Below are 144,179 nucleotides of genomic sequence, written 5' to 3' on the forward strand. Positions count from 1 at the left end.
GCCCTCCAGATAATTTGGGTTGTTGAAAACCGCAGGAGCCTTGTGAGAAGCTGCAGACCAGACAGGCAGCCACTAGGGGGTTCCCCACTAGCATCTGCCAGAACCCACGGGCTGGGTCCCTGGAGTTTTCTGGTGTATTAGGCATGATTGATCAAAATATCAAACTGTTATTTTCTCCTTCCATCAAGATTTAGAAAGCAATAAGAATGTGCAGATGCCAAGTGGGGAGGAAACGTTAATGATTTTACTTTCATTTGCTTTTGGAAAAAAACTGAATTTAACTTTGTTCAGCAGTATTAAACAGGGTGGGGACAGTGGCAACAAGAAAGCCATCAGAATGGCCCTCTGATTCTAGAACTGTAGGACACAGGGACTTCTCTGTCTCTGAAGAAGCAGGAGTCTTGTTAGAGCAACCCCAAAACGTGATTTTAGTAAGGAAGTCTGCATATTCTTTTTCTTTATTCAAGTTTTTATGGAGATCATCATAGATGCACAGGCAGTTGCGAAAAATCGTGCTAAAAGAGACTTCATGTGTGCTGTACTCTTTCCCCCAACGGCAACATTTTTCCGAACTATAGTATAATACAACAACCGGGGGCGCCTGGGTGGCTCAGTGGGTTAAAGCCTCTGCCCTCAGCTCAGGTCATGATCCCAGGGTCCTGGGATCAAGCCCCGCATCGGGTTCTCTGCTCAGCAGGGAGCCTGCTTCCCCTCTCTCTCTCTCTGCCTGCCTCTCTGCCTACTTGTGATCTCTGCCTGTCAAATAAATAAATAAAATCTTTAAAAAATAATAATAATAATACAACAACCCGTATACAGACATTGATCGTAATCAGATTTGTACTCCTGTGAGTGTGTGTGAATGCGTGTGCCTCTGGGGGGAGTCTACGCAATTTATCTCCTATAGGTCCATGCATGGATCACCCTAGTTCAGGACATTGCACATTTCCACCAACACAAGGTTCCCTTGTGTTGTCCTCTTAATAAACACACCCACCTCTCTGAAGCCCATGGCGACCACCAATCAGCCTCCATTTCTAAAAATTTGTCATTTCAAAAATATCATATGAATGGAATAATACAGTTTGTAACTCTTCAGGATTGTTTTTTGTTTGTTTTGTTTTTTGTGGTTTTGTGTGTGTGTGTGTGTATTTGTTTGTTTGTTTGTTTGACCCAGCATAATTCCCAGGAGATTATCCCAGCCAGAGTTTGTATACACTCCAGTAAGCTTAACCATTCACTTCTTGAAGTACATCTGGGCTGATTCAAGATTTGGCTGTTATAGAACCACATTGAACGTCCGTGTTTTTAGCAGAGCATGCTAGCTAATGGTGTCGCACATTTTCACGTGCTTACTAATTAACTGCACACACCCTTCAGTGAAATCTCTCTTCATGTCTTAGGACCGTTTTCTAAGTGGATTGTTCATTTTTCGACTGTCGGGTTTTGAGACTTCTTTGTATATTCTGGATATGAATCATTTGTCAGATACATCATTTTCAAGTATTTTCCCCCCATCTGTAATTTGTCTTTTCATCCTCTTGACACGGACTTTCCCATAACAAAAGTTTTTAAGTTTAATAAGCCCCAATTTATCTATATTTCCTTTCATAATTTATGCTTTTAATCTCAAGACTAAACATTCTTTGCCTAGTCCTAGATCCTGAAAATTTTATCCCATTTTTTCTGAAGGTTTTTATTGTTTTACTTAAACCTTTAAACCCATGATCCTTTTTGGTTAGTTTTATGATATTAGATTTAGGTCAGTTGTGTGTGTGTGTGTGTGTACGCACGTGCACACGCATGTTGAAAAGCTATCCTTCCTCCATCGAATTGCTATTGTATCTTTCCCTAAATAACTTGGGCATATTTGCGTGGATCTATTTCCAGGTTCTGTACTTTGTTCCATTGATCTATTTGTTTAAGTCTCTACCCATTCTGCACCGTTTTGATTACCTTCGCTAGCTAGTAAGACTACCAGAAAGATTGATCCCCCCTTTATTCTTCTTTGTCAAGATTGTTTTATCAAGTTTTTTAAGGTCTGTTGTGCCTTTCCATATAAATTTTAGAATAAGCCTCTTTGTTTCTATAAAAAGCTACCTTACTGACTTTGATAATATTGTCTTAAAACTAGAAGTCAGTTTAGGTAGAATTAACATCCCTGCTATGTTGAGTCTTCCAATTCATGAACTTACTTACTTTCTTTCTTTAACATTTTTTAAATTGTCAGGCTACAGTTTCTATATATACTTTTTACACTTACCTCTAAACATTTCATTTTCTTCCAAATGATTGTAAGTGATGTTAAGTTTACACATGTTCATTGCTAGTATGTATGTTATATTATCAAGTTCAGTTATGCATGTTCATTTCCACTATGTAGAAGTGTGATTGGTTTTGTGTGTGGATCTCATATCTGGTGAGATATGAGATATTGCTAAATTCACTTATTTGTCCTAGGAATTTGTTTTTCATAAATTCTCTGGGATTTTCTACAAGCATAATTATGTCATCTACAGATAGTTTCTCTTTTTTTCCATCTTTATTCCTTTCTCTTCTTTTCCCTGCCTAACTCCAGTGACTAGAACTCCGAGTACTATGTTGAATAAGCATAGTGAAAGCACACATCTTTGCCTTATTTCTGATCTTGGAGGGGAAATATCCAGTGTTTACCATTAAACTGGATGTGAGACAGATTTTTTGTAGATGTTCTTTATCAAGTTGTAATAACTCACCTCCATTCTTACCTTGCTAAGAGGTTTTATCATAAAAAGGGGCTATTTTTTTCAACACCAATTGATACAATCATACGGTTTTTTTGTTATGGTGTGATAGACAACTTAATTGATTTTCAAATGTTGAACCAGACTTGCATAGCCATAATAAATCCTACCTGGCCATGGTACATAATTCTTTTTATATATTATTGGATTCAGTTTGCTCATGTTTTGTTGAGAATTATGCATCTAAGTTCACGAGAGACTTGGTCTACAGTTTTCTCTCTTTTGTACTCTCTCTCTGGTTTTGGTATCAGGATAATAATGACCTCAAAAAATGAACCAGGAAGTGTTCCCTTCTCTTGTATTTTCTGGAAGAGGTTATGTAAAACTGGCTTTAATTCTTCTCTTGTTGTTTGGTAGAATTCTCCAGGGTGCAGAAAAGAGTTAACACTGTAGGCCTGAGATGGAGATCCTTATAAAGACCTGCTTACAAGGTTGACCTTGGCTGGTGTCTAGAAACTTGGGTGGTAAATTGTTGCCTAAAGTGATAAACCATTTTCCCTTACTTCTAAGAATGTTACCCAAACCGTCAGCATGCTGTGGTTTGTGTTAAACCATCACTTTCCTTCTGGGCATCTGGAATTTCAGTGACTACACTGTCACAGAGGCACTATGTGCCTGGATGAGCAACCCCAAGGAAAACCCTGGACTCCTAGGCTCAGGGGAGCTTCACATGTGCCGTCATAACTCTTTGCTGGAAGAATTAAAAACTGTTTCACTCAACTGGGAAGTGACTCTTGGAAACTTGCCCTTGGTTTCCTTAGAACCTTGCCCCATGTGCCTGTGCCTTTGCTGATTTTACTCTGTATCCTTTTGCTGCAATAAACCTTAACCATGAGTACAAAATATGCTGGGTCCCCTGAGTCCTACTAGAGAACTTGGGGATAGTCTCAAAGACCCAAAATACTGTTGTGAAACCATTTTGGCCTAAGGGTTTCTTTTTCAGGATGCTTTTAATAGCAAATTCAATTTCTTTACTAGTTCTAGGTATATTCAACTTCGCTATTTTACCTGGGTTGACGTTTGGTACTTTGTTATTTTCAAGGGAAGGATCCATTTATGCCAGCTTTTCAATTTATAGCATTCCCTTGTTACCTTTTCAATGGCTGCAGGGTTTGTAGTAATGTCTCCCATCTCATTCCCACTGTTGGTGATTAATATCGTCACTCTTTATTTTTGCCAATCTTGTTGGAGGTTTTTAAAATTTTATTTTTTTTTTCCAAAGGACAAATTTTTTATTTCATAGACTTTCCCTCTTATTTTCCTATTTTTCATTTCATTGATTTCTGTTCTTTATTATTTCCTTCAATATGTTTACTTCGGGTTTATCTTGATAGTCTTCCTCTAGTTTCTTACAGTAAGAATGTAGATTATTGTTTTGTGACCTCTCCTTGCTTCTAATGTCAACATTTACTGCTACAATTTCCCTCAAAGCACTGCTTTAGCTGCATCTCACCTTTTTCCTTTCTTTCTTTCTTTTTTCTTTTCTTTTTTTTTCTTTTTGGTAACTGGTATTTTCATTTCCATTCAGTTCTGTGGTTCTAAAATTTTCCTTTGAGATGTACTCTTTGACCAATAGATTATTTAAAAGTATTGTGTTTAATTTCCATTTTCCAATTTGGGGGATTTTCCTGTTGCTAAGGGTTAGCATTGATTATTGATTTCTAGTTTTATTCCATCATAGTTAGAGAACTCTATAATTTCTTTTAAATTTGCTTAGTTTTGATTTATGACCGAGAATATGATATACTTTGGTGAATGAATATTCTAGGAGAGTTAAAGAAAATGTGCATTCTGTAGTGATTGGGTGGAATGTTCTGTATATGGCAACTAGAGTCTGTTGATCAAATACTGTAGTTCAGACTAATTTTCTCCTAGTTCTGCCAGTCGCTAAGATGGTGATGTTGAGGAATCCAACTATAACTGTGGATTTTCTATGTCTCTTTTCAGCTTTATAAGTTTTGATGTATGTATTTTGAGATTTTGTGTTTGGTGCACACATATTTAGGATCATTATGTCTTCCTGGTAGACTGATTTTTTTAAATCATTATGCAATGTCTTTTTTTCCAGGAATTTTTTTTCTGAAGTCTACTTTATCAAACAGCAATGTAGCTACTCCTGATTTCTATATTAGTGTTTTAATGATATATCTTTTTCCTATAATTTTACTTTCAACTTACATCATTGAATTTGAAACGAGTTTCTCGGAAACAACATATAGATTGGTCATTGTTTTTTCCTTTATCAACTCTGCCAGCCTCTGTCTTTTGACTGATGTATTTAGACATTTTACACTAAAATATATATATATGTTAATGTTTAAATCTGCCTTTAATTATTCGTTTGTTTTCTTTGTTTCTCATTTTTGTTTCTTTTTTTTTTTCCATTGTCTTTTTATGGGGTATGTGGACAATTTTAAGGTTCTATCTTTATTTCCGGTGTCTTTGAGTGTATCTCTTTATCTTGTTTTCATTGTAGTTGTTCTGAGTGTCATACATATCTGGCTTATAACAGTCTACTATTGTCAGTATAAACACTTTGAGTGAGATGTAGAAACTTCACCACTATTTATGCCCCTCTGCCTTCCTTCTTTGTAGATATTATTATCTTGAGTATAAAATGGTGTTACAATTTTTGTCTCAATTGTCTACTATGATTTGTGTGGAGTCATGAGTGCCCACCTTCTGACATTGACTACAGTTTTGTGGGCTCCTGAGACCTCATTTCCTTATTACACTAACTGCTGGTTTAAGCATTTCCAAGACTATAGGAGACCTGATAATTTGCTAGAAAGACTCACAGAACATACTGAATACTATTATGCTCACAGTTAGTGTTTACTGAAGCAAAAGGATACAAATTAAAATCATCCAAGAAAAGAGGTACATGGGGATGCCTGGGTGGCTCATTCAGTTAAGTATCTGCCTTTGGTTCAGGTCATGATCTCAGGGTCCTGATGTTGGGTCCTGCATCAGGCTCCCTGGTCAGTGCAGAGTCTGCTTCTCCCTCTTCCTCTGCCATTCCCCCTGATTGTGCTCCCTCCCTCTGTGTCACATAAATAAATAAAATCTTAAAAAAAAAAAGTACATGGTGTGGAGTACAGGAGAGTTCCATGTGTGGAGTCTAGTTGCATCTCCCAGTGAAGCCATAGAGAACTCTAACTTCTCCTAGCAATGATATGTGTCAATATTCACAGAAAATTGACAATCAGGAAGGCTCACCTGAGTCTTAGTGTCCAGAGATTGTATTGGGACTTGGTTATGTAAGCAGGATGGTTGACCTTAGTCTCCACCCGCTGTAGAAGTCCCAGTGTCCCTGCCATAAATCACTGTCACAATAGGTTGTTTGATGTGACCCAAGGTCTCAGGCAAACAAAAACACTCTTGTTAGTTAGGACATTCCAAAGGCTTAGAGAGTACCTCCAGGGGCTAAATACAAAGGGCAGACTTTAGGTAAAGTACGCACTTCACTACATAATTTGCAAAACTATATACTAAACTAGTACTAAAAGAACACTACATACTTTTTACTACATAATTTGCAAAACTCCTGAGGAAAAGACTAATCCACTGCATGAACTTATATTTATACTTTTTCCATGGTTTCCTCTTCCTTCCTGATAACCGATGATGTTTTTTACTCATTTCTACATGTAGAATTTTCTTCAACCAGTCTGTAAGGGTGGCCCAGTAGCAACACATTCCTTTAGTCCCCCTTTGTTTCAGAATATCTTTATTTCTTCTTTATGCCCAAAGAATATTTTCACCAGATAAAGAATTTGTGGTTGATAGTTCTTCCTATTCAGCACTAGAAAAATATTACACCACTTCTTTCTGGCATCCAAGGTCTCTGAAGAGAAGTCCATTCTCTGAATTGATGTTCCCAGATAAATAATGTGTTGTTTGATATGCTTTCAAGATCTTCCCGTTGTTTTTAGTTTTCTAAGGTTTAATTATGGCAACTCTTGACATAGATTTCTTTTGTCTTATCCTGTTTGGGGTTTTCTTAATTTCATGGAAGATATTTGTGCCTTTGCCAAATTTGGGAGTTTTCAGCCATTATTTCTTCAAATCCTTTTCCAGCCCCCTCTTTTCTCCTCAGATTCTGATGATAAAAATGTTGAATCTTTTTTACAGTCCTATCCTCCCTAAAGCACTGTTCATTTAGGTCAGTCTATTTTTCTCCTTGTGTCCATATTGAGTAAATTCCATTGTTCTGTACTCAAGTTCATTGATTATATTCTCCATCAAGGAAGAATGTGCCTCCCATCTATTTGTCATAAGTGGGACTCCTAATGGCCAGTGGTATTGAGCACACTGAATGTAGTCAGAGGGACTCCCGTTTGATGTGGGGGAGGAATCAGCTTCCTGGGGCTGACTTCCATTGCTAGGATGGGGGAATGGGAAATACCAGGTCTGAAATCCCTTCTTCTGTTGGCTGAGCAACATAAGACACCCTGACTTTATTGTGTTCCCCTAGTCCTGGGATCCCCAACAAATTCATCATCTTCTCCTTTCAAAGTTTTTCACTGGTGATACTTACACTATTTCCAGAGCTTGTAGTTATGCATTAATGAGGAGGAGCACATGGAAAAGGGAATTTAACTAGTTTTTGACATCTCCCTTAGAAACCTAGGACAAGCAGGGATGCCTAGAGACATTACTGGGCATCCCTGCTTGTCCTAGTCTTCATAATAGTCTTCAGTATGTTCTGTGAGTCTTTCTAGCAAATTATCAGGTCTCCTACAGTCTTGGAAATGCTTAAACCATCAGTTGGTGTAATAAGGAGCTAGTTTTTGACATCTCCCTTAGAAACCTAGGACAAGCAGGGATGCCCAGAGACCAGACTGAGGGCCTGTTGGTTAGAAGAGTCACTATAATTGTGCTTGTGTAAGAAACTGTGTCCACACTTGGAAAAAATTTGATTGATAGAGATAGAGGATTGATAGGATAGAAAGAGAAATTAGAAGTGACCTGATGGCCAAATAGTACAGCATGACCTGTGGGTTTCTGGGATGTATTTGTGTACAAAGAGAACAGCAGGGAAAATTGAGTTGAATGGGTGAGGAGGGGCATCATATTTTTAGAGTTAGAAACTTCAAAAGCTATTATTATACTACTTCACCATTTATAAATAGGGAAACAGGCTCAGAGAGGACAGTTAACACCTTCTAAAGAGGCAGGGCTGGGCTTTGAAGCCAGGTCCACCTGTCCCTAAAATGCATACCTCTTCCACTGCACCTCCCACCTCTTACAAATGGGTCTAGACCTCCGTCTTTAGAGTCACAATGCACCTCTAGACATGGAGTTAAATGAACCTCGGATCTCACTTTCTTTATTCTGTGCCTTATTCAGACTTGGCAGCAGTAAAGCACCTGGGCGAAAACCAGGAAGGTGTTGACCAAGGACTGCAGTCATCAAAAACTTTCTTTAAAACAGCAGGGCTGAAGAAACCCATCTGAGCAGTAATGACTAGGGGTTCCTCTTCTCTGCCTGTTGCATCCTCCTCTCTTTCCAGCATATCCTGGGCCCAGTCTGGAAGCACGGGATTCTCTTTATTGCTCCCCTGCCGACCTTCTTCACCCTTAGTAAGGACTCCTCACCTTTGGTGCAAGCAAATACAGATAAATAAATTTGGCTGGAGTTGGAAGAAAGCCGGATGGGTGGAAATGCCATGAAGAAATGACTTAGACTGGCATGACTACAACCTGTGGGGAGGAGGGTAGTGTCCAATGCCATAGGACCATTTGTTTTCTTTCTTACAGTTCAAGTCTGAAAAGGCTGAGTGCATTGAAACAAATTCTCCTGTGTTCTCATCTCCACGAAACCCAAATTGAGACATTTATTAGATCTGAATTTAAAAATTTTTTTTAAATCTCTTTCATCTAGAGAGAAATAATCATGTGTAGCTGATGTGCTCTTAATCATAGCTGTAATTAATCTGTGGAAAGTCTGTACCGTTCAAAATGCAGTCGGCGGGAGTGATGGCTGCTCCTTGGATTTGCAGCCTTTGGCTTCGGAACAAAGACTGCAGGTTTGAGAGGAGACGATGCAGCACAAACCCTGAGAGTTACCTTCTGTCAGCTTCATCTTCATCTCTAATGTTCTGTGTATGTCAACTTTGGGGGGAAATGTTATGTTTTAAAAATCAACTCTCCCAAGTTTGACTATAAATCTCTTATGGAAATTAAAGATGAAAAACACATTTCTTTTTCACTGGTCTCATTTGTCTGATAAATGCCTTAGGGACTCACAGCTCAATCAATGCTTCCAATCTCCTGAATTAAATTATCTTCCTTTCATGAGCTAGATAAAAATGATTTAAGTAGGTGGAATAATCTGGCTCTTATCTTAGTGTTATTGACTGAATGGCAGTATTATCAATGTTCTTTCCCCTCCTGTGTTATTTATTTCAAGAACAGCCTGGGATTGCTGGGAGAAAGAAAAAAAATTAAAAAGATTGTTCCACTAGAGAGTATGTCTCCAAATTAGTCACACTCAGCAAATAAAGGGTGTTTCCGTTTTCCCTTTGGAGTGAAAATGTAAACTTGAGGCTAGTGGCCTTCCTCAAATGCAAGTAGATTCAGTGCCCTCCAAATCAGAGCATTCATACCACATTTAAGAGTGTTCTTACAGGGGCACCTGGGTGGCTCAGTGGATTAAGCCACTGCCTTTGGCTCGGGTCATGATCTCAGGGTCCTGGGATCGAGCCCCACATCAGGCTCTCTGCTCAGCAGGGAGCCTGCTTACTCCTCTCTCTCTGCCTGCCTCTCTACCTGCTTGTGATTTCTCTCTCTGTCAAATAAATAAATAAAGTCTTAAAAAAAAAAAAGAGTGTTCTTACGTAAAACAAGGTAAGCACACAAATTAGAATTACAGAAGAAACATAGGAAAGTGTCTCTATCCTTCAATAAGAATAGTTTATCTTGGTATATTTCACATGTTTGTTTATTATACAAACATTTGTTTAGCAATCATTATGTACTAGACTCAAGGCCAAGCTCTGTGGATGTAAAGATGAATAATGCAAGGACCTGGAACTCACTTAGTCTGCAGATGGAGAATTGCTCGTATAAATAAGTGATGATACAGTGTCTAAATGCTATAGTCGAAAAATACAACTGCCCTGTGTGGGTGGGAGTCAGGATAAGAGCAAACCTACATGATGTATAACTTAAAACACCACTGTTCAGTAGAAGTTTCTGTGATGATGGAAGTGTTTGATTTTTCAGCTTTGTGCAATAGAACTGCCACTAGCTGCACGTGGCTATTGAGCACTAGAAATTTTTAATTTTATTTCACTTTAACTAATTTTAATAGTCACATGCAGCTAGCGGCTGCCTTTGTAGATAGCGTAACTGTAAAGCAATGGTTCTCAAGATTTTAGTTTGCATCAGAACCACCTCAAGACCTCCATTCTGATTCCATAGGTCTGGAGTGGAGTACAAAAGTTTGCTTTCCTAGAAGCCCAGGTGATTCTGATAGTTTGGGTCCATGGATCTCACTCTGAGAAGCACTGTTCCAAAAGACTCAAGTCCTGGAAGTAGGGCAACACCTGTCCTTTGCCAGGTAGACTTACAAAGTGAATGAAGCAGGCTCTAGGACCCTTTTCAACACCTACAAGGGGTTTCAGCCGTGTGTCACACATGTCGTAATTTATAAAATTTATAAAACCTAAGAGTGGTGAAGACCACTCTGACAAATTCTCCACTACACTTCTTTTTCTGTTGGGTCATGTGAAGGACCAAGGGCATTCTGGGGATAGTGCTAAGGAGAGATTGAGTTGGACATTATTTTTTTGCCTATGAGGAGTGTATTTTTGTGGTTTCCAGTCATGTGCATGTGTGGAGTTACCACAGGTGGTCCTGGTATGAATTGTATTAAGAATCCCACCAACCTCCACATCACTTGGCATCAAGGAAATGCAAATCAAAACCACACTGAGATACCATCTTACACCAGTGAGAATGGCAAAAATTGACAAGACAAGAAACAACAAATGTTGGAGAGGTTATGGAGAAAGGGAAACCCTCTTACACTCTTGGTGGGAATGCAAGGTGGCATGACCACTTTGGAAAACAGTATGGAGGTTCCTCAAAAAGTTAAAAATAAAGCTACCCTATGACCTAACAATTGTATTACTGGTTATTTACCCCCACAGATCCAGATGTAGTGAAATGAAGGGGCACCTGCAGCCAATGTTCATAGTAGCAATAATTCCACAATAGCCATATTGTGGAAGAAGCCAAGATATCCTTCAACAGATGGGATTCTGTTCAACAGATGAATGGATATCCTTCAATGGATGAATGGATAAAGAAGAATGGCATCTATACACAATGGAATATTACTCAGTCATCAGAAAGGATGAATACCTACCATTTACAACAATGTAGATGGAACTGGAGAGGATTATGCTAAGTTAAATAAGTCAATCACAGAAAGACTATTATCATATGGTTTCACTTCTATGTGGAATACAAGGAATAGCAAGGAGGACCATAGGGGAAGGGAAGGAAAACTGATTGGGAAGAAATCAGAGAGAGAGAGAGAGAGAGAGAGAGAGAGAGAGAAACTGTGAGAGACTGTGAACTGTGAGAAATAAACAGGGTTTCAGAGGAGAGGTGGGTGGGAGGGATGGGGTAACAGAGTGATGGGTAGTAAGGAGGGCATGTGTTGTGATGAGCACTGGGTGTTATATGCAACTGATGAATCACTGAACTCTACCACTGAAAGTAATGATGTACTATGTACTGGTTAATTGAGTTTAATTTTTAAAAAATTAGGAAAAAAAAAAGAGTCCCACCACCCACATTGCTGACCTGCAGGCACTTAGTAGAAGGCTCAGGTCTGTAGGTTGTCAAATACAAGTATGTCAAATACAAGTATGTGACACATAGAGAGAAACAAGGTTTGAAGTGGAATCTGTGGGAAAAGTTTCCAAGAGGAAGGTTCAATTCTTACAGGCACCTAGTTAAAATGGAAGTTCTCTCCTACAGAAATATACTTTGTGATTTCACAGCAAATACAATTATAAACAAACAATTCTCTTTTGTTTTCTTTTTGAAAAGAAAACAATGTTTCGATAAAGCTGGAAGACACTGTTTTACTTGCAATGCGCCAAGAGGTTTTGAAGTGTATCAAGAAAACAACTGAAAAATTAGAATCCCGATCTGCATATAGAAAAGGGGTATTTGTTTTGTTTTGGTCATCATTACATTTCTTTATTAAAAAGCTGAAAGAGAAATCCAACCAAAAATTAATGGAATAGGGGCGCCTGGGTGGCTCAGTGGGTTAAAACCTCTGCTTTCGGCTCAGGTCACAATCTCAGAGTACTGGGATCGAGCCCCGCATCGGGCTCTCTGCTCAGCGGGGAGCCTGCTTCCCTTCCTCTCTCTCTCTGCCTGCCTCTCTGCCTACTTGTGATCTCTGTCAAATAAATAAAGTCTTTAAAAAAATTAATGGAATATAAAAGTTATAAAGGTGAGCAATATGTTTAGTAAGGATTATCATATTGTAGCAAAAAAAATATTCCTTATATTAAACCAGAAGTAGTAATTCATCAAGAGAAAATAACACATTTTGAGTGGAAGTAAAGTGTGAGCTCTTTGGGTTGTTTGATATTCCGATTAACGAATAGGAGTAAATCCTATAGCAAAATGGGAGAAGACAGAACTCCTACTGATTTGGCACAAACTCAGCTCTCATTCTCTCTCACACGCTCTCTCAAATGAATAAATAAAATCTTTTTAAAAAATCATTAGAAAGCAGACAAATAATGACCTAAAAAAATTCAGTATATGCTTTTCTAAATTTGATACTAATTCTGAAAATTTGCCAAAACAAATTGGAAACTAAATAAACTTTTTTGTAAACTATCAATCATTCGAAACAACTTCAATCAACAGTGCTAGAGGAAGACTAAATTATCTTCCTACTCTCTTTATAGGAAAATATCATCAAATTGCTATCTGAAGAGACTGAAGCAAAAAAAAAAATCTAGGAGAAACAAGTACTTTAGAGGGGAATCAGATAACTAATTAATTTTAAAAGTTCTTTTTATTTTTGCAGTGTTTGTGGTACTTGTCTGCATTTTAAATTTAAAGATTTTAAATTTAATGGTGTGTTCTTTTATCATTTTAAATATTTGATTTAAACATTCATTTGTATTTACAGTTTTGTATTATTTTTCCTTCAAGAAGGCCCACAAATTATAAAAGCTTTAGGCTCCACAGAACCTGAATTTAACCCTGCTTTTTTCCAAATACCTATGAAATGAGTTGAAATAATGCTTCTATAAGCAAATGGACTTAGGAAAAACCTTCTTCACTAATGTACCACTGTGATAAGCACAGTGCTTATCACAGTGCCTAGCACATAGTAGATGCTTAGTAAAAATTTGTTAAAGAATAAATGAGGCATAAAGCTTACATTCAAATCGTGTTGGGAATTATCCAAGACAGAGCTACATGCATCGAGAGGGGGCTAAAAGGTGGGTCAAGAGAAATTTTTTTGCACATCTCATTTTGATGCTCTTCAGTAATTCAGATTTATTGGTCTTGTGAAGAGCCCTCTGCTAGATTTTGAAAGGCTAAAGCTATATTTGACAGCTCCTCAGGTGCTCTAAGTCCACATGAGGGGACAGAACCTAGTTAAATAGAGCACTGCTTTCTTTAAGTGTCACTGGGGTGTTGAGATAGTCCAACGGACATCAGAAGAGAGAGACCCCCTGGGGCCCATGTAGTTAGGACAAGTTCATGGAGAAGTAGTTCTGAAGCAGAGAAAAAAAGAGGAAGTCAAAGACCAGGAAAGACAAAGGGTGAAGGTAGGAACCCACATGGTCTGCTTAGAAGGGAGTGGGAGGCAAACCATTTGGTGTGGATAGGGAGGTTAGACAGGAAATTCCTGAAGGGAAAAGTTGGAACTCCTTTGGGAAAATCAACTATGAAAGCCAAGAATACTAGAAGAAGAAGTTTGGGATGATCCTGAGGGTAGAAAAGGACACATAAAGGACTCTGTGTATAGGAAAGCAAGGGTCTAGCGCAGTTTAGAACACTTTGTCCCTGTGGCACAGAGGAGGGTTTGGAATGAGAGACTCCAGCAGGGAGACCAGGCAGAAGGCTACCCCTGTAGCTGAGGCAGGGGGAATGCAGGCCAGAGCTGAGGACTGAGCACAACAAAGGAGGAGGAAGCTAAGAAAGGATGCCCAAAAAAGGGGGGGGGGGGCACACTTGGGTGTTTGGTTTGGGTTTTTTTTTTAAACACTTTCTGAAGGTCAACACACAACAGAAATTTTTTCCATGGACTACTTCATTTAACTGTCAGCAACTACAGGAAATAAAGGCCGTCAACCCCAATAGGGGCGAGGACCCTGGGGCTCCGTGAGGTGTAGATGCACACTAGCAGGCAGATTGATCAGGCGGTGTATTCCACAAACATGTCCTTTCCACACACCACACTGCCATAGGAGGAAAGAGGGAGGTGGAGTCAAGCACAGCTTCTAAGTTTGCAGCATGGAAACCGGGATGAGTGGAAATAAAGAAGCATCTGCGGGAGAGCTGGTGGGGTTAAGAGGGAGGAGAGGAATGGCCGGCTTTAAAGGCAATCTTTTGTAGGCAACTATTTCTGTGATTTCTATCTGAGCAGCTGGAAGACAGTTTCTTTCCCCTTGTTCTCCCAGCCTGACAAGTATTTGGAGCCCTGGGACTTTGAGAGAATCACTCCGCAGCTGTCCCTGACATTTGAAAATCTGTTCCCAGTTTGAATTAAGTGGAATCTTCAGTCTTGGTTATGAAAGCTATTGCCAAAAAAAAAAAGGAAAAAGGAAAAAAAAGGTGGTAGAGAGCAGTTTACTTAAACTTTTCTTTCTTGTTGCAACTGACCTTCTAAATAAAAATACGCAATCCAAACAGACCTCTCCATCTCCAGGGAGGGAAGGGCTAGGACGTAAGATCCAGAGCCAGACAAAGTTCAGTAGCTTCGTATCTAACTCTGACTTTTTCCCTAAAGGACCAACACCATGGTCACACTTGAGGTTAAGCTAATAATGCATGAGTCCTGTTTCCTAAAGCTCCATCCTTAAGGAAAATGCAAATGCTAGGATATGCTCATGAAAGATGTATTTCTTCTGTTCAATAAAGGAATAGATATTTATGTATTTCTACAATTTACATTTTAACAAAGATGTGTTGATTTATTTGAGTATTTTCTGACCAGTTTTAACATCTTACGCTCATCTTCCAAGGACAAATCACTACAGCAGCAAAACATCCCCCTCTTAACAGAAATCAGAAAAAAAGCTGATCACTTTCAAAGTTCCTCTTGCTACTGAAAGCGTGAAAATCAGAGAAAAAACACTGGTGCTTCTACAACAGGAAGCTCACTTTGAAGACCCTGTAGATATTCTCTTTGCTTAGAGGAAATGATATTGAAAGTGAAAGTAACAAACTCTACTTGCAATGACTAGTCAAACACGGTTTTCAAATGTTCTTCTTAAATTGCACTAGTGCTATGCGGTCACTGTAAAAGACATAAATGTTATGGAAATATACTTCTAGAATATTCCTTCCTTCACTGCCTATCATAGGTAATCAGACTGTTGTGAAAATCACATATAAACATTTCAACATAAAATGTATAATATATATTCCAGGGATAATGTAAGGAATTTGGATGGTGTTGTAAAGCATCACTCTTGGCTCTGGACCACTATAACATCACCCTGGTGTTATCAGCTCAACTCAGAAAACCTTTCTGAGGGGCACCTGGGTGGCTCAGTGGGTTAAGCCTCTGCCTTCTGCTCAGGCTATGATCTCAGGGTCCTGAGATCAAGCCCTGCATCGGGCTCTCTGCTCAGCAGAGAGCCTGTTTCCCCCCTCGTTGCCTGCCTCAGACTGCTTGTGATTTCTTTCTCTGTCAAGTAAGTAAATAAAATCTTTAAAAAAAAAAAAGAAAAAGAAAAAGAAAATCTTTCTGAGGTGATGGGCAATGATTCTGCTATATCTGAGCATGCACATGAAGACGTGCAAAAAGGAAGGAATTTTTTCCAGATCCAAGCAGAATAAAAATAATATAAAATCAGTGTGAGGTTGCCAACTGTCTTGATTGTAAAGAGCTCTGTTTTAATCTGAGAATGTGTTTTTCTTTTCGTTTTCTTGTTGTTAAAATATCCGTTCTTTAAAAACAATTTATAACAACAATAGGTGATTATTTGGAATTTCTTTTCTGATATCATTTATTACAAAATAAAAAGTTAGGAATAAGTAATTCAGTTTTTTAAACCATTTTTCATCTTTTAAGTGTACAATTAAGTGGCATTAAGTACATTTATAATGTTATGCAACCATCATCACCATTCCCAGAATTTTTCATCCTCCCAAACAAGACAGTCTGTATCTACTAAACAGTAGCTCCCCATTTCCCCCTCCCCGGAGCCCTGGTAAACTCTGTTCAATGTTCAGTCTCCATGAATTTGCCTATCTAGGAGACTCATATTAAAGATTTTATTTATTTATTTGACAGAGATCACAAGTAGGCAGAGAGGCAGGCAGAGAGAGAGGAGGAAGCAGGCTCCCTGCCAAGCAGAGAGCCTGATGCAGGACTCGATCCCAGGACCCCGAGATCATGACCTGAGCTGAAGGCAGAGGCTTAACTCACTGAGCCACCCAGGCACCCCTAGGAGACTCATATTAGATAAATCACATACTTGTCTTTTGTGCCTGGCTTATTTTACTGAGCATAATGTTTTCAAGTTTCATCCATGTTCTAGCCAATGCCAAAATTTCCTTCCTTCTTAAGGCTGAATTACACTCTATCCTATGGATGTCCTTGTTGATCTCGCTATTCATTTGTTAATAAACATGTGGGCTCCTGCTCCCTTTTGGCTATTTCAAATAATGCTGCTCCAACCCTCAAGTCTTAATTAATTACATTTACAACAGTATAAAAAGAATAAAATACTTAGAAATAAATTTGACCAAGGAAATGCAAGATTTGTATGCTGAAAACTCCATAACATTTTAAAAAGAAACTAAAGAAGACATAAGTAAATGGAGAGACATCCCATTTCATGGATTAAAAGACTCAATGTTGCTAAGATGTCAATGCTATTCAAAAGGAGCTACAGAGTCCATGCAATCAATCCCTATCAAAATCCCAATGACATATTTGGCAGAAATTGCTCATCCTAAAATTTGTATGGAATCTAAGAGACCTAAATAGACAAAACAATCTTAAAAAGGAAGACCAAAACCAAAGGACTCATATTTTCTGATTTGAAAACTTATTTCAAAGCTACAGTCATCAAGACAATGTGGTACTGGCATAAAGTCAGACATATAGACCAGTTGCAACAGGATAGAGTGCAGAAATAAACCCTCCCATACCTGGTGAATCTTGACGGGAATGCCAAGACTGATCATAGGGAAATGACAGGGTTTTCACCACATGGTGCTGTAAAAAATAGTTATCCACATGGAAAAGGATGAATTCAGACCTCTACCTTATATCATATACAAAAATCAAGTCAAAGTGGATCAAAGACTTAAATGTAAGAATATAAACTATAAAACTCTTAGAAGAAAACATGAGAGGAAATCTTCATGACATAGGATTTGGCAATGGTTTCTTGGATATAACACCAAAAGCACAGGTAAGAAAATAAAAATTAGACAAATACAGTTCATCAAAATTTTTAAAAAGGTGCATTAAGTTATGCTAACAATAGAATGAAAAGAGAACACACTGAATGGGAGAAAATATTTACAAATTGTATATCTGATAAGGGATTAATATCTAAAATATATAACAAACTTCTGCAATTCAACAACAAAACAAATAAACCAATTCCAAAAATGACAAAGGATTCGAATGGGTGTTTCTCCAAAGAAGATCTATGATACATGAAAAGAGGCTTATCATCATAGTCATTAGGAAAATTTAGGTCAAAACTACAGTGAATTACTACTTCACCCACATTAGGATGACTATTACGTATGTATTAAATGGCACAGGGGAAAATAACAAGAGTTGGTGAGAATGTGGAGTAATTTGAACCCTTGGGCACACTGGCGAGAACGTCATGATGCAGCTGCTGCAGAAAGCAGTTGGGCAGTTCTTCGAAAAGTTAAACATGCAATTACCCAAGGATCCAGCGAAGCCATTCCTAGATATACAGCCAAGTGAATCAAAAGCAAAGAGTCTAGGGCACCTGGGTGGTTCAGTCAGTCAAGTGACTGTCTTCAGCTCAGGTCATGACCCCAGAATCCCAGGATCGAGCCCCGAATAGGGCTTCCGGCTCCACAGACAGTCATCTCCCTCTGACCTTCTTACCTTCTCATGCTCTCTTACTTGCTCTCTCTCTTAAATAAATAAATAAAATCCTTAAAAAAAGAAAGAAAAAAGAAAGAGTCAGACAAACACTTCAGGAAATAATAAAAGAAGTTCTTCAGTTTGAAGGGAAATAGTAATAGATGTAATTTAGGATTCTCACAAAAGAAAGAAAATCACCAAAGATGATAAATATGTGGATAAATGTGAAAGATCACTTTGTCTCTCATTTCTTCGTTTCTTTCAAAGACAACTGACTGCCACGGGAAGAGGCAGTCGGCTGTGGGCCTTGAGCCTCCGTGCATGTGCCAGATTGCAAGGCTGATCTGTCCTCTGAGAAGGAGTAGCTAATGTAGCTAATCAAAAAGGCAAGTAAGTCAGTCACAGCAATGGCAGTGAATATTGGAGGATTGCTCTCTTACAGAAGTCGGAAGACTGGCTTGTTCTCTGTTGTCTATGTTTTCCGCAATGTTTACCTCTTCCTCAGAAAGTCTAGGTCCTTGACCATAGATCTCCTAGCTGCATCACAAACCTTCTGGAGATGCCACATCCATCTGGGCCCACCACACTGCCCAGGTTAGACTCGGAGGCAGGAGGAACAATGCAAATATGCTGATGTCCATAGTACTCCTTACACTGTGAGTGATGAAACCTTACATCTGTGGCCCAGAAGTTTCATGGCTTCTACCAGTATTTATGAACCAGTAACAGGTTAATTTATTAACATGCAAGTAGGGTGATTTCTCTGGAACTTCAGAGTTCCTAACATGTGTTCAGGCACAAAATAATAACAATATATTAAGAGATTTATAGCATACATAAAAGTTAAATGTGTGTTATAGAATAAAGAATGGAAGGGATCGAATGGGAATGCATTAGTGCAAGTTTCCTACAGATGTGTGCTAGAATCCCTAGAGCAGCACACCGTCTAATAGAAATATAATAAAAACTATACGAGCCACATATGTAATTTTGAATTTCTGAGAGGCCACATTAAACACATATGATAAATCGAGAAAATTAATTTTGACATTTTATTTAACTCAGTATCCTTAAAATACTACCATTTCAACATGTGGTTCAACATCAAAATCATTAGCGAGATGTTTTACATCTTTATCTTATGCTCATTTTTCAGAGGCTAGTGTGTATCTTAAACCATCAGCACATCTCAGTGTGGCCACACATCAGGTATGAATGGAGCAAGCCTGTTCGATGACACTGCTTTAGAAAAACCACTAACAATATAAACAAGAAGGAAGAGCTGAAAAGCCAATAGATGAGAAAAAATGAAATACTAAAAAAAATGCTGTTTTCATCCAGAAGAAGGCAGGAAGGAAGACAAAATGTCAAAAAATAGAACAAAAATAATTTCTAGGTATGGTGGATTAGTCCCTCATTACCTCCAGCTGGAATAGTGCACAGGAAAGGTAAGCAAGAAAGCGCAAGTTGTGCAAACAGTTTTAGTCCCAAAGCCACCATAATAAACTTTGTGAATTTATTCCTTTACTATATAGTTTGTTTACCTATTTACTGTAGCCACAGAGTGTTGTAGTTAAGAAGGTTGATTTGGGTACTAGCCCTAGATTTCAGTGTCTGCTCTACCATTGTGTAAATCTTGGACAAATTACTTCATTGCTCTAAACGTCAGTTTCTTTATCTGCATAATGGATATTATATGATAACTACCTTAAATCCGTGTCAAAAACTGCCTGCCATCTTGGAGTCCCTCAAAAATATTAGTTGTACATTATTATCATTATCCAGTCAACTAAATTCTAAGGACCAATAACAATGTATGGGCTTGACACCATTCAAGGCAGCAAGGATTCAAGGGTGAATGGCAAAATTCTTTTCTTCAACACAGAAGTGAGACGCGTAATATCTGACTGCCTACTTAAGTGGCCATCACGAGTTGGAAATAAGAGGTACAGAGAAACAGTAGAGTAAATATACAAATGTTGCTATGTCAGTGTTCACATTACGATGTGTAATCTGTTTTCCTTGACAAAACTCAGTAACCAAGGAACCTGGAAAAACCACAACTGTAGTTCTGTTCCACTCATTCTTTCCAAAAATTAATAGGCTTTATTCTACTACTGAATGGAAAGTAAATTATTCTCATTTAACTTAGAAGAACAGTTTATACTCTTTCACCAAAAAATTCAAGTCCTTCTACTCTTAATATTATTAGAAACTAGTATTTTATTGACAGTTGTCTCCACTAGCATCTTTTCTCAAAAGTATTTTGTTTGTTCACCCATATGACCCAACTCCTAATTCACAGAGGTTTTGCCGAATGAGGACTACCAGGTTTTTAGTGCCAACAATGTAACAAGCACTTTTCATACACATTTAATCTCACTTTGTGTTCAAGCCTGAAACATGGCATTAGAAAGCTGCATTTTGCAAATGAGAGTCTGTGAGAAGCCAAGGTCACAGAGTGGTCAGTGCTGGGGACAGAATGTGTGTGGTCAGTGTGACTCTGCCCACATCATGGAACCTCTGCCTTACATAGTTTCCTCTTCTGGTGGGTACTTAGGAGAGATGCTAAGTTATTGAATTGCAGTATTTCCCATTTGTTCAAAGTATAAGGAATTGGTCACCCCTCTCTGACTGTTCTTACACAGTATTCAGAGGTTCTCCAAGGAGACCACACATTTCAAATGAGAGCAGCAGCCTGGAATCATGTGTTCACTGTCAAGAGTGGCAGCCAAAGCAAGGTGCCGGAGAATTCCCCTTTTCCCACATGACTTCTAAGTTAATCATCTACAAATAGGAAGAAATTTTCTCAGCTAATACAACACCTTATATCAAGACTCTTTTTCTTATTTGTATTTTTTTAAAGATTTTATTTGTTTGAGAGAGAGACCACAAGCAAGGGGAGGGAGGAGCACAGGGAAAGGGAGAAGCAGGCTTCCCAATGAGCAGGGAGCCTGATGTGGGGCTCGATCCCAGGACCCTGAGATCATGATTTGAGCCGAAGGCAGATGCTTAACCAACTGAGCCACCCAGGCACTCCTGTATTTCTATATGATAAGCACTGTTTATTTTAGTAACAGTCTGTATCATTCTCTGAGTAAACTTAAGTCTCAAACAAATCTCACAGAAGAATCTTCTTCACCTATACCATCTCCTAACACAGTCTATCCAAGGATAAAGAGCACCATGCAAAAAATTAACAATAGATGTTTGTCAGTTGGATTTTCATGAAGGTCTCTTACTTGTCATTTCTTTTGTTTCAATTTGAAATCATAGTAGAAAAATAGGCAATAGTCACGTGCAGGGATTTACAAAAGAAGAAATACAAATGACCAATAATAATGTGAAAAAGGTTCAGCTGTATGAACTGAAGGGAAGAAAAATAAATACAAGGAGAAACCAGTATATATCTACTCAATTGACAAAAACAATTTTAAGTAATAATGCCTATGTGCTGACGAGATTGTTACATTGTTCAATATATCTGGAAACAATATGGTAGCATGTCTGAAGCTTCAAAATTTTGTAGTTCTTTTCACCCAGCATTTAACTTTCAGGAATTTACCTTAGGAAAATAATCATGGCTGCACAAATATAGAACAATAAGGAAATTCATTATAACATTATCTCCTATTACATAGCTATTAATAGTCTAAATGTCTAAAATATAAATTGGTTAAATAAATCATGGTCAATCCATAGAGTAGAATACAATACAGTTATTAAAAGTTGTCTTGGAAGAACTTTAGATGATTAGTATTAGGGTAGTATGTGACAGTAGGTGTTGATTTGTACAATACAACCTTGGGGGGTGGGCTCAAAGAAGATCTCACAAAATATCAGTAGTGGTTATCTCTGGGTATTGAGATTATGTATGATTATTTTTCCTCTTTTCCCAGCTTCCCTGTTCTATCTCCTACAAGGGAGGGTTATCCTAAATATCCCCAAAGTCCTTCAGTTAGCACATATTCCTTGAAGAACGAGAAGCAAAAAGAGAGAAAAAGGAAATTGTGATGTACTTTTGGAAAAAGATGACATCACACTTTGCTAACTTCTTAAGGATCATAAACTCTCAGGGGAGGGACAGAGCTCCTCGCTTTGCCTTACTTATGAGAGCCCACCAAATCCAGAAGCCCAGCCACCAAGGCTAAAAAGACAAGCTTTCTGGACCATCCCCATTCTCTGATTTCATCCATTCAATCTAAAATATTTTACTGAGTCCCTATTATGTGCTAGGCACTGGGCATATTATAGTCGGGGGGAAAAGAGAGAGAAAGATGGAAGAATGGGAAGGAGGGAGGGACAAAGAAAGCTTTCCTAATATATTATGAGGGAATCTGACCTTCACTGAGTGATGACCTATGAGCAGTGCTATGAAGAGGTGAGGTCCACTGGCTGCACAAGCCTATTTCAGGGACTTGCCAGGGGCTGAGCACCTGTCTCTGGGAAGCCAGCATTAAGCTGAGCTCTAAAGGAAGCATAGATATTAATTAATTAATTTAGTTTTTATTAGGGGAAGGCGCAGAAAGAGAGGCAGATAGAACCTCAAGCAAACTCCCCACTGAACATGGAGTCCAAGCTGAAGCTCAATGTCAGTACCTGAGATCTGAGATCATGACCTAAGCTGAAATCAAGAGTCAGCCACTTAACTGACTGAGCCATCCAGGCAGCCTGGAAGCACAGGTATTAAGAACAGGAAGGGGATGAGAGAATTCCAGGGCAAGGTTAGAATTCCATGTGCTGGAGATGCTTGGCAGGAAAGAGGCAGATTGCTGTAGGAGCTGAGGGAGAGCGGGAGCTGGAGAAAAGAAGACCAAAGCAGGCAAGGCTTCATGGACGTGTCCAGGGGGCACCACCAAAGGACCTTGGCAGGGAGTCTCTTCACAGAACTGCATCTCAGCAGGAAAACTGGGTCTCAACGGGAGCATGGATTTGAGAGGGGGCTGGGTGGATCCTGGGAGACCATGAGGGGCCTGTCTAGGGTCATAGCAGTCAGGATAGACAGATACAGATGGGATGAAAGACTCTCATGATATCAAATGGAAAGCCCTTGGTGATGGACAGACTATTTTTAAGTGACTTCATCTCTGACTCCCTGATGGGGAGTCTCCAATCTTACGGTTCAAAAGCTTGAGCAAAGGAAAGACCAGCTTTTTGAACAAAAAGTGACAACTCAGGGCCATGGCTTTTTAACACAATTAAATTCCAGGTGAGCAGAGGCCATAGCCATGGAAAGCACTGTTTTGCCTGAAAAGTACAAAGTGCCTTTTCCCCCTGCTTTATTCATCAATAACCTTACAATTGGAGCTGACATATCTAGTCTTCAAAGAAACAGCAAAGACCTCAATTTCTGAATATTAAGGGACTTGCCATGAAATCATCTGACCCTTTGTTTCAGCAGAGTTCAGAGAGGAGAGGCACCATTCATTAGACTCCTCTGGGGGCTCACCATTTCCCTGGCCACCTTCCATGGCCTCTCTCTTCTGGACTTTGAAGGTCCTGCTTTCTATTGTCACTTCACATTTCTAATGGGAAGATATTCTTCTAATGAGAAGATATTTGTGTCCTACATAGGTCAGTCCACTTAGTCACTGGCCATGCCAGATAGTGCCTGGCATTGGCTGAAAGCAAAGTCTACAAGCAGTTTCCAAGTAATGGAGGGTCATTTACTTTGATATCCCTAGAGGGGAAGGTAAGTGAGCATAAAGAGACAATAGTTAAGAGACCTTTTCCCAACCGTCAAGAACTTGGGTTCTGGATCCTAACTGTTTGGCTTTCAACTCGGTCCTACCACATGTGTGATTCTGAGCTAGTTACTAACTATGCCTCAGTTTCTTCTCTGGAGAACAAGGATCATCATAGAATGAATCCAGAAATCCTTAACTAAAATCTTCATGCCCAGATGTATTTTCAAATTCAGAAGTTCTTGATTTTAGAAAGGTAATAGGATTTATATTTTGTACCCACTTTCAGTGGGTCTAGTGCCTGCCCCCATCTCCCACCAATCAATCACATTAATGTTTCTGCAGCGAAACCCAGGTAGGCTAAATTAAAACTTTAAATTAAGAACAGTGAGACTATAAACTCTCAGTTAGATTAGATTTTTTTTAACCAAAAGAGTTAAAAAAAAAAAAACTTTCCTTTTTCAGGACTTAGGGATTTCCAAGTTGTGGATGGAGGATCATGGAGCTATAGGTACCCCACAAAGAGGTTTTAAGGATTAATAAATGAGAAGGAATATATATTCAAGTACTTAGAAGAGGGAGAGGAGAGCAGCCAGAGTTGAATACAAGAGTTGATGAAGACCATTTGCCATTGGAGGCAGCATACATCATCGGGGTGCCGTGGTGAAGGAGGGCTCTCTGCCATCTGCCGGCACATGAAATGTAGACAAAATTGACCTGTGGACGTGCAAAACCCACCCCAAGATTGAGTCACTTTCCCAAGGGAGCTGTATCCCATGTCCTCAGAGTCTCAAATTTTATTCTTCAACATCAAGAGTTTTCTTCTTAACAACACTTTCAGTGTTCTGTGTTCTCAGCCAATAACGCTTAACTCTGCAAGAAAAGAAAGGCACCATCCCTAAGCAAACCTCTATGACAAAAAGCAACTTGAAACACAGAGAAAGAAGATTATAAAAAAAAAAAAAAAAGTCTAGCTTCTTTAGCTACAGTTGATGAGGCGTTGGAAGTCAATATGAGAGCCTGACCATGTCTTTGGTTAATATTTACTCATATTAAACCATATTTTATGTAACTATCATAAACGGGTCCTCATTTTATTTTATAGTTAGGAAACAGGACATTGCGAATGAACTCTTTTGCTCTCTTTACAAAGCTTCTAGTTAAAGAACTCCTCGAGACATTTTGGATTGCTTGAACTCGGGGAGCCGTCGCTGAAGATTTCAGGCAAATCCTGGTTCTCCGTAAACAGAACTCTGTAGTGACAGTAACTGACTCGACACTCCCATTTTGGGTTACTATGTGTTATACAAAACGTTGTCTGCCCTTTAGCAGAAGAATATTTGGATAAGGACCAAGATGATTTTAAAACAACACAAAACTGTATAATTTGCAACAAAGTAAATCTTAGAATCGGGAATAGCAGAGTTCTCAGACCCCTGGACCAGAAGCACTGGCATCCCCTGGGAACTTGTCAGAAATGCAGGCTCTCAGGTCCCACCCGAGACTTCCTGAACCTGTGACCTAGAAGCTCTGGGTTTAGAGCCCGGCAATCTTAAGCCTCCCAGCTGATGCTGGTGCCCTGAAGTCTGACCTTCATTGCTCCAACCTTACCACGCCCCCAGAACCTTGCAGTACTCCATTTTGAATATATATCCAAATGCCAGTCCAGTTCCTGAATCACGCTTCTTTTCACCACGAGGTCCTTTGGTTCACAATCTATGGCTTGGTCCTCAGATGACATGGTTTCCTGTTGGCAGCCACTCACAGCTCTCTACCAGAATATCTGCTCTCTGTTCGGCCCTCTGGGTCCTTCCAATGGTGTGCTGGTCATGCCGGGCTCTGCAGGGGTGCAGGCGGATAACCTCAATTGCTCTGCTCATTTACTGTTCAGAACTCTCTTGACACCTTCTGGAGCACCCAAAGGTCCCTAGGGACAGCCTTAAAACACAGTGCCAGATCAGGGAAATGCAGATCAAAACCACAATGAGACACCAGCTCACACCGGCTTCACTCATATGTGGAACGAAAGAAACAAAAGAGATGAACAGAGGGGAAGGGAAGGAAAAATAAAATAAGATGAAAACAGAGAGGGAGATAAACCATAAGAGACTCTTAATCATAGGAAGCAAACTGAGGGCTGCTGGAGGGGAGGTGGTGGGGGGTAACTGGGGGGTGGGCATTCAGGAGGGCACGTGATATGATGAGCACTGGGTGTTCTATGCAACTGATGAATCACTGAACTCTGCCCCTGAAACTAAAAATACACTGTATGTTAACTAAATTGAATATAAATAAGGAATTAAAACAACAACAACACAGGGTCAGTCTCCATCCCAGAGTTTCTGATTTGGCTGGTCTTGCATACAGCCTGAGAATTTGCATTTCTAAAAAGCTCCTAGTTGAAGTTATTGTTGTTGTCTGGGGACCACATTTTGGGAATCACTTGAAAGCCAGCATCACTAAATTATTTGTAGGGGAGTACCTAAAAAAAAGAAGAAGGAGGATGAAGAGGAGAAGGAGGATGAGGAGAAGAAGGAGAAGAACAACCAACCCAGACCTTCCCCTTCCCCAAATGACTGCTCTTAGATGTTTCCCAAGAAATCCTAAGTATTCATCAATTAAGTCAGTGTATTTGTTTTCACTGGTAATTAAATTCCACTTACTTAGAAAAAAGTCTGAGGTAACTAAAGTTACCTATCAGCAGAAACAGTCAATTTACCCAGTGAGCTCGGAGAAGTGCTTTTCTTCTTGGGGGGACATAGCATACTCTGTTGTTCCTCCAATCTGCTGGCCATGGCCCTGACCTGGTTCTCTCAAGCTAAGGTGGAGCAGAGTAGAGGTGGGAAACCAGGGCTGAGCAAGACGGCAGAGGTCGTGGAATAGGGGGACAGACTCTAAGCTTTGGAAAGAAACTGGGATGTGACATTAATTAATCCTGCCACTGACCAACGCAGTTAATGCCCACACACACACACCATCTTAAAAGGGAGGCTCTCACTTCCCCATCCTTCCCCACCCTTGGCCAAGCCAAGCCAGAAATAGAAAACAGCTCACCTCTCAGGGACGTCCCCTCCACTTTATCTCCAGAGACAGCCTCTGCAGCTCCCAGAACAAGTTCTGTTCTCACAGCCACACAATTCACTGCTGAAACCCTAGTCCTGAGAGTGGGGCTAGAGCCAGATGAGAGAAAACGCCAACAGGGCAAAAGCCTCATTCCAGATCCCAGATATGACTCTGCTGCCTTGAAAATGGCAAGTGCTGTCTGCTGGCCCCAGCCAGGTCCACAGCCCACATCAGGAGCTTACAGAGACATTGGAGGGCTGCTGATGAAAACCACACGGTGGCCTGTGGCTTTTGCTCTCCCGAGTCCATTACTCCATCCGGGGGTGGGGGGGCTCTATGGAGGCTGTTTGGAGGGGGCCCACAGCATAAGGTCATGCATCACTTGCTGGCTCCTCCCTGTGAAAGCAGAGAGTCAACATCCAGCCCACCGGAGACATAGGCCATTGTCACCCTACTGATTCAAGGGCCAAAGGTCCTGGGGGAACAGTATTCAAGTGCCTCAGTGAACTGCCTTTTACATCTCACAGCGGTTCCTCAGGAGCGTAAAATAGGAGAAGTGAAACCGAACATTCACCCCTGTAGCAGAGGAGAGGAAGAGCCCAGAGGCCCCTTGTTTGGGGCCCGTTATTTTCCAGTCGGTCAAACGCAGGGCCTGGCCATGAAGGGTTTCACGGTGGCCGTCCTTGTCTGGACTCTGATATCTCCCAGCAGGGGCAGCAAGGCCTGGCCCACACACACAGTCTGCCGGGATGGGAACCTGGAAGTGCTCTACCAGAGTTGTGGTAAGGTCTTTCAAAACGTGCTATTTTGTGTTTATGGGGAAATGGAGGCCCTCAGATGAGGGCTGCCGAAGTGTTGAGTTGGGATGGGGAAGGGGTGAAAGGACCAGGACCCAGAGACTTTCTCCACTTGCAGTGGGTCTGCAAGGCCATCGAGAGCCCTTGGGAGAAGGAGAAACACAGGGTGGGGACTGGGAATGAGACTGAAAGAGCCACAAAGAGGACAAGACAAAGGCACTGAGTCTAAATAGACCAATTCACTAAAATGGCAGAGCCCAAAATGACCAAGGAGTCTACCAGATCATGAAACCTCATTAGCTCAAAATTAAGAAAAGATGCTTTCATTAGTCACCTCACCCCAAAATGTACACCCGGACTACCTTCCAGGTTATTGAGTTTGCAAACTGAGTGAAAAGTTCACATATGTCAAAAGAGACGATTCCTGCCTTCCAGTGACACTCCTGAGGCGTCACTGCTCACTAATTCAGCATCTACTCAATGCCAAGGTTTTTTCTAGGGCCAGATATAACCAAAGAGAATATGCCATGGTTATTACCCCAATGGGGCCAACATCTTTACCAACAAACCGTGTGAGCTAATGAGTAGAATGCAGGGAACAGCGCTACTGGTATTTGAACAAACGCTCTGGAGTATATACTGGTCTATAAAGGCTATTAGAGCAGAGTAGCGCGGACTGAAGTCTTAAACAGCAGATATTTATTTTATCACAGTTCTGGAGGCTAGAAGTCCAAGATCAAGATGTTGGCAGGGTTGGTGTGTCCTGAGGCCTCTCTCCTTGGCTTGTAGGTGGCTGTCTTCTCCCTGTGTCCTCACACGGTCTGTCCTCTGTGCCTGGCTGGGTCCTGATCTTCTCTTCTTATAAGAATGCCAGTCCTGCTGGATTAGGGCTCACCCACAGGACATCATTTAACCTTAATCACCTCTTGAAAGCCCTATCTTCAAATAAAATCATATTCTAAGGTACTAAGGGGTAAGACTTCAACGTATCAGTTTGGTGGGGCAAGGAGCACGCTTCCGTCCACAAAGGGGGCCTGAGTGCAGGAAAGTGAGTTCAGCATCAGATCGCATCTTGAATGAGGATTAGAGGGACAGCCTCATGGAAAAGCGTGCCAGTGTGAAATACGACACTTTGGAGGTAGACAGGAAGCAAAATGCAGTTTGGACGGAAGGAGCTGGAAAAGTGACGTTTTTTTCAGTATTTAAATTGGCCTCATGGTAAGCTGGGGAGCAGAGGAGATGTTGCCTTGGACCAGATAGTTGATCCGGCAGCTGCTACCCAGGGAGTTGCCGTGGAGAGGTTGGGATGGTCAGGCTGGTCTCCAGGGCCATTTGTCCGACTTGATTTAGCTCTTTGAAAAAGAAGGAACACTGGACATTGAAATGCACAAAAACTTTTTTTTCTGATTACAAGCAAATGAATGGCGAAATGCTGTAGGTGTTGATCTCGTTACTCTCGCTCTTCCCATGGGGATGGGACGCTTTCTGCTGGCATCTACACATGGTGGGTGCAGCATGAGAAGCAAGAGTTGAGATGAATGGACTGTCCGGGATTTGTTTTTCCAATTCATCCTCCCATAAAAGGTTGCCATGGCTGGTCCCTCCCCCAGACCAGCCTGCAGCCTGCAGCCAAGCCTGGCACAGCCTTTCAAGTCACTGCCAAGAAAGACAAGAGAAGCGGATGCATCAGGAGAACAAAGCTTATCACCGGCCTCTGGGGATAACTCCTCCCTGGTGGTAGCTGCTCTAGTCACCAAATGTCAACAAACGCTGCTCTGGGCTCTCAGAGGAAAGAAATGGAGGAGACACAGTTCTCATTGAAGAGTAGTGGGAGGATCAGACAATTCAACAACAGGGTAAATGCTCTGTGTGAAGGGCCAGGACAGAGGCATGTATCATGCACTAGGGGTCATGGTGGTTGGAAAGGGTGAGCACGCCAAGGGAAGGGACATCAAGCTTGACCTCAACCTCAAAGAATGACAGAAATGGTAATTATAACACCTTATGTCCGTGGGAGGTTTATAGGTATTCAGGACTTCCTGTGCGTTACTACTTTATGGATGTCTAAACCAGAGTTAGAGATGCCAGGGAACTCTTCCAAGGTCACACAGGTAATTGGGCAGAATTGGTTCCGGGGAGCACAGAGAAGGCAGGAAGTAAATATCTGCAGAATCGAAATGACTTGATCCCAGGCCCGGCTGACTCTGGAGCCTGTACTTTAATCTCCTGCTGTCTGGAGTTTCATCAGGAGGCAGGTGGATGGCGTTGGGGCATGGGAAGGATAACTTGGCACAGAGAATGCGTGTTGACAGCCGGGAGAGGTGACCAGGCATAGAGTTCAGGCGGCTGCAGAAGGGCTGGAACACAAGGGAGGGACGAGAGGTAAAGGAGGACGTGTGGGGAAAGCCCAGGTGTGATGGTGAATTTTATGTGTCACATTGATTGGGCCACAGGAGGCCCAGAGAGCTGGTTAAACATTTTCTGGGTATGACTGTGAGAGTGTTTCTACCCTTTAGCACTGAAATCACTGACCTGCGTAAAAGCAGATCACCCTCCCTAGTGAGGATGATCACCCTCCAATCTGTTGAGGGCCTGAAGAGAACAAAAAGGTGGAGGAAGGAAGGATTCACTCTCCGTCAGCCTGACCCTAAGCTGGGACTTTGACCTCCTGCTTGGAGCGCTCCTGGCTTTCAGGCTCGCCCTGGGATCTTCAGACTACAACCCAACCTTCCTGGGTTTCCAGTTTGCAAATGGCAGATCACAGGGCTTCTCAGCCTCCATAACCACATGAGCCAGTATGTTATGATAAACCTCTTTGATTATATACATTTTCTTTTCTAGTATATATTTCCATTGGTTCTGTTGGGCTGCGTCCCTTTGGCAATGAGATTACTTTTGGAAAGATTCCCTTAGGGAATGGATGGAAGCTTGAATATTAGCTTGAAAGTTATTCAAGGCCACAGCCAAGGTTTGTAGCCTGTAGAATCAATAATCCAGGGGGTGCCTGGGTGGCTCAGTCAGCTAAGCCTTCAGCCCATGTCATGATCCCAGTGTCCTGGGATCAAGCCCCATGTTCAACTCTCTGCTCACCAGGAAGCCAGCTTCTCCCCCTCCCTCTGTCCCTCCCTCCTGTTTGTGCTCATGTGCACACATGCCCGCTCTCTCTCTCTCTGTGTCAAATAAATAAATAAAATCTTTTAAAAATAATAATAATCCATGAAAGAAGGATGACAGGTCAAACTAGTATCCTATTGAAAGCCTCAACATCAGAAGAAATCTTTGGTATACTCTGGTGTCAGCAGAGAAGAAAGAAAGCAGGGCCCTGGAATTTCTCCAAAGGTGGGTCCTGGCTCATCTCCTGAGAGCCATTGAGCCATCAGAGACTGAATAGTTGCATACCCCTCCCCAGATGGAGATGGTCCTCCCTGTAGCTGCCGGATTCACAGCAGCCCCGCCCCCCCCCCCAAGGCTTTCACGCTGATAACACAGAACAAAGGCCATGTGTTTAGACCCTCTATCCAACCGTGGTGTTCAGATCTCCTTAGTGCGTGTCAGGGGCTTCTAGAATCTCAACATGCACACAGATGTGGGGGCATCACCTGACAAAAATAGAGGATCTACTGTTTTCTGGGTTTAGTGCTTCATTTTTTCCTTCTTGTTTTATTAATAATTTTAGTGGGAGGGGCATCTCTTAGGCCAGACACTGTTCTAAATAATGCAAAAATCCTTGAAGAGAAAGAAAGAAACTCACAAAAAGTTGCTGGGCTCTGAACACTGACCGGGAAGTGAGCACAATTTTCTGAGAAAGCGGAAGTCCTGTTCTGTCCAACTGTTAATGCTACAGTAAAGAGTGACAGAAGGGGGAAACAAAGCAGCCTTTTATTAAATCATAAGACAATCATAAGACATAAGGGCTAGCAAAAGCCCGGGGACTTCACCCATTCCCATGCCACAGATGTCCACCAATGTATTTATTTATATTCTGTCTCTATCACACCAGCTCACGAGATGGATTACAAAAGTCCACAGGTTTGGAGGATGAAACAGGTAGTGGGAAAACAGGTTGGGGGTGGGGATGGGATAATAAATCCAGGAGACATCAGGAAACATATAACAGATGAGGCAGTGTGAGAAGTAAGATCCGTGGGTCTGAGGTCAGCAAACCTCATTCCAGCCTTGGGCAATATTCTCTCTCTCCTCTCTTTGATTGTGAAGTGAGCATATCAGTTTCCTATGGTGTACTAGTAGTTACCACTTGGTGACTTAAAATGACACACATGTATTCTTTTAGTGTCCCAGTGGTCAGAAATCCAAAGTCAACTTCACTTAGTGAAAGGCCATACTCCCTTGGAAACTCTAGGGGAGAATCTCTTTCCTGGACTTTTCTAGCTTCTACAACTACATTCCTTGGCTCATGGACCCTTCCTCCATCTTCAAAGCCAATAGGCCAGCATCTTGCTTCAACATCTTGTTATCCTATTGCTTTCTTCTATGTCAAATCTCTCTCCGCCTCTCTCTCTGAAGGGAACACTGAGATTAGGATAATCTCCCCATCTCAAGATCCTTAAATTAATCCCATCTACAAATTCTCTTTTGCTGTATAAGATGACATCAGTAGATTCTGGGAATTAGGACATGGATATCTTTGGGAGCCCTCATTTATCCCACTACAACAGAGATAATAATTTTACCTACTTCTCAGGGCCATGAGAGGATTAAGTAAAAGGATTGTATGAAAAGTGCTTAGTACATACTTAGTACATAATTCTTTACTGCTGATGACTTGCAAGACATTTTCTAGTCAATAGAGGTATATTTGATTATGACTTTCCTCGAAACCACATCAAATAAGGAAATTACATCACTTGCAAAATAAAATCAGTTTTTAAGGAGTCTAGTCTTTCCTGATACTGGGACGAGCTCTGAGAGGAATTTATACCTGGAGCAATGTGACTCCCAGCCACTGTTTCTCATGGAAATGAGGAGCAAGGATTCATCATTAAAACGCAACTCAGGATCGCTTTTGCAAATGGCCCCAGTGGAAGCTTCCATGAATGGTACGGTTGCAGGTCTGGATTGCTCAAGGGAAAGTTAGACTGCCTATGGGACTGGATGAGACACATGTGCTCCAGGCAGCCTTCCATGACTTGTACTATTGCCATTGTTGTTTGCTGTTTTGGGTTTTTTAATAAGCATTGGCAAGCAGAGATCTAGGTTGTATTTTTTGACAAGAACATTGAGTGTGAACTTAGTATTGTCATTTAACATACTTTGATATGCTCTCACATGTTTTGACATCAGCCAGGCCAAGAAGAGGGTCATAAAAAGTAAAACACCTATGACATATGCCTAAATGATTTTATGTCTCCCCTTTGATATCTCTGACAGTCAACCTGGCCATTCCAGTGGTTCCTAGGAATAGTCTAGGACAGGCACTGGCAAGTGAAGCCCACAGGCCAAATTCCACATGTTGCCTGCTTTTAGATGGCCTGTGAGCTAAGAATGGTTTTTACACATTTAGGTGGTTACAAGATTCAAAAGAAGAAGAATATATGTGACATATGAAATTACATGACATGTCAATGTCTGTGTCCATAAAATTTTATTGGAACATGAACACACTCATCTGTTTCTCCTATAAGCAGGATGTTAGTGACTATATGACCACAGATCCTGAAATTTGGCTGTTTGTAGTAAAACGTTCCTGCTCCCTGGTCAAGGGTAGGAAAGAATCTCTCAAGCTGTTCCCCAGCTCAGAGGCTCCAGTTCTTTGTCTTCTGGACGATTTTAGCTGTGAGAAGCTGTATGGCCACATAATCTTGACACCAAATCCACCATGAATGAAGGAATTCATAAGATACCTTTGAGAACATAATCATTTCCATAATAATCTCTGGCTGCTACATAGCATTTTATAATTTATAATGTCCCTTCATTTAATAAGGTCTCATTCAACCCTTACAAACAGTCCTATGAGGTGCGTAGGATATTTATCTCCATGTTCCAGATATGGAAACTGAAGCACGTACACATTAACTATCTTATCATGTAGCATAGACTGAGCCATGGGACAGCCCTAAGTGACTGACTCCATGCCCAGGGACTCAGAGCTACATTATGGAATTCCAATAGGGAGCAACCCGTGCCATCTGATCTCATGATCCCAGAAGCACAGGGTAGGGATAGGAAGAAGAGAGAGCTCAAAAACTAAGTCTTTGGGTGAGGAAGTGAAAACCCTACCCTAGCAGAAGCAAGAAGAGGAGGAAGGGCGGAGGGAGGAAAGAGGAAGAGGAGGAAGAGAGCGATTTGCTTTCTGATTCGATTACTCCAGCCTCCCCTCTTTGTACGCACTCAGAGCTGGGCCAATTTGGCTCTTCCCAAGTAACCATCAGGGACCTGTAATAGCCGTAGAAGAGAAGGAGCACCCACACTGACCTTCATCAACCCGTGTACCAAGTTCACTTTCATTGCAAGTTGTTCGGAAATGACATCTACCAAATTTTTTTAAAAAGCAAATAAAAGTTCATTCTCTTACCAGCAAGAACAGCATATTTTTCAGATGGAGCCCCTCCCCCACCCCACCCTGAGATTGGCTTACGTATTTTATAGGGAAACCTTATTTCCCCCACATCCGACAGCAATTTTCAGGGTGGAGAAACTGGTGAGTCCGGAAGGGAAGGCGAAGAGGGGGAGCTCTATCTCCAGCAGTAAGTTGAAGGCAGTGGGTGGTTCCTAAGGGTCAGCCACCTGGCAGGTTCCAGGGTCAGGGGACCATGGCCTCTGGTCACCAAGCTTCACACTTAACACCTGCTCTTCTCTCCCTGAAGGCAGGCAGCCTGGTCCCTATCTGCCCAAATAGGTTTTGCCCTTGTGCTGAAGTTTGCAGCAGGGCAGGCACTCTATCTGACCTCCAAAAAAATCTTTAATTACAAAGTCAGAATCAGGTCACGTGCATCTGAGTAATCCATCAAGATAGTCAAAGAGGACAATTAATCAGACCTTAAAAATGCAAAGCAATGCTGGCAACAACTCCTCCAAAATAAGGGTAAACCGCAAATGACCTGGCTGAAGAGCAAAGCATGTTGAAAAAATGTTGGTAAGAAAGCTGTTTTAAAACTGCTCTGGAAGGAAAGGCGACGGGGAGGGAGGGGGGCCTGCTTTCCTCAAAGTCTAGTAATTCTGAAATAAATGGAGCATAAAACAACACAAAAGAAGCATCACTATCAAAAAATATAGAATAATAATGGAAACTATCACCCGCCACATAGTCATTTAACAGTACTTTAAAATATTATACACAGAAAGCAACTTCTCTCTTCCTTTATTTTCCTGGATTAAAAGGAATATAAATACTGTACAATTAGAGAAAGACAGACAGATGGGGGGGAGACAATGATGCCATTTCAAAGGAATAAATGGGCATGCACGATGAAACAGTAAGCTGCCAGGAGCATCGCGAGGTCTGTTTGCTCAAACATAAAATCAGAAAGTTGATATTAATAATGATAGTAATTATATATCATATAATTACTATAATTTCTAATGTATATTTATTAAATATATATAAATATGGGTGTCAACATTGAGGTACAGACTTTTAAAGATGGGGAAATTATTTTTAAATAGATATTTATATGAATATATGTGTGTGTGTGTGTGTGTGTGTGTGAGCACTGAGATGCAGACTTAAAGATGGCACAAAGAAGAAGTTGAAAGTGAAGAGGAGCTGGAGAACTAATCTTATAGGTGAGCTCCTGTTACCAAGCCACTAAGTTCCTCCTTGTGGCTTCTGTAAGGTCCTTTCAGCCAGACCTCCAAGGCACTGTGAATTCTCCCAAGTATTTCTTTAATGAACAGACAATGTATTATTTGTTTCCGGGGTACAGGTCTGGGATTCATCAGTCTGACACAATTCACAGCACATACCATAGCACATATTCCCAAGCACTTTTTAAAAGAGATGCTAAGAGATGCTAAATGCCTTAGGGGCTAGGGACCTAAGGGCGGTGGGGGCAGCCAAGAGTGAGTCTAAGAGGCTCTTTGGTGCAGGCAGGAAATGTCTTTCTAGGTGCTGTTCACTTCTCTTTCCATCCTCAAGCAAAATCATGAGAAGCAGCTTTGCTCATGTTTTGGAGTAGAATCTTTGAAGAGGTAGAGATGGGAGAGGACTGTCATCTGGCTCTGCCGCTCTTTTTGTGCAAACTACAACATAGACAATGTATTCCTGAAGCTGCCACAGTGTGAGGTCCAGGGCAAGGCTTCCGGCAAGGCTTCAGACACGGGACTGCAGGAGGGGGAGCTCAGGGGACCAAAGCAGCTTGTTTTCTCCAGGCCAAGGAAAGTGCAGGTGAAAGAGCCCCTTTCTGGCCCCAAACTGTGCAGTTGGAGAACCTGGCAGAGGCTGGCAGGTGCCAGGCCCCTGGTGAAGAGGGAGCCCCCAGCTGGCAGAGCCCCTGCAACGTAAGAGCAAGCTGGAAGGCAGAACACAGGAGCAGTGCTGCTCACGCATACTGGGCTGGCAGGGGCAGACAGATGCTCCCCTCCAAACCCCAAACAACAAGACTGGCATTTTAATGCAAAGAAAAGGGTGACCCGCGCAGGAACCGTGTGCCGTGCGAGTCGGTATTCAGTCTTTTCTGGGATGCCTTGTAAAAGTGATATCCCAGTCCCCTTATACAGCAACTCTGTCCTGGGGCCCTAGAGGAGTCCGGTGAGCATTGGAAGAGGGACTCTGGGGTCTACCAGAAACAACTTTGACCATCCGCCTGGGTGCAGCCGATGGATTATTCATGCGCAGTGGGCAATGTGCGAGTCACATCCGCCAGCATCCTCATGGGATCCAAGAAGGCGTCATTGTGCGTCCCTTCTTGAAATTCTGTACCACTTCCCTCCACTCCTCTCTGCCTTCAGGACAGAAGTGAGTGGTGACCAACCCAGTGGCAGGCAGGAGAAAGAAAATATCCTCAGCCCAGAAAATGCTGCTTCGAAGCACAATTTACAATCGAAGAAGCGCTGCCAGTGGGTTCCCTTATTCGAAGCCTGACATATTGCCTTATGGCCAGGTAGGAATTGTGCCAGCCCCAGTGAGAAAATCCAGAACAGAGTGATCAGCGTTCCCTCTGCCTGTTAGCCATTAGAATCTTGTCCCATAGCTGAGATCTTTCCTATTCAAGGGTCCTCTATATATTTTAGTGCTCAGTTTAATTTTCCTGTAGCATATTATAAAATCCCCTTAAACAATTAAGTACTACTTACACAATTAAGTCAAAATTTTGTAAATCAAATAAATTAATTTTATTGCAGGCATACATATATTGGTCACACCTTTATTAGTAGAATTGTCTTGAGCATTTAACCTAAAACACCAGATTTCCTTAAATGCTTTAAAATCTTTAAAAGCAGTCAAAGCAGATACAAATTATCACAATGATTATTCCACTTACTACCCTTTTTTGTTAAACTACAGTATCTTTCAAAATGTCCATGACATGGGTTTATACTTATGTCTTTAACATGGTTACAGTGACATTTATTCTTCCCTGTATTCTTACATCTTCCTGGGGTTATAGTCATGCTTAGTTCAGTATTTTCCTAGGTGTCTAGGAAGTCCCAGACCAAAGATACCACCTCAGACTAGCTGAGGATACAGGTTCCAAGTTACTGATCCTTTGATTGTGGGATCGATGGCTGGTCAGTAAGCTGGCTTTACTTAAACTACTACAACCTGAAGACCTGATGGCCCTTCCTTGCACAAAGTTCCCTGTAACCTGGTGCTTTGTCCTCAAAAGATGTGTGTTTCCCAGGGTCATTGAGATGTTACTCACTGTCTTAGCATTATTATACATTAACCTGGTCTGTCAGCATTACAGGAAACTTATGCCACCTGTGGTAATGTCAAAGGTATAATTAGAGGGGGGTTTTAGAGGAAAGGATGGACTTCATTTGCACAGTTGAGACTCATCTGCACAACATTTAGCTGACTCATCGGCTTTGAAGACAGCACTGAATTGTCCTTCTACTTGTATCTTCTGTGTGACTGCTAGCGCTGATTGGATTGTCATCTAGCTTTCTAACCAAATTGTATATGAGACCTCTCAAGCTCATCAGTCCCTCTGTTTCTTTCTTTTTTTTTTTCCCCTGGCTCAGTCACAACTCTTGGTCCTTACTCTTACTTACTTCTAAAAGTAGAGAAAAGTGCATTGTTCTCCCTGGTCTATCCATAGGGGTGGAAACACTCTGAATCTCCAAAGATCTAAGAATGAGGCTACGTGCTCGTCTAGTGCTTAGGATGTGACCCAACTTCCTTCCTGCCATTGTTAGGGCTGCAGCTCCCAGACATGCTTGCTAAGTAATTCTCAAAGACAGAGTCATGAGAGATGAGGTCTTCAAGAGCTCAAAACAACAGGCCCTGTCTTTCTGCCTCCCCCCAGCAACTGTCTGGTATTGCCAATTTTGTTTCGCTAACCAACAGAGAGCAAGTTCCCAGGGGTGTCCTCCTGCCCTACACCTTCTCAGTCAGGGATGGGCATGACAGGCCACACTAGTATTTCCTGGCCTTCGATTACAGGTCTGAGGCAAGGGTAGCTAATCAGCATTCACAGTGGCTGGGCAGCTACAAATGGAGGAGAGGGATGCCTGGGGTGAGGTTCCTGGAGCAAGTCTACTGCTTTGTGAGGCCAAGGATCAGTTTCCAACAGTCTGCCTTATGGTATCTATTGTGGTCATGGGTGTCACATGACCATCTATTTCTCCACAAGCCTGGCATTTGCAGGCACACGGAGAGGGATCAGTATTCTGCCACTCCTTGTCCACAGGCTCGGGGCAAACTGGGGACCTCTTATAAAATTGGGAAGTGTCCTAGACAGATAGAACATCAGGGCTTCCATCCAATTGCCTCCTTGTTGGGAAAGACTTGAGCCAGAGAGGAAATCAATGTGTTCTAACCATAGCCACAAAGCTTCTTGGAAGCTGAACCCAGTGGGATCGCCCAGGCCAGTGCTGCTTCCTGCACAGCATAAGAGCCATGATGGATGAACTCACACAATTTCAGGTCAAAAACATTGTGTACAGCAAAGTCAGCCCTCTCTTTCATACCCATATCCCCAAAGTGTAAAAGTTCCTCTTCCTGTGCATCCCTTCACTTAAGGGATTTTTTGTCCCTTTTTGTCCACATCCTTTCTTGCCCAAGATCCTATCAAACAAGGGCCATTGTATATACAGAAGACCTATGGAGACTCACTTATAATACTGAGAGGACCGGTGGCTCCATAAATGTAGTCTGATTGCAGATCTTCCATAGAAATGACATGGTTTTATAAAGCAGTGAAAGCAAGAGCATGTTTAGAATAGAGCTGCCTTGTTCTGTGGTATGAACTTCATAAGTAATCTAACAATAGTTAGTAAACAAATCACCAGGACAGGAGACACTTAATGAACATATGATAGGTGACTTGGGCCCCTAAAGCCTTAAGGTTAGTGCTAGCTTCCTACTTCTTCTGGTCTTCTCTCCATATGTAGAAAAGCTTGCTAAATGCAGCCAACTTCAGCCATCAAGCAAATGCCTAAATGCCCCAAACCTTCAGCCCTCACTCCATTGAAGTCAGCTGTCTTGGGTCTGAATCCTGGGCTGTTCCAAAAGGGAAGTACTAGGAGCTTCAATTCCCCCCCAGAGACTCTTATTTCTAGCCTGACCTACACTGGGCTGTTTGGGATCCAAGTGGAGTGGAGAGTGGGCAGGAAGATAATTTTTCCAGGGTGAACAATAGCTTTTCTGCCTCACACTTGGCTTTGGTTTTAACTAAATTAAAAAGCAGTACTTATGTGAGTGTGTTTGTTTAAAAAAAAAAACTGAATAAAAATCACCAGTGGCTCTTGGTTTATTTGAATCAGTGGTTGAACAAAGCACAGGCTTGCTAGCAGGTATCAAGTGTCCTGATTTTTGGATGCATAGCTCATCTTATAAAAAAAATGCAGGAAGTCTCCAGGAACCAAAACAAAGAGAAAGCCCAGATGTAGAGGAAAACCAGCGCTGAAGCCTTGTCTACTCTCAGGAAATTTGCCTCTCTCCAAGCACCAGAACTCAGGCTTCAGTGACTGTGTGGGAGTCTGGCAGCAGTCTTGTGCTATGCAAAATGGGAAATTGACCCCTTCAGGAAGCTTGGTCCTTCAAAACATTATAGCCACAATTTTAAAAAGTGAATAAGAAAAAAAAAATAATAAGTCAGCGAAAGTAGAAGACAAGGAAACTTATCTAATTTACCTGGTCTCTGAAGAAATAAGTTTTCCTCGAGAATTAGCAGCTGCAGACCAGAAAGCCCATAGGTTTGGGGCCCAAATGTGTATTATCTCCATGATCCAGGAAACCCCAAGCCTAGAAATTAAATTACAGAATTTTTTTGAACAAACATAATCTGGAGTTTGCCTACAAATGATTCCCGGTAAAGATACTTTCCAAGAGATACTTCAGAAAGAAGTATTTCTTTCTTTCAGAAAGAAATAAAATGATCTCTCAGAAGTTGGTCTGGACATACAAAATGGCATGGCAAGCAAAGAACTAGAAAACTCAAATAAGCAATGAATGTAAGGATGATAATAATATCTAATTTAAAAAAGGAATGTATTTGCTTTCCACTGTTGCATAACCAATTACTCTAAAACCCAGCAGCTTCAAACCACAGATATTACCATCTCACAGGTGTTCTTTGCAGGAATAGTTAGGTGTCCCTGACATGGGGTCTCTTGAGAGGCTGATCAAGGGGTTGGTCTAGGCTACAGCCATCTTGAGGCTAGACTGAGATAAGATCTGCTCCCAAACTCCTATGACTAAGTGGCTAGAGTCAGACCTCAGAAGGCCACTCCAAGCTCACTCATATGGCTGTTAGCAGGATTCAGGTCCTCCATGGCTGTTGGCGGGAAGCCATTGGTTCTTTGCCATGACAGCCTTTCTACAGGGCCACTCACAACATGGCGCCATGCTCCCACAGAGCGAAGGCTCTAAGCAAGAGAGTGTGAGAGGGCAAGAAAGGCAGTTTTGTTTGTTTGTTTGTAGCCTAATATCAGGAGCAATGTCCCACCACATTTGCCATGCTCTACTGCTTAGAAGCAAGTCACTAGGTCTCAGGGGGAAGTTTTACATAAGGGTGTGAATTAGGAGCAGGGACCACTGGGAGCCGTACTGGAGGCTACCTACCACAAAGCAATAATTCAGCACAAACTATAGGATAATAATAGCACATGAAGGAAGGAGCTGGTGAGGGGACATAAAGCATTCTTATGACCTTGTCCTTGCATTTTTCAGGGAGAGGGTTAAAATCATGTTTACTTTAGCAAAATGAAAAACTTCTATTGTCATATGGTTATACAACAGTGTGACTATACTTAACATTACCAAACCATATGCTTAAAAATGATTAATATGATAAATTTAATGCTATGTGTTTTTTACCACAATAATAAATGAATAAATAAATACCAAGAGAAAAAACACACAAAAAAGTAATGTTTCATTTTAAGCTTTATTAAGTAAAATTTTCAGGTTAGAAATTCAAGGGTAACTACTTAAAAAACTAGCAATGTTGTATAATACTTTCAAATTAGTAAAAAGAAAAAAAAACAAACACTTGAATCAAAAAATGTTGGAAAGAAGGGGACAAAGGAGCATATAAAGATCAGGGCATTAAGGAAAGAAAACCCAACAATAAATGAGAAATAATTACAAATGTATTAGAGATTCTCATATATATGCATTGACTAAGGTAAACTGATTTTTTTTTTTGAAAGAATACTAGATTCAACTTTAAAAATCATCTCTCCTGGGGCACCTGGGTGATTCAATCAGTTAAGAGTCTGGCTCTTGATCTCAGCTCAGGTCTTGATCTCAGGGTTGAGTTCAAGATCCATGTTGGGCTCCATGGTACGTGCGGGGAGCCTACATAAAAATATATTAAAAATATAGACCTAAAGTATACCTAAAATATAGACCCACAGCGAACATCTGATTTAATGGCAAAACACTGGAACTATTTCCTTTAAAAGCAAGAAGGAGATAAGCATGCCCACTGTCCCCACTTCTATCCAACCCTGCACTGAAGGCCCCAGTAAGACAAGAAAAATAAAATATTTAAGGACTTAAAAGGAGGGAACAAAAATGTTATTATATGCATGCAATAAGACTGGCCATGCAGAAAAAACCTAATTTAAAATTATTGGAATTAATAAGAGAGTTGCCTGAACAATTTCTTTGGGGACCAATGTCTGACATTATTCCTGGCAATAGCTAGCACAGGTAGCTTTGGTGAATTCATTTTCACAGCTGCGGCATATATAATTAGCCGTATTGACTACAATTGCCTCCATTCTCCTTTTGATTAATATTTTGGTTGCTTCCAATGTTTTACGATTACACACTGTTGGCAGCACTTATTATTTATATCTCTTTGTATGAGAAAAGGTTTCCTAACCCAGGACTTTTCTTTCCACTTCTCCCAGGTTTAAGCCCGGACAAAGGTATTTGGAATTTCTGTAGGTTCACCAGCTTGTCTAGGAATGTTTCCACACAACAACAGTTTTTTAAATGTGATGTCCTGAAAACACATGGCAAGTGTTTCTTAATGGCAAGAAAAGGCTAAACAGGGGCGCCTGGGTGGTTCAGTGGTTAAAGCCTCTGCCTTCAGCTCTAGGTCGTGATCCCAGGGTCCTGGGATCGAGCCCCGTGTCGGGCTCTCTGCTCGACGGGGAGCCTGCTTGCCCCCTCTCTCTGCCTGCCTCTCTGCCTACTTGTGGTCTCTGTCTGTCAAATAAATAAATAAAATCTTTAAATAAAAAAAAAAGAAAGAAAAGGCTGAACAATATCCAAATGGTTACAGCCATGACGTGAAAGAGAAAGGTGAAGAGCTGAGTCAGGGGTCTACTTAAAACTTTGCTGTGATCAACATGTGCTTCATTTAACCTGAGTGTGGGAGGGGAGTAGGGGAAAGCAGGAAGGCTGTGGGCATTCGGCAGGTGCACTATTCTCATTTATCAATCTCAAATCAGGTTTCCTGTCTTATTTTCCCTGTCAGTTTGCTATCTTCCAGTATAATTTTTTTTGTTATTTTTAGCACAAGTATTTTAATCCTCTAATCAGGAGGGAAGTAGTAGGATTGTGTTGATTTGGGAAGTGGAAAAATGAGCCCTTTCTTTGCTTAGGAGTTTATTTTGCTGGTAGAGGGGCTGCCAAGCCAAAGATAGCTGGTCCCTTTCTCCTCTAGCATCGATCTCTAAGTGCTTGTAGTCCTATGTTATTCATGCTATGGAGTCTTATTCCCAGGGTGGTTTATGTCACACAAGCGGCAGAGTGCTAATGAGAAGTTTCCTCCCTCCTCCCCATCAGGGAGAGCTCTGTTGCAGAGCTGGGACATCCAGAAGACCTATTCTGTCTCCATCTCACAATGTGGGGGATACAGGATGACACGGTGAACTGGTTTGGAGAATGTGGAATTCTGCTTCCCTGATTTCAGTACAAGACCCTATGGTAGAAACTCCAGTACTCACGTCACCATTTCAGGAAATTTCCATGGTATCTTTAGGAAGTGTTGATTTCATGCCCTGGAGATTCTGTGCCTCTTATTCTCTAAAGAAGAAGGAGCTGGTGATCCTCTTTGAACAGTTCCTCTTCCTTCAAAGGCTTCTCTGTGAGGATGCCCTGCTCTTCATTCTAATCAGGGTGGTCACATCTGGAGACAGGGTCCCTGAATGGCTCCTTGGCCAACTTGGTAACAGTGACAAGGAGGGTCTTTACACATGTTATAGACTGAATGTTTATATCCCCTCAAAATTCATGTGTTGAAGCCCTTGGTGTTAGGAGGTGATTAGCATTGGATGAGGTCATGTGAGGGGCCCCATGCTAGAAATAAGGTCTTTGTTTTTTTTAAGATTATATTTATTTATTTGACAGACAGAGATCACAAGTAGGCAGAGAGGCAGGCAGAGAGAGAGAGAGAGGAGGGGAAGCAGGCTCCCTGTTGAGCAGATAGGCTGATGTGGGGCTCGATCCCAGGACCCTGGGATTATGACTGGAGCCGAAGGCAGAGACTAAGGTCTTTATAAGAGGAAGAGACCAGAGCAAGCTCACTCTCTCTCTGCTACACAAACACACTTGGAGAAGGTGGCCATCTCTACCCCAGGAAGAGGGCCCTCACCACAAACCACATCAGCCAGCACCTTGAACATCCAACCTGTGAGAAATCAATGTCTTGTTGAAGCCCCCGATCTGTGTGGTATCTTGTCATAGCCGCCCGACAGACTGAGACAACACGTCAGCTCTGTCGATAGGCTTGCTTCCTAGGAAAAGTGTAAATTGATTTTTTTCCTCTTGTGAGTCTGATGGGGGATGGGAGGCAGCATGGACAATTCATCACCATGTGTGGGGAAGCAGTACCCGAGGGGGATGAAAAATACATCAAGTTGATCTCATACCAGAAAGCATTAGGGAAACAAATCTCAAGAATTAACACTTGTTCTGCAGGCCTCCATATGATGGAGTGTGGCCAAAATCGCCTCCCGGGCCCTGCGGGCAGCATTGGGAAGGAAGTCTGGTGGCTAAGGAAGGAGCTCCCTGCCACAGTCATCCAAGCCGACCCACCCCATATGAGCATTAACAATAATCAGCCATGGCTGCCTGTGCACGTCATGGCTCCTAGTGTTTGAATCGTTCCTGGGAACATTCTCCTCATGTCACAGAGGGACTCTTGTCCCAACCCCCAAGGCTGAGCAGGTGCAGAAGTTACTGACCCCTGTCCAGCACGATGAGCTCCTCCTCCGATTTTTCGCCAGGGAACACGCTTCTCCAGCAAGAATTTTTCTTTAAGAGGACCTGCCTACATGGCTGGAGGGAATGTAAAATGTATAGCCACTCTAGAAGACAGTGGGGGCTGTTTGTTAGAAAACTAAACATACATTTACCATATTACACAGCCATCCCGGGGCTGGGTATTTATCCCAGAGAAATGAAAATGACATAGTTCATAAAACCTGTATGTGAAAGATCACAAGGGCTTTATTTGTGATCGCCTTGAAAGGGCCAAATGTCCTTCAGCAGGTGAATAGTTAAACAAACCCTGATCCATCCATACAGCAGAATACTGCACAGCAATCAACACGAATGAGCTATTGATACACACCACCACCTGAATGACCTCAAGGATATTACTCCAAATGAAAAAAAAAAAAAGAAAAAAGAAAAAGAATCCTATCTCAAAAGGTAGATCCGTTTATAGAACATTCTCAAGATGACAAATTATATTGATGGAGAACAGATCAGTGGTTGCTAGGGGTAGGGAAGGGGATAATTATCAAAGGGAGCATTAGAAAGATCCTTTGTGTCTGTTTCTTGATTGTGGTGGTGTTTACACGCGATACAATTACAAAGAACCACAATTGCATGTGTGAGCACAGACACACACACGCACAATGCGTGTAAAAACTGGTTAAATCTGCAAGTGGTCTGTAGATGGTACCCGGGCTGAGGCCTTGGTTCTGAGATCCAGGTGTGTAAGAAATCACCATGAGCGGCGGCAGGTCAAGGATACACAGGACCTCTCTGTTCTCTTTTTTTGCAACTTCTTGCAAATCTATCATTATTGCAAAATAAAAAGTTAAAAAAAAAAAAAAAGGCCTGGCCTTTTTGAGCCCAAGGCCCCACATCTCACTTTCGGGAGTTCTGTTGACGGTGCAGGAGCTGAGCCCCACAGTGTGGGCTGCATGGCCCCTGCCTCCAGGGCATCCGAGAGACCAGAAGGAAGCGTGAAACTTAACGTGGTGCCAAGTGGCTCCCTCTACAGGTGAGGAAAGGGAACTCGGTGAGGTGGGGTGATGACTAGCTCTCACCTTGACTTAAATTCTGAGTAGAAGTAGCTACTCCTAGTACTTCTAGAAAGAGTCCCCTCAGATGGTTTGCCTAGAAGGCCAACGTGAGACAGGGCTGGAGTTTTTGTTTTCATAGAGTATGTGCATGTGTGGGGGGCGGGGAGGGGTATTTAAGGGCTGCAAAGGGTAAGGCGGTGGTGTGTACACCTGCCCACCAGCGGCACAGTCGTGCAATTGCCCATGACGGTCAGATGTTCACGGAACCAGACAAAGTGTGAGAACTCAGAGCTCACCAGCAAGACACAGGCCAGGGACTGATGGCAGACGCTCTTCTTCTTCTTCTTTCTTTTTTTTTTTTTTTAAAGATTTTATTTATTTCTTTGACAGACAGAGATCACAAGTAGGCAGAGAGGCAGGCAGAGAGAGGAGGAAGCAGGCTCCCCGCGGAGCAGAGAGCCCAATGTGGCGCTCCATCCCAGGACCCTGAGATCATGACCTGAGTCAAAAGCAAAGGCTTAACCCTCTGAGCCACCCAGGCGCCCCTACAGAGGTTCTTCTTAACCCCAACAGCCACTGAAACCTATGCTCCATCAAGATTGGCTGCTTCTTGGGAAATAGATAGGAAGAAGCCAGAAATCTATCTTTCCAGTACCATTCTAAACAACAGAAGAAAGAAAATTAAGTCTTCTGGACTTTCCAGGATCCTTCCAGAGGTGACTCTAGGATCTTTAGGGTCTGTGTATGTTCAAACAAACACCACCCACTTGTGACCTCAAGTCTTTGAAGAACTTGAACTGGCTGCATTATTTTAAAGAATTTATTTATTTATTTAAGAGAGAGACAGAGAGTGGGGGTGGGGAGCAGAGGGAATGGGACAAGCAGATTCCCCGCAGAGTGAGGAACACCAAACGTGGGGCTCGATCCCACAACCCAGGGATCATGACCTGAGCCTAAACCAAGAGTCAGACGTTTAATGGACTGAGCCCCCCAGGTGCCCCTGAACTGGCTGCATTTATAATATTCAAGAGGAGCGTTACCAATGCAGAACGGACTTGATAACACAAAGGTCTTTGTTGGCAAATGTGACGTTCCCAGCAATTACATGCTCTCTGGGACTTGAGTTTCTTCAGAGTTTCTGTGTATGCTGTTTCTGCCCCGAGCTTCCTGGAAAAGAGTTCCCGGAGACAGACTGTCTGCCTGGGTTCATACTCCAGTCCCTTCCAGAGGTTCAGATGACCCTGGACACTTTCCTTAAACCCTCCTTGCCTCAGTTCTCGAGACTTAAACAGAGAGATAATAAGCCTCTTAAGACTTTTGCAAGGATTTGAGCTAATACACATAGAGTGTTTAACAGCCCCTGCCTGTGGTCACAGCTACAAGTGGGACCCCCGATGACCCTCCCCTGTAGACTGCGGCTGGTTATCCATAACCACCCATGCTGGATTACGCACACCTCCTTTGTTCCTCACCGTGCCTTGTAGCTACGCAGTGTGGAGACTGTCTTTTACCTTTCCTTTGTCCTTCTACGCTCTGTGTTCCAAAATGTCAGGGGTTATGCCTAAAACAAACCCGCCTATGTATTCTCACACCTTGCACAGTGCTCAGCCCATGGTGGGAGCTCCAAACATGTTTGTGATTGGATCAATAAACAAGTGGTATTCGGTTTCTTGTCTCCCCTGTTGAGAAGTAACATCTTTACCCCATTTTCTGGGCATCCACCAAAAATGGAAAAGTCCATTGTTAGCAGGTTCTACTAGCTGCTCTGGCTTCAAATTTGTGTCCCAAACACAGCCGCACTGGAGGAACATTTACACCCCAGTCCAAGTACTGAGAACCATGGGGAAAACAGAATCTTTATGTCCCCTTGTATTAGGAGAAGACAAATTGAGATTGAGACTTATTAAAAGGGAAATGTGGGGGGTGCCTGTGTGGCTCAGTGGGTTAAAGCCTCTGCCTTTGGCTCAGGTCATGATCCCAGGGTCCTGGGATGGAGCCCCGCATCAGGCTCTCTGCTCCGCGGGGAGCCTGCTTCCTCCTCTCTCTCTGCCTGCCTTTCTGCCTACTTGTGATTTCTCTCTGTCAAATAAATAAATTATTAAAAAAAAAAAAGGGAAATGTGGTAGCCAAACCCTGGAGTAGGTAAATGAGCAGGTAGACTGTTTCCAAAATCACTTTAATCCCTTACTTCCCGGCTGTCTGGTTGTTTGTCAACAGTTCCTTGTCCGTCAACCCACAATTATCCAGTAAGTATTACATAGCATAATCAGAAAAACAAGAGGTTATCAGAATGGAGAATTCCAAAATAGGAAAGGGACTATATGTTGTTGTTGATTTGGTTTGGGTTTGTTTTTTTTTTAATTCTCAAATTCTTACAGTGATATTGTCTGTAGAGTTTATAGCTTAAACCCTACCTCTCTTCTGAAAATGAAGAAATTGTTCTTTCTGCGTAGCCTGTATTTGTGTCTATGTCCCAGAACACAGATAGCCGCCAAAGAAGAAAAGAAAATGTTCAGTACAAAGTAGGTGGGCAAGTTGACATTCCATCCCCAAAGGTGATGGAGCTTTAGGGACAGACATCAAACATACACAATACGACACACTTTGCCAAGAATGACACCCAACGCTCCTGAGACTAACCGTGGACCTTGGTCATCTTTATGGACACAGACAGCAGAGGAAAGTAAATCCAATTAGGCCACAAAAGACACAGCTGATCTCTTAATCTTCTCCTTAATTAAGACCAGATTGTCTTTAATGTACAATCACAAGCAGGTTTTTGGTTTTTAACTTCAGGGATCACTTGGATCCCTACCCCCAAGGGACTGCTCCCGTCTCAGCGCAGAGGTCTGAGTGAGCCCGTGCAGGCTTCCCACCTGTCCTCATGGCCAGGCTGCTCCCAGCCCACACCTCCCCCTGCCGCTCACGTACTTTCCACCTTATGCTCCTTCTTCCCCCAACAGCCTTCGGTATCTACCTTTCTAGCTCTATCCTCTTGGTCCCTGAGCCCCTATCTCAAACATTTTCATGCCTGGGTAAGTGTTTGGCATTGAGTCAATGTTCCTGAAATAAAATAGAAAAACACCTCTTAGGGGCTGTTCTGAGATTTCTAACTAAGCAGGAGCCCTGCCTTTCTAGCAAGAATTCCTTTATAAGTCAGTGGGGTAGCTGCTAAGGCCCTGGGGTGCCAGGTGTGCGTCCAAGTCCTCAGCACCGAGACAATGGGAAATATTTTATTGTTTCTCCAGAGAAAGAAGCTAGAGAGGGGGGAAGGAGCCAGGAATAGAGTGAACCCTTCCCCTCCCCCACCCCCAGCAATCTCCATAAAATCTTTAAATTTTGTGAGAAGGTTTGTGAGGACATTTCTTGGGAAATCCATGAAGGGATTAAACTTCTAGCCTAGAATGATCCACAGTAGATCTAGAAGCCCACCCAGTGTGAGCCTAAGCTCAGGGAATGAGTACACTACTTGGTGTGGCTTATAGCAGTGGTTTTCTAAACGAGGCTAGACAATAGAAATATTTAAGAATCGCGATGCCCAGGTAGTATCCAGAATGTCTAGGATAGGACCCAGGCATCGGTATCTTGACTGAACTCCCCAGGGGACTCCAGTATGCGGCAAAGTTTGAGCATCAGCGTGGAACATCCCCCCACCCTGGTGATGTTCAACGCAATTCTATTTATATCTCAAGGGCTGAGAGCCCCTAGCTGACATCCAGGTTTTATTTCAGAAATGATCTATTGAACTTTACTAAATTATTTTACTCCTAGAGTGCTCTTAATGTGAAAAAGAAAATTTTTTTTCCATTTTATTTATTTTTTCAGCATAACAGTATTCATTCTTTTTGCACAACACCCAGTGCTCCATGCAAAACGTGCCCTCCCCATTACCCACCACCTGTTCCCCCAACCTCCCACCCCTGACCCTTCAAAACCCTCAGGTTGTTTGAAAAAGAAAATTTTAAAAAGTTGGTTTCATTTTGTAAGGCTACAAGAAGTGGACTCCACGCTGCCCTTCCCACAGAATCCATCCTTCCTTTGCCCAGAGACTGAATACCTACAATGCAGATGCTTCATGAATTATTTTTCTTGATTCCTACAAAAACCTTCTAACGCCCCTGCTTTTTCATTTGTGCTTTACCGCTGTCCTTTAGGTTGAGAATGGGCTTTGCAGAGTGAGTGATCTCCACAATCCTAGCAAACAGTCCTTGCAGGCGAGCCTAGCCAGGAAGCCTAGCAAAACTGGGGAGCTGGGCCAGCTTGCCTTGTCCCTCCTTGTGATCACCCTGAGACATAAGAGGAATAGGGTCTTGGGGCATGCATCTGAACTCATTTTGCCTCTCTCCAAAGCTCTGTTTCCTTCTCTTAGTCGGTTGGCCTCCCTTGCTATTTGTCTCTCGCATGCAGCAGTGTGAGGGCAGAACCACAGCAGGCTGAGTCTAGAGGATGGCATCAGTCATTCTGCTGCCCTAGATCTCAGCCTCTTCAATCACAAAATGGGGATATTAATACCTGATGTCCTGGTCACCCACAAGACAGGGGACAGAGTCAATGATTCGTATATATCTTAGAACCATCTGGTTCTTTGGCTTCGAATCCAGTTCTGTAAAGGAGCGAAGACAGGGCTGGTGTCGGGTATTACCTCTCAGTCCGTTTACCGGCCCCTACTCACTCACGCTTCGTATTCCATAACACCAGCCGCCAAGGACATCCTCTTTAGCTTTTCCTTTTAAAGTGAATCTAGTTCATGTCTTCCAGAAGCAGGAGAGAACTGCTTTTCAGCATGCCCAGCATTTAAAGAACAGTCCCAGAGTTCATCTTCATAACCACACACTCAGTAAACCACCTGTACATCATGGCCCGGTTCTTGTCCCCCATCAGAAAACAGACAGATTTGCAGGAAATGCAGAAATGAAATATGACGGGTGTATCCCGGTTGTGCCTCCGTGTCAGCAAACACTGCCGTGGTTCCTGACGTTCCTAAGCCAAGAAGTGTGAAGCCTTCCACGGGCTCCTGCCCAGGGAAGAGGTTTATCTGCTGGTGAAGTGCAAATCCCCACCCTTGAAGTAGAGTTGAAATGCATGTTTGGAGGTCTTATTTTCCATTAAAAACAAAAGAAACAGAACGGTCTAACTTTTCTCCAGTTTTCTATTCCATATGGGTTGACTCCAGATTGGTAACAGAAAGTTAAATAATTATCCATACCAAACAGAGCAGCAAGTTCCTTGGATGTTTCCAGACTTTCAGGAAACCCTGGTGATTTGGACACTAATCGACCAGCAGTAGGACCCTGGGTAGACCGGCCTGGTCCAAAGGCTTCTGCCCCACTCTGGTCCCACAGCATCTAGCAGTGTCTGGCAGATATTAAACAGTTAATAAATATTACTGAAAGAATGAATGGCAACACTATCAGGAAGACTGAATTTTAAATGAAGAGGGACTGGGTCAGGTAGTTTGGAGTGTGTCCATGGGAGACGTGCCTTGCACACAGAAGACCGCAAAATGTTGTCTACACTTTGACCTTAAAATAAGAGATTGAGAGCATACATGTATCTTATATTCAGTGTCTCTGATCTTGTAGTATTATAATTAGATCCTGGAAATTTTGTCATCCAGATGAGAGCAGAAGCATTTTCTGATTTACTTTGTGCCCCTAAGGTCAGGGGCTCTTCTGGCCATATGTCAGGTACACAGTAAAATGAATGAGAAACTGAGTAGGAATTCCCGTTCTCGAGCCACTAAGATGCACTCTCTCCCAGCTAGGAGACAAGTTCAAGTTCCTCTCATCCTCACTGTAAGATTCTGCACTGTGGGGCATCCTGGATAACACAGGATGAATCTGCTCATTTAGAATTCATTGTTGATCTACTCCTAAGATGCAAAAGTTCAAGCAGAACAGCCGCAAATGGGTCATTATTTTTGGTGAGACATTTGTCCAGGCCTTTTGGATCGAAGCTCATCTTCATTACTATTTCTCTCTTTATGGTCTCTAACATTTCTGTTATGGATCAAAAACCATTGCCCCCTAATCTGATGGAAGACAACCTCAGGTCATTCTAGGGGACTGTGACTCAGACGTCAAGGGGGCAGCCCATGTTCCCACCCCCTTTTTTTTTTGTCAATAACGAATTCGCATGGAGTCCATGTGTTTCCCAGTTAGTAGCGACACAAGAAAGCATTCATCAATGTTACCAGGCCGCTGCAGGGTGTTGTAGTTCTTGGCTTCATATATTACAAACAGGTGGCATTCCAGGGTGACGGTGTTCCTTCCATTTTTGTTATGTTTGATATCAAGAACCATGTTGAAGCAGTTTGAGTCCGCCATCTGCATGCCCAAGATAAAACGAGAACAAAGTCATAGATAGATCTGACTTGGGTGTGTGGGTCAGTTCCCAAGGAAATGCCACCAAAGACAGCGGAATCAGGGTGGAGCTGCTGTTATTTGAAATCCTGTCCCATCAGGAGGCCTCCCCTGTGCTGTCCTCTAGTAACAGGATTTGAAAGGCAGAAACGAGAGGAGATCAGGAAATAACAGAGCAACATAGCTAGAACACATTCACATTCACCGTTGTAAGTCAACGCTTTATCTTCAAAGGCAGGGAAGGAGACTGGAGGAAGGGGCAGAAGGAAGGCACCACAGTGCCATCAAGGACAGAAAGAGGAAAGTTAATTTTATGTTGCCATGGTAATGAATTCCCAGCAAAGACATCTCGCTTACACATGGAGCCTGACACACTGTCCTCTTTTTAGGGATCCAGTGACCCTTGAAAGCTGTCCTGGGAATCACACAAACAAATTACACACCCCAATCAAAATATGGCCATGCAAGAAAAGGGACTTCCAGATCCAGGTAAAAGTGGGTGTGTGTAGTAAACGAAATAGAAACTTGCAGAATTGGTAATCATCCAATTTAAGGGAAAAGGAAGTTCCGTTTGTTATTTTGGGAAAAGAATTCCAAAAAATGACTAAAGAGTATCTGCTGCTATTTGACCCGGCCCTAGATTTTCAACCAGACTCAGAAACTCCATCCTAAGTGCCACAGCAAAATTTCCACTATGACGATGACAACGTCAATGCACTAGCACCTTCCAAAAGAGCCTTCCTGGTGTTGGCGGGGAGAGAGATTGATACCACCGGCCTCACAACTCAGACTCTCCAATAACTGCCGGCTCCCACCAAAGCTGGAAGTGAAAGCTCATCTAACCTTCTGGGTCAAGCTATCTGACTTTCTCTCCTTTCCATCTACGTATCCAGCCATCTGACATACTGGAGCGTGCCCCCTAGACTAGATGCTGGTTATCGGATGATGCATAAACACAGCATAGTTCCTAACCACTCACAGCTTGTGCCCTGGTGTAACCTAAGGAAACAGACCAGTGATCATTGCCACAGTCACAATGATGGAGCTATACACGGGTGCCATGGGAGACCGGGGGAAGGACAGGGAAGTGAACCCTAGTTGGAATCCTGGGGTGGGGTGGTTGAGCTGGATTGTGAAGGTGCAGAAGACCAAAGGAGAAGGAAATCAAAGTTTTCCTATGTGAGGTGTAAACCTCTCTGAAGACATTTACAGGAAATTGGCCAAATTGATTTTTACACTGCAGATAGAGGTAAACATGTTTTCAGAAAGCCAGAGCCATTTATCCAGCAAACACTGAGTTAGCACCTGCCATTGGAGGTGTGTGTTAGATATGATGAAAAGGGAGTTGTAATCAAACTATAAGAGAATAGAATATGATATAATAACATATAATAGCAAGGTCCTGGCCCCAGGGATCTGACAATGTTTGAGGAGGCAAGGCATTATCATATAAAGCTTTGAGTTACTACACAATGTTGCCCATGTTACCTGCTAAATAATCAGTCTAGATCATAAATTCCTAGGAATAAAGAGAAAGAAACTGGTGGAATGTGATAACATTCCCAAAGAGGTGAGGGTTTGGAGAGAAGGGAGAGAAATTATTGCACGTAAGGAAAATACAGATTAGATCATATCACCTTCTCCCTCTACAATCATCAATGACTCCCAAGCACAGTTACTGGCTCACTCTTTGTGATTCCATGGGCCAGAACATCCCTGCTTGTATACTCCTGAACATTCAGATGGCTTCTTCAAATCTCCATAGCCCAAGCACTCAGCATAGTGCCTGCCATTGGTAGGGGGCTCAGTATATCCATCCCAGAAACAGTTGGAAGCACTCAGAGACATTTGATTCCCAAGTTACTTGTGGACCATATAAGAGCAAGTAGGATTGTGAACACACAGTTGGAAGGGCTACTGGGGGTTCCAGCAATACAGCACAAAATGCGCCCTGTGGTGATGAATTCTATGCATCAACTTGGCTAGGCTCTGGTGCCCATCTGTTTGGTCAAGATGTTTCTGTGAAGGCATTACATGGATGTGATTAACATTCGCAATCCGTAAATTTTGATTAAAGCTGGTGATCTTTCATAATGTGCATGGGACTCCTCCAATCAGCTAAAGGCCTTCAGAGAAAATACTAGAGTTTCCAGAAGAAGCTACTCAGTTGCAAAATTTGTTAGAAATGCAGCCTGAGTTTCTAGCATGCTGGTCTGCCCTGCAGGTTTCAGACTTGACAGCCCACACCCACCCACAGCCACACAGGGGAGAAAGAGGGAGAGAGGTAGAGAAAGAGAGAGAACCATTGCTTTCCTGCAGCAGGAAGAACGTGGACAAGCCCAGGGATGGACTTGGCAGAGATGTGGAGGGCTAGAGGAGGTGGGGCTTAAGGAGCATCAGCTCTACTTCAGGGTGACAACAGTTTGTAAAGCGTAAGCAATCAGATTGTAAAGGCACGCACATGCCCTTGCATGCCTATACACATGTGCGTACGCACACACACAAACACACACACACATAAATGTATACAAACCCTGGTACAATCTGAATATGCTCAGTTCATCGGACCAACATCAATGTCGTGGTTTTGACATTGTACTGTATTATATGTAAGATGTTACAGTGGGGGAAAGCAGAGTGAAGGGTGGGTGAAATCTCTCTGTACTTTTCTGAATTTTCCGTGAGAATATAATTATTCAAAATATAAGGTTAAAAAAAAGCCCTTAAGCAGACCCATGGGATATGAAAAATAATAGCATGAGAGTTGACCCTCCTGTAACCCTCCAACCACCCAGAAAACAGGCTGCAGGGTGCCTGCCAGGGGATGCCCATAGACCCCAGATCTCAGCAGCCCAAGCCCAAGAACACACCAGCAGGGAACGCAGCAGAGGACACCGCCCTCCGCCCCGCCCCCTCCCAGACCCATCAGCCTTATGGGCCAACCACACTCCAGTGAGGAACTGCATATCCAGAGCCTGTGCCCTTGGGTTTGGTGCTCTATTTGCTGGTTCCCGCTGAGACCCAGAACCGGCTAGAAACCGTCAAGGCAAGTTTGTCCTCTCCTGGACAACTGGCCAGTTCCGTCCAGACCAAGAGAGCACAGCCCACCAGCAGAGAATAAGGCACAAAAATGGTTCTGGAGCTGAGATTTGTTAAGACCCTGCCCACACTTAGCCCATCTGTTTATCCAAATCTCTCCTACCCCATGAATGAGCACGAAAATAGCCCCCAGATGCCTTGAACTGTCACTGACCTTAATATGCAAGGCAGACACAGCTGGCTGCTCTCCCCCGATTTCCTCTCAGCTGTTCAGAGGAGCCTGCCTTCCACACCCATGCGTCCCAGAGGCAAGGGACAGTGGGGACAGTTTGGGAGCATGCTGGGCTCACCCACTGCAACCACTACCCTCCGTTGGTCAGAAGCCATAGATGTCGACAGAACACACGGCGGGGGGGGGGGGGGGTTTGGGGGGGGCATCGCACAGAGACTAAGGAAAAAATACTTAAAATGATAGATGTCGACAGAACACACGGGGGGGGGTTGGGGGGGCATCGCACAGAGACTAAGGAAAAAATACTTAAAATGAAAAGATTGTATATTGCACAACGAAGCTTTTGGCCTCTTTGCTCAGCTCATTTGCTGTTCTACAATGAAGTGTCTAGAGGAAACATTTATCTCTGCCCTCACAGCCCGGGAACACCAACTCTCATTAACTTTCCAATTTCATTCCTTCAGAAGATCCAAGTTCAGATAATCCAATTTATATGTATTAAAAATTACTTGAGGCAAGTGGGCAAGGGAATTCCCCCCTCCTGCCCTCCCCCCGCCCATTAGTTTTCATATTACATAAGGACTACTTAAAAAATGCAACCCACCATCTTTTGTTTTGGTATATGAGTCTGAGGCACTTGTCTGGTAACTGAGAAAGCAATTCTTGAAAGCAGTGCTTCTCCACCAGAGGTGTTGGTCCTCCAGGGGGCATTTGACAGTGTCTGGAGGTGCCTTTGGTTGTCACAACTGGATTGGGGCCGACGGGGGGGCAGGGGGGAGCCTGCTGGTATCCTCGGGGTAGAGGCCAAAGATACTGTTAACATCCTATAACCCCCACAAAGAAGGATTCTCTGATTCAAAGTGTCAGTAGTGCCAAGGTTGAGGAAACCTGCCTTCAAGTTCTCCACAAGTTTACTACATGTATAAGCTTTACCATCCATTCGGCAAACAATCACTTAGACCTCAGCATAATCTTCAGACCGTGTGCTAGGCCCTGAGGCTGGAGCTGCTTTCCAGTGTCTAGTAGAGGAACGGTGAAGGTCCAGGGAAAATACAATGCAATACGGATTCTGAGTGAAAATGCATATTACCACAGGGAAGGACATGCGTCTGTGAGGCTGGGACTGGGGGACAGGAGGAAATGATGTCACTTTCCCCAAGACAGCTGCAAACTGCATATTCAATCTCAGATATAAAATTCGATCTCAAATATAGAATAAATATAACTGCTAAGAAAGATTACCAAGCCCCGAAGCACTTTTGAAGCAACGGCCTTAATGATTTTGGATACATACGCATCCTCAGAGAGAAACAACCTACTGCTTTCTCTGTGACTTTGTTCCCTATTAAGGTTATTTTCCCAACAGTATTTTTCCAGTACCGAGGAGATGTTTTACTTCCTTCTCCCACTCTTAGTTTATCCTTTCCATCTATACTTCTAAAATATCAATAAACACGCTGTGCAGTTCTGTAACTGTCCATCAGCTGAGGGATACATATGTAGCCCCTCGTATCTGTCCTTAGACAGCAGTTTGAATTGATCCACAATTCTGAGGATGCACTTTCCTGAACATCTGTCCTTTGGCCTCTCTTTTTTGATACTGAGCACCAACTGTGTAGCAGGGACAATTGTCTCCATAACTCCTGTTCCCTTTTCCCATGCCAAGAGAAACCCGGGACAGCGCAAACGGTCTGATGAAGAAGGAAAATGAGCCTAAGAGAAAATGGCCTTTCCCCAGGAGAATGAACGGCCAGATCCAAGACAGTTTGCTCAAAAGAAACGGCACCGTAGATTAGATCTGCAAGGCAGAATAGCCTAGCGATCATTTCCATGGCAGATACCGCAGACAATTACATATCTTCTAGGTCAGCAATGTGAATGATAAAACTGTCTGGAACACCATCATTGACAAATGTGAGCTCATAGCTAAGCTGAAATTAAAACCAGTTATGAAACAGAATTATCACATGCCATATGCCCACGCACAAAATATTCCAGGCCATCGTACAAATTAAATCATTAGCATACAGCTTGGAAGCTCCACTTCATGAATACTTGTACACAATCCAGGGCTGTCGTTTTTTGTTTGTTCTTTAAGCCTGGGTTCGAATCTTGACTCTACCCCCCTTACAGTCCTGGGACCCGGGTAAGTTAATAAAAACCTCTCTGAGTCTATATTTTTCCATTTGTGAAAGGAGGACAATCATAGCTATCTCTCAAGATTGTCATTTGTCATAGGAGTCTGGGTCTCATGGGGAAAATACAGACCATGTCAGTTATTGTAACTGGACAGGGAGGAAGCAGCGACCACGCTGAGAGTTGGGAGAACAGAGGGCAGAGGTTGGAGTTCATCAGAACCTGGAGGCTTCAAAGAAGGGTCCTGTGGAGCTGGAGCACAGACTGCTGGGGACAGGGAGAAAGGGTCTGCAGCCGAAACTGCCATAACAGAAGCTTAGGAGCCCATGCAGATGAGCCTCTGCTGATTCGGGGAAGGTGCAGAAGAAAGCAGGACACTGGAACCAATGGCCACTGCCAGGGTGACAAGCCATCTCCAGGTGACACACTCAAGGACCAGCAAGTGTGGAAGAAGGAGCAGCTTGCTTCCCTGGCTCAGCCTCAGTCTCCCTCTGGTACCTCTGCTGGCAGATGACAATGGAGAAGAGTGAATGCGGAGAGCCCCGACTTTGCACAGCAGAACTCGGAAGGCTGGATTTGGAGCTGAGGGACACATGTCCCCTTTATCCACTCGTTACCTACACGCAAGGGGTGCTTACCATGCGTCTGACTGAGGGGCTCTGCGCTATGCACTGGGGAGGCTGGAGGATTAAACAGAAACGCTTATAAAGTGCGCAGCTCAGTGACAAGGACAACTCAGTTATGATTCTCAGACCCAGTGGGAAACATAAAGGACCTGGAAACAGAAACCAAACCAAAACAACCAAAATAAGAATCCAACTCCTGCCTTTCGGAACTTTCATGTTTAGGGTAAGTGTTATAGGATGGGTCCCCATAGCAGAGTACAGAGTAAACCATGTTCATACGCCTTGAAAACAATATTTCAGACAGAACTATTTTAAGAATTCAGAGAAGCCAAAAAATATTTGGAGGATGATCAGGGAAACCCTCATTAAAAAAAAAAAAAAAAAAGATGGGAATGAACAAGACCTCACTTAGACCACAGCCAAAAAGGTAAGACCATTACTCATTAGAGAAAGTGTGTGAACAAGTAGGCACGGTGGGAATTTGCGGGGTGACCTGACCTCAAAAAATGGAGGATGGATTCATGATGTGGAGTATGGAAGGAGGGACCAATAGGACATTTCCTGACTTTATTCTGAGACATAGATGAGCCTCTGAGGCTTTCTGAATGACCGGAAGATATGTATGAAAGATATTATCTTTGCAGTCTAGGTTCCCTCTATCATATTTAGCACAAGACCTTGCATATAATGGAACATTTGGGGAAAAAATTATGACATTGACTGAGATGGGATGGGGCAAAATTAGAAAGGCAGGTCCTAACTTTGAAAATTTTAAGGCCAAAAGTTCAGGAACTACAAGAATTCAAGCAATGACAAAAAACCTAAGTGAGGTGTAACCCACCCACCAAGACCCATGCTCATTTCAGATTGAGAGTCTGTCATCGCAACATGGCATTGACTAACATTGAGTATGGAGAGACTTGGGAGGATTATTGACGGCATCATGAATTCATGCAAAAAAAAAAAATAGTGTGGGACAATATGTTTTTGAATCAATTTTGGTGATTCATGTAGAAAAAAATGATATCACTGGTGTGAATTTCTAACGGAAGTTTGCAGAGCATACAATGTACTCACACCTAATCTGTTGTGTTCTTCTTGGCAGATCCATTACAAGATTTTGGCTTTTCTGTTGACCCGTGTTCTAAACATTTAAAGGCAAAACTCAACATTAGATTTGGAATGATTCTGAGTAAGTAAAGAGTATTGACATGAAATAAAACATTGCACAATCCCTTCCTGGTCCATACACCCCAATTACTCCCATTAACGACAGGAGCTAAGTGGCTGGCTAAGCCACTGCCCCCACCACTGGAATCAGGCCTATTTCCATCTTCATTTTTACTTCTCTCTCTGGGGAACATCCATATATAGTGGAACTCTCACTGAATGCTGTGTGTTTTTTCTTTAATTGAAAAGACTTGAAGCATTCGTTTCAATGAAATCAGCACCTGGAATCAGCATACCCAACAACAAAAAGAGATAACATCAATATTTAGGCTTGACGTCTATGTGGGAGAGGGTTTTTGCTTTGTTATCTCGGCAATGAACAAGTCTACCCCCAGCAGTATGGCTTGTCATTTGATTTATTTCATTTCCCAAATAGCTGATGCAAGTTCTTAAACCTCTGACAAAGGGAAAGTTATGTAATATCTCTCCCTCCACCCCAATCAATGAGCTGGGGTGCTCTCTGACTGTTTCTTTTTATTTGGCCATGCCTTTCCAGTTAGTCATTCTATTGCTATAGCGGCTAGAGTATCTCCCTTCTAAAGCAGTTTTATCAAAACCAGAACTTAGCGTGTGGAATCATTCCAGGGAAACGGAGAGAACATCGCTGGGGACCCAGAACTCTTGTGCAGCTTAGTATTTCCAGAACCTTACCCAATATCTGGATTCTATAGCAGCAGCTGAGTAATAAAAAAGGAATGAAAAGAGGAGTAGGGGGAACATAAAAAGGAGGAATGGAGAAAAAGATAGAACCCTAAAGCCTCCTGTGTCATATGATACAATACCTACCTAAAAACTGTGGTGACGCCACCCCACTCCTCTCAGGGGAGACACGTAATACTATGCAGCTGGGAAGCTGTAGAAGCCAGGCCTGCAGCCATCACCTTGAGGGGATAGGGCATCAGGGCAGGGGAGCACAGCAGAGTGCCTACCTTGCTCCGAACAGATCAAGCTCATAGAAGGGCCACATTCGTACCTAGGGCTGCTGCCATTATGCTTCTGTGCTGTTTTACCAAAAGAAAGAAAGGAAGGAAGGAAGGAAGAAAGAAGAGAAAGAAAAAGAAGGGGAGGAAGAAAGCGGGGGAAGGAAGGGAGGAAGAAAATGGTACCCACACAGGGCAGGCTTCTGGAAATAAAAGGCCCTTTGGTTCATGCTTCTATAAATGTTGAATACTTTGATACGCAGCGAAACCCACGCTAATAGTAAAGCCAATCTTCTCTTTCCCTTTAGGAGAGGACATCAAAGAGCTGTTTCTTGACATAGCTCTCTTCACTAAAGGATCATCCATTTTGAATTTCTCCTATCCCATCTGTGAGGAGGATCTACCCAAATTTTCTTTCTGCGGAAGAAGGAAAGGGGGTAAGTTGTCTGTCTTGCCGACTGCTCGCTGAGGTCGAGAGAGGGATGAACAATGGCTTCCAGTTGAGGCCAGAGCCCTGGTTCTGCCCCTCACCTTTGGACCAGCTTAACCTTGCTTATCAGCATGTGTCCTATAAAAATAACCATGAAGCCCATTTCACACAACCTACCTTATATACTGAGTATAAAAACCAAGTGAAACATGCCTATGAGACACTTTACAAACAGAAAAATGTTACTGTTCATGGTGGCACCTAGTAAAAAAAAGAAAAAGAAAAAGAAAAGAAGCTGGCATCGGAAAGAACCAAGAGCTTCCCCAAATCCACTGAGATTCAAAGTATCTCCAGGTTTCTCCTCAGTGATCTCTTTAGTGACAGGATCTCCTCAATATGGCAGTGGACTCTGAGAAAAAGAAAAGAAAGTGAAGCTTTCTAAATGTCACTGTTGTATTGTGTTCTTGCCCAGTTGAGTCATTGACTGACAGGGGCATTAGGTAGCTAGATTCAGAGTACACAGCATAAAACCATGACACCATCTGCTCCTTTTTCCAAATCACTCACTGCCTACCTCCCTGCTGTACATACCCCAAGGAGCACAAGAACCCAATTCCAGCCAGTCCGCACCTCCCTCGGAGTCTTGTCCTCCCCCAGCATCTTCACCACGGCCCTGAGATGCCTCTGTTTGTTTAACTAAAACATTGATCTGATCTCTGACCGTCCTCCCGGAAGTCACTCTCCTCTTCCTTCCCAGGACACCCTTCCCTGTCCCAGTGGGCATGGGGGAGCGCACCCTTAACCCCACACACCAGAAACCTCCACTTGTTTATTTCCTCATTCAAGGAAGCCAGAGTATAATCACCCAATTATGCTTTCCAAACAAAGAATCTAGAAGAAATTGGGCTTCCCTTCCCATAACAAAGAGGTACGGACAGAGGAAGTTTGTGCAGGAAAAGAAAACAGGGAATTTAAGAAAATTGCAGGCCCCCTGAAGCTGAGTGGGCTTTGCTGTGGCATGTAGATGACAGGCATCAGTTTATCCCTCCCTCCTCATCCTCTCTGTTCCCCAAAGTGTAGGGTGCATAACTATATTGGCACAATCATTTGTTCCCACTTGTCATCCTTGGTAGATGATGAGCTTCTTGGTCTTTAAGCCCAGGACTTCAAATGTGCCTGCTCCATGGGGAGTACTCAGCACTGAGCACTCCTGCAGACAGAACAAGCTCACATCAGTTAGCACTTGTGCCAGGCACTGTCCTAAGAGCTTCACAACCGGTCAGTCATTTACTTTCTACCCCAACCCTATGAGCTAGGACTTTTAACTCTCTAATACCGAGCCCAGAGCTAGTGAGGAAGCCATGGCTCCAACCCAGATGAGCTGGCTCCAGGACCCATAATCTTAGTGGCTAAGGAATGAATCAACCAAAGAAGAAACAAGGAACTGTGCCTTTTGGCCAGGACTTTATTTGAAGTCATCATTCAAGAACTCTTTCTGGCCCGGGATCTGACTTTGTCTCAAATAGGGACATTTTTGTCTTCCTAGCTAACCTACCATAGACTGGTGAGTCAGTTTTCCTCTCTGAACTTACTAGAAATATTTTTGATTTGTTGGGTGCATTCGTATCATTCCCCCAGCATGGTGAGCTCCTTGTGAGTTGATCCCTCTTCTGTAGCCAGTGTCTACAGTTTTATTGGCCTTTATTTTGCTTCTCTTTCCCATTTTACCCCCAAATAAGTGTCCTTGCACCCAAGTGTGGAAACAAATATGCTTGGAAGCACTCTGAGTTTAGTTAGAAAGAATGCATGCTGTGTCAACTTTCATTCGTACTTCCTTCTAGTCCCAGAATCAAGTCTCCCTTGCTTCCGTCCTGAATGATGGAAACGGGGTCCGGTCTGATTTTCCTGCCTCCTTACTGCTGGCAGGGTAGTCTTCTCAAACACAGATTTGATGAGCCTGGAGAAACAGGCTACACTCAGCCAAATGAATCCCTCTGGATGTTTCTCTGGATGTTTCTGGAACATCACATTCCTACTTATCTCAGCTAGAATCATATCCTATCATGTGTGTTTCTCCCTCCTTAAACTGTGAACTCCTTGAAGGCAGGAATATTTCTTGCTCCCCTCTGTCTCTGGAGACTTGGCAAAGAGAGCCTGACACAGAATAAAGATGAAATAAATGCTTGTTTTATTGAATTTTTATATGACGGATTGAATGCAATATACCAGCTCATCTTAAAAGCGACTATCTAATGATGCTTATACATGCCACTAAGATACAAGGGCATCAAATCAGTGAATTATCTTGGTCCTCCAAGTTTAATAAAACCTGTTTCCCCCCCATAAATAGTTTTAATAGAATTACTAAAACAGGAGAGATATTGTTCCCCCAAACTAAGATGTCCAATTCAGCTCAGCGGCTCAGAAGGCTGGTGCTTGCCTTATCTGAATGAAGCCCTATAGCCATTTTTTTGCTTTATTGCTGCAGGGCTAAAACCTGCATAGGCAGCCTGAGAAGCCAGCACTTGGGGAATTGCCAGGAAATTTCATACTGTATAAAGCAATCACAAAACTGATATACAAATGCTGCATGAACAAATAATTAGGTAAATTATATACACCAGAAAAACTAACATCTTAAATACAGTGGCTTCTTGGGTTACTACATTTTGCTTTAACCCACCCACAAACGATTGCAGGAATGATTCTATGGAAAGCAGTGATTAATTCTAAGACCAGAGGGGGAAAAAGTGAAGAGCTGAAGCCAATTCAAACCCAAGCACAAGCTGCTGTTGACATAGTAAGCAGGAAACAGAGTCCCTCTGGGGTTTGCAGGTCCTTCTTAGGAGAGCAGTGAGAAAACTTGGTGTCTACTGCAGGTGGCACACGAAGGTGTTTGATATCATTTGTTTGATATCATTTCCAAGGCATTAGTATGCATTCCCCAGCTCCCTACACCCTGCTGGCTGTTCTCCAAGCCAGATAAACTACAAAGTGGTTCAGGTTTAGTGAGACTATGTGGATAAAATGTATCCTTTCCTTCTGCATCTTCCCCAGCTGGCTCAAAGGCAAGTGCTCATTTTAGCTTTTATGGTGTGATTAGTCATTTGAGGGGGATAGCCTATGTGTCCAGTTATAGGGGATTGATTAAGCAGATCATTGTTCAGCCAAATGCAGGTTCGATGTGCTATGCTATTAAATGATGTTGCAGGAAACTATTAAATTACTTGAAAATATACTCACAAATTTGGTAAAGTGACAAAAAAGTTTGCATAAAAGAGTACTCACTATTGGATACTGTTTTTAGTAAAATGTGGGTAAGTGTATACACCATTGAGCTCTGAAATAGCAGACACTTAGCGGCTAATGGTGGTCAGCCCTCAATGGTGGAACTACTGATCTTTGTTCTCATCTTTTTGGAAATCTCTTCTGCTTTCATAATAAATTTACAATGTTATTCTTTTCAATGTGAATGGGCACTGTAGGAAAGAATAGAGAGGATGAATTCTCTTCATCCTCATCCTCTTTTCAAAAAGAATTAATCTACTTAATAGTCAATGATATTTGGAGTTAGAAAGTTCTGAGTCCATGTGTGGCATACAATATCCAAGGATCTTTCAATATCCATTCTGGGTTACTCACTTTCCCCTTTACCCAGCTGTGGGTTCATTGAGAAGGAACAAAAACAGGTCACTGTTTCACTTTGCTCGCTGTTAATGTTCCCTTACTTCCTTTCTTGCCCCTGGTGGCACTGGGTTATGTAGATCCATTGGCTTTACTTGATCTTGATGCTTTCAAACTGGCATCAGTTTGTAAGACTAAACTGGGATTAAATCGGAAGTCCTAAGGACCACACCTGATGACTACCCCTAAGGAGAGAACAGTAATGTCAGCAGAAGCACCATAGCTTTGGGTGGGTCCACAATGTGCTAACTGCGCCCTTACCCCAGTGGATCTCAATCTTGGTTGTACATTAGTTAGACCCACATGTGGCTTCTCAGCCACGGAAATGGAGCCAGCCTGAATTGAGATGAGTTATAAATGTTAAGTCCAAACTTGACTTCAAAGACTCCATACGAAAACAGAGAATGTGAAAGATCTCAACCATTGTTAAATTGTTTATATACTGAAAATATAATATTTGAGATGTACTATGTTAAATTTATAAATACTATACTATTTATTAATTATTTATCAACAATAAAACATTATTATTGACATATTAAAATTAATTTTGCCTTCTTAAACATGGTTACTAAAACCATGTAAAATTATACATGTGAGTGTCATTATAATTTTATTGGGCAATGCTCCATTATAATTTCCCTTTACTATTTTGGAGATCCTAACACCCCACACCCCAGACCAGTTAAATCAGCATTTTTTTTTAAAGATTTTATTTATTTATTTGACAGACAGAGATTACAAGTAGGCAAGAGAGGCAGGCAGGAGAGAGGAGGAAGCAGGCTCTCCAAGGAGCAGAGAGCCCGATGTGGAGCTCAATCCCTGGACCCTGGGATCATGACCTGAGCCGAAAGCAGAGGCTTTAACCCACTTAGCCACCCAGATGCCCCTAAATCAGCATCTTGAGAGGAGTGACTCCCACCAGGTGATTCCAGTGCTCTGCCTTCTGCCAAGGTTGAGGAGTCCTACCTTATGCCCCAGGCAGGCATAGCTCAGTAACAACTCCCATTATCACAGCATCTAATACACACCAGGAACCTTTGTAGTTATGTTCTATATATTAACCAATTTATGGCTTACACAAACCTTGTAAAGGATAGAAACTATTGTTATTATCCTCGTGTCAGCAGATGAGGAAACTGAGTCCCAAAGGGGTTAAGAAACTTACCCAAGGTCACAAAACCACCAAGCGGTAGACCTGAATTTCTCTCTCCAGGAAGCTGAACTCCAGAAACTTGCTCTAAACCTTTCTGTTACATATTCTCTTTGAACATCAAGAAGGTACTGCTGGAAAAGTATGACTCTTTTCAGCCCTCCACTAGAATTGGAAACAAGGATTTAAAAGGTACAACAAAATTATAAGAATCAAATAATCATTTTGGGCATAACCAGCCACTATATAAGGTGGTGGTTCCCAAAGTGTATTTCTGAGACCAGCAACATCAGCATAATCTCAGGAATTATCAGAAATGTGCATTTTTGGCCATCACCCAAAATTATTAAATTAGAAACTCTAGGGTCAGGGCTTAGCACTCTGTCTTTTAACAAGCCCCTTGGGTCACAGATCAGCAAATTTGTTCTGTAAAGAGTAAGGTAGTAAATATTTTAGGCTTTGCAAGCCACATGTTCATGTGGTTTCTGCAGCACAAAAGTAGATACAGACAATATGGAAATGAATGGACATGGATGTGTGCCAATAAAACTTTATTTGTCGACACTGAAATGTAAATTCCACGTAATTTTTCTGTGTTGTTAAATATTATTCTCCTTTTGATTTTTTTGATCCATTTAAAATGTAAAAAACATTCTTAGCTCACGGCTGCTGAAAAAGAAGCATTAGGGGTATTTGGCCCACGACCACAGCCTGTCAGCCTGCTCTAGATCATTCTGTCGCATGCTAAGGCTTGAGAACAACTGCTATAAGGAAAATGAGGACTCAGGGCTCTTAGCCAGAATTCCTGAGCACAAGTACTCCCTGGCTTTCACCATGGTGAGCACTCACCTAAGGTTCAGGATAAATTCAGATTAGGTTATTTTGGAAAATGTTAACAACTTCGCTTTAACCTCTGTTTTGCCAGGGCCAACAAACCAGATCTGGGGCAAAGAAAGGGGACTTCACATAAAGACTGGTGCGGGAGCCGGTGGCAGGGGGGAAAAGAGACCTGTTTGAAAACACCAGAAAGCAGGACTGATGGTCTCCGGCCCTCCCATAGCTGCCATTTACAGTCTGGTGACAGAGGGCCCCTCTTTCTGGAGGATCGTTTGATCTGTCTGTTTCTCCGTTGCTTCATCTATGGAAGGGAGAAACCATAATTCTTTTTCAAGTAATAGTGAATACTAAAAAGAAAACACGTGTCGCATGCCTGGCACATTAGAAAACAATAAACATGGCAGTGACATGTCTCTCGGCCTCCTCCCCTACCTGAGGGACCTGGAGGCAGGGGTGAAGCAGCTTGAGGGACGTGCAGCGGCTTATACACCGGACGAGGGTCTCCCACGGAGACAGGGTGGGGGCAGGCAAACTAACACTACACGGCGTGCTCAGGGTCCCAGGATGTCCTGAGGAGTAAATGAACAAGATTCTTCTTGTGCCTTCCTATTCCACTTTGTTCTTTTATCTTGGCCTAAGGTCAGTCTCAAAAGTTCTCATTTTATGCTCCCAGCTTGACTTCTTTCCAGAATGAGTAGAAGTGGAAATGTCTACTTCCTTCCTGGAAATGTGACACCTATCCGCAAAGGTGTGGTTTGTCCCCGTGGTCCCAACAAGACTAACCCACAATCGTCTGACATAGAAACTTCTTCCAAAATGTGGATTTGTTGACACTAACCTCCACCACGAATGAGACCCCATAGCTCTGGCTTGGAAATGAGTTGAATTCACCGAAGTCCCTTTCATTCCCTTCTGGTTTATCATGCAAACAACATACTTTGGTATCCATTCTCGACAACTTGGGCTTCACTTTGTTCAGCGACTTTCCTAGAATATCCGGTCTCTGGAAGATGAAGATGAAACGAAAAGTAGGATGTAAAACTGATAGTGGGGCGTACTGTTGGACACGAAACTGAAGGATCAATGTGGGAAGGAGGAAGAGGTCCTTCCCGGACACATTCAACCCAAATAGAAAGTGGGGTGGGGGACTCAAAGGAACAGAGCAGCTCAGGATTTGGCTGTTCACAATATAGCATGGAGGGCTATGCAGATCCTCAACTGTAATGAACCTGGAGATTTGGGCAAAAACCTAGATTAACACCTTAAAATGAATTGAATGAACACAGCATTTTCACTCGTGATGGCAAAGACACATCAGCTGTCGGGCTTGGTTCTGCCCAAACCTCTTTGTGTACAGCCCAGGCGAAGACCATTGGTTTCACAGCACTAAGTAATCATCGGCTTTCAAAAATGATTTGTTTATTGCTTCATGGGATTAACAGGTGAATAGTAGCTGAACACAACCTCTTGCCAAAACCAACTAAAATTAAAATAAAGGCTTGAAAAAGTTAAATAAGAGCATCCCATAGGTGTGTGTGTGTGTGTGTGTGTGTGTGTATGCGCGCATGCACGCGTGCCCATGTACACTATATATATATGATTTTAAAGTAGGAGACCCATAGGTCAAGGGCTTCTCTCTGAGACCTTGGTTGCCATGACCGACATGGCTGAGGCACAATGAAAAGCTGGGAGGACTTGATGTCCTATGCATGTCAGAATCCCAGAGAGGTACAGAAATCAACAGTCCCTATAAGAACTGCTAGTGCACGGTGCACCTGCCTCACTCTGGATAGGCTAACCACCTTCCAGGAAGAGCAAATTCTGCCAGCAGCGACATACAATGGATATTGACACACTTCAGGCAATACGTGGGCCACAGCAACAAATCAGCTGCGGATTTAATTTTAACTGCGTCTGGAAAGCTTGTAATTAAAATAAATATTACAGTGACACCTTTTACAAGCTGGAGAACCCTTTAATTGCTCCCTGGTTTATCTTTTATGTAAAGCTGAATGTTCCTACTTTAAGTGTTTGTCCAAAGTGGGGAATGCATTGTAATTAGATGAATTTCAATATGCAGCAGAGTAGATCCCATGAGAACTGTACATAAAGTCTGACATGACATTTCCCACAGGCAGATATTATCTCTGACAGCAGCTAAGGGATCCTGCTATAATATTCATTGATTCTACGTATACAAATAAGACAAAGGCAGAAGCATAGGGGATGTTCGTGTTGGCTACCTGTCCCCCCTCCCCTTTGTTAACTCGGGTGTCTGTCATCTGTCCTGGTATTATGCTAGATGAGTGCATCTGGCCATCCTCTGAGCATCATTAATATTAATTGCGAAACGTCTCAACTTCAGTGTCTGTAACAATTCAGAATTGGGTCTGAACAATTCTACCTAGATGAGCAATTTAAAACTCATCAGCTAGATTTCTACTGCCCTAGCTCTCTCTGTTTCTCTATGCTCCTTTTCACAGGTCTGTGAAATGGAGGAAGTTTAGAAATTGCCTAGATTTGGAGAAAATTCCCACAGATGCTTTCCGCAAAATGTCTATGCCTTGCACTGCTGTAGTAAAACACAGGATAAAAACACCTTCCAAGCAAGTGCTCCCTTCAAGAGTTTCCACCATTAATCTACACCGACGTACCTGACAATCTCTATAAAGCACACCCACAACCAGGCACCCCCACCATTAGCCTCACTTTTCAACTGTTTCGCATTCACTGCGCACACACTAACGAATGCAAGCCCCAGGATTACAGTCATTGATTTCTGCTCTGAGAGAAGGGGAACAAATGGCTTTATCTGAGGCCTCGATTTTAAAATACGGCTTCTCTGGATTGTCACCTCTGTCCCACTTGTTTGTTTACCTTTGATTTCTAGGCCACTTTAGGCCACCTGCTTCTGCAAGCTGCTTTGCTTCCGGCTTTCTGCTCTGCTGTCCCTGTAACTTTCTTCTCAATCTCTCTGGATCCCAGCTTCTCATCCTTTTTCCCTAGATGACAAGAGGGCTTAGATAGTGACTCGTGTGCCTTGGTTCCACTTTCCCTGGATGAATCAATAGACCCATGAGCGGGGGCGGGGGGTGTGATGGTTCTCAGCTACCTGGAAAATTTCAGTTTCTCCTGCCATTACAGATCCCACTGTCATTCTGTCACTGCAGGAGCATGCTACAAATATGGTTTTATTCTCCAAGACTCTTCTGGGGCCTGCCTCATCCCAGTACAGGGATGCCTTGGAGAGCAAGAGCCTGGGCCCAGCCCAGTGGTTCTCAAACTCACACATACATCTCATCACCTGGAGGACTTGTCAACTGCACCCCCAATTTTCAATTTAGTACATCTACAAGTCCCCGGATGAGGGGCCCCCGCCTTGAGAACCACTAGCTTAGTTAGGGATAAGCACAGGGTTTGAAGATGCACAGAGGTCCATCACTGACACCCGTGTTTATGTGACTTCAAGCAAACTACTCAGTCTCTCTGAAAAGCATCCCTTTCTTCCTGTGTACAATAAGGAAAATACGAGTGACCTCATGGGAGTGTTAGAAGGAGAAGAGGTGGTAATACATGCAAAGCCCTTAGAACAGAGTCCGGCACAGAGTAAGCACTCCGTGCATGATAAATGGAAGCTACTTCATGCAGCTGATTAGGGATTTCTCAAGCAAGGGCTCTGGGTCCCTGAAGTCATCCATCTCAGAGTGGAAGTCTGCATTTTAACAAGGCCTTCAGGGGCAGTAGAGCTTTCGAGGTAAGAGGAACACGACTCCAGTCCAAGGTGCATACCCTCTGGTGGCCGATACAGGGGAGTCTCTGTGGGCTCTTTGTGCCTTGGGAGAGAGCTCATTTGCATTTTTCCTGGCACTGGACATTTGAAGCATCATCTTCACCTTCAGCCTCCTTCTCTTCATGTTTTGTTCTTTGCCTGCTTCCTTCCAGCTGCTGTGGGTTTGCTGGTCAGTCGCCACTGTTGCAAAGTGATGGAGAAAGTCAACAAAAACAGTGGTGTGTGATGTACTGAAAAAAACTCATGCTCTTAAACTGCAAAAAATAGAAGTCGGAACGATGGTCACCCTGGAGAGGGTACAAGCAATGACCAAGAAAAGAGGACTTTTTATTGCAAAAAAAAAAAAAGAAAAGAAAAAGAAAAAAAGAAAGAAAGGAAAAAGGGAAACATATTGCCTATTAAGGAATCCTACAGCTCTGAGAAATTTCTGTCTATAAACAAATTCGAGCCCATCTGTAAGAGCCAATAATGTGTTGGAACTGTCCTCTGCCATCAGTCACAGTTACCGTTTAGCTGAACCCTGCATATTTCGACTAATGATGACCTGGGAACAAAGCATTTTTAATTTTCTAAGACAATACAAGCTCCTTTATGAATTCGCAGCCTGTTGTAGATTTTCAAAAATCTGGCTCAACAGCTCCCACACTCCCATGTAATAATCATTTATGAAGCCAATTAAGAAGGCCAACTCCCAGCTCCCTGGACCACTCCAAAACTCTGATCTCACAGTTGCTGGTATTTGCATTTTAACAAACATCCTGAGAGCCCCGATATGCATGGACCTCAGAGACCCCCAATCTGAGAAAAGCCATCCCTGCAATGTCTGTTCCATTATTTCCCATCGCATCGCTGTTTCCTCTGTCTGCCCCAGGTTTCTGGAGATCAATTCAATTTCTCTTCTTTCTCCCCAGCACTGTCTTCTTCATTTCCATTTCTGGAAATCCAATCAGCCCACCAATTCACAAGTTATATTTTGAGAGTTGCATTAAGTATTTATCCACTGAAATTCAGAAATAAGTTGGTAGGGGAAAAAGAAAACTTAAATTTTCTTTCCCTTCTCACTGCCAGAAGTTATGTATCCCTTGGAGGGAAACTGAGCAGCAAAGACCAAAAGGTTTTGTAGGAGGAATAAACTTGGAAACAAATCATTTCACCTTCTGGGCCCCAATTCTTCATCAATGACTTAATAATTGGCACTGTCTGGGAGTACAGTACCTGGGTGGTTCAGTCAGGCAAGCATCCAACTCTTGATTTTTGTCTCAGATCATGGTCTAAGTGTTGTGGGATTGAGCCCCATATTGGACTCGGTGCTCAATGAGGAGTTTGCTTGGGATTCTGTCTCTCCCTCTGCCTCCGTCCCTCCCACAATGTGTGCTCACTCTCTCTCTTAAATAAATAAAGAAATCTTTTTTAAAAATAGATAATTGGCACCATTTGGTAGCGGAGCCACTGGCCACAAGTGGCTATTGAGCCCCAGAAATGTGGCCAGTCCAGAATGAGATGTGTTTTAAGTGTAGAATACAGACGAAAGTTTGAAGATTTTGTGCCAAAAAAAAAAAGGGGGGGGGGGGGTATGAACAAAAGACTTCCAAATAGCTCTTTAATATTTTTATATTGGTTACATATTGAAATTATAATATTTTAAGATGTGGGTTAAAATATATATTCTTAAATTAATTTTACTTCCTTTTTCCTTTCTGTAAAATGTGGCTACTAGAAAATTTTAAATTATGTATGTGGCTCACTATCCAATATGATAGCCACTAGTCACATGTGGCTATTTAAATCATTTACATTTAAATTAAAATAAAAATTGAGGCCATCAGTCACAGTAGCTGCATTTAGCTAGAGGCTACCATATTTGATGATGAAGATATGGAACATTTCCATCTTTGCAGATCATCATTAGACATCACTGACCTAGTAGTTTCTATATTGCTCTAAGTTTTATTAACCGTCTATCCTGAATGCAAGTATGTGAAGGTATATTGAAAACTTCAGTCCCCAGCCCAAGCTGTAATCCCAAGTGCCTTCTCTTTTGCTGAAATCTTGGGTTATGCTGGTGTCATGGTTCTGAAGACTTTGTTGGGGTCCCCGATTGAAAGAAAGCCATCTCTCATGGTCCCTTCTCAGGTCAATAATCTGGAGCCTCCTCTCTTAATTCAAGACTACTATGTTAGTTTCCTACTGCTGTTGTAACAAATGACCACAGACTTAGAAACTTGTAACACAAATGTATTCTCTTATAGTTTTGGAGGTCAGAAGTACAAAACCAAAGTGTCAGCAGGACTGTGTTCTTTCTGGAGGCTTCAGGAGAGAATCCATTTCCTTGACTTTGTCAGTTTCTAGAAGTTTCCTTGGCTTGTAACCACCTTGTAATCTTTCTGCACTCACCCAGATAATGAGGTTCATCTCCCCATCTCAGAATCCTTAGCATAATTATATCCACCAAGTCCCTTTTGCCATGGAAGGTAACATACTCACAGGCTCTGGGGATAAGGACACAGACATCTTGAAGGGTGGGCATTAGCAGCCTGCACAATTCCCAAATGGAAAACCAGTCCATCTTGCCTGACCTCTGCGTACCACGTAAAAAGGCCAACTGATTGTGCACAATCCAAGGAGAACCCAAACTCGATGTTTTCAATGAAAATGGCCTCACAGAAGTCAAACCATTTGGAGAACTTCACAGATGACACGGTCACTCATTTACCTGAGCAGAGATACAAGTTCTCTGCTAAGGGATCATGGGGCGCCTGGGTGGCTCATTGGGTTAAAGCCTCTGCCTTCAGCTCAGACCATGGTCTCAGGGTCCTGGGATGGAGCCCTGCATCGGGCTCTCTGCTCATCAGGGAGCCTGCTTCCTCCTCTCTCTCTGCCTGCCTCTCTGTCTACTTGTGATCTCTGTCTGTCAAATAAATAAATAAAAATCTGTTAAGGGATCATATCATTGCTCAGAAAAGGTTGGCCTTGTTGGGCCATTATTGTCACCTTGTCTGAGACCCCATAAAGCTCCCACCTGCCATGGAACCTACTCATAAGGAAAGCTATTTGGCTGGAAGTCAGTTCCATGACTGGAATCATGCCAGCAGAGAAAGAGGGTGAGATAGAAATGAGTCCCGGGGCGCCTGGGTGGCTCAGTGGATTAAGCCGCTGCCTTCGGCTCAGGTCATGATCTCGGCGTCCCCGGATCGAGCCCCACATCGGGCTCTCTGCTCTGCAGGGAGCCTGCTTCCTCCTCTCTCTCTGCCTGCCTCCTCCTCTCTCTCTGCCTGCCTCTCTGCCTACTTGTGATCTCTCTCTCTCTGTCAAATAAATAAATAAAATCTTTAAAAAAAAAAAAAAGAAATGAGTCCCTTATAAGAGTTTATTATTAATTATTTATTATTAAGAGGAAGCCAGCATGTGATTAGCGGGAAAAAAGAATAGGGATAACAAGGGTGTCTCTGAATCACCAGAGAAGTGCAAGCCGTGGGCCCATGAACAAGAAAGTCCTGGGAAGATTCTCGCTTTGTAGTTTTATAAATGATCCATTGCAAGGACACAGTGAATGCATTCAAGTTGTAAATAACATTAAGTTTCTCTAGTAGTAAAAGGCCAACACAAAGCTCTCATAAACCTGTTTGAATGAACAGTGAAAGATACTGAAGTAAAAAAAGAAAAAAAGAAAGAGAGATATCAAAGTAGTACAGACAAAGCTAAACTGTAGTGATCCAAACTCTAATCAGATTCTTATGAGCTGCAAAGCACAGTTACAATTCTGAAAGCACCAGAGCTAAGATTCCTAGAACTGACCTAAGGGGACCAGCAGCATGCTGGACATCTCAAGATAGGTTTGGAAATAAAACTGAACATTTTCTGGGGCACCTGGGTGGCTCAGTGGGTTAAAGCCTCTGCCTTGGGCTCAGTCATGTTCCTGGGGTGTTGGGATCGAGCCCTGCATCGGGCTCTCTGTTCAGCAGGGAGCCTCCTTCCCTTCCTCTCTCTCTGCCTGCCTCTCTGCCTACTTGTGATCTCTGTCTGTCAAATAAATAAATAAATAAAATCTTTAAAAAAAAAAAAGAACATTTTCTAACGACTGAACTCCCAGTAGTGACAGGAAAAATTCTCCCAGTTAAAGGGTCATCTGATAGGCCCAGGAATCTCAAAGCTTCAAATAGAACACACTTCATTTATAGAACACACTTCATTTATTACAGGTCACACCGCATTGGCCCACCGTGGCCCACTGCTTAGCCACAGTAAGAGTCCATGCAACTGAATTAAAACATTAGTAACCAAGAGGCCAGCTGTGCACCTCTCCCCCTCCCCCTGCTCCCTGTTTCCTGAGATTGCCGGCTCCCTCTCAGCCACACCTCCCACCTACCCACCCAGAGTGGTCTCCACCTCCTGGTCCCTCTCTCTCTCTGAACTCCTGTCTTCTCCAAAGTGTGAAGGTCTGAGCCTTCTCAGGGACAATCCAGGACATTCCTTCTTCCTCCTGCTCTTCCGTGCGGAAGTCAGAGAGCAGCTTTGAGGATGCTTGGATTTAGCTTCTGGGCTGGTGGCTCCCGCATCACAGACCCAAATATATCGACAGCCAGTTTTCCAAGACCATCACTAGCTCATATGGTACAAATGAGGAAAAAGTTCACCTTCTGCCAGGAGACGTTGTTGGTTTGGGGCTCCCCCGCAAAGCCAGAGACAAGGACTCGGGGGTGGGGAGTTATTAGGAAGCAATGCCAGAAAGCAGGCATGAGCGAGGAGCTCGGGGGACTCAGGGCAGGAGGAAAAGCCAGGAAGGGATAAACGGGCAACTGATTCCTGGGATGGGAACCAGGGCTCAGCCCCACTGGGATCCTTGGGCAACTGCAGGGTGCATGTCAGGATTGACCCTCGGAGGGTGGGGAGGTTGTGGAATTTATTCCCAGATTCCAGTCCTCCTGGGTTGAGGGCTTCCAGAGGATAATGCCCTTGTGGTTGTCCTATGCAGGCCGTTGTACACAGGGAAAGTATGGAGAGGTGCCAGGCTCTTGACCTGGGACAATGTCAGAGGCATGGCTGATGCTACCGAGGCTGCCCTGATTTCAAAACTGGTTAGGGGGGAAAAAAAAAACTGGTTAGGGGATTGGCCAGGATAGCAGAAGGATCTGCAGGTGGGACCCAGCCCAGACCAGGCAGCAGAGCCTGGGCCCATGGAGCAGGAGCTGGATTTGGGCTTCCACCCAGCCCCTCGGTCTGCAGCCTGTGCAACTGCGCACGGACACTCAGATCGCTTCTGAGATGGTACAGGTGTGCTTACCACACTGAAGTCCTCGGTGGCTCCCGCAGGAGAGAATAAAGAAGGCAGGTGGGCACCTGGGTGGCTCCATTGGTTAAGCGACTGACTTCGGCTCAGGTCACGATCCTGGAGTCCCAGGATTGGGTCCCACATTGGGCTCCCCGCTTGGCAAGGAGTCTGCTTCCCCTCTGACCCTCCCCCTTCTCATGGTCTCGCTCTCTCTCTCTCATTCTCTTTCTCTCTCTCAAATAAATAAATAAATAATCTTATTAAATAAATTTTTAAAAAAAGACATAAAGAAGGCACAAATTCTGGAGAATAAAAGGCGAAATGGCCCCGGAGATAGAGAGGCTGACAAAGTCATACACAGCAAATTAATTAATTAATCAATTAACTAATTAAAATTAACAATAAAAAATAAAAACTGGGCCTGGAACTACCTGCCCACACTACCTGGACCCCATCCATTGAAACCCTGATGAAACCTCAAGGCTTTCAGGCCCACAGGGAGTCTGTCTACAGCCACAATCGCCACCCCCCCAACCCCCGGAGGCAGGGGACACGCCTCCGAGTGCCCAGGCATGCAAGTGTATTATGAATTTAAACGAGGGCCTTAAACAGCAACTAGCTCAGCGCCCTGTGGGACCAGAAAGCATTTTCTACACCCTTCAGGGTCAGAGACTGAAAAAAAGCAGAGCTAAAATCTGGGAGGAGATGAGGAGCAGCACCCGGGTCTTAGCCATCTGCCAGACTTGAGTGTCTTAAAGGAAATGCCCAGAGGCAGGAAGAAGAGTGAAGATTATATTTAGAGCTTACTAAGATGAAGTAATGTGCTTGTTCCCTCTCACTCCAGAGACAAGGCTCCCAGTCTGCTTGGAACACTCTCCTTCCTCCCTCTTTGCTCTGGGACCACTGCCCACAGGAGCCCCCCCAAAGGGGCCTCCTCAGCTCCCAAGGTGTCCCCCCTCCCTGCAGGGCAGGCTGGAGCCTGTGTCCTCCTAGTCGAGCACAGATCCCCCAAAAATTGTCTTCCACTGGGCCTGGCTGGTAGGGAAAAGACTTAAAGCTGGAGTAAATAAATAAATGATGATTTTTAAAATCTTTGTTCTGAATATAGTAATGGCCCTATTTATGATAAATTACAGCTCAAGTATTTTTACATTGTCAAGCATCCTCCTGGTGCTTAGATATTGATGACATTTTTGTAATAAACTTGGAAGACTGGAGGCAATTGCAGGAAGATACTAGGAAGGGCTAGGAAATGGGGAGAATGCGTCCCACAGAATCCACACATTCAGGGAGCATTTCCAGCGGGCATCCGTGGTGCCTGCAGAGGACTAAAGTCTGTAGAGCAGGGGCAGCCCAGAACCTTGTGCCCATCAAATCCAAAACCTTTTGGGACCCTTTATTTCCATAATTTAAAAATCAATTTCCTTTCTGAAAAAGACACTATGTGCCAACCACATGAAGATCTGGGTCAAAAACAAGGCCAATTTGCAGAAATGACTTCATGTGTTCCGAACCGGGGAGGTGGGTTTCTTTAATCCACAGCACACCGAAAACTGATAAAGATTTCAAATGGAGGAAAGGAAGGAGTGGGTACAGATATACTGGGGCTCTTTTTATAGTCCTGGAGTGTGAGAATGTTAATTAAAGGAATCTCAGAATCGGGGAGGATCTAAGAATGGAAGGGGCGAGAATTTAATTTTAGGTGTTGTTTCATTAGGTTAAAAAAAAAAAAAGACATTTTCATGAGCTACCTGGAGCCATTCGCAAAAACTTCATGGACCCCCAAAAAGCTCCAACCGAAACTGTAAAGTGTGAGAGACAAAGTTAATGAAAACCTCTCGGCCCAATCTGGTTGTGGATGTAAGCATGTGAAACACACACTCAAAAACCTTGGAGCAGAAAATGAGCCTAACAGGTTATTAGATATCATTCTAATGTGATTCTTCAAAGAGCTGTCCTCACCCATTTTTTTAAAACAAAAGACGTGAAAAGATCTTCCTAGCTGTTGCCTCTGCAGAAAGGTTCCAAAACCTAGGTTTGATGTTTCTCAGCATCCAAGTGAGTCTTGATGACGTTTCCTTTCTTCTCATCCGGTGGGTAATAAATAACACAACTAATAAGTAATGGCCCTAGCCTTCCTGGGGATCTCACTCTTCTCAGCAGGTTTACATACAGTTCTCTGGTCCACCCAATACCCTGCAGGGGAGAAATTCCCATTTCCATCTTGCAAGTGTAGAAATTAATTGGCAAGATGGACACTGAGCTGGCAAATAGGAGAGCTGTGTACTAAAGTCAGTTCTGTCTTTCTCCAAGGCCAACCCATTTGCCCTGTGCCACCTTAGAACAATCAGTAGAAGCATACAGCAGGGGTAAAATGTGTCCGAGGGAACCCAGCCAGGCCGGACATGCACAGACATCCTCACCCCCCGTTCTTGGCTTCTGGTCCTGCTCCTGTGTCCCATACTTTGATGGTCAGTGTGAGTGATCTGGACTGGTTCCTGCCCATAGCATTCACAGTCCTTGTGTCGTGAGCAGCAGAAATCCATTCCTGCCAACAAAAGCAAAGAGATTTTCTGGAAGGCTATCTCGGAGTCACAGAAGGAGAGCAAAGGCTGCAACACCAGGCAGAAAGCGAACAGCCCTGGATATTGGTGAGCCAGAGTAAAACAAATCATCTCTTGCCAGAATAGATTGGCCCTGGGTCTCTTCTTTGTCTTCCTGCTCAGACTGCTCTGGCTTTGGTCAGAGAACATCCACTGGGGAAGAGAGAATTTCTGAAAAAGGAATGTTGTACGAGTAGCTGGGCTACTGCATAGCACAACTACAGGGGGCACCACTCACATAGATTAGAATGTGAACGCTATGCCCTTAAACGCCAGCACTACAACTGAATCCCAGGCAGCCCCCTCTGAACAATCTGCACTTGTCAGAATCACCACTCACATACACCTCTCACTTCTCACACTGTTAACTTTCTTTTTTTTTTAATTTTTTTTAATTTTTTATTTATTTGACAGAGAGAGATCATAGGTAGGCAGAGAGGCAGGCAGAGAGAGAGGAGGAAGCAGGCACCCCACTGAGCAGAGAGCCCGATGTGGGGCTCGATCCCAGGACCCTGAGATCATGACCTGAGCTGAAGACAGAGGCTTAACCCACTGAGCCACCCAGGCACCGCCACTGTTAACTTTCTGTAGAGCTCGTCGTCATTGTATCTTTCCCAGTTGCACTAGAAGATTCTTAAGGATGAGATCCAGAACACCAACATCTCTATTTCTAAAACCACACCATACAGAGAAGTAGTTTCCAATTAAACTTTTGCTTATATCCACAACCAAATATATATTTCCTTTCAAAAAGAAATGGGTCAGGGGTGCCTGGGTGGCTCAGCCAGTTAAGCGTCTGCCTTTAGCTCAGGTCACGATCCCAGGATCCTGGGATCCAGTCCTGAATTGGGCTCCTTGCTCAGCTGGACGCTGCTTCTCCCTCTCCCTCTGCCTGCCTCTCCCCCTGCTTGTGCTTGTTCTCTCTCTCTCTCTCTCTCTCTTTCTCTGTCAAATAAATAAATAAATAAAATCTTTAAAAAAAAATAAATGGCTCATTTAGTGCAATGAAATAGGAATTTTGTCCATCTGGCACCCAACATGTTTGCACAGTGTCCTCACAAGGTACAAGAAACTGACCATGGAAAGGAGGGATAGATATGTTGGGTGCATGAGCACTTAACAGAAGCCAAAGGTTATGCTAAGAATGGGTCTTCTGGTAGAAGTTCAGGTTCAGATTTCCTGGAGAAGCCTTTTTCAAAAAGAGTTACCCTCACTCTCCTGATACGATTCCATGGGGGCAGCTGCTCACGCACTGACCCTGTTGCCCCTGGCCCAAAGCCCTTTTTCATGGAGAGAGTCTGGTCAGTCTTGAAACGTTTCCTGAGCAGTGGTTAGGCACCAGAGGTTTTGTGAGGCAGGAAGTCACTGTGCCATTAAAAGAGCTCAGTACCTAATGCCATCAATAAACCAATAAGCATTTATTCAACCATCGTCCTCCACCATCCCTCCACCCTCGGCACCAGACTGGCTGCTCTGATGGCTCATTCCCTAACCCAGAGTCTTGTGTCAGCATAGCCCAGGCCCAGAGCTTTCCATCAAGGAGAGGGTCACAATAACAGGAGCAACACCATGTCCTGACTCTGGATCTGCTCATTCAACAACTTCTATAACAACCCTATTTTACATCCTGCTGTGTGTTAGACTGCAATGTACTGGGAGTCATGCAAACAAGAAGGCACAGGCTACTGAAGGAAACAGCCTATAAACAAATGAGTACAGTTCTGGGAGGCCAATGATTCAAATGGCTCACATAATATTCTCATGGACTGTTGTATTGAGCACCAGGCATAGTGCCTGGTCTGCACTGGGTGGATGCCCATGGTGTGGACTGGTCAATGTATTAATGGCAAACACTCACTGACTGCTTACCATGGGCCAGGTGCTGTGGGAAGAGTTTTACTTGCGTTAACTCATGGGATGTTCATGACAACTCTGTAAGGTGAATATTATTATAAACTCCACCTCATTTCCTGTTGAGGAAACTGAGGCACAGAAAGATCAGGTGACTTGCTGACTAATAATAAGAAAATCCAAAATTCAAGCCCAGAACAATCTGACCCCAGAGGCTGTGCTCTTAGACATTGTGCTTATAATGTGTGAAGTGCGTGGGGCTGGGGCAGGGCGGGGGATGGGAATGGGACGGGGTTGTGGGGGGCGTCGGGTCACAGAGACAGCAGCAATCCCTATGAGGAACTGGGCATGGTTTCAATATTCAATATTGACATGAATGGCCCACCCACCACCGTAACGTCCCAGCAGCTTGACTTCCACTAATGCTTTCTGTCATTCCACCTCAACCACGGACTCCCACATCAATTCTGTGTGTTGTCATCACGGGTAACACACCACTTCTGAAATCTCAGTGTCAAGACATCTGCCCTCTGGCTTCACCATGTCCTTCCAGCACATTCTAGGACCTTCATAGCAATGATGGAAACTCCATTCGGCTGACTCTACCACTGTTTCTACTAGCAAGCCGCCCTGCCTTCATTTACTTCCTTTCCCTTCCTAGCTTCCTTGACTTCTTCTTAGAAGTCTATCCCCAGCAGCCTGGACTTTCTCTCCTTACCGTTCTTGCTCAGTAAGACCACCCAACCATCTACCCTTTCCATTCTTGTATCAGAGCTACTGAACGTTGCCTCGTTCCCCTCCTCAGGGCTTAGCTCCAGTATCATCTTAAAGAGCCCTTCCCTGGCCAGCCATCCAACCCAACATGGCATCTCCTCGTTTGATATTTTAGCAAATTATTGAGTGCTTTCCAGATATTGTTATTAACACTTTACATTGATTATTTGAATCCTCGGAGCTCCAGGAAGTGGACACTGTTACTGTGATTATTAAACCCATCCTGAAAAAGGGAACTGAGCCCAAAGAGGTAATGACTATCCCAGATCTAACAGCTATCACCTGCGGTCTCAGGACTGAACTCCACGCCATGCAGCCCAGCTCCAGCCAGGCCTCTTAACCATCACACCATCTTCCTTTCGCACAGTCAGCTAGTCTTCTGGTACTTTCTGCAACCCAGGTACTGCCTTATTTAGTGATGTACACGCCATCAGTGACCTCTTCAGAGTATGAGACGCTGTGTGGACAGAGACCTTCTTCTCCATCACTGGATCCCTAGTGCACAGCGAGCACAGATAATATGAGAAAATCATTTTTGTTTAATATGATTGAGTAACATTATGTTTGTTTTGTATATGTTTCAGAGCAGATTTACTTTGCTGGCCCCATCAATAATCCTGGATTTGAAATTCTCCCGGTAAGGTCTTGGTTTTCTGTTCTGCTCTGTTACTTAATTATTATATTGAGTGGTTTCTTAGAGGAGGAGGTGGTGGAGGACGGAATTAAATTTAAACAGTTTCCATTGGCCATCGCTAAGAAAACCCTTCTTCAAAAAAGCTGTTACCTCCTCCTGGGCACTTACAAATGTTTAAACACTGATTTTGTCATTTTGGTATTTAACATTTTATGTCCCGATGGACCCTCGGGGATCCTCTGGGCAGACAGCTCCTGTGGAGAGGGACGCCCACGTTCTATCCTGCAGGATTGCGTGTGTCTTGGGGACTGCATGGTCTAAAGTCACTGGGGTGTTGGGTGTCAGTGAGGCTGGCTGTTTGGAGAAAAGAAGAAACATACAAACAAACCTGATGGCTTATAGGCTCTCAGATTCCGGCCTTATATTATTACTCGCGGCTTCCACGGGTGAATAAAACGTCCCCACCCGGACCATTCACTGGCAAGTCTCATAGCTAAGAGTAGAGTTTTCCACTAACTCCTTTTTAGGCAAAATAATGTGACCTTCTTAAATGGCTGAATTTAAGAACCTGTGACATAAGCAATACATTTGCAATATGCTACTCTTGAGACAATCTTACGGGCTATCATAAAAGGAATCACAAAGGTATAATTATGTTTTCTGTTCCAACTTCTTTCTCTCAGTTTAAAACAAAACAAAACAAAAAACCAGTGCCTGATTCTGAGAAAAGTTCCCCTTCTGCATAATGAATTTGTTTAACTTTGTTTCATTTCTTTTGTGTGTGTGTGTGTGTGTGTGTGTGTTTCCTTTTTGTTACAGCCTCTGAGTTCCTCAGGTGCAAGCCTTTATGTCTAGAACATTCTCTAGTGTTGCTCTTACAGATGGGAAGTTTCCAGCTTCCCCTTCCCCTCCAGGGTTCTCCAGTCTTCTCTGCAGACCTTTCAGTAAAAAAAATATGAGTCTTGCAAACTCCCTTACCTTCTAGAATGTAGAACCAACATCCTCCCAGCTAGTTTTTTCTTGAAATCTTCATTATTTGGAATTCTTTTTCCTTCCCTATTTTCCTTCCAAATCTTCCCATTCCCCCCTTCCACTGGAGATTGACTTGAAATTTGCAAACAATTGATTTTCATCTTGCATTATTGGCTTTTAAAAAAAAAACAGTGTTGTTTAGGAGTTGCTATGAAATTAGAGGGAAAGGAACTTCTTAAAGGCACAGAATCCCTTTGAAAGAAAATCTGGCAGAGATGGAAAAGAAGTTTCCCCTAGGACACTTGGGTGAGTGCAGGACCTGCATTCTTCAACCAATGATGGTGCTCCGAGATGTTGCCCAGTGTAAGGGCCAAGCCAGGCTCAGGTGTCCCAGCCGTGGGCATGGTTGCTTAAGGATGCATCGGTCCTCTTCCCCTTCTGAGGTTTAGGGCTCAGAAGCAGAAACCTGGCCAGCCCTGATTGCACCCAGCCTGCTGACACCTAGCCAAAACTGACAGGGGACATAACCCAAGTGGGACACATGCAACCTGTCACGTATGCTGCAGAGGCCGCCGCCCGCCTCAATCTCAACATGAACTCCCACGCTGGCTGAGAACCAGCTGCAGCCGGCCCAGCTTCCTTGGCTGACAGCCAGCTAGCAAGACTCAGAGACTTTGCTTCCTAATATGGGACAGAGACAGTGTGAAGCCTTCTGGTTTTAAAAGACCTGCCCCGGCTCCCCTCCTCCCACCAAATCCCCCAGAGAAGGGCTCTGTGCTAATTCCATCCCTGCTTGGCTGGAAACTTTTCCACTCAGCAGTCAATCTTGCTCAGCTGTGTCTTGGTGTCACTTTTTTAACACTGCCGGTCCCTTGGCCCCGACTGCAGTCCTGCCCGGAGCCCTCCATCTCTATGACTGCTGTTTTCTGAATTAGACTTTGGAGATCCTTTGGGCTTCTAAAATGTGTGGACAATCACTTGTAGGTAGAGCCTAATCTGCCTAAACGCCAAGAATACGACTGTAAATTCCCAACCCACACATTCGGTGCTCTCCTCAACAGTGGAGAGTCTGTGGTTCTCTGTCCCTTGTCCCTACTCTGTTCCTCCCCATCCTCCTGGCATGTCCCTCCACCTGCCTGTGGGTGAGCACAGTTGCCCAAATTCTCTTGCATTCTAAACCAGAGTCTGCGTATCTTATATATAGGTAGGTATGTGTGCACGTACGGAATGTAAGTATGGGAGTCATGATCCAGAAAGATGCAACTACATCTTTTCTTAGGCTTATAAGGCTATAATGAAAAATTCATTTGCTTTTCAAATTGGGGGATGTGCGCTTGAAGGCACATGGACACGGAACGTAAGGTGATGGCGAGGGGGCCACGAGCAGGTGCACATCTGAACTGCTCTTTACTCATACTGAGTTCTCTAACTTCCACACTGCTTCGGTTAAATCCCTACGCTGCTTCTGGAATCACAGCTGCTCATATCTGGGCGGGCAGCCTCACGGGAGCCTACGCTGTTACAGTTGCTCAAACTGAACAGCGCCCTAGGGGACGCTCCAAGCAGCCCTCTCTCCTCAGCCACCATCCAGAGAACAGCCTGGCCCTGGCAAACGCAGCTTCCATTGTTGGGGAACCCGCTTGCTCCTGGACCTCTGCTAATTGCTGGAAAGTTATTCTTCTCCAAGAAAAACTGTCTCTCCTGCAACCTCCATCCAGTGGTCTGATTTATTCTTTCCCTCCAGGCGTATACAGATTAAACCCCTTTTCTTCTTTGGGCAACGGGCACTTCAAAGAATCAAGGAATCTCTTGAGATCCTTCCCTCTTGGGCCCTTTTCCCTGCTTACCACCACCTCCCACAGCCCAGAGCATCTCTTTCCAGACTGGTGAGTCTACAGACGTGTCCCCACCAGGTGGCCTCTGGGACCTGGGGTGGGACTTTGGCACTGAACAGACACATGGGCTTTTCTGCAATTTCACATTCAGCCCAACCACTAACCACGGACAAAGAGAGTCCTCTGTGGAGTGTCATTGCCAGAAAGGAGCTCTAAAATGTGGCCATACTTCCTCTCATCGAGCATTCTGATTTCGTGCAGTTGAATTTTGATCCCCAAGAGGTCTCCTCTGTCTCAGCAAATGGCACTTGATCAGACCAGGATCTTTGGTGTCACCCTCTGACCCTCTTTTTCTCTGCCACCTGCATGAGTTTTCCCGGTAGAGCATTACGGGCTCTTTCTTCAAAATCTATCCAGAGTCCAGTCTGGATTCCTCTCCTCATCTCTGTCATCCGCTCCAGCCCGGGTAGTCTCCCACCTGGTTTTAAGGGCTTCCACTCTCTGCCCCTACAGGCTCTGTGGGCAGCTGGAAGGATCCTATTATCCTACACATGTGATCAGGCCGGTCCCCTGAGGAAGTGCTCTCATGACCTGTGTCCCTGTCAGAGTGGAAGCCAGCATCCTCACCATGGCCTGCGAGGCCATCCCTGACTCATGACCTCTCCCTCCTCCTGTGCTTCCCTCTCCCAGCAGTCCCGTGGGGGTCCTCCCTGTTTCTCACACGCAGCGTGCCAGCCCTCAGAGCAGCGGGGTGCCCCCCATCTTCTGAAGGTCTTTGCCCAATGATCCCTTTTGCAGCTCAACCTGCTTGGACCACCCACCAGCACTAGCCCAGACCCACCCTGCCCTGCCCGACCTGGTGCCGCTGCCTCTCCCCTTCCCTGCCTGTGTTCTGTCCCCAGCACCAGCATAGGCAAAGCGCCCATAGTGAAGCATCGGGGCCATGGTCTGTCTGTCCCAGGGAGCCTGTGAGCTGGTTTGCCTGCTTCACTTCATCCCCAGTGTCTATCTAAACCAAGGCTGGCTCCTAGGAGGCGCTTGCAGACCACCGGCAGAGTGATGGATTGCTTTGAGAGTCACACATCTCACGCTTTCCCTGCGTCCCTTCCAGGGAAAATACCACGTTTTGCTGGAACTGTATAATGGAGACCGTTCCACCGTGGCCTGCGCCAATGCCACCGTCATTTCTTCCTGAGCAGCTGAAACCTGGGGCACGCCGTGTCTGCTGGGAACGGCAAGCCACTGAAGCTGAACCTGCTCTGTAAGAAAAACCAGTCGACGATGGAGAGTCAGGCACAGGTTCTAGCTCCAGGACCAGACATCCTCAGACTCCACGTGCCTACATGCTTCTAGGTCACCTCCTGGTAGTCACGATGTCATCCTGTGGGCCTCCCCTCCTCCCCGGGGCCAGACTCACCTGCTTTCAGCTCCTCAGGAGTATTTCCCCTGTGACCCCGAATAAAGAAAGCTGGTCCACAGTGGTTCCTCATGGTCTGTTCAAAGTCTCTTAGTGCAATGCCATAGTTACAAGGTGATCTCCTCCAGATAAAGTGTCAGGGGGCTGGCAAGCATAAGTAGTTCTAAGAGATCGAGAAGGTTGGGCACCTGGGTGGCTCAGTTGGTGAAGCAACTGCCTTCGGCTCAGGTCATGATCCTGGAGTCCCGGGATCGAGTCCCGCATTGGGTTTCCTGCTCGGTGGGGAGTCTGTTCCTCCCTTTAACCCTCTCCCTTCTCATCCTGTCTCTCTCTCATATAAATAAAGAAAAGAAAAGAAATAAAAAGAGATCGAGAAGGTCGACCACCTGGCTGGAATTCGAGAGCTGGTCAAAGGTGTCCCTTGTCCTCCTCCTTCTCCTGAGCAAACTCCAGGCACTTTGGCTACAAGGGCCAAGTTGCCAATAAAAGCTTACAAAGAGTGACCTTCAAATCCTGCCTGGCCGAACCTCATTTTAGCATCGTCCCCCAAGCATGGCTGTCCCTGGCCTCAGCATGCTATGGCTCTCACTGATGCATTCATTATTCTCAATATGCACCTGCTGAACACTTACGTGCTGGACCCTATGCTTAGCCCCGAGGCTACTCCAGGGAGCAAAACAGAGAGTGTGGAGCTTATGGTCCCCTGAATTATTAAAAAGCCATGTCAATCAGCAGACATATTCATTTGCATTCAAAAACACCTTCCAGGGCCTCCGTAAATAAGCAGAGCCATTCTGGAAGCCCCGTCTTTTTCTGTCCCAGGATGGGCAGAACACCCAGGGGGCTCCACAGCCCTGAAATTATCCCATGCCCCTTTCCCCACTCTGATCCTCCCAGTGTCCCTGGGCCCAACATCTGGCCCTCTTGCTCCTACTGGGGGGCTGGTGTCAGGAGACTGGGTTGACTTCATCATTTGTAGGTCTTAGATATCCACAAAAGGGCCACGATGTTAGAGATTAAAAGGGGAAGAATCCAGAGTTTAAAAATGTTCATTGCTATTAATTACCATCTGTACATAATTAAACTACCCAGAAGAGCAGGCTCTAAACGTCTGGTGAATTAGAACTTTAAAACCAGCATCTGAGGTTTTTGGGTTATGGAAAAACAAAATTTAACAGTGTCCTTACTTATGCCCATTAACATTCGAGAAAGAAGACATACTGTGGTTATGCCCGGCCAGGGAGCAGACCTCTGAACACACGGGGCAGATCCTGTTATGTACACAAGCAGCAGACTGAGTTTCTGACCCTCTGCCATTCCCTCTAGAGGGACATTCTCCTGCTTCCCTTCCCAAAAGCATCTTTATGTGTGGAGTAAAGGCCGTGCTGAAGTTCTGAGTTTTTACATGTTCCAACAGCTCAGGCCAGTGGCCAGAGCCTTCCAGGGGCAGGGACAAGGGATCCCAAACTAGCTCACTTTTCATTTCTCTGCAATTCCCTTTCCCCTTCACGTTCTTTGTGGTCTTCTTAGAATTCATTGACAGTGTGTGTGTGTGTGTGTGTGTGTGTGTGTGTGTGTGAGAGAGAGAGAGAGAGAGAGAGAGGTTCAGACCTGTGGGTTTGGATGAAACAGGGATGTCCATGAGCAGGTTTGGCCCCAGTCATGACAGAGTACACACAAACACACAGCAGCAGTGCTCAACGATTGACTTGAAAGGGAAAGAGAGTGCTTCTCTGCCCCAAAGGGTGTGTGTCCTTAGTGTCCTGCCATGAGCTTAAATTTTACTATGAGTTCTTCTCCTGCAAGCTGAGAAAGTTTTTCACTGGCTCCGTCTTGGTAGGAAAAATGCTGGAATCGTTATTGCTACATGACTTGTTGGCCGAACACAAGAATGAAGATGAAGCTTGAAACTGCTGTCCCAGGAAGCCAGAGGCATCAAGGAAGGGGGGGAGGGGGGCATCCTGAGGCAAGATCTCTGGGGCTGACCACCTCTGTGGGCACCTGCTTGGAGGGCAAGTGTGGAGGGCACACTGACAAAGAACTTGCGGTATACCTCATTTTCTCATTAGCAAAGTTGTTGCTGTTTCAAAATCACTAAAAAGCATTCTCAATATTTCTTCTCAATAAACCTCCTGGGGGTGAGGGGAACAACTCAGTTTGATTCAAGATGATGCTATGTTCCCAAAAAATCCTTGCGGCAATCGGACAGCTCCCATCATCTGGGCATCCACAGGCCCCTCCTTATACTTTAAGGGACACTCTCTGTATCCCCATATACACTTAACCCTTGAACAACATGGACGTTAGAGGCGCCAAGCCCTCATGTGATTAAAAATCCACGTATGACTTCTGACTCCAAAACCTCAACGACTAAGAGCTTACAGTTGACCAGAAGCTTTACGGATCACATAGTCAAATAACACATATCTTGTATGTTCTCTGCATTAAATATTGAATTCTTACAATACAGTAAGCTAGAGGAAAGAAGATGTTAAGAGAACATAGGGGAAGAGAAAATACATTCACAATGCTGCAGTGTATTGAAAAAAAAATCAGTATATATGTGGACCCTCCCAGTTCAAGCCCATGTGTTCGATAATCAAGTGTGTGTGTGTGTGTGTGTGTGTGTGTGTGTGTGTGGTTACAGAGTGTATATGTATATTTTTTGGTGGGAAGGGAATGCCAGTGCCCAAGACGGGCCCAGAGAGAACGCTGAAGATCATTTGGGCAGCGTGATCATATCGCTTATGTTTGGGCATAAGGAACAGACACCCAGCTCAGTCTGGCTGACACATACAGGACCCCGTTGGCCCCTGTGGCTGCTGAACCCTCACGTGTTCCTGCGTCAGCCTCGTTTTGCTGCGAGGTTCACACTTGTCATCAGCATTTCACCTCTATTTCTCCATGGCTCTTGCACCTTGGGTCTCCCTGACTGTGGGTGTCACCCCTGGACAGTCTTTCCTATAAGAACAAATGGGTTCACACCTGAACGATGTACAAAGGCAGAGAGACAGCTCTCTCCGGAATCCCTGCATTCATGCTGAGGGCTCGGTCATGCGACCCGACCCGGCGCTGGATTGGAGTTAGACCCACTGGAACCACCCTTGTCCCTAAGGGGAAACTGGGGGAGTTGGAAAGGGGGAAAGGGAGAAAAGCGGCGAAGAGGCTGGGTAGTCAGGAGCTTGTCTAGAGTTAGGCCAGCCAGCACTGTGGTTCTAACTCTCCCCTACCTGCTAACGGAGTGAGTGACTTAATTCTCTAACCTTGGCTGGCCTTCTCACAAGTGTCAGCAATAATACCACCTTACAGAAGCACCGAGAACTGAAGGAGAGAATGCATGGCAAGCACTTAAAATAGTGTCTGGCATGTAACTCAATAAAAGGGAGTTATTATTCTGCTAAGGTGGTGCCTAGTCCCTCTGGGATGCTGTCACAAGAATCCCATAGCCTGCATGCTTTATAAACAACAGATATTTATTTGTCACGGTTTTGGAGGTTGGAAGTTCAAGATCAAGGTTGCAGGCAGATTCAATGCCTGATGAGACCCTACTTCCTGGTCTATAGGAGCTGTGTTCTCCTTGTACACCCAGGCAATGCCAGGTAGCTGTCCCAGACCTTTGTCATGAGGCTTCACCCACATGACCTAGTCAGCTCCTAAAGGTCCCACCTTCAAATACCATCACACTGAGAGTTAAGATTTCATAGTGTGACTTTGGAAGGGCACAAACCATTCTGTCCATAAGAGGTAAGTATCTGCCTTGGAACCAAACCCTGTTCCCTAATTGCCTCTCCTGTTCCTCTTACCCTGCTGAGGCTAACGGTCTTTGAGCCCTGCCTTCACCCGTAAGCCCACATTCTTTTCTAAGTGCTGAAGTGTTCCCTTGGCACCTTGATTTCTTTCTTCTAAGAAAGAAAGGATGGCGCATGTTCACGGAGCTATCTGCTGGAACCCTGAACCCTGAAAAGAATGTAAGAGAAATATTCAGGTACAAGTCCCCCCACCCCAAAGAAAGAAACATTATAATCAGGCCAAACAGGTCCGAGGAAAGAAACTATGTGTCATCATTAATTAAACTTGTTTCTCCCAAAAGAAAAAAAAGGCAAGGAGATACACACGCAAGAGGGGAAGAACTAAATGTAACATCTGCACATTTAACAATTACATCTGCCTTCAGCAAAGATAACCCGAAATAGCTGGTGAGAGAAGGAAAGGGTCGCATCCTGATTTTTAACCCGGGTTTGTTAGGGAGGGGGTTTACAATCTCAGCCGTTCCATTTCAGATTTGAATCGGCTGCATTTTTCTCGGTCAGCAAAATGAGTTCCTCTGTCTAATTTCCTGCTCATTTTCTCTGGTGACAAGCGGGGATTCTAGGGGGATTGGGAAGGCGCTATTTTTACCTCCAGTGGCTCTTTTTGGACCTGAAACTTTCAGTGGCCTTCAGATGCACCAGCCTGAACCTCCGCCCCGCCCCGCCCGCCGCCTCCTCTTTTTCCCCTCACGGTCCACTCATCCAGCTTTCCTTTCAAATGTGCAACAAAACCAAATTCTTTCCTCCAGTCGCTTGGTCTCCTCACTCCTTCAGTCCTCACTCCTTCAGAAAAGAACGTGTGCACTGATGTTATTTCAGCTGAAAACAATGATTTCCGCCCACCTACCCACCTACCGCCTCCCCCCACCAGCTGGTATTTCTGTGGATTCCCTCCTCTCCAGCCAAGGTCTGAAAAGAGAAAACATCTATGCTGTGGAAGCTACACCATTCGATTATGGCTTCCCCTCCTTTTCTCTATTCAGAAATGGTGGAAGAAAATTTGAGAAGGGGCCAGAGAACATTATTGAAATGATCAGAGGACAGGATTTGGTTTCCATGTAAAGATGAATGACAACTGATTAAAAGGGATGGGCAGAGAAAGACGACATCTGGGAATTGGAACAATGACAAAGACAATGATAACAATATGGTTGTTTGGAAGGTAACAATTATCTGAGCATTTGCTATGTCCCAGGCATTGATACATACCCACGTACTTTCCCGGCATCAGTCACAGCCAGTGGGCCAGTGATAGGGCCATCCATGCCACGTGAGAGAAAGCTGTTGTGAGGGAAGGGAGATAACTGACACCCCCCCTCCCCGCCCCATACATGAGCTCAGAGGGTTGGGATTCAAGTCAGTCTGACTCCAAACCCAACGCTTGCTGCCTGATGCTGCCCCCGGTTCCTTGGTTGGAGGTCACACAATAGGGAGCACCTTTTGGATTTAGTTGTGGGCTTGCAGGATTTGTTAAGCCAAGAAGCACACAGGCTGCAAACAAAGGTGGGCTAATAACGGATTCAATTAATTCACTGGTGAGAGCATAGGAGAAAAGAAAAGAAAAAATAAAGACCATGAGTGTTGAAGGCATATAGTGAACTACTGAGTTTCATAATTTGGAGGACCTCCACTCTGCTCTTCAGCAACAAGCAAAAATAAATAAATAAATAAAAATTGTTCACTTTCAAATCCATCTGGATGAATTGGATGAATAGTACAGGATAGCCTGGCTTTTTTGCTTTCTCTATTCCTTCCCTCCCTTCCTTCCTTCCTTCCCTCCTTTCCTTCCTTCCTCCCTTCCTTTCTTCCATCAGTAAATATATTTCCAGCACCAACTTCTTGCTGACAACTGTATTAAGCACAATATGTAAAATACTGATGTATTTATGTATGTATGTAAAAATGAATAATACATAATTCCTGCATGTTTTAGGAAAAGGAAAGAAGGGAGGTATCAACATCTTTTATGTTGGGTAGCCCCTGGGAGGTAACAGGAGAGAGGAGTAAAACACTGTGGCTTCCCAGGAAGAATGTAAGTGTTGGTGGAAGGGGCCATGAGCTGGCCCTCTAAGGATGGATGGGATTGGAGATCCTGGTGCCCATGAAGGAAGCAGTCTCGGCTCTGGTTCTCTGGCTATCAGCCTGGCTTTTCATTCCTAAGGGCTGGGATGTACTTTATTTCTTCAGTCATTAGGCAATGAGTTCAATTTTAGATGAAATAGGACATATAATAAAAAAGACTTTCACCCAAATGCAGGCTTTTCTGTTAATGCTTGGTTGTGATCCCTGAAAAATCAACGAATCTGCAAGAGTTTATTGAGCTTACTGTGGACCCAGATCCTAGTCTGAGCCTATCCTCCTGCCAAAGGGTCCCCTTGTCACTCTCCTGAGCATCTCCTTTCTATCCATCCATCCCTGGCAAGAAGTTATTCTCTTTAGCAAGTGTGGCCTCACCCCTTTGATGTTTGACTCGTCGTCTGAGTCCCGATCCATGGCAAGAAGTATGGGACTGACCCAGTACGGGAGGATCCTGTGCAAGGTTCCCATGGATAGGATGGATGATGGAAGGAGAGAGAGAGAGGATGCCTCTGAACAAGGAAGCAGCATGGAAACCTAAACAAACAGTACAAAGGGGACCAGAGACTGGAGAGGCAGGGGACAGGGACCGGGGAGCAGCTGTTTTGAGGGTGATGAGCTGCCCGTACTAGAATAGTTGGGGCTGACAGAGTGCCCGTAGCAGCCAGGAGGCCCAGACAGGCAGAGCCCAAAGCCACCTGGCTCCGTGCCCTGCAGCTTTCTTCCCACATTTGCTTCCCAGAACCCACATAGTCACACCCATGCTCCACAGTGCTCAGCAGCCAAGATCATGTTCTTTGTAACTTCTCCTCCAGTTTCCATCCCTTTGGACTTCTGTAACAAAAATATCATAGAATAAGATTTGAAACAACAGAAATGTATTGCTCACCATTCTGGAGGCTGGGAATTCCAAGATCAAGGTGCTGGCACATTCAGTATCTGGTGAGAGCCTGCTTTCTGGATCACCAACAAATGTCCCCTTGCTGTGTCCCCACAGTGTGGAAGGGACCAGGGCTTTCTCTGGCATCCCTTCTCTAAGGGTCTTAATCCTATTCAGAAGGGCTCCATTCTCATGACCTAATTATCTCCCAAACGTTCACCTCCAAATACCATCAGCCTGGGGTTACATTTCGACATGAATTTGGAAGCGACACAGACTTTCAGCCATAGCACATCTTTTCTTTCTTTTTCTCACCTCATTTTTGGTGATGAAATGGAAATAATTGAAAGACAGCTTAACACAGAAACTCCGCCTATTAATGCTTAGTTATCCCACACACTTAGAAGAAAAGATAATTATATAATGTGACAGAGGGGCTAAATATCACTACAATGGCAATCATATTACAGTATATAGATATGTCAAATTAACACACTGTACACATTAAATTTATACCACGTTATGTTAATGTATTCCATAAGAAAGAAGGAAAAAAAGAAAGAAGAAAGAAAGAAAGAAAGAGAAAGAGGAAGGAAGGAAGTAAAAGGAAAGAAAGAAAGAAGGAAAGAAAAGGGAGGAAGGAAGGGAAGAAGGAGGGAAGGAAGGAAGGGAGGAGGGGAGAGAAAGAGAGAAAGAAAGGAAGGAAGAGACAAAGAAAGGAAGAAAGAAAGAGAAGTTCCCTTATTGGTCATCTGGTGTCAAGCCCAACCTGGCCTACGTCTGCAGGTCTTCAGAATGATTCTTTCCACCAACCTAATGGCAAATCTCCTATGTAGAGTCATTGAGAAGAGAAAGGCGCTTACACTCCCACCTTGTTCCCTGGCCATTTTTCATAATCGTACTGGGTTTGTCCACGGTTGCCTCCTGAGGTAACACACAATTTATTTGTATTTATGGGTTATTCTTTTTCCATCATAATCATATCCTGAAGGCCGTCTATCTGCAGTCATTTGTTTTGTTAAATTCCTTAATTGGATTTCATTATCCAATATTTTATGGGTTTTGACTTCTGTATTTCACAGCTATGTTTAGGGCGCCCAGAATGTTGGAAATGGGAAGAAGTCACTAAAGCCGTCTGCTGAGAGCAGGGTTATGTGTGTTCTTGCTCTCAGGGAGCTTATTCCCAGAGGCCTTTCAAGGCTGGGAAAGGAGCACTTAAAAAAAAAAAAATTAAAAAAATCAGCACAGCTTCAGAAAGAAACCAATTGTCACCTTACCAAAGGACACCATGTTGTCTCTTCTGGATATTTTCAGGGTGGAAATGATGATGTTGGCACCAAGCTCCTGAGGGCAAAGACAGAGACAAAAGGAGGTCCTGGTGTCCCATCTCCACACCCAGCCTCTTGGATTTCTGGCAAAGCCCCGAGGAGAGAGAAGCTGAACCAGAAACTGGCTTTATAAAGGATTCGGGCACCCATGACATTTTGTAGGGCCCAATGACCTTCTAGTACACAAGCAAGTGGGTAGAACACAGCATGGCTTGCTTCACAAACATGGAAGGACCCAGCACAAAGTGGGGGAAGAGAGAACCAAGACTTGGGCATAGGCACCATGCTGGACTGAAACCCACAACAGTAGCTTTAACAGCATGGACAACAGTGCCAGAGGAGAGTGGTAAAGAATGAAATAGGAAAGAGCTGCTCTTGAACTGAAACGAGGCACCCAGAGGTACCCAGGCTCAAGAAAGGGGAGAGTCTGGAGAGCTTCTGTAACATGCAAGTGGAATGCAAAATCACTGACATTTAATTAAGTCACATTTATTAGAGTGTCTTCATATGAATCCACAGATGGACCCAAGAAATTCCAGTTTTACTGGTGGGCAGCATTCCCCTTCCCCAGAACCTCAAGGGAATGGGAATCCCATTTCCTTACTCCATGATCCCACCCCAGTTCCTGCTGTTTCTCCCCTGACATCTGGAACTCCATTTAGACCTACTCATAACCTTTGTACTATTCCCATACTATTGTTTTTCCCTCTGCTAGAAAACAGATAGGTGTACTGTTCCCATCGTGAGTAGAGTTTCATCCTCACCATCCTTCTGACAATAGCGTCAGAGCCTATTGGCTGTTTATATTCTGGCCTCGAGCACACCCCTCAACCCCCACAGCTACCCTTTTACCTTACCCCCCAAGAAAATATGCCATGGGATCTGGAGGAGAAGAAACTCCAAAGTCAGGGAAATTTACAAAGTATTAGACAGTTACATGTATGGCAAGATTGAAGTTTGTGGAGAACATTGTCTTAACTGTGCAGATCATATTTATAACTAATGTTCATTAGCCAAGTGCTTAGAGGTTTATTATGTCCCTTCCTTTCTAAACTCCACAAAAATCAGATATGGTCTGAATGTCAGGGGCATGAGCCAGAAGCCATCTAGTGAAGATTCAGACTACCAAGATAACTGTAGTTAATTTAGCTAATGAGACTGGAAGAAAGAATTGCTGTGGATCTAGTCTCTAACTGCATACCAAGGACTCCTTGGTCAGCCTTCCAGCATGTAGGATACATCTTGTTTCAAAGGAGCAGATGCCTTGTCACGAAGCAAGATCAAATGCCATGCTTGGGACTATGACTGGGATTGATGGCATCCATTATACGTGATTATAAAAAATTGTATGTGATTCTAAAAAGGTGCCACTCTGGTGAAACCAGAATTAGTGTCCTATGACTTAGCAAGAAGATGATACTTGGCAAGAAGATGATACTTCTGTACAAAGCAAAGGAATGCTTGACTTTTGGCAAAACATAGGCCTCTGCCCAGATACATGACTTGGTTAGGGGGCATACACTGGATTTCAGTCCTCTGTCTCCTTTTGTGCAGTCCACAACCTATACAACATTACCAGGGGCCCAGGCCAAGCTTTGGAATCTTGTCCTACTACATGGCATGCACTGAAGAAAGACAACCAAATAAAAGAAATATTCTGTCTCATAGAGACATTGGTCTCTGCTTGTTGATTAATGGTCCCTGATCTCATCATCAGTCTACCCTACCCCAGTACCCATTCACCACTTCCAATAACTACACTTAATAAGGAGCCACCCCAGCTGAAAAGTATTCTGGAAACAAAACTGCTAATAAATGAGACAAATACTTAGACTTCCCTTTAGTCTTGCTTGTCCTTGCCATTTTTCCAGTCAGCTTGGAACTGAGCTTGTACCATTGTAACAGCAACAAACTTGTTAATGTTCTTGTTCCGTGACAGCCTTGTCCCTATTCAAAATGCTACTACTTCATCATTTTTGAGATATCACTCCCTCCAAGAAGCTTTCCATCACTGGCACCCAGGCTGGGTTAAAGGGGCTCCTCTAGCACCCTCCCCTTGCCTTGACCATTCTAACCACGTTCTACAATGACTTCTTTACTTTCTGTCCGCCCTCTAGAGGTATAAGCAATTTGAGAGCAGAAACAAGGACTCCTTCACCTTTACTCAGTTAACAAACAATAGGCTCTGATGCTATTGTCAGAAGGATGGTGAGGAAGTCCTGAAATATTGTGGAATGAATGGCATAAGGAAGGAAAACATGTTGATTGTGCACTGTATTAGTTTGCTAGGCCTGCTGTAACAAAAGTACCACCAACTGGCTTAGAACAACAGCAATGTATTGTCTCACAATTCTGGAGGCCAAAAATCCAAAATCAAGGTATTGTCAGGGCCATCCTCCCTCTGAAGGTGCTGGGCCTCTGAAGGTGCTGGGCCTCTGAAGGTGCTGGGCCTCTGAAGGTGAAGTCTGTGCTTCTCCTAGCTTCTTTGGGTTATAGATGGATCAGTTCAATTCTCTGTGTTCATATGGCCCTTTCCCTGTGCATCTTTCCATCATCTTCCCTCTGTATGTGTCTGTCTCTATGTCTAAATTTCCCTTTGTATAAGGACAACGAACCATATTGGATTCGGGCCTGCTCTAGTGATCTCATTTCAATTTACTTATCTCTGTAAACCCCCTATTTCCAAATAAGGTCATATTCTAAGCTCCTGGGGGGGGTTAGGACTTCAACACATCCTTGGGGAGGATACAATTCAATTCTGTTTATTTAGCCAAATTTCCATGTGGGTAATTTTTCTTAATCCTCCTAGAAATCCCATACAGTAGGTAGTATAGCTCCCGCTATTGATGATATTGCAAACTGAGGCCGTTGGGACAGCAATTAGTGAAGCCATGTTGAGTACCCATGTGTAGGCAGCTTCAAAGCCAGACAGAATGTCATGGTGAAGACGAGCATGGACTTCGGGTATGGATGGACCTCAGCTGAATTTCTGCCCATGTACTTCTGGGCCATGTGGCCTTCTTCCTCTCACCTGTTACATAGAATGATGACAGAACCAAAGTGTTTGTGTCATTTAGAGATGTGGTACAAGTAAAATGATTACCATATACGTGTCTAATAGAGACTGACAAAAATTAGCTAATACCATATCCTGCATGATATTACTCTAACCACATCTTCCTGAGAAGCAACCTGAGAGACAGCACCAGGTTTCAGTTAGAAATGAGGCATGAGTCTCCAGTTCATCTGAGAAGGGTGAAACTTTTCTAGCAAATTCCACCCATCCTTGTATTCATGAAGAAGCCATCTGTTTCCCTTCCAGCAACCCCCCTCCTCCAACTCGGATATGATATCCTGAGCAAAACAGGAATGTCCAGGAGCAGCAGCTGAGCCCAGATATCCTCCACTCTGAAATAGTATTGCGCTGCCCCTAGCTCCCTAACCTGTCCTTTCCCCATCTTTGTCCCTTTTGTTACCATTTCATATTTGACACGTAACAGTGGGATACATTAAGCAAACACAAGCCACAGAGATCCTCTAGAGATTTTCAAAGGAGGAGTCAAGGGAGGAGAAGAGCTGCATCTCGAATCCTTAAAAATCTCCAACAAAGTAAAACCCATACTTTTCTGGAAGGTTTTTTTTTTTTCCTTTATTTTTTTAATTTTAGAGAGAGGTGGGGAGGGGCGGAGCAAAGGAGAATCTTAAGCAGGCTCCACCCGTGTGTGTGGAGCCTGACATGAGACTTGGTCTCACAACACTGAAATCACGACCTGAGCCAAAATCAAGACTCAGTCCTTAACCACCACGTGAGCCACCCAGGAGCTTCTGGAAGGTTCTTTCAATAACTGGCAACCTAACTGCCCCAAAGGCTGCATCTTACCCAAAACCCATTCCTTCTTTCCTTTGTGCTTAAGGGGGTCTAAATTTGGAAGCATGGTGCCATTGAGAACAGATCAGGGTTGAGAACCAGCACCATCACTTCCCAGGTATGTGACCTTGAGCAAGTTACTTAATTTTTCTCTGTCTCCCCTTCTGTAAAATGGGATAACAGTTTCTGCTTCACGGATCCCTCTGTACAAGATATAACATGTAGGGCTTAGTAGTCCTTCTTCCTCTGAGTCATTTGTAGCTGCTCACGCACAAACACATATTTATACATGTCTATATTTATATAGAACATTAGAACAATTCTACATACAGGCTGAGAGATCATAGGGACTTTTAATTCACTGATGCAACTTGTATCTTAAAATACAAAGGTTTGCTTGGTGAAAAAAGTCTGGAAATGGACCCCAGTAATGGCCATACGGCAAAGTAAAGGTGATTAGTGCCACTGAAATCTTAAACATGGCTAAAAGTGCATGTTCTGTTATGTATTGCTTTACCAAATTTGTTTAATTTGAAAAAAAATTAAAATGAGTTCATTCTATTTTTCCTTAGTGGGCAAGAAAAAGAGAATGGAGTCATAAGTGTTTAATATTTGACATGAACTCCCCATTCATCTAACACTTTTCACAAAGGGTTCACTATTGTATAAATCTTTTCAGATTTCTTTGATCCTGAAATTTTGGCAGACATTAGCACTATAATAAAAACGTGTTCAAAGGCATTGTTTAAATTTTTTCTCAAGATGCTTTGTTCTTTGTTAAGGGTAGCAGTCCCTTTAACTGAAGCTGGGAACAGAGTCAAACTCTGGAAATGGGACAGGAAAATATCTCTTATCAGAGAAATGCAGAGAGAGAAGATCTTGGCCCTCTTGAACTTGATATTCCTAAGATGATTCCCCATCCCCCAACCCATTCTCCCTCTCCCTTTCTCTTTTTCCAAAGGAAAGAAAAGAAAGAAGGTCTCTGATTGATGCAAAACAAGCAAATAAATGTGTCCAAATATCCCAGAAAGAATGAAAAAGGAAGAGCACTTCACTGAGAATCAGTGGCCTTGAGCACATTGACTTTTGATTTACCTGAAATGGCTTTTTTCAGTCCTTATTATGGGCTTGCTTTTAAGATCACTGGGCTACATACTTTCTTACAAATTAGATAATTTAAAAGTCACCACTACCCTGCAAACTAATACTATCCCCCTTCAAACAACTTTTTAAATGAAGTTCAAAGAGGTTAAAAATCAATTCTCCAGCAACATGGGGGGGTAGGGGGATAGGAGAAGAATAAATGAAACAAGATGGGATTGGGAGGGAGACAAACCATAAATGACTCTTAATCTCACAAAACAAACTGGGGGTTGCTGGGGGGAGGTGGGATTGGGAGAGGGGGAGCGGGCTATGGACATTGGGGAGGGGAGGCGAACCATAAGAGACTATGGACTCTGAAAAACAACCTGAGGGTTTTGAAGGGTCAGGGGTGGGAGGTTGGGGGAACAGGTGGTGGGTAATGGGGAGGGCACGTTTTGCATGGAGCACTGGGTGTTGTGCAAAAAGAATGAATACTGTTACGCTGAAAAAATAAATAAAATGGAAAAAAAAAATCAATTCTCCAATTATCATGATTGAAATTAGTACCCAGTCAGTAATTTAAGTAGAGCTATTCTTAGCAGAACTACGTTTTTTTTAAAGATTTTATTTCTTTATTTGACACAGAGAGAGAGAGAGCACAAGCAGGGAGAATGGCAGGCAGAGGGAGAAGCAGGCTCCCCACTGAGCAAAGAGCCAGAGGCGGGACTTGATCTGAGGACCCTGGGATCATGACCTGAGCCAAAGGCAGATGCTTTTTTTTTTTTTAAAGATTTTATTTTTTATTTATTTATTTGACAGAGAGAGAAATCACAAGTAGACAGAGAAGCAGGTGGCGGGGGTGGGGGGATGGGAAGCAGGCTCCCTGCTGAGCAGAGAGCCCGATGCGGGACTCGATCCCAGGACACCGGGATCATGACCTAAGCTGAAGGCAGAGGCTTAACCCACTGAGCCACCCAGGCACCCCCAAAAGCAGATGCTTAACCAACTGAGCCACCCAGGTGTCTCCAGCAGAACTACCTTTTTGATACAGTGTGGAGACCAGGCATATTGAGTGAGGCAGGGTGTCAAGCCCCAACCAAGGCCTCTGTCCAAGCTCTTGAAGATACATGAAGGTAGAGTCTCACTGCCCTGGTGTTTTGGGAGCAGCACAGAGCCCTGCCTGGCTTGCCCTTCCTCCCCATTTTGCTGACATACTTGTAACCTAACCAGCCATATTTCTTCATGGAGTGTTCATCGTGTCTCTCCCACCAGGCCCTGGGATAGAGGCCAGATCATTTGTGTGACCAAGGTGGGCACAGAGTTTGTTCTCAGGGCACTTCCAGTTTAATGGGCAATCACAATAGGGAACAGACAAATGGTGAACACGGGACCCTACAGTCCCCACCTGTGTTAGTCTGCTGCCACTGCTTTGCTGAATTACCAAAAACTTAGTGGTTTGCACAACATGAATGTATTTCTTCGAGTTCTGGAGGTCAGAAGTCAGAAATGGCCCTCCAGGTCGAACACCAAGGTAAAGACAGGATTGTGTTCCTGCTGCAGGTTCTATGGACAAGTCTAGTCTCTTGCTCTTCAGCCATACACATTCTCTGGCTCACAGTCTGTCCCTCCATCTTCAAAATGTTGCCTCTGTGTCTTTCTTCCAAAGTCACATCTTCCTTGGAGTCTCTTCTACTACCCTTGTCTACATTTAGGGACACTTGTGATTACATTGTACCCAACTGGATAATCCAGGATGACCTCTACATCTCAAGGTCCTTAATAATACTTGCAAAGTCCTTTTTACTATAACACAACAGATTCTGGGGATTAAGACAGAGACATCTTTGGGGGCCCTTATTCTGTCTTCCTCATCAAACCAGACTGAGGGATACACCCAGGCTCCCAAAGGAGGGGCTGACTTCATTTAAAAAAAAAATGAAATAAACCCCTTGCTAAATCAAAATATTCAAATGCATTGCTACCAAGTAACAGCAAACCCTTAATAACCTTGAATCATTCATAGTTATAGAAAGGTAACAGGTCTGTCTGAACTGGCAGAGTCAGTGAAAAAGTATTTGTGCACGTTGGAGCAGTCCCTCAAAAAATAAAAAACAGAGGCGCCTGGGTGACTCAGTGGGTTAAGCCTCTGCCTTCAGCTCAGGTCATGATCTCAGGGTCCTAGGATGGAGCCCCGCATCGGGCTCTCTGCTCACTGGGGAGCCTGCTTCCCCCACCCCTGCCTGCCTACTTGTGATCACTCTCTCTCTCTCTGTGTCAAATAAATAAAAAGATTTTTAAAAAATTAAAAACAGAATTACCACACGATCCAGCAATTTCCTTCCTAGATGTGTGAAAAAAAAATTGAAAACAGGAGTTCAAACATATTCGTACACCTATGATCACAGCAACACTATTCACAATAGCTGAAAGGTGGAAAAAACCCAAGTGTCCATTGATGGATGAAAGGATGAAAATATTGTAGTCTATACATACAATGGACTACAATTCAACCTCAAAAAGAAGGGAATCCTGACACAGGCTATAACATGGATGAACCTTGAAGATATGGGAAGTGAAATAAGCCAGTCACAAAAGAATGAATACTACATGATTCCACTTATATGCAGTACTTAGAGTCATCAAATTCACAGAGACAGAAAAAGGAATGGTGGTTGCCAGGGGCTGGTGGTGGGTGAAATGAGGAGTTATGGTTAAATGCAGACAGTGTTAGTTTCAGAGAAGGTGACAAAGTTCTGGAGATGGACAGTGGTGATGGCTGCCCAATGGTGTGAAGGAACTTAATGCCATGAATAAGTGGTTAAGATGATAAATTTTATGTTATGTATATTTTACCACAATTTAAAACAAAGGTCCTTGTGGATTTTTCTAAAGTTCTTATCATTAAAAAATGAAACAGAAACACCAAAAAGAGATGGGTTGACGAAGTGTACAGTGTTTTGCTCAATTCCTTGTATTTATCAGCTCTTCTACTCCCCAAGTTTTTATTACTCTAAATGGTCAGACCTGGCAGAGATGGCACAGAAGGGCCAGGGTGTTCCCCGCATGCTGTCCTCTGCCTCGGAACCCAAGACAGGTTGTCCTTTTTTTTTTTTTTTTTAATTTGACAGAGAGAAATCACAACTAGGCAGAGAGGCAGGCTGAGAGAGAGGAAGAAGCAGGCTCCCTGTGGAGCAGAGAGTCTGATGCGGGGCTCGATCCCAGGACACCGGGATCATGACCTGAGCCGAAGGCAGAGGCTTTAACCCACTGAGCCACCCAGGTGCCCCATGTCCTTTTTTATTTTGTCATATTCCCATCTCCCATTTCAGTCAGCTCATCAGGAGCTCTTTGACGGCTGGCTGCCCAAGTATCTGTTGCCATAACTTTCCCACACCACAAACCTGCCTCCCTCTGAGTCCAGGGCTGCACAAGGGGATTTTCCCACCATTTGTTCTTGCGAAGGGACCACATGGGTGTGGACCATAAAACTCAACCACTTACATGCACTTTTCTGTACCACGTTTGTATCTCTAGAAGATTACACTTCTCTGGAACATTTCTAATTTTCAGCCAGTGCCTTTATTCTTCCCTTCTTGAGGAAAACATATCACAGGTTTCTCTGAAGCAGTTCACCAACCTTGCACACAATCCAACATGGAGATTCGAACCCATGTAAAAGAGAAAGTATGTGCTTGGCAGAACCCATGTCTCCCCCAAGAGTTCTCAGGGCTCTCAGAGCCCTCCAAGACACAGACATGTGGGACCTCCAATGTGTAAGAGAGAAAAGATGGCACACTGAAGCAGCCACATGAACCATGGCCACTAATGGGGCCCATCAGCCACACAGTTCCACACAGACCATGGAGGCCCACACAGGCCATGGGGTTATGTGGGGGTGGGGAGGGCACGTTCTGAGTTAGAAGCTAGTAGACCCTTAGAGATGTTTTTAAGTCTGTCAATAAAAAGGTAACATATGTAAAGTGCTCAATGCCCATACTTGACATATATACAAAAATGCCCAGGAATGAGACCACCACCCACTATTATTTTTAGTATGTGACTTGGGACACATTTTGATCTAATCAAAGATGTGTATCAGGCTTAGAATGTCACTACAATATAATATGCCCTAACTAACCGTTTATGGCCTGAGGAAAGACCCAGGAATCTTTATTCATGGAGTTTAGAAAAAAAGAAACAGAATCAGCATCTGTGTATCTGAAGGATGGACCGAGGGGAGATTCCCACATGTTTGGCAAGTGGAATGAAGCTATTGTTCTAACTGCAGGACTGTTAAGCAGGCTTGCAGCTCTGACGTGACTCCTCACATAGACTCCTCTGCAAAGATAGAGGTGAGGTAGAAACCTAAGTCCTTACATAAAATGGGAGTGGGGTCAGAGTTTGAGTTCCAGCCTGGCCATGGACGATGGATGAGCTGCTGAACTTTGAGCATGTGTTTTCACCTTCCTGGGTCTCAGCTGCCTGGACAAAATGATCTCAGCTATCCTTTTGGCCCTAATATCCTATATTTTTAAGTATTCCAGCCCACTGGCAGTTTCATTTTTCACGGCAACTAAATAAACTCAGTATTCTTTATCAATTCACTTCTCCTGAGTTTAAAATGAACCACTTCCTCTAATCCTGGATTAGGATGGTTATTCCAGGGATAAGTGATAAAAATTTAGTTCTGGACTTACCAGCCTGAGAGCAAAGCCCCACATCATGGAGAGGCATCCAAGGTGTAGTCTTTCTGTCTTCAAATCCCTCAAATGCAATATGCTCCAGTCTCTTTTCCATCTGCATAATAGAGGTAAAGTCAAACCTCTGTTTGCAAAGAATGATTGAGCTCTAAAAATAAAAAATAAAAAAAATCATGAATTATACATTTAGATAAACACAAGCTATGCTATTTATTTATTTTTCAAGTGTTGCTGGGTAGCAAATTTACACTACCAGTCAAAAAGGAAGAAAAAATGTGCTCTGTTTCGTTTGGATCTATACCTGATCTGTTTTCCTCCTGAGCTCCCACTGTCACGTAGCAGAGGAAAGATAATTAATTATAGACTGAGTTCCCATCTGAGTTAGATGTAGTGACTTAAACAGACCCTTTGGTATTCATGTGTAGGAGAATTATAGCTCAGTTCCCTTACTTCCAAGCCCATCTCCTCTAAGTATATCCCCTGGTATATAGGGGAGAAGGTGTCCCGTGAATTCATGGTGGTGGAAAAAAGGGATTTTGGGAGCCAGGAACTATCTGCAGCCCCATCTTATCTTGGCCAGTCTGGCACTAAGGTGGTCTGATCTTGTCTGTTGGATCCACCAGTCTGCTGATGATATCTGTACCTCATGGCCCTGTGGCCAATTCCATTTCTGTGAATCCTCCCACTGACTCAGCCCTCTTTCAGTTCTTGCTGGTCAACAGATAGCTGAATCTGAGTTCCTGACCAGGCTCTGTGGTGAGGACCTTCACCTTACCACAGCGGGCCCATGGCTTTTAGTCCAGCACTTTCTCTATTGGAGAAACTAGGTAAGGTTGAGAGTGTTAACCAGATCTGCCCTCTGTCCAACCATGTTCATACTACCATGCTTGATCACACCTTGCTAGTATAGTTCCTGCATACCATTGTCCTCCAAGGTTCCAAATGGTGAAGAAGGGAAAGCATGCCCCACTCTGTGCCCTCCATGTTCCCTTTGATCTATTTGTCACAGTTCTATGCTGGTAATTTAACAACAGACTCTCCAAGAGTTTGAAGTGTTTGCCTGTTATCATGGTGCAAATATCCCCACCATGTCCAATTTCAAATTGCAAAGTATTTTAACAGTCAGCTTGCAAAATTCTTAAAGTTTTAACAGTTGGCTCTACAGAACTGATACCAGTCAACTCCAACACTCCTCTAACAATCTGACACTCTTAATCCTCCTTACATAAGTAGAGAACATTGCTACACACTTCCAACCAGCTACCTCTCCTGCCTCTTTTTCATGATTTTTTCCTCTCATCATCTTCCAGGATGGAAAGGGATGGATTTTCCCTTGTTCTGCTACCCAGAGCAGCAAGCTGCCCAACAAGGCATCTGCTCAATGCTATGGAATGAATGGAACCCCTCCCCCTGCCAGGCATGGTTCTTGAGATGCTAAATAAGAGCTAAAAATATTATAAGATGTTTTCCTTTACCAAAACCTATTGTCATGTTGGAAAAATTAATTTTGAATGTCAGAAACTGAACATTTAGTTATTCATATTAAATCATTTCTATCAACCTATCTTCAAGTTCATTGGCTCTTTTTTCTATCATTTCCTTGAAGCCCACTCAGGTTTTAAAATATTGGTCGCTGTATTTTTCACTTTTACAGTTCCCATGTGGTTCTTTTCACCATTTAGTGTTTTTATTTGCTGAGGATTTTATCTTCTCATTCATTTCAATAAGGTTTGCCATTACTTCTTGGAGCATTCTTATAACTGCTGCTTTAAAGTCTGTCAGATAGGGAGGGAAACCTGGGTTGTTCAGTCACTTAAGTGTCTGCCTTCAGCTCAAGTCATGATCCCAGGGTCCTGGGATTGAGCCCCACATGGGCTCCTTGCTTAGTGGGGAGCCTGCTTCTCCCTCTGCCTGTCTCTCCCCCTGCTTGTGCTCTCTTTCTCTCTCTCTCTGACAAATAAATGAATAAAATCTTTAAAAAAATTCTTTCAGATCATTCCAACATCTGTAATATCATGGCTTTGGCATCTGTTGACCTTTTTCCATGCAAGTTAAAATTTTCCTGGTTCTTTGTATGCTAAGCAATTTTAGATTAGTTCATGGATATTTTAGATATTGTAAGTCTCCAAGTATTATTTCAAACCTATGGGGGAATGTTGATGGTTTTGTTTAGGCAGGGAAACTTTGTTTAGCAGCCTCTGTTGGGTTCAGGCTGCAAGTTCGGTGAAGCCCTCTGCCCCTGTGGTTTAAATATCAGTACCACTGTCAAAACTTTTGCAGCACTATTCAGATGTGTCCCACATGTATGTCACCTAGTGGGTGGTCTGGGTGGTGGGCTGTGGTCTATCCAATGAGTCAGTTCTCAAAGTCTATGACATTCTGTTATGACATGTTGTTCAGGTTTCAGATCCATTCATGTACAATTCAGAGGTGAGCCCAGCCACTCAAAAACAACTTTGCTTTCAAAAATAAGATTGCTTTTCTGAGCTCCTCCCTCTCCATGATTTCTCCAATATTTTCTGGTCTTATCAGTCTCCAGCCAAAATGTGGGGACTTACTCAATCTGACACACACTTGGTGCAACTGGGTCCATGCCTGGGATGAAGCAATGAAAGAAAGTTCAAAACTAAATAAATAGATAGATAGATAGATAGATAACAAGGGTTCAGCCCATCTTCTAGGGACCACAACTTTTCCAATTGGAGAGGAAGTTTTCCCTCCCTCATAGTTTTGGGGCCCCCATTGCTCCCAATGTTCCTTGCTGCCACCAAAGGATTGCTTAGGGGCTGAAATGAAAGAGAGTGGAGAAAATAGGAAAAATGTGGATTTTCCAACTTTCTATTAACATTAGAAGGTCCCTTATCTACTCTTTGAGTCTGAACCAGAGAGCATCTCCTGGATCTTTCTTTGTGCTCATGCCACCTTCCAGGTCTCAGGCCACGTGCTAAGTCCAGGACATACTGGAAGGGAAAAAAAAAAACGTAAACCTTCCCCTGGCTTAGTGGTACTTCAACTGTTGATCTTCTCTGATCCATTTGCTACTATTTACCTTCAGAGTCCTTAAATACCTGCTCCATGCATTCTGTCCAAGTTTCATTCCTGATTTAAGAGGGAGAGACTGGATGGGGTGTGTTTAATTCATCTTATCCAGAACTAGAACCCTCACAATGAAGTCAGAGAAAACTTTCTAAAGCACAAATGTGGCGATAACACTCCTGAGCTTAAAGTTCTACAAATCCCCCTTCCTTGTGCCCTCAAAGTCTTTCAACTGTGATGCCACCCACTCTCCTCCTCTCTCCAGCTTCCAGCCACTTCCACCTTTCGATTTACTCTAAGGCAACTTGCCACTTGTGAAGTGCATGGTGCTTTCCTTACCAGCCTTTGCCCATGTTGCTCCCTTATCTAGAATGTGCTTACCCCTTCTTTCCTGGCTACTTCCCCATACATCTTAGTTGAGACATTGCTTTCTCTAGGAAAATGTCTCTTCCCTACAAGAATGGATTAGTTTTCTCCTCAATGATCTCCCACTGTATTCTTTCACAGTATTTCATCACTTTGTGCTACAATTATTTATTTATCTGTCTTTCCCACCAGACCGTGAGCACCTTGAAGGCAAGCATAGTGCTTCCAGGAGTTTCTAATAAAGAGGCTAGCACATAGTAGGTTCTAATCAATATCTGTGGAAATGAATTCTGTCTGTACCAACAATACCCCTGAGAAGTGGATTTTCTACCCCTGAACTGCTGCCTTGGTTCAGCCCTTGGATCACTCCTTACCATTTGGTGCTCTGTCATCACTATGCTCCCCCTTGGACTCCATGTCAGATCCTGGTTTGCACCTCTCCAAGCTTCTATTGTCAGAACCCCCAAATTTGGGGGCCCATCTTTAGACTCAGGTGACTGAGTGCTGCTCATTCGAGACCACCCCTTGACCTCAGTCAGTATCTATAGAATTAATTAGTACAAGTATTCCACATGCCCTAGGAAATAGATTTCCTTGACCATACAGTGTGGAAACAGCAATCTGAACAGCAGCCAGAGCACACAGTGTAGAGGTTAGTTCCTCAACTTGGAACAGGTCCCAGAGAGGCAGCATTCACAGAGACCCTTCTGGGGGGAGGGGGAAGGAAGTGAAAGGTGCCATTTCTCTCCTCTAACCCTTAGCATAAGCACTGGGCCACCTGTGGGAACAATTAAAACACCATCACTTACTAGCTAACTTGCTTACACCAAGCCCAACACCCCTGTACTCCCATATAACCGCCCTTCTCAGTCATGCTTGCCTCATTACCAGTCTGCCAGGCACTTTCCCCTAGAAGACCAGCCCAAACCCCTGCCAACACTGTATCTCCCAACCCAGTCTTTGTTCTAGTGTTGGCAGCAACAGGTCTTATTTCACAAACAGACCAGAGCATGTCTAGTTAAAACACATTCAGGCCAGTGAGCAAACACTCCCCACTACAGGCAAAAAGAGCATCTATAGATGACTGGCCAGGACACAAGAGCAGAATGCATGCAGCACCCATTGGAGACCCTCCCAAAAGTGCCAGGCCAGGGGAACAGGTGGCACTACATTGTAGGGTATTGCAGGAACTCTTCTTTATAAAGCCATCAGTCTCAAGAACAGGAAATGGAACTGACTTACCCAACACAAAGAAACAGGCACAGAGACTTAGATGAAATGAGAAAACAGAGGAGTTTAGCCCAAATGAAAGAACAGGACAAGACCATGGCCAGAAATCTAAGCAAAACAGATATAAGTAGCATGCCTGATGGATAATTTATAGCAATGATCATAAGGATACTCAGTGGATTTGGGAAAAGAGTAGAGGACCTCCATGAGGCCGTTAGCACAGAGATAAGAAATAACATAGCAGAGATAAAAGGCTCAGTAAGTGAAATGAGAAATGCAGTTGATGGAATGAACAGCAGGGTGGAAGAAGCAGAGGAATGAATTAAAGAACTAGAAGACAGAGTAATGAAAAGTAATCAAGCTGAACAAAAGAGTGAAAAAATAACTATGTAAAATGAGAAAAGACCTAGGGAACTCAGTGACTCCATCAAAGGTAATAACATTTGCATTATAGGAGCCCAGAAGAGAAGAGGCAGAAAAGGGGGCAGAGAACTTATTTGAAGAAATAATAGCTAAAAACACCCCTAATCTTGGGGAAGGAAATAGATGTCCAGGTCCAGGAGGCACAGAGAACCCCAACAAAATGAACAAAAGTGGATCCACATCAAGACATATGGTAATTAAAATGGCGAAATGTGGGGAGCCTGGGTGGCTCAGTGGGTTAAGCCTCTGCATTTGGCTCAGGTCATGATCTCAGGGTCCTGGGATTGAGTCCCTCATCAGGCTCTCTGCTCAGCAGGGAACCTGCTCCCCCCCCCCAACCTGTCTCTCTGCCTGCTTGTGATCGCTCTCTGACAAATAAATAAATAAATAAAATGGTGCAATGTAGTGATATAGAAAAAATATTAAAACCAGCAAAACAAAATAAGTCAGTTACATACAAAGGAAAAACCATAGGCTATTGGGGGATTTTTCAGCAGAAACTTTCTAAGCCAGAAAGGAGTGGCATGATACTTTCAAAGTGCTGAATTCAAAGGACAAAAACCTGAAGCCATGGATACTCTATCCAGCAAGGCTATCATTCAGAATAGAAGGAGAGATAACAAGTTTCCCAAACAAACAAAATTAAAGGAGTTCCTGACCACTAACCAGTCCTGCAAAAAATATTAAAGGGGACTATTTGAGTGGAAAGGAAAGATCAAAAATGGTAGTATGAAGGTAAGAAACATGAAGGCAGTAAAAGTTAATACTTCTGTAAAAACAAATCAGTCAAGGAACTCACAAAGTAAAATAATGTAAAATATGACACCATATACATAAACGTGGGGAGGGGAGGAGTAAAAGATGGGTTCAAACTTAAATACCATCAACTTAATATAGACTGCTATATGCAGAAAAGGTCATATACAAACCTAATGGTAACCACAAATTAAAAACCACTAATAAATTTGCAAAGAAAAAAAGAGGAAGAATTCCAAACATGTCATTTAAAAACCCAGCAAACCATGAAAGAGAGAAAGACAAGAAAGGATCAGAGAAAATCTTCAGAAACAACCTCAAAACAGGTAATAAAAAGTCAATAGATACATATCTATTATAATTACTTTGAATTAAATGGATTAAACACTCCATACAAAAGACAGTGGGTGACAGAATGGATTAAAAAAAAACAAAAAAACAAAAAAACAAGACCCATCTATATGCTGTCTATAAGAGACTCAGTTTAGACCTAAAATCACCTGCAGATTAAAAGTGAGAAGATGAAGAAACATCTAGCATGTAAATGAATGTCAAAAGAAAGACAGAGTGACAATACTTATATCAGATGAAATAGACTTTAAAACAAAGACTGCAACAGGGGCACCTGGGTGGCTCAGTGGGTTAGGCCTCTGCCTTCTGCTCAAGTCATGGTCTCAGGGTCCTGGATTGAGTCCCGCATCAGGCTCTCTGCTCAGCAGGGAGCCTGCTTCCCCTCCCTGGCCCTGCCTGCCTCTCTGCCTACTTGTAATCTCTGTCTGTCAAATAAATAAGTAAAATAAATAAGTAAAATAAATAAGTAAAATCTTAAAAAAAAAGACTACAACAAAAGATAAAGAAGGACATCATATAATAATAGGACAATTCAACAAGAAGATATAACCATTGCAAGTATTTATGCTCCCAACATGGGAGCACCCAAATACATAAAACAGTTAATAACAAACATAAAGGAACAAATCAATAATAACACAATGGTAGTAGGGGCCTTCAACACCCCACCTACATCATGGACAGATTATCTAAACAGAGTATCAATAAGGAAATGATGGCTTTGAATGATACCCTGGACCAGATGGATTTAACAGACAGAAGACACGTTCTTTTCAAGCGTACCTGGAACATTCTCCAGAAGAGATCACATTTTGGGCCACAAAGCAAACCCCAATAAATTGAAAAAGGTCAAAATCATACCACGCATCTTTTCTAACCCTAAGGCTGTGAAACTAGAAATCAACCACAAGAAAAAAAGTCTGGAAAGACCACAAATGCATGGAGGTTAAGTAACATGCTAAGCAATGAATGTGTCAACCAGAAAATAAAAGAAGAAATCGGAAACAAATGAAAATGAAAACACAATGGTTCAAAATCTTTGGGATGAATCAAAAGCAGTTCGGAGAGGGAAGTTTCTAGCACACAGGCTTACCTCAAAAAGCATGAAAAATCTCAAACAACCTAACCTTACACCTGAAGGAGCTAGAGAAAGAACCACAGAAGGAAGGAAATAATAAAGAGTAGAACAGAGATAAATGATACAGAAACAAACAAACTAACTAATTAAAAAAATAGAACAGATCAATGAAACCAAGAGGTGTTTCTTTGGAAAAAATCAATAAAAATCAATAAACCTCTAGTCAGACTTAACAAGAAAAAATAAGAGGAAAGGACACAAATAAATAAAATTACGAATGAGAGAGGAGAAATAACCATTACAGAAATACAAGCAGTGATAAGAGAATATTATGAAAAACTATCTGCCAACAAATTGGACAATGTAGAAGAAATGGACAAATTCTCAGAAATATATAAACTACCAAAACTGAAACAGGAAGAAATAGAAAACTTGAACAGACTCATCACCAGCAAAGAAATTGAATGACTGACCATAAATCTCCCAACAAAGAAAAGTCCAGGACCAGATGGCTTCCCAGGCAAATTCTACCAAACATTTAAAGAATAGTTAATACCTATTCTTCTCAAAGTATTCCAAAAAGCAGAAGAGGGAAGAAAACTTCCAAATTCATACTACAAGGACAGCATTACCCTAATGCCAAAACCAGATAAATACATTATCTAAAAAAGAGAGAGACAGAGACAGAGAGAGAACTACAGGCCAATATCTCTGATGAACAGAGATGTAAAAATCTTCAACAAAATACTAGCAAACCGAATCCAGCAATACATTTTTTAAAAAATCATTCACCACAAGCAAGTGGGAGTCATTCCTGGGTTGCCAATGTGGTTCAAGATTAACAAATCAATCAGTGTGATACACCACGTCAATAAGAGATAGGATAAGAACCACATGATCATTTCAATAGATGCAGAAAACCCATTTGACAAAGTATGACATTCATTCATGATACAAAGCAGCGAAGTAAAGTAGGCTTAGAGGAGACAAACCTCAACATCACAAAGGTCATCTATGAAAAACCCACAGCTAAAATCATCTTCAATGGGGATAAAACCCTAAAAAATGCGAGAATATATTTGCAAATGATATATCTGATAAATGGTTATAATCCAAAAAATATAAAGAATTTATACTAATCAACACCCAAAAAACAAATAATCCAATTAAAAAATGGTCATAAGTAATGAACAAACAATTCTCTAAAGACATTCAGATGACCAACAGACATATGAAAAGATGCTCAACATCACTGATCATCAGGGAAATGCAAATCAAAACTATAATGAGATAACACTTCACATCTGTCAGAATAGCTAAAATCAATAACACAAGAAACAACAGGTAGTGGAAAGGGTGTGTAGAAAAGGAACCCTTTCACACTGCTGGTGGGAATGCAAACTGGTTCAGCAACTGTAGAAAAGAGTACGGAGGTTTCTCAAAAAGTTAAAAATAGAACCACCCAGATCCAGCAATTGCATGACTGAGTATTTACCCAAAGAATACAAAAACACTAATTCAAATGGATACATGCACCCCAATGTGTATAGCAGCAATATTCACAATAGCCAAAATATGGAAAGAGCCCAGATGCCTGTAGATGGATGAATGAATAAAAAAGGTGTGATACACACACACACACACACACACACACACACACACACACACACAATGGAATATTACTCAGCCCTCAAAAAGAATGAAATCTTGCCATTTGCAAAGACATGGATGGAGCTAGAGGGTATAATACTAAATGAATAAGTGAGTCAGAGAAAAGCAGATACCATATGACTTCACTCATCTGTGAAATTTAAGAAATAAAACAAATGAGCAAAGGGGGAAAAAAGAGAGAAAGAGAGGCAAACCAACAGACTCTTAACCATAGAGAACAAACTAATGGTTAGCAGAGAGGAGGTGGGTGGGTGGCCGAGTTAAAGAGGTGATGGGGATTAATGAGTGCAGTTGTCATGCTGAGCATTGAATGATCAAAATAAAAACTTTTAGAAGACTGACATTTATTATTGCATGATTAAAGACGTGTTTTAAAAACCCAATAATTTTTTTTGCAGGTAACAATTTTCACTTAAGTTCCTAATCTTGTACTGATTTTCCAAAACGATTGGATAGAGTAACATAAATTTGTTAAGAAATCAGCTTTAGGGAGTGGACAGGAGGTCTTAGAAACTCAGATAAGGTCTAACCACCTATTTGGACAAAGCTAACGAACGCCGAGACAGAAGGTACAGCAAATGCTCTCACTGATTCTTTTCCCTGTTGCCTTAAAAGCAAACATTCCACTATATATTTTATTTTTATGTCACTCTTCTGTCTGCTTTATAATTCTTGCTAATATGAAATCTACTAATAAATACTCTATTTAAAGAATAATTTTTCTATTTCCTCCTTGCGCCACACAGAGCTTATAAAAACGGAATACTGGGATAAGGAAGCTTTCCTTACAGTCCATACTATGTAGTTCACAAAATCAGCCAGAAGGTGGCAGTAGTGACCAATGAGAAAATCCGGACGCTGGGCCTCATCAGCTTTTCATTGTCCTTTGGATGCTTCCTGGATCTAATCTGATGCTTATGAAAGCGATTTCCTTCTTACAAAACACCAGGCCCAAAAGAAACTAACCTCATCCTGCAGATAAAGAATGTTTGTGCCTTACGAGTTGTCAAACTCTCTCAGCGACAGCCAGACCTTCAATAAATATTTTCCCAGCAGCAAAAGGCAGCTGTGCATTTTAGGAAGCCAAGAGGGACTCAGGCTGTGCTGAAGCCCCAGCCCTTATCAGATCGGCCCTCTGGGTGGTGGGAAGGTGCAGAAAGAGGAGGACCCAGCCAAGCAGCCAGACCCATTCCAGCTCCATGCAGGCTGAGCCGGCTCGGAGATTTTGCAGGAAATAACCAGAAGCTGAATGACTATTCTGTTGAGGTAGGAGTGCCATTCCCAAATTCTGAATCACTCACACGGAGGGTTTTCCCACCAGCAACACCCAGGGTGTCTTTCTTGTACAAACACAGGTCTGCTAGTTTTCCTGGGAGATGCTTAATGGAAATGGCGTGGTGGCTCCCTTGTAATGTACAGATCGTAGTCTGGCTGCTCACCCGACCATGGGTTCTGCAGGACTTGGGAAGACACTTAAAGGCTTGAAATCTGACCCCTGTGGGCAACAGGTGCCATTCAAACTTCTTAAGCAGGGCAGGAGGGTGGCTCATTGAATTTAGAAGTAGCAGTGAGAAGAAGCCAGTAAGAAGCCAGAAAATAGGTTTTGTGTCCCTGAGTCTCAGCATCCAGCCATTCTTTCTGCACTTCTGATAACACATTCTGAAGAATGTTGAGGAAGAAGTCTGGCAATGAGATTGTCATTTCCTCTCTTTACTGCATTCTTGGAAGTCAAGCGGTGCCCATTTCTGTATAATCCCCCAGGAGACAAATGATGGCCGGAGAGCTCCTGGGCCGTGGCATCAGAGGGACCCAGCTTCCAGATATGGAACAGCAAAACAAGCTCTCCAACTTGTTTCCTCGTGTGTTAAACGGGGATAATAATCCTTCCAGGATCATTAAGAGGATGAAACGAGGACATGGAAGCAAATCCTTAGGACGCTGATTGAACTACATTACTAAGTTATTGATTCTCCACTAGTGACCATGGACAGAGACTTGGCCCGGGGAATGGTCATGAAATAGAGCCAGCAGATGCTAGCAAGCTCTGAGGTTCCCCATATCCAACAGTCTATAAAGGTCTTTGCACACACACACACGTGCACATGTACATACACTCTCACACACACACACACACACACCAGGTCTGCCTAGAGTCCCTGCTTTCTTCAGCCACGATGTCCTGGACTTTTTCCTTCCTCCACCTGCATGAAAATCCTTCCAGAAGGCCCACCCCCAGGGGTTACCTGATCAGGCCTCTACTTTCACTGTGGCCAGAGAAAAGCCACCTGCTGATTTTGACAAGAATAACAGAAATGTTTGCTGATATGCCATCAGAAGCCTTGACACCAAGCCAAGGCTCCCGCACAGAGCTGGACTCCAGGGAGGGGAAGGTGTCCCGCTGAGCTCCAAAAGAAGGTGGGAACTCACACAAGGAAAAGGCCGCTGTGATAAATACTGATTTCACACCTATTAACCCCTGAGAATGAGCTTGCAGGAGCCCCAGGTACCTTTTGCAAGTGAGCTGGCTGTGCCCCTTCCCGTTGTGGTGAGGCCCTCGGGTAGAGCTCTCCTGGCCCCACTGTCTCCTTGCCCCTGGACTGTTTACCAGAGCTGCCTTGGTACCCAGCATTCTATTCTTGCCAGTTCTATTCTGGGCGACCTTACGTGCCCCACAGGGCAGGAACCCAATGGTTCAGCCTTCCAAGTGGAAGCTTCCAAAACTCTAAAAGGGCTTCTTCCTGGAGGAGGGGTTTCGTCCCCAGGCCCTACTCTTCTGATATAACTTGATTGGCTAATGAAGCCTGTGCAGCGCCTGCTTCCAGCCACCTGTGCTCCACACACTGGTTTCCAAGTTGGCTTAGAATGTGTTTTCCCATGAAAATAAGGAGATTTGTGGCAATGCATTTGCAGGACTTTCTAAAACCAGTCAAACCCTCTCTAGGCCTCAGGCAGAGGCCCAAGGAGCCAGGGAAAGTATGGCAAGCTGGGGGTGGGGGGGTGGACTGGACCACTGTCAGAGTCGGGGAGCATGGGGGCAGAAGGCCAGAAATGCAGAGCGACACAGTGGGCGATGCCCTGAAGCCCAGGAGATGACGAAGGATTTCTGAAGCCGCCGTAGGAGTTTGGACATCATTTTGAAGACAATGGGGCACCATCAAAAGGTTTAAAACTGGGAGCCCACTGATCAGAAGAGCTGAAACCTTTCTCCCCCACAGGATATTTCGACTGTGGGAGCAAACTCTGGCCCCAGATCTGGAGCCACAGAGGCTCCAGGACCACAGGTTGGAGAGTATACGTGGAAGGAACATGCCAGACCCCCACTGGGGTGGGCAGGCAGGGGGACACTGAGGATCTTGGCTTCAGTGTTGGGGGACACAGAGAGGGAGGATTGTTCCTTCAAAAGGCCAACAGGGCACCAAATCCCGAATCCGGGGCCTGGGGCTAGGGGTGAGTTTCATGCACACACTTTATGAAACATAAAGTTTATGTTTATGAAATAAACATAACCACTGGGTTATGCACAACCCAGGGGATGTCCGCATTCTGCTTCCTTGGAAACGCAATTTCCTCCAAGCCTAGAAACTGCCGTCAGCCCAGACATGACGGCCTGGCAGAGTCAGTCCGGAAAGAACGGCACAAAATGGAAAGCCTGGGCCTGCTTTCTGTGAAGCATTTGTTATCTGAAAGTGTGACAAGAACCAAAGTCCGGTACCCTTCAAACCGGAGTGTATCGATTTCTTTCTGCGCACAGATAGGAGTTGCAGGAAACTTGAGGCTTGTGGGAAGTAATTTAAGGTTAAAATATTTTATGATAGAATAGTGTTTTCCTAAAAGCAAGATAATATAAATAAATACACCTGCGGCACCAATGATAAGGTTAAATTTTTCTATTTAAATGTACTAAGAAATAAATTCATAGGGCACCACCAAGGGAACTCAAAGACACACATATCCCTGAATTTTAGTGAACCAGTGCAGGAGCAAAAAAGCAAGCCTTCTGGCCTTCTGAACTAAAATGTTATATAACCCGAACAATGACTTTGTGTTCTCCAGATTGCACGCTTTGTTTGGTGAAAGCAAGTTGATGTAGCTCGTCTTCATTTTTTATGATGATTTTTTTTTTTTTTTGCTTTAGGAAAATGCCAGTATTAACAAAAACCTGACCAAAATTATATCTAGAAACATAACCCTACAGTATCGGAACCTCCCCCTTCCAAAAGCAAAAGAGTTTCTTAGCTAGAGAGCGAAAATATTGGCAGGTTTCCATGAGATTTCGAAAATAGTTTAATGGCAAGATGGCTCACATATTTTTCCACGAATACATCAGAAACAGATTGATGAGTACTAAAATATAAAACACAAATACTACCGTGTACCGTGGAATCTGAAATAAAACCACATACTACCGTGTACCGTGGAATCTGAACGGTTGACAGCACACCTAGGGAAGCGCCAAGAGAGGAAAAAGACTCAGCTCTAACTGTATATGTCACAAGGCTTTCTTAGGAGTTCGAAAAATTTCAAAGAAATTTTTAAAAGTCCTTCTAGAGCTCTTTGGGCATAGAATTGTTTTAAAATCTTGTATCGCTATTCTTCATACACAAAAAGGGGACTCTAAGCTAAATACATTGGTTTAAGTCATGCCTAAAATGTTTTCCACAGATAGCATCTACCTCTTTGGAATCACTCTTTGATGCAGAACCTTGGAAATCCCTATTTCCCCACCCGCAATTGTCCTATGAGCCATCCAGAGCTTTCTGAAGCGTTTTGGGTAGGGCTGTCTTCCTTCTAAAGGTGCTCCACGGTTGTCTGGGATTTTCCTCTAAGCCTTGGACACCTGCCGTCTGAGCTTTGATGCTGGTACACTGGGCCACGCGCTGCCTGGCCAACAGTGAGTGTTAGGCACCGGGCTTTCAGACGGCTGACGCATGAAAAAGTGCTCATTTTAGAATCAATGAAATGGGGTGCCGATGACCCCCTGCGGTTCGTGTGTGAAATCTAACCCCCAAGGGGATGGCATTAGGAGGTGGGCCTTGGGGAGGTGACTAGGTCTTGAGGGTGGAGCCCTCTTGAATGGGGTTAGTGCCCCTATAACAGGGACCCCAGGGAGCTCCCTCACTTCTTCCATTGGGTGACGGTTCAGCGAGAAGCTGCTGGCTCAGCCTGGTCAGGAACTGGACTCTCATCAGACATCAGATCTGTTGGTGTTCGATCCCTTGATCGTGGGCTTCTGAACCATGAGAAATAAATGTCTGTTGTTTATAAGTCACCCGGTCTGTGGCATGTTTTTCTAAAAACCCTAACTGACAATGACATACTCAAACTTAACATGTACTTTTGCTGTCTCCCATCTCTGCTTCCCTCTCCCAGATACTGGGGTGGGGGCGTGCAGGGGTGTGTGTGTGTGTGTGTGTGTGTGTGAAGATAAGTTTTAGGGAAGGAAGAAAATGTGACATCCATAATTTAAAATAAACAAACAAACAAACAAACAGGAAAATCCACGGCTGAAAAAAAAAACACAACAAACCCAGGATTGGGACTTACTGTGGCAGTGGGCTATCCAGAATGCCTCTAGTTTGTCCACACTGTGAATGAGCTGTGCAGGGAGGGAGGCTGTGTGTGGTAGAAACAGAACAGGATTTGGAGTCGGGCACAGCTGGGCTTGGATGCTGGTTTTCTCATTTAACCTGGTCAGTCATGCTCATGGCTTGGGACCTCTCTAAGCTCTGGGTTGCTCTTCTGCAAAGAGGACAATTAAAATCCATGTCTCACAGGGCTGTCATAAGGAGTAAATAGAGTAACCTATGTAAATTCCATTAATAAATGCCAAGTATGTTTTTGTCGCCTTCAATTATCTCTCCCTTAATATCTCAAAATCTCTCAAAATATCCCTCCCTTATATCTCAAAATAAATGAGAACCACCATTTTAAAAAAAGTTGAAACACATTTTTGTCTGTATTTCAACTGAGAAATACAGTGGAAATAATTTCTCCTGAAACTCATATTTGTTCACCAGCACATGAAAACAACAGTAAAATATTGGGGACAATTTTTTTTTTTTTTTTTTGCATTCAGCTGCAAATGGTGATCTTTCAAAGACTATCTGTTGGCATGACTCAAGCCTGTGGAGAAATGAGTTCTGTTCTGTCCTTTGGTGTTCATGGACGGAGTCAGAGAGACTCTTCTCGGGCACTGGCAAGTCCAGTCAAGTGCATAAGGTTGGTGATGACCCAGCCCAATCCCACGGCTGGCTTGCACAGACTGCATTCTCTCCCCACCCTTTCCTTAGGCATACCAACTTCTACATTCTCCTGGCTGCGCCCAGTCAAAAGCCCCAGCACAGGGCATGCAAACACAAACCTCTGCCTTCCAGGAAATCCAAGAAATCTTCCTCCCTGGGGGTTGGTTCCTGTAAAAGGCAGGGCTCAGTTGCAATGGGTAGGAAACCCCAAATGGAATCCCAAACTCAGCAGCAGCTTTCTTTTATGGCTTTGGGAGATGATTAATCACTTTACCTTGGTTTCCCATCTGTATAATGAAAATAATAGTCTTACCTCCTTTACAGATATGTTCTGATAACTAAGAATTTGAGAAACATGGCTGTTTTGTCCCTTCTATTGGGGGGAGCATAGATGGAATGCTACCACTGGGGCATACTTGTGAATAAACTTCCAGCCTGACCATTTAGTAAACTGTATTTCTGAAAGTCTAGTTTCTACTGCTATTCAAGGCTGTAATATAGATGGTGGGTAATCCTCTCTTTTGTGCTCTCTTTTACCTGTTTTTGGTCTCTGCAACATATTTCTTCCCTGCCTTTGGAAACAACACCCCTTTCCATTGGGCATCTGCAGTTTCCCCACCTCTGTACCACACCCCATCCCACCACAGTGCTATTTGGGTTTCCGAGCTAAGACCCAGGACACGAGTCTGGTTAGTTAGAAGATCCCATCTGCCTTAGCCTGGATTTTCCCAAAAGCAGAGCATTACATGCAATTACATACAAAGAGGGTCTGGGAGCAGGAATGAGGGAAGGAGGAAACGCTAGTGCAAGGATGCATTATCAAGTTAATCCCAAAGATGGATGCCTGGACAAAGATCTTGCTAGGGGGGCACCTGGGTGGCTCAGTGTGTTAAGCCTCTCCCTTCAGCTCAGGTCGTGATCTCAGGGTCCTGGGATCGAGCCCCGCATCGGGCTCTCTGCTCAGCGGGGAGCCTGCTTCCTCCTCTCTCTCTGCCTGCCTCTCTGCTTACTCGTGATCTCTCTCTGTCAAATAAATAAATCTTAAAAAAAAAAAAAAAGATCTTGCTAGGGTTTTTGGAGAAACCTATGCAGTACATCTCAGAATCATCTACCTGAGGGATGAGAAACAAAAGCATTTATCCCATGGCCTCTGTCCCCAACAACATTGGCCTCTATTTCCAGGTTGAGCAGATGTGAGTGTTGGGGGAGGTCCTAAAAATGTCCCTCACCAGCATTTAGAACTGTGATGGGAGGCTAGAGGCATCCAAGTTCAGATGAGGCACACGTGCCACCGAACGAATCCTGACTGTTGGGGAGCATAGATTTAGCAAGGAACTCGGCAGAGTAAGGAACGTCACAAGAGGTAGGGCTCACCCCCCTCATTGGAAAGAACCATTTTGCAACTGACAGCAAGTAGGGGGCCCCCTTTTAAACTTGCACTTGGAGGTCAAGAGTTTAAATCTCTGATGATTGTCATAAATTTTCTATACACGTATTTAGACAGTCAGGAAACCCAAAACAAAATCTTTTAGTAGATACCTTTCTCTATATCATACGAAAATGCATGCGTTGTTTCCTAGTGTCTCTTTACCAGCCAACTTTGACAACTTGCATTAAGTGTGATCAATAGGATACAAGCTCAGTGAGATGATTGATCTAAGAAGTGTGCCAGTGTCGAATAAATATGACAAATACTGTATACACATTTCCTTGTTTCTAACACTCACTTTTACCAACATTCCCACATTTCTAAACTCAGAATTCATCTCATGATTAATGTATTGTGCTTCCACACATAGTTTTGCTATGTTTAAATTTTTTCTTTTACATTTATGGCCAATAATAAGAAAGACCTTAATGTTTTGACAAAAATATTGGAGGTCATGAAACTATCTCACTGATAATTGATGATGGATTATTCTCATTGATTATTGAGATTGCTTCAGATGGTTTCAACTTGTTTGGTCATTCCTAGAGTCCCACAGTACCGGGCAAAGCAAAGACTACATGTAAAGTTCTGATGTTAAGAAGAAAATTCATGTGGCCCTATTCTTCATCATTTGAAAAATGTTATGGAACTTACCATTACTGAGTCGTGTAAGAGATCCAAATATCAAGGTGACACAAAGTCTTTCCTTGCGTAGCTTATAGCTGAGTAAGAAAGGTAGCAAGAGTATGACGATAACGGTTAATGCTAACATGCATTGATTGCTCTAATCATTGAGCAATGCATTGAGTGCTGGGCACTGCCCTAAGTCCCTTTCTTACCATGCCTCCTACTAACCTCAGCACTGGAAGCAATTTCCAAGGACCTAGGATGAGCTCTGATGGCTCAAAGGAGAAGGAGGAGCAGTGAGGCCTTCAGGGACAATGAAGATGTCACCCTTTTGAGCTCAGTGTCTACACATGTTCATGTGTCAAGATGGCCTGGCCAGTAGCTCAGCAACCATATTTCCTTTCCATATTTAGAGGCCCCCACAGCATGCTCCCAGGAGGATGGGAGGCATAAGTCGGGGCAGTTTGGATGGGCACTCACCACAGCAGTCCCCATCAGGATGAGGTGGGAAGATGGCAACCACTGTGTTTTCATCGTTAAATGTCTGACTCTTGATTTCAACTCTGGTCATGATCTCAAGGTCATGAGATCAAGCCCCATGTCAGGCTCTACACTCAGCAAGGAGTTTGCTTGCGATTCTCCCTGCCTTTTCCTCTACCACTTCCCCCATTTGAGCTCTCTCTAAATAAATAAATAAAATCTTAAAAAAGAAAATCGTCAGTGCTAATATGATGTGTCCTTGTTCGATCACTTGCCTCCCAGCAGTCCCTCCAGACTGTGCTATTTGGCGTCCTCTCCAACTATACTACTAGGTGGTTTTTGTTTTGTTGTAGGCAAAAGATTTTCTAGATATGTACATACATGCACACACATATGGATATGGGTATACATGACATTCACTTTCTCAGGCCGTCATAACAAATGCCACCAACTGAGTGGCCTGAAAACAGACACTGATCTCCTCAGAGTTCTGGGGGCTGGGAGTCCAAGATCAAGGTAGTGGCAGGGTTGGTGTCTTCTGAGGCCTCTCTCCTTGGTTTGCAGATTCCTCCTTCTTCCTGTGTTTTCACGTAGTCTTCCCTCTGGGCAGCATGCTCCTGGTGTCTCTTTGCTCATCCAGAGTTTCCTTTCTCATAAGGACATAAGTAATCTAGATTGGGGCCCACTCTAACAGCTTCCCATTAATTTAAGTATGTTTTTAGGACCCCAACTCTAAATATGGTCACATTCTGAGGCTGTAGGGGTTAGGAGTCCAACATATGAATTTGATGGGGGACACAATTCAGCTCAAAACAGATTAGATAGATAGGTAGATAGATAGATAGATAGATAGATAGATAGATGGATAGATAGATATCCAACAAATGAAATCTGTAGCTTAGGACACAGATCTATGTCCCATAAATGAAAATGTCAAGATGGATTTCAGAGATCCAAATTTTGTAATTAATCATGATCCCTCAAGGGTCTTGTTTCCTCTTACAATCACTGTCATCACCTCTAAGCCGATGTCCCATGTATGTGCATCTTAAATCTACATCCCTCTGCTGAAGGTCTGACCCGCATTTGCCATGACAGACCGGATGTTTCCTCCAAGGTGTTCTGCAAATGCTTTCAACTCTGTGTGTCCAAAATAAAACTCATCCCCATCTGCACAAAATCTCTTCTTCCCCATGACCTTCCTCCTTCCCCAAGGCCCTGCCACCTTCCAGAACCCACTATCCTGACTCCAGAGGGTCCATCTCTCTCTCCTTCCTATTCCTTGACTCCTGATCCAATCAGTGGCTGTGCACAGACCTCTGAAGTGTCCTTCCCCTCTAGCTGATCTGCGGCATTCCTGCTGTCCCCTCACCACAGTACAAGCCTATCTGCCTTTGAGTGAGGAATTCCAACAGCCGCCCATGCACCTCCCACACCCGGGCTCCCCCTGCTCCAGTCCAGTCTGCACATGGCACTCCCTGGCACACGAAGCTTCAACTGCTCTTCATTATCCATCAAAAGCTAACCTCTCATCCTGCCATTCAGAGTCCTCTGTAATTGGACAACTCTACTCTCCACATAGCCAAATGGCCATGCCTATCTATTCCGACAAAGTCCTGCCTTAGAAAATCTTGTCCAGGTTGCTTCATTCATAACAAGCACCAGAAGTTACCAGCCCAGCAGGAATTGTGCCATATTTCTTGACCTATATTTGCTTTCCTTTCTTTCCTTCTTCCTTCCCTTCCCTTCCCAACACATACACACAAACACATGTGTCACAAGCACATGCAAAACAATTACATCTTTAAATACAGAAGGACACTTATCTGAAATAATCATCAAAAATCAAGGATAATGCACACGTTGTGTTGGGAGCACAGGGGGAAAAAAAAGAAATGTAAGGAAAATATGGAAATCCCAAGGCTGAACCAATAACCATCCTGACCTCTTACAGTCTACACTAACAGAGGCATCCATAACAAATTCTCCCTCAAAGGGATGCATCTGGGCCAGCAGGAGACTTTCATGAGGCCATGCAAAGGCAAGGAAGGTTCTTCTTCAAGGCAACAGGCCTCTAGGCCTGTTCTGTCTCTAGAAAGAAGTGTATATGCTTTAAATGTATGAAGGTTCTCTTTCCTTGACACCAAGGAGTTCAACTGAAAAAATGTACATGCAATTAGAGGAAAGAAGAAGGGAAGGGAGTATGGCCCATATTCTCCCTCAGTCAAAAAGAAAAAAATTAAACAGAACACTGAGAAGGTGGGGTCGTCACCAGATGCTGAGTGTGTGTATGGCTGGTAAGCTATTAGCACACAGCGCAGCCTGGAGCTTTGCTGGCCACGGAAATATGTACAGGCTCCTTGTAGCTGAGCCTCTCGTGGGAACGCCATTGAAGGCATCAGTGGTGAGCATGCGTGGGAATGTGTGTCTCAGTAGAACCCAACATAGCGGCTTTGAGAAGAATCCATTTCCGTTCCACCTGGAGCTGCCCAAGGGAAGTCTGATTAGTTGGGAGAGTGAAAGAGAAAGAAGCAGACCCATTGTCACTCTTCCCTCTACTCCTAAATACTGGAGACTTTGGAGTTGAACATGTGATACAGTATTTCCTGTCATTCAGTTGACACAGACCTGTGACCCCATGGGGGCCCTCGGAGAAGCCCACGCCTTCACCCACACCCCATAGAGAAGTTCGCCCTCTACAACACACGCCTCAGGCCCCACCCACTCTATTCCTGCACACACACCCATCCAGCTCCCTTCCCTCCTCTCTTCACCATGGTAACAGGAGCCTCCACCCTCAACTTCCCTAAACTGAAAACTGGCAAAGAACCCAAGGAAATGAACATCCTCCTAACGAGCCAGAGTTTTGCTAAGCACTATTTGGATAATAGTATTCTAACAGAATACCTGGAAGTTACAGAGCAAGCTCTTTAAACACAACTACCAATTAATAAGCCCTAGAAATATCTTAGGACTCCCATTGAATAGTTTTCTCTTCAATGGGGACAGAGCAGTCAGGTCAGTGTCTAGGTCTTGTCTGGGAACAAAATTTCATAAGAGACCACTTGCTACATTATATTGAGAGTGAATGCTTAAGGAGCTGAACCAGGCCCCCTGGAGGAAGAAAATGCTAGCAAGAATTGGTGACATCTGCACTGGGTATGGAAAGGGGAGGGGCTTGTGTTTGGCATCCTGGATGGGGTACATCTCAGGCATTCTTTTATTCCATCCTCACAGTTTCCTGTACAATAAATGTCAGTCTCATTGCATAAACAAGGCATCTGAGTGGCTTGAACTCAGAAGGAGGGAGGATGCCTTGTTTGGGGGAGGCATGGATTCCTCTAATTTCAGATGAATGACTCTGACCTTGAAACTCCCCATGGCCCTGCCAGAACTTTCTTAGATCTGCACCACACATGATTTCTTTCCTTCTGCCTTCCACTGGGGTCACACCTGCCTCTCATCAAGAGGTTCTCCTGCTCTCCCTCGCAGGTAATCGGTGCCCTTTGGGAACTCTCTCCTCTCCCCTTCCCTCCTAGGTGATAACACTAGTCAAGTCCAGCATAACCTGTTTGGGGAATATGCTGGGCCTGATAAGGAAACAAAGAAATTACACACCAAAGTTGTTGTAAGAATTAGCCATACTTACTAGCAAGATCTAGGAGCCTTGACCAGAGGGATCAGAGTGTAGGACTCAACAAAGCAGGATTCATTGACTCAAAGGCAATTTCCCTAGAGTCAGGATTTAACATCCTGGCAAGGACCCCAGGGATGGGACAAATTTTCTGTTGCAGAAATGCTGGGTGGAGTAAAAATACCCAAGCTGCCCTGACAGGTGGCCAAGGGAGGGATGAAGAAGCAGTGTGCATGTTGGAATGGGTATGTAAGGTGAGGCAAAAACCCACCAGAATATGATGCACCAAAAGGCGCAGATACCACACCTTTCATCAAAGCTATTGGAGCTATGCTGGTGAGGGGCACCAGCATCACCAATATGCCCAGTGGTGGCTCTGCTCTGCAGGTCAGGGCTGACCACAGGATGTGTGGATGCAGTACTGGGTTGACGAAGATCCATGGTTAGAAAGAGGGAAGGCCTGGAAACACTAGCAACCAGGAGTCTGTGATTAACCATCAGAAGCCATGGGGCCACAACCACCCTACTGACTGGGAAGGTCAGAGAGGCAGCCAAAGAGGCATGCCCATCAGGGAGCTGATTTGCACAATGTGGTGTCCCAAGGGCAAAATAAACAGGCAACCAAGATGGGTGGTGCTTAATATCTACAACAACAAAGGTAAGAATAGAGGCAAGGAGGGCTGTGAGGCTGTCTCATTATTTAGCTTCTAGATATGAGCCAACTTTCAGATTTGGTATTCACTCACCAAAGAGGCAGAACCCTGCAATGCCATAGCAAGCTGTACTGTGAAGACAGTTCGATCTACTTCCTGGGGCTGCCGTAACAAAGTGTAATGAGTAGGTGGCTTACATCAACAGAAATTTAGTCTCTCATAGTTCTGGATTCCAGAAGTCCTAAATCAAGGTGTTGGCAGGGCCAGGTTCCCTCCAAATCCTGGAGGGCAATCCTTCTTTGCCTCCTCCTCCTGTCTGGTGATTGTTGCAATCTCTAGTATTTCTTGGCTCGTGTGTCACTCCAATGCTGGCTTTATATGGCTGTCTTCTCCCTGTGTCTTCATATCGCCTCTCTCTGTGCCTGTCTGTGTTCAAATTTCCCCGTTTTTCAAAGACTTCGGTCACATTGGTTAAGATCCACCCTCGTGAACTAAACCATTCAAGAACTGCTGGACACAGGGTCTGAGTTGACATTGATACCTGGAGACCTGAAGTATCATCATGCCCCCCCCTCCCTATAGAATAGGGACCTGCAAGTCCCATAAGTAAGTGGAATCCTCATTAATGCCCAGCTCACAGTGGCCCTGCTGGCTCCACTGCCATATCTGTGCTCATTTCCTTGTTTCCGAAGTGCGCAATTGTAATTGGCTTACTTGGGAGTTGAATTGGCTTCAACACTGGCCCTTGGGACAAAACCTTTCACTGCACAACACTGCATCTGAAAATACCTCCACTGGCCAAAGTAGACAGTCAAAAACAATATGGCATTCTGAAAAAGATGTTGGAAGTTTGTACCACTATTAAAGTCAAGGATACAAAGTCATGGTACCAATCATACCTCCATTTAATTCAGTGTGGCCCCTGCACAAACTGACTAGATATTAGGAAATGACTATAATCTACAAAAATTAGACAAATAGTAACCCTGAATCACAGGTGCTGTGATGTCCATGGTCTATGGCATGCAGTCACTGACCTGGAAGTTGCATTCTTCTCATTTCCAATCAAGAAAGAGGATTAGAAATAGTTCATACTAACGTAGGATGGAAAAATATTCCATTAGAACTTTGACTCAGGGCTAGATGAATTCTCCTGCCTTCTGTCATAAAATGGTCTGAAGATAATGTGGGTGAACTGAACATCCTACAGAACATAATGATGTCATGGTGACTGGACGGAAGAAATAGTTGGTAGATAGTTGACAGGATAAAATGCATGCACTAGAGAGGATAGGAAGTAAAGAAGGTCCCTATGGAGTTTCAAAGACCTGCCATCTGGGCAGGAGCTAGTGATCCTGATCAGTAGGAAGAGGAAGGGCTCCTTTTACACCGTGTGGCAGGAGAATTTGTGTGGAGCCCAGGGATCCCCTTGGGTGGTTTTGGGCAACTGCTTCCCCATAGTAACTGTGAAAAGTCACTCCCAACAACCCCACATTGTAAAAGGGAGCAGGTCCCTTCAGGAATGAGGTCTGGGTCACACCACCAGGTAAGCCACCATGATCTGCCAAGATGAGAGATAAGGGAGAGGGCAATCAGATGGAGAGTAGAAGAAAGGGAGAATGAATAGGAATCATGGTCCTGATGCGCTCCTCTAAGGGTCCCATCTGGAGAAGAGGCCATGGGACATACTGAGGAGCTGTTCCCAGAATATTTATGGAGGTAATACATTGCACAGTATGGGGGCCATGGGCCAGCCCCAACACTCTGAAATCCACCTCTCCCAGTCAGGGACAGCAGTCAGGGCTCCTCTCTCAAGCAACTTGAGCTCAAGGACCTGTCATCCTCCTGCCAAAACGTCCTTAAAACTGTTTCCTCCCAGCCCTCCAGCCATCCCTCTCTTCTTGGAAGGGTTAGACCTGCTTCCCAAAAACTCCCCCATCTCCTGTGGCTTCCTACTGATCTTAACTTCCTGTAGCTGCTGCAACAAATCACCATAAGCTTATGGGCTCAAAACAACACAAATTCATTAGCTTACAGTCCTGGAGGTCAGAAATGTGAAATGGCCCCTCGGGGCTGCATTCATTCTATATGCTCTAAGACAGAATCTATACTCTCTGTGTTTTGTAGCTTTAAGAGGCCGCCCATAATCCTTGGCTCCTGGCCCCTCCCTGCCTCATCATCATGACTCCTTCTCTGACTCTGCCCTCCTGTCTTCCTCTTATAATATAGGATCTGTGATCACAGTGGGCCCAACCCATCAATCCAGGATAATCTTCCCATCTCTCAATTCTTTTTTTTCTAAGATTTTATTTATTTATTTGACAGACACAGATCACAAGTAGGCAGAGAGGCAGGCAGAGAGAGAGAGAGAAGGAAGCAGGCTTCCCGCCGAGCAGAAAGCCCGATGCGAGGCTTGATCCCAGGACCCTGGGATCTTGACCCAAGCTGAAGGCAGAGGCTTTAACCCACTGAGCCACCCAGGCGCCCCCCATCTCTCAATTCTTAACTTGATCACATCTCCAAAGTGTTTTTGTCCCATGTGGTAACATGTTCACAAGTTCTGGGGAGTAGGACATAGACATCTTTGTGGCGTTATTTACCTATATACTTCCCACTTTCCCTACCAGCACATGCCCTGAGTGTGTTTCTCACACATCTAATCTCTCTAATTCATCTTGATATCCTTCTAGGAGAATGTGAGCTGACACCTGGGTCATCCACTGGTGCCCCTTAGATCTAGGCAAGCAGAGTTCTGGGCCTGGGTCCCACACCTCAGTGGGGGGGTGGGGGGGCTGTGCTTTGGAGAGCCTTCCCCAAACTTTCCAAGCCCCTCTCTGGTGCCTGGAATTGTCCAGGCTAATGGTGCCACTCAGGTGGGGTTCCGACCTGACTGAGACCTGGGTGCATGCCAGTCTCCATCTCCCCTTTAGGAATGTTCTCCAGCCCCAGCCTGTGCACAGGTTCAAGCAAATGCTCTGAAGACCTCTTAGACGAGTGCCTTTGAGGTTGTTCTGGGGCCCCTAACTCAGCCACAGTTCCAGCAGGGGAATGGCCAGAGTAGGCTCCAGCTGGCCTCCATGTTATTTCTTCTGGATTGCATGAGATTGAACCATCAGGGTAGTGCTCAGATGCTGACTTTGGATGAGGCTTACTCACTTCAGATACGAGAGAATTCAGTGCTCTCAGCGAACAACCATCTATCACAAACCCTTGGCTTGAGCAAAATTATACTGAGCACACAATAGCTCCCTCTTCCCCATGTTCATGTCAGGCAATCTCCTGGGGGCGCCAGAAAGGCCTCTGAGGGCTTTCTAGCTGACATTCTGCCTTACCAATGGGTCGTTCCAATCCAGGCCTTTCTTGATTCGAATCAATGTGATGATGTCATACTCTCCAGGGGCTCAGACTGCGGAGGGCTGGACATTCCTCGCCAAACAGGACACTCTGGTTGTTGCACCCAGGGCCCCTGGTCTGTCCTTCCCATTAGTAGAAGTATGTGAAAGGCAGGGATGGAGTCAACATAGAAAGACAACAGATTCCAAGAATGTAGGATTATAATATAAAGAGTTCAGAGAAGACATGTTTGGAAGATATGTTCTCCTACCTATATACTCTAAAATTCACCTTTTTCTCAGTAATAAATACATTTTTTCACCATACAGAGTTATAAAGATTGTTTTTCTTCTGATGAGAATTTCTAAGATCCATTCTCCTAGCTACTTCCGTACATGCAATACTGTATTTTTAGCTACAGTCACCAGGCTGTACATAATATCCCCATGATTTATCCATTTTCAACTGGAGATTTGTACCTATGGACACCCTATACTATAAAATTCAGGGTGATACGTTTCATGACCAGAGGATGAATTATCATCCACATTTTTCTGCCTGCTGCAGAATTATCAACAAAGCACAGTAACAACTTTTAGAGAGCCAACATAGCCACTAGAAGGGGCATCCTAGTGAGTGATGATGAAACCACCATGAACACCATGAACATATGGTGTTAGGGAACTTCAGAGGCAACAAGATCTATGTTGCTTCAATCCAAACACATCCACAAGAGCCACGACATTATGAATAATAATGATGACGCATGGGAGATACACAATTAGCCAAGATTTAAAACACACACCCACATACGTACGAAGGGATGGTTTCGAGACATGAACAGAAAGAAATGGCACCTGGACATTAAGCGGGATCTTCCCTGCTTGTTCTACTTTCAGAATCTGGGTGCAACAATTACAGCCTATGAAAGAATGCTCCCCAACTACACAACATAGATCACAGAGGAAATAAGCCTAGAAATGGAGTTCTTTCAGGAGAAGATACAAAGGGGGAAAGATGAAGACACTGGGTTCTTGTGGGTTTTTTCCTTTGGTTTCTGGTCAGAATCAGCGGGGCGTCTTCACAACCATGGGATTTCCAGCCCATGTCTTGTCCTTGGTCATATAAACCCCCAGATTCTCATCACTGGGTAAAACCTGATGAATAGTGAGCTACAGGTCTGTATGAAACACACAAGACTGCCCAAAAATGGGCACCAAGAGCCCATTTTTACTTTAAGAATTGCCTAGCATCCCACTTGTATGAGGTTACCTAGAGAGGTCAAAATCATGGAGAAAGTAGAAGGGCGGTTGCCAGGGGCTGGGGATAAAGGATTGGGGAGTTAGCCTTTAACAGAATTTCAGCTTTACAGAATGGTAAGACTTACGGAGATGGGTAATGGGGAGGGTTGCCATTACAAATGTATTTAATACCCTTGAACTGGACACTTAAAAGTAATTTAGATGACAAATTTTTATGTTTATTTCACTTCAGTGAAAACATTTGGGAGGACCAAAAAAAAAAAAAAAAAAAAAGGAATGAAGCATGTGTTCATACATGCTATAGCACGGATGAACCTTGAAAACATTCCGCTAAGGGGAAGAAGCCAGTCGCAAAGGTCACACATTGTATGATTTCACAGACGTAAAACATCCGGAATGGATAAATCTGTAGTTGCCATGGCTTCGGGGAGGTGGTATTGAGGAAAAAACATTAATGGGCTTCCTTCTGGAGCGATGAAAATGTTTCGGAACTAGATTAGGTAGTGTTTGCACAACACCATGAACGTGTTAAATACCACAGAATGGTTCACTCTAAAATGGTTAAGTTTATGTTATGTGAATTTCGCCTGTAATAACTTTTTTTGAAGTCCAAAAAAAAAAATTGCCTATCAGGCTGGCGGGTGCAGGTGGGAGTAAAAATAATTAGTCCCACGTACCTGGAGCCCATCTGGAGGTGCCATTTGGCCCAGATTCCCACCAGCTCCGGAAGGTCTTCTCTCTGGACCACAGTCTGTACAAAGAAATCCACCTGTGGGCCTCAGCAACTTTCCATCTGCCAGATCAATGCACAGCAGCCATACAGCCAGCTCTATGCAGAGGCCCTATGCATCTGCAGGGAAACACCAGGATGTGGACTTGGATCTGAGCAGCTGTATCAGGGAGAGCAAAATCCATGTGGCCGTTCCATCTAAGGGTGAGCCAGGGCTCCTCCGTTTTCTCACCATAATCTCACCTTACGAGATACAGCCGCACCACCCCACTCTGGCTTAAGCCCGAGGCCTCACAAAGGCCCTGCCCACACAGTGCAGGGCACTCGGTGAGGCCAGAGAGGGGAGAAGGGGAAAAAAGACCAGCCGGGGCATTTCACATGGGCCGTGAGGCAACAGCCGTGGGGGCGGGGGGGAATCTGGGGGATGAGCTTGAGAACAAGTGAAGCTCCTGTGAGATAGTTCATGTCTTAAGGAGAAGACAAGAAGTCCCACTCAAAAAAAAAAAAAAAAAAAGCAAAACCAAAAAATTCCCTTTGGCAGGGGTCATACTAAATGTACAGAAGGGGAGATGATGATGGGCCACGTGCCAGAGGACATGGACAAGGAGGCACCCAGACCCAGAGAGAGAAGTAGCCACAGGACGGCGTCTCTTCCCTAAGAGACCGGAGAGAAAGAGAAAGGATAGGAAATGTGGAGACTGTTGGAAGGTTGAGGGAGGGCGACTCAGGAAGCACAGAGCAGATGGCCTTAATCTTCTAAGTGGGAAAGGAGGCAACATTGGATTTGGCTGGGGTGGTGATGGGAGGCAGGGCTGAGCAGGGAAGCTGGACGATTCCCCTGTGGCCACAGAGGGGCCAAGAATAGGGCATCCTGGGTGAATAACAGCAGTGGTTCTCAAGCTTGCCTTGGGAGAAGAATCTCAGGAAGGGAGTGTCGAAAGGCAGATTCCCCAGCTCCTCCCCTGGAGGCTGATTCAGTGGACCTGGGATGGGACCAAAAATCTACATCATTAGGACAGCCTGCCTACACACTTAACACCAGGGATGTTGGGAGAAACAATGGATGAAAGCTCTGTTGAGCAGCATGGAGAGCACGTGAGAGTCTGGATAACATGGCGTTATCAATTTAGTATCCTTTTCACAGCAAAACACTGCTGCCCCCAAGTCCATGGGGATAAAACTGAGAGTGGGGTTTTGCCGGGTGAGTGAGTCTCTCCAGGAGGACAGGGTTTATCCAGAAGGTTCAGGTTTAGCAAGAGGGGTGGGGTTTATCCAGAGGGATGGGGTTTATCCAGGTAGGTGTGGTGGGAGGTCCAGGGCGTGGGGATTTATTGAACACACTTGGAATGCTTGACCTTCAACCTGTACTTGGCAGAGACCAGAAAGATGGCCAGAGGGAACTGGTAGACCCTGAGAAAAGAGGAGGGAACAGGCTCAAGTTCAGGGGGTCAGAGAGGGTGAGGAGATGGGAGTGGTTTGAGGGGGAGATGGGAATTTCAGAACTGGACAAGGGGTCTTTGGGTCTAGGCAGAGCTGCTCACCTGGGAAACCCTATTCCCAGCTCAACCATTAGACTGCGTACAACCTCCTGATACAGCAGTTTTACGTGTTTATTTGGGGTGGAAATGGTTTTTATACTACAATGAACACATTCCATTAATGAGCATGGAATCATAAGATTAAAAAAAGAAATACTTCAAAGACTTTTCTGTGGGCTGCCTCAGGCTGCATGCCCAAGGTTGGTGCCCCTCTGTGGTTCGGGGAACGAGGAAGAAGTTTGCAAAAGACGGCCGAGGAATCTGTACACTTAAAAGCTCCAGGACCATGCCTGAAAGGAGGATCTCTCAGTAGGGACAGGCAGTCAGACTTTCTGGAACTTCAAGAAATTGCTAGTCGTTGACAATTTTTGCTTATATGAATGACTGCTTCATGGGATTCAACATAATTCAGAGAATCACGTGGTAGGTGTTTCTCCCTCACCACCGTGTGGCCTCAAGGGGGCACTGCTCCTCCTTCTAAAGTCTGCCCCAAGGGGTAAAGGCCTCTTCCTTGGCTTCCTGAAACACCACCCAGTCAGGGTTGGGACAGAGAAGCCTATTTTAGGAGGAAGCAACCACAGAGAGCCACACAAATCTGAACAGTGCAGCTCCCTGTCCCCTAAAATGTGGCCTCCAGACCAGTAGCGTCAATGTCTCCTGGGAGCACAGATGATTTCCTGGCCCCATCCAGAGTTACTGAATCAGAATCAGCATTTTACAAGCTGCCTCAGGGGATTTAAATGCACACTGGCTATTTGAGGGGCAGTGATCTAGTTGGCAAGGTTCTACTTATTGGACATCTGTCTTCCTCGCCTCGGCAACCTGGATCTGTCAGCTCAACACCCACCTCCAGAAACTCTCTCCTAGAGCCCTTCACTCCCAGCCCTCCCCGTGACATGGCTTCCTGCTTGTGGATCCACCCTTCTTCTTGCAGGGAGTGTACTAACTACGATGGCTGTGTAACGAATGACCCTCAACGTTAGTTTAAAGCCATTAACATTTGTCATCTCATGGTTTCTGGGCGCTAGGTATCCGGACATGGCTTAGCCCCGTAACTGACATATAAGATCTCTCTCCCACTGCTGTAAAGTGTCAGCGGTCATCACAAGGCTCCACTGGGGGTTATTTTCACTTTCAAGCTCACTCCTATCAGAGCGTCAGCAGGTCTCCAGTCCCCGCTGGCTGTCGACCAGAGCCATTAACTTCCTGCCACATGGCTCTCTCTATAGGGTTGATCACAACATATCAGCTTGCTCCCCTCAGAGCAAGAGCTTGGGAAGGGGAAAAGGAGGGGGTGGAGAGAGACAGACAGACAGACAGAAGGGGCAAACAAGGCGATTCACCGTCTTTCGTAACCCAGTCTTGGAAGTGACATTCCATCGCTTTTGCCACTTTATCCTGCTGGCTGGAAGGCAAGTCCCTAGTCTGCCCCAGGCTTCAGGGGAAGGGATTACACAAGAGTGTGAATACACTGGGGACAATCTTAGAGGTTGCCAACCCCACATCTAGAGGGCATGCCCTCACAGGGCAACCATATCAGAACACAAGGCAAAAAGCCTCCACGGTCAAATGGTAAGGATGACTGACATCTGACAACAGGAGGTCTGTTCCCTTGTAACAGTAGTTTTCAAAGTGATTCCATATTAGCCTCACTTACGGAACATTACAAAATACCAATGAAGATCAATGGAATCAGAATCTCCAGGGTCGATTTTTTTTTTTTTTTTTAACTTCTCAGCTGGTTCCATTGCAGAGATCGTTTGAAATTTCTGTCTCAGATGCACAATTTCAAATGCTACAATGCCAGGGCTGGGGTCAAAGTCACTGGGACGAAAGAAGGCGTGGGGCCCCATAGTTTAGAACTCTGATGGCTGACTTGCTGGGGAATGGGCTGACAGGAAAAGTGAGCTGGGGACCTAGGTGGTAAGGAGTGCTGGGCTATCTTAGAGGTAAAGAGATAAGACTGGCAGAGATAAATCAGTTTCTACAGCCACTACCTTAACAAAACTTCCATCAAATCATGAGGCTACCAGGACACTTGCAAGAAGAGCCTCATAATCTTTTATTCTACAGTCTACAGATACACAGAAATTCAGAACTGGAGATGTCCTGTAGCTTCCCTCCCCACCTTCACTCGTGTGTGAGGAAGCAGGAGGCACAGAGCGGTCATGTGAAGACTCATAACATTGCCAGGATTTGAACTCACATCTTTGAACCTGAGCCTAGTGCTCAAATCACCGGCTTCCCAGAAACAGTCCATCTCTCTGGTTGGGGTGGGTTTTATTCCTCCTCCTTCACATCAGTGTGAGAATGAGATTCACTCAGGAATTGCCCAACGGGAAAGAACATGCATTCTTTTAGGGGACTCCACGTCGTTGGACAGCATCTTTCACAAAAAGGTTTCAACAAGGGTGAGTCCGCAGTAGGTCAACGGCATATCACGAGCACGTAAACTACTCCATTTGATGAGAACAAGGCACTGGGGTGATTATAGTCTCTGAATCTCCCAGATCTCAGCTTGAGCTACACCTGCTCATTAGAGGAAAGGTGTGTGCATTTAAGCTACAATCTGAGTCTCATACGGACCTTAAGCACTACCCTACCCGGGGGCTTTATCCACAACAAGAAAATGTCTCCGTTCTTCAGGCAAGTCCAACCTTAACCTCGCCTCCCTAGCCTCTCCTGCCTGATTCATATCTCATCTTTATCCACTGTTCTCATTCTCAAGGACCGGGTCTCTCCCGTCCTGTTGCTATGGCCACAAGCCTCGCCCAGAGCATACCAGCACTGTGGTTTCCACAGATGTTGGCCGACATCCAGGCAGATGCAGAGCCGTTGGGGAAGAAAACGTTCTTCTCTGAGAGCTGGTCCAAGGCTGTTCCTTGGTCTCTCTCTCCACTGTGGGCTGAGTCTTTCAGAGCTGTCCATTGGCTGTCATGTGTGACCGAGAAGCAATTGTTCATTTCTCTGCCCACACCAGCTTCTTGGGAGCCTCTAACCCAAATTTTAAAGAGCTAAATAAGGCTGTTCCCAGAGCTCAGGACCCTGGCTGTTTACCAAATATTAAAAACTTTAACAGTTGCCTCCAGTTCCAAATCTCTAAGCTCTTAAGAGAGTCGTGAGGAATGTTGCCCCAAGAGGTCCAGCCCTGGCCCATTCCTGATGTTCTTGAGTGTCCCAAGACCTGAACCGGCCTTCCCAGAAAAAAGTAAACCATGGTTGGGAAGGTGAAGAAGCATGCAGAGACTAGAGATATAATTGCTTTAAAAACAAAGGAAACCCTTTCCATGTGTGACATGTCCTAAATGCACAGCTGTTCCCCGGGTGATAGTGTTGGTCTAATGTTTGTGTTCACTGTAATTACAAACAAGGAGAATATCTGAAGGGTTCCTCAGTGAATTCCAACACTATCAAGTAACATCTGTCCCTTAGGTGTGGACAACCTGCTTTACCCTGCTCGGGATTCTACCTGGAATCCTCCAGTGGGGAAAATTCATACAGGATGCTCTAGAGGTCAGAAAAGAGCACAAAATGTAGAATGTTGTTTTCCTTCTCCACTACTCACAAAGCAAGGAAGATAGGCTGGCCCCCAGCCCAGGATTCATGCTCCATTGTTAGTGAGCCCTGCCTGGGGGTGGGTGGGGGTGCAGGGCGGTGCTAAGAGTGTTCACCAGTGAGAAGGGGTGGCGTGGGTCACAGCCACCTTCCAATGTTCTGGGCCACTGAGCCACCGCTACCATTCCCACGCCCACCCTAAATCTCATTTTTGGCATTAATGGACCCAGAAGTACTTTGCTGAGAGTTGCCATGTGTTTGCCACGGAGTTGCTAAAAAAGAATGGAACATTCTGGTGCGGCTGCCTCGGGGAGCCAGGTGCTTTGTTCTTTATAAGGAGTATAGAGAACGATTTCTTCACACGGTAGAGAATATGATCATAAGCTAATCACGAGTTAAACATGAATGAGAAAGGTGTCAAAAGATGCTGTGGTTTTCATTCCTTCAAAACTTTTGTGCTCACTTGGCATACTTTATTCTGCTTATTATTTAAGTTCAAACTTTTTCATGAAGATTTATAATTTTTAAATCGAGGGACAATGCATCTACCTACCTAGCTTGCAAAGCAAACCCCGAGTACAAGCTTTCAAAGTCAAGCCACATGGCCACGTTCAAGTTCCCACCAAGCCATCACCGCCAACAACTTTTTACAGCATCCTGTAAGAGCGGGGAATAAAGATCCCGGGGACCAGGCGGGAAAGGCCAGCGTTCGAAGGGATGACAGCCATCACATTTCTCAGTGCCCACAGCACAACCCCATGCTTCCTTTCCATCCTTTTCCAACAGCCCCTCCCCTCCCAGCATCCAGTCAATGTATTCAAAATGACTCCTGGTCTCTCCAAAAAATATTCGGAGTTGCAGAGGCCGGAAAGAGGAGAGCAGGAAGAAACCTCAAAAAGAACCAAACAAAAAAGGCCTGAAACATCTTCAGAAGTTGCTGGCGCTCTATTGAGACACACTCTCTTTTGAAAGACAAGGACAGTTGGGAACATCTTACACCACCAAAGGTCCCCCGCCACCCCCCTCCCCCGCCTTGAAAGCAAACACTTTCTCCCTCCGCAGTTCATAACTGTTATGGCCCGTCGCTCACAAGCACCACACTGGGCCTCGCCCATGCCCAGATCCCAAGGGACAGCTGCTCCGAGACCCACCCTGGAGCTGAGCAGCGACATGAGCAATGTTTTCCACTGCGAGCAGGAGACAGGCTAAGCTGCATGGGGGTGAATCATGAGAGCCTGAACGGGGAGACGGATTAGGACTAGAAGGGAACTCCACTTAATAAAGGCTGTGTCCCCCACATCCCCCTCAAGAGCGGGCTTGGAAAGGAGACCTACCACTTCTCAGATAGGTAAGGGAAAACTCAAGTTGTTCTATCTCTCCCTCTCTCTCCCTCTCTCTTTTCGTTGTGCTGAGTTTCAAGTATCTGGAAGGCTCACATGCAGCTGGCAGCTGCTGACTTCCTGAGCTTGTAAAAACACACACTCACACCAAGTGTAAGGATGCGCTAAGGCCCGGCACCGCAGATGCGGAGTTCAACAGATGGCAGCTCAGACGTAAAGCTGCCACTTCCTCGTCGTGCTACCCGTCCGTCACTTCCCCTCTCCGCGGCCCCAGCTGCCTCGCTGGGAGGCTTCAAGGAAAGAGTCCATCCATGGGACAGGCAGGGGTGGGATCTGGGCCAAGTGCTGGGCACAGAAGAGAGGCCCCATCAATCTGCTCCAAGAGAACGAATGTATGTCTTCTCAGTGTCTGGTAATCAGTCGTCGCTTGATACGTGTTGATTTTGTCCCTCTCCTTTTCCAGAGGACCAGCTGCCATGGCGCTGGTTCCAATAGCTCAGTCTTCCTATCGAGCTGAAAATACAGCTTGTTAGAGTGGCCAGGCCATCTCCACCAGGTGCTGCAGCCCTGCTTTGGTCACTAACTAGTTGTGCAGCTTTGCACAGGACTATTAGAGTCTCCTTTTCCTTCCTTCTGAACCTCCATGTTCTCCACATTGAAAAGCAGAGCATTAAGTAGATCCAGAGTTGAAAGCCATTTTGTAGCATCAAACCCCTTTCTTCATAAGAAACTTTACACAGAACCTCAACTGAATAAAATAACTCAGGGGAGGGGGCAAAGGCCTAAACCTGAGTCTGCTCAGCTCCCCAGCTCACCTGCCATCAAAGGTTGAAGGGAAGGTTGAAGGGAAGGCACCTCCCCCGCCCCACCCAGGAACCCCGAGGGCTCTGTGGAGCACAGTTAGAATATCACATTTTATGTTCTAAATAAACCGCATGTATATTCTAAATATGATGTTTTGTGATCATGCCCAGAGTAACTCAGGCACATTTTTGAGCCTGACAAAGTCAGATCAAGGCTGATCTGCAACGCATATCAGAAAGAACACAAGGGAGACTCCTCCAAACCCAGCTGCTCCGGGAATCAGTCACTGGGCAGGAAGTCCCTCTTAACTGGTTTCAGCTGGAGACTCCACAGCGGGGACTTTACTGGGGGAGAGGGGAGAGGATGGGGAAGTAACGTGGAAAAAAGTGTAATCTTATCCTGAAGAGAGCGACCTGTGAACGTGAAGCATTTAGAAGAGAGGGGAGAAATAGAGCCGGCAGTAAATTAGCAAGCAGTAAGAGAAGGGTGGGGCGCAGGGGACGGAGCACTAGGCAGGAAATTGAAACCCCCACTCCCAGGTAGGCATCAACTGCTGACCTTGAGCAAGTCACACCTGTGTCTCAATTACCTCCATGGTAGGGCTAGACCGGGTCACCTCTAGGGGACTTTTCCAGCCATAAACTCCTGCGAAGAATTGCAGGCACTTAAGAGTGTTGATTACAACGTTGTTGTTGTTGTTGTTAGCATTTTCCATCTACTTGTGTTCGATACCCCTAGTCTTCAACTGTGACACTAGTAACCCGTCTGAGGCCACCATCAGGGATTGGGGTCTGCATGTAAAGAAAAGGGGATGGCTTTGAATCTGTAGGACCCGTCTCTACAGCACCTCCGAGAGGCCTTGGTGTTACAGGTCAAGCGATCTTGGCGTACGTGGACACTTACCGCGTCCGGGAAAGGCGGATAAACCCATGCAGGCTGGGAGCATTGTCTAATTATGTCCAAGAATTTGCCATGGTTCTGTTGCTTGACTAATGTTTTCTGAGGTCACACTCTGAGGGTCTCAGATTTACTATGTTTATACTATTACTTTTTTTTCCTCTTTTTTTCTTTCTTTCCTTTTAACCTATACTATTACTTTTTTTCCTCTTTTTTTTCTTTCTTTCTTTCTTTTTAACCTCCTAAACCAAATGACCCAAGAAAGGGGAACCAACACAGAGAGGCAGGAAAACTCAATGCCCTCACTTAACCCCGGGTGGGACAGGACGAGGCTTCTTCAGGTCACAGGAGACTCACAAGTTGACCACTTACCCAAAGGCAGCAGTAAAGGTACAGGCAGTGTTTTTAAGGAGAGCACGTGTCTTGGCTAGGTAATTGTTTGGAATGGCATTCCATCTGGAATCTGATGGCCAGCTTGGTCCCTTTCATCTCCTTCAGCTTTTCATTTCCAAGCCTTTATCAGGACTAACAAGGGGGCCCCCAGTTTCATGTATCCAGCTTTGTCAACAGTGGGGAGCAGAGACAGCAGCCCTGGAAGAAGGGGGTAAGGCAGTCCCGCACTCGCTCTTCATGGACAGAATGCACCCCTTATTCATTAGCATACTTTCAACTGCTCAACTCAAACCAGCTTTAAAAACAAGGATATTTTTATCTCCGATGATAAGAAGCCCGGCTAGCTGGGAGGGGATTAAAGCTGTGGCTTGGCAATGTCATCAGGAACCCCAGTTCCTTCCAGCTCGTGGCTCTACTGTCCTTGGGGTGTTGGTGTTGGCCTCAGGCAGCTCATCTCATGGTTTCAAGTCACTTCAGCAGTCCCGGTTTCACACCACAGGGCCATCAGTCTGTGCTGCTGCCCAGGAACCCGGGCTCTGAGGGGCCCCCTGCTTGCTTTATGCTTTGCTGTCGCCATTTTGAAAATCTTACTAATTTCATCTTTGAACTCGGATTCTGTAGGGCAGTGGAGCATGCCCAAGGGCAGAGGAGACAGACACAGTATGCACGTCCCCCCTCCATGCTGCCCCATTCACATGTGGCATCTGTGATGCCCGTGAGCAGAAAATCCCGGGGGACCCACATGTGTGGGAGTCCAGTGAGACTCAAAACCAGTGTCAGGTAAGCATGATGAGCCCATGGGCATCTTGGAGGCCAGGCTTTCTGAACAAACCAGAACTTGCTCTGAACACAGAAAAAAGACAGCAGAGTTCTAAGAAAACACGAAAGGCCAAGGAACCCTAGGCAATCCTTTCTGACTCATGTCACTTCCCTGTACTGTTCAACCACTTACTCTGAAAATGATGACATGGAAAGGAAGACAGAAGTGGTTGGCTAATATACCTGTGCAGACTATTCCAGAAGAAAACCCAGTAAAACCCCAGCCTCTAACTCCAAAACCTCAATTTCTTGCCTTGTTCCTATCCCTTGACTCCCCCCACCACAGCCCACTTTCTTTTATCAACAAGCAGCAGGGAAACGACCTGAGTTGTGTGCAATAGTTTATTGCCCTGGAGATGTCTGTCCAGAATAGAATATCCTCCTCCTGGAAGCAGTTCCATCCAGCCACTGGCTGGCTGGCTAGCTGGCTGGTGTCCTTGTTCTTTCCTAAAACAACAGCTACAGCAACTGCCCTCCAACTTTGTCTGTCCCCCTCACCTACTCTTACTTGCTTCTGAAAACAAAACAAAAGCACAAAAGTAAACCTTTCATTAAAATTAAAGAAAAATATTAGCTTCTGGAATTACTCTAATAAGAAATACCATAAGTGAGATAGAATGCATCCTAGAAAAAAATACAGCTCTTTTCTTCTTTTCAAAGATTTATTTAGGTATTTGAGAGAGAGAGAGAGAGAGAGAGAGCAAGCATGAGCAGAAGGGACAAAGAAAGAGAGAGAGAGAATCTCAAGCAGACTGCCCACTGAGCTCAGAGCCCGATAGATGCTGGGCTCAGTCTCACAACCCTGAGATCACAACCCGAGCTGAAACCAAGAGTCAGACACATAAGTGTCCGTGCCAGCCAGGGCCCCACAGCTCTTTGCAATGAGAGAGATTGCAATGTCCAACACTGGTCACCACTTCTCTGAGAGTTTCTTTGAAAATACTGGCAAGCAACTTCTCCACCAGCACCTGCGGTGAACACAAGCACCAGAGTTCCCTCTGTCCAGCCCATTGTCACATGACCAGTCCCCAAGCTGGGAGCTCACCCCTGGCCAGCCTTCCTGCCTGCCTGACCTCCTCCTTTCTCTGCACAAGAGAGGAAGCGGGTCACAGGGGAAGCACATGCTGGGAGTGGTGGGGCAGCCCGGGAATCCTTCCTTCTTCCTTCTTCCATTGTATGTTGTTGTGCTTCTGCAACCCTCCCAACCAGCTCATGCATGAACTTGTTGGAGAGTAAAGACTAGACCCAGAGGGACAGCTGAAGATGCGCTAGCCACCCCCAACAGCGGCACAGAGTAGGTGCATGCAGGAGCCAAAGCTAGAGCCCAGGGCACCATCATTGCCAAGTTCTCTCCCAACACATTTGCTAATGTCCCAGAGTCACCCTTCATGTACTTGCCCAAGACCAGCTTTTGTCCAGAAACAAGAAGACCGCTGTTCTGTTTCTATTTCACATTACGGTTCCTATAACATTTAAAGACAGAACACAACTGTAAGAATCAACTTCCATCATGGAAGCAAAGTTTTTATTTCTTAGATAAGGTTGAAGGACGTCCTAGAAGGAGTGCGGTCTGCATCCAGGCTTCTCGGCCTCAGCATTGCTGACGGTTTGAGAAGGATAATCCTTGGCTGTGGGGGCTGCCCTGGGCTCTGCAGTACGAACGTCATCCCCGCCCACTAGATGCCAGCAACACCCTCTCCCCTCACCTGTGGCATCCAAAAGGGTCTCCTGACATTGGCAGATGTCCCCAAAGAGGCAGAATGACCCCTCATTAAAAGCCACAAATCTAGAGGAAACCTCATTATTGGTTGTCAGTAGAAAACACTTATCAAGAAAAGAAAATATTCACAATTACTCTGGCTCTATAGCCAAATATTATGAGAAAGTGAGAGAAACTGAAGTATTCTGTAGTCCGGCTTAGTGGTTTCATCTGATCTGCAGAGCTACGACAACAGCCAGAGCCCAGGAGAGCCATGTGAGGTGGCTGCTGGAACTTTTGTTTCTTCAGCCCAATGTCCTGTGCCTGGAGCGGATGGAGAGGCCACTGGCTTCCTCCTTCAGAGCCAAGCCTCTGTGCCCAGGGGCGCTCAGCTGCTGGTTCCATAGTCAAAACTGGGCTCAGATTCATGTGATTTGGGACAGGTGCCTTTGCATCTGTGTCTGTGTGTATGTCTGTGTTTTTCTTTTTTTCATTTTTTAAGCCAGTATACAAACAATACATACATACTATTATAAAGATCCAATAATACAGAGTGAACATATATTTATTGGGAGGGAAAAGCTCCTTTCATCTTGCTCCTTTATCCTTGAGTGGCATTCACTTACCATTTTGTTGTGATTTTTCTGGATCCTTCTCCATGTGTTTACATAGGTAACATTATAAATAATAATAAATAAATAATAACATTGTATTACTTTTTAATGTAACCCTAGGCTTATGTTTCTGTGACTTATTTTTAAAAGTATTCCATGTCAGCACGTATGATTTTTTTTTGTTTTTAAACCTATATCAGGTTTTTTTTAAAGATTTATTTATTTATTTGAGAGAGAGAGAGAGAGCATGAGCGAGTGCTGGGTTGGGGAGGGGCAGAAGGGAAAGGAGAGCGAATCTCAAGCAGGGTCCAGGCTGAGCATGGAGCCTGCCACGGGGCTCGATCTCAGGACCCTGAGATCACAGCCTGAGGCGAAACCAAGAGCCGGAGGCTCACTGCACCACCCAGGTGCCCCTACATTTATATCCACTTCACTGAAATACAATCTACATAGGACAGAAGGCTCAACTGTGACAAGTGTGTACACTTAGCTCCTGATCTGATTTCTGTCACTACAGATTAGATTTGTCTTTCTTAAGAGTTTGTTATAAACAAAATTGCGCTGTCTGTGCTTCTTTGTGTCTGGCTTCTTTCTCTTGATATAATGCTTTTGCAATTCATCCCCAGTGGCTGCTTATATCAGTAGGCCGAGCCTTTTTCATTGCCGAGTAGTGACCTTTGTACGGCTATGTCCCGGCTCATTTATCCATCACCTATTCATGGGCGATTGGGTCGTTGCCAACGTGGTGCTTCTCTGCATAATACTGTTATGAGCGCCAGTGGGCAAGGGTCTATATGGACATGTTTTCACTTCTCTTGGAGAGAACCAGTTCCTCAGAGAGCAAATGCTAGGGTTTATGGTAAGTGTGCATTTAACCTTATAAAAAATGCCCGACCGTTTCCAAAGGCAGTTGTACCAATTGGTATTCCCACCAGCAACATATGAATGAGCGTTCTGGGGGCTCCATGTCCCTCAAGTTCCTGTTAACCTCTCTGAGCTTCACTATCCTTGTCCATAATACAGAGATGGCTACGGTATCTGCTTCACAGGATCTGGGGAGGGGTCAAATAACGCTGAGCTCAGCCCAGTACCTGGAAAAGAGTAAAGCTCGAGATCTACTTCTGTGGGTTACAGACGTCACTATGCTATGTGTGTTTTAAGCACTTGCCTGACCCTGCTGGCCCTTCAATTGTTTTTATATTTTCTCCATTTTTTTTTTTTTTGCCATCACACTTCTTGAAAAAGTGTTTGATACTTTCTGACTTTTCCTGCTACCTCATCAACGTACAGCCGTACGACCGCTATCCACACTGACGCTCAGAAAAACCTCTCTCAATGCCCCCAGCACTTCCACGTGGATGATTCCCAAACCTGCAGCTTGGTTCCAAAAAAGATCGCCTGAGTCCCGACCCTGATTCTGTTGTCTGTTGGACATGAGCCTGTTCATGGCCTGCAGCATCCTTTCTCCATCTCTGCTCAACAAAGGCTTTTCCAGACGTCCTTATGATGCTCAAATGCCACCTTCTTAGAAGCCTTCCTCCATCTCTTAATTATTGGCTTTGCAGAGCATTGTCAGTTTCAATCACTAGTATGGCAGAACAAGTGTGTATTTAATGTATGAGAACTCATAGCCTTAGCTCAGACTATAATGGAAGAATCCTGGAGTTGAACCTCAAACCTGCCATTTTCTTTCAGGGGACACAAGGCCAGTTATGTAACTTTGCTTCCTCCTTCTGAAAACTGGGGGGAAACATAATACCTTCCTCACAGAATTGTTGTGAGGATTAGATGAGGTAATACATTTACCCCTCAGAAGAGTGCCTTATGCATACTAAGTGCTCAATAAAAGTTAGTTCCTCATTGCAGTAGGGAGAGAACCCCAGGTCTGCAGACCAGGGTAGTGTCTCAGCAGTGGTTTTGTCCACATGTTTATAGGGAGGAGTCGACAAGTCACACGTAGGTCATTTCATAGTGAGGATGGTTTTGTAATCAGAAGTCACTCAGTCAGCTGAACAAGAGAGGTCTATCTCTGTGTCCACCTGGTTTTGGAAGACAAAGAGTTCAGCAATCATTTATGAGAAAAAGATGGAATTTGGAGGCCCTGTGTCTGGCCTAGTCACCAGTAAATTATGTGGTCACCCGTAATTCTTGTGGGGTCACAAAGACAAGTGGACAGCTGGTCTTATCTAAGTCATGGGGCAGGGCTG

General features: G+C 44.1%; 1 protein-coding gene across 2 annotated transcripts; it reads left to right on the plus strand.

The window, feature by feature from the left end:
• The first annotated feature begins 27,428 nt into the window (after positions 1-27,428).
• On the plus strand, positions 27,429-85,332 carry LY86 (lymphocyte antigen 86). Of its 2 annotated transcripts, XM_046005606.1 has the most exons (6): positions 27,516-27,618; positions 52,226-52,325; positions 58,975-59,061; positions 60,328-60,456; positions 80,995-81,047; positions 84,963-85,332. In XM_046005606.1, the coding sequence occupies exons 2-6, from the start codon at positions 52,292-52,294 to the stop codon at positions 85,044-85,046; spliced, it is 387 nt and encodes a 128-aa protein (XP_045861562.1). In that variant the 5' UTR covers positions 27,516-27,618; positions 52,226-52,291; the 3' UTR covers positions 85,047-85,332. The 2 variants fall into 2 exon arrangements, with proteins under 2 accessions (XP_045861563.1, XP_045861562.1); XM_046005607.1 differs by lacking the exon at positions 52,226-52,325 and having other exon boundaries at positions 27,429-27,618.
• Positions 85,333-144,179: the final 58,847 nt, after the last annotated feature.

The sequence above is a fragment of the Meles meles genome, chromosome 5 (assembly GCF_922984935.1).
Source record: "Meles meles chromosome 5, mMelMel3.1 paternal haplotype, whole genome shotgun sequence".
In the NCBI taxonomy this organism is placed as follows: Eukaryota; Metazoa; Chordata; class Mammalia; order Carnivora; family Mustelidae; genus Meles; species Meles meles.

Excerpts from the sequence above, each read along its gene's own strand:
- LY86 (XM_046005607.1), top strand. The coding sequence starts at position 27,495 with ATGAAGGGTTTCACGGTGGCCGTCCTTGTCTGGACTCTGATATCTCCC. Across the intron at positions 27,619-58,974 it reads AGTGCTCTACCAGAGTTGTG|ATCCATTACAAGATTTTGGC; the intron begins GTAAGGTCTTTC and ends TCTTCTTGGCAG. Across the intron at positions 60,457-80,994 it reads CTGCGGAAGAAGGAAAGGGG|AGCAGATTTACTTTGCTGGC; the intron begins GTAAGTTGTCTG and ends TATATGTTTCAG.